At 42.7% G+C, this 134896-nt stretch overlaps 7 protein-coding genes across 14 annotated transcripts; 4 read left to right on the plus strand and 3 right to left on the minus strand.

The window, feature by feature from the left end:
- Nucleotides 1–3950: 3950 nt before the first annotated feature.
- ap2b1 (adaptor related protein complex 2 subunit beta 1) lies at nt 3951–32691 on the minus strand. 5 transcript variants are annotated; one of them, XR_013790537.1, is made up of 24 exons: nt 32483–32691; nt 26729–26783; nt 25067–25172; nt 24781–24916; nt 24075–24320; nt 23081–23271; nt 21215–21436; nt 20349–20469; nt 19882–19977; nt 18674–18789; nt 17689–17854; nt 17086–17184; nt 16520–16779; nt 15798–15996; nt 13350–13391; nt 12697–12855; nt 11135–11280; nt 10401–10530; nt 9637–9721; nt 8549–8635; nt 6243–6397; nt 5607–5732; nt 4324–4366; nt 3951–4158 (listed from the first exon to the last, which is right to left on the minus strand). XR_013790537.1 is itself a non-coding variant. In XM_079507344.1 (22 exons), the coding sequence occupies exons 2-22, from the start codon at nt 26763–26765 to the stop codon at nt 5658–5660; spliced, it is 2874 nt and encodes a 957-aa protein (XP_079363470.1). In that variant the 5' UTR covers nt 26766–26783; nt 32483–32690; the 3' UTR covers nt 3951–5657. The 5 variants fall into 5 exon arrangements, 2 of the variants coding, with proteins under 2 accessions (XP_079363470.1, XP_079363471.1); XR_013790538.1 differs by having other exon boundaries at nt 3951–4366; XR_013790539.1 differs by having other exon boundaries at nt 4324–5732; nt 32483–32690.
- A 3511-nt stretch (nt 32692–36202) lies between these two features.
- On the plus strand, nt 36203–45391 carry orai2 (ORAI calcium release-activated calcium modulator 2). 4 transcript variants are annotated; one of them, XR_013790543.1, is made up of 4 exons: nt 36209–36595; nt 38325–38583; nt 40376–44447; nt 44768–45391. XR_013790543.1 is itself a non-coding variant. In XM_079507371.1 (3 exons), exons 1-3 carry the CDS (start codon nt 36562–36564, stop codon nt 40925–40927), a joined length of 783 nt encoding a protein of 260 aa, XP_079363497.1. In that variant the 5' UTR covers nt 36203–36561; the 3' UTR covers nt 40928–45391. The 4 variants fall into 4 exon arrangements, 3 of the variants coding, with proteins under 3 accessions (XP_079363497.1, XP_079363496.1, XP_079363498.1); XM_079507371.1 differs by having other exon boundaries at nt 36203–36595; nt 38387–38583; nt 40376–45391; XM_079507370.1 differs by having other exon boundaries at nt 40376–45391.
- Nucleotides 45392–55603: 10212 nt separating this feature from the next.
- bckdk (branched chain ketoacid dehydrogenase kinase) lies at nt 55604–86943 on the minus strand. The gene is made up of 11 exons (XM_079508434.1): nt 86307–86943; nt 76014–76082; nt 74389–74499; nt 73304–73351; nt 71862–71981; nt 71432–71530; nt 70699–70772; nt 68856–68984; nt 63763–63852; nt 61929–62084; nt 55604–56158 (listed from the first exon to the last, which is right to left on the minus strand). Exons 1-11 carry the CDS (start codon nt 86691–86693, stop codon nt 56014–56016), a joined length of 1428 nt encoding a protein of 475 aa, XP_079364560.1. The 5' UTR covers nt 86694–86943; the 3' UTR covers nt 55604–56013.
- A 3911-nt stretch (nt 86944–90854) lies between these two features.
- lrwd1 (leucine-rich repeats and WD repeat domain containing 1) lies at nt 90855–106296 on the minus strand. Its single transcript, XM_079507610.1, has 16 exons — nt 106140–106296; nt 103652–103741; nt 102561–102795; nt 101854–101973; nt 101344–101490; nt 101126–101221; nt 100575–101000; nt 99569–99701; nt 98759–98865; nt 97787–97997; nt 97440–97512; nt 97136–97276; nt 95349–95452; nt 94999–95160; nt 94360–94469; nt 90855–91566 (listed from the first exon to the last, which is right to left on the minus strand). The coding sequence occupies exons 2-16, from the start codon at nt 103729–103731 to the stop codon at nt 91417–91419; spliced, it is 2295 nt and encodes a 764-aa protein (XP_079363736.1). The 5' UTR covers nt 103732–103741; nt 106140–106296; the 3' UTR covers nt 90855–91416.
- Nucleotides 106297–110418: 4122 nt separating this feature from the next.
- Nucleotides 110419–111654, plus strand: LOC306928101 (lamin-B3-like; the record flags this gene model as incomplete). The annotated part of the gene is made up of 1 exon (XM_079508021.1): nt 110419–111654. One exon carries the CDS (start codon nt 110419–110421, stop codon nt 111652–111654), a length of 1236 nt encoding a protein of 411 aa, XP_079364147.1.
- Nucleotides 111655–125190: 13536 nt separating this feature from the next.
- Nucleotides 125191–126861, plus strand: LOC306928102 (lamin-B3-like; the record flags this gene model as incomplete). Its single annotated transcript, XM_079508022.1, has 1 exon — nt 125191–126861. One exon carries the CDS (start codon nt 125191–125193, stop codon nt 126859–126861), a length of 1671 nt encoding a protein of 556 aa, XP_079364148.1.
- A 4663-nt stretch (nt 126862–131524) lies between these two features.
- On the plus strand, nt 131525–132847 carry LOC306927502 (26S proteasome regulatory subunit 4-like; the record flags this gene model as incomplete). The annotated part of the gene is made up of 1 exon (XM_079507267.1): nt 131525–132847. One exon carries the CDS (start codon nt 131525–131527, stop codon nt 132845–132847), a length of 1323 nt encoding a protein of 440 aa, XP_079363393.1.
- Nucleotides 132848–134896: the final 2049 nt, after the last annotated feature.

Consider the following 134896-nt stretch of genomic DNA (forward strand, 5'->3'; position numbering starts at 1 on the left):
GACTAGTACATTGACAGTCATAGTGATGTAATGTATCAATATGATTGATCAATATGACAGTGTTGGAAAGTAACTAAAGTAACTTATTACTTTCAGTAATTAGTTTTTTTCCACTAACTAGTAATGTAACATATTACTTTCACATTTTGGGTAATAGGCTAATAATATTATATTATTTTCCAAAAGTAACTACGACGACTGCTAATGTTGAAAATGTAAAGTAAGACTTTTGGGGACAAAATATGCAATTACTGGAGGCGAGGAACAAAGTAATAAGGATTTTTTTTAAAGTAACTAGAAATAGGTAGGCTAATATATTACTGTTTTAGAGTAACTTTTCCAACACTGATGATGAATAATATTTGTCTCTACTCGATCGCTCTACAATTAGTACACTGACAATCCTATTGATCTAATGCAGATCAGCCAATAGGATTGATTGTGGTTCTCCACTGGGTCGGAGAGACATACAACTTAGCCTACAGATTGTTCCTTAAAGATTACAAAATATAATGTCATATAATAGGTTGTGATGAATGTACAACTGTAATGTACACCGGACTGGAGCGAGCAACACCATCACATGTCTCATTACTCAGGGCCGGATTAACACCTCTGAGGGCCCCTGGGCACTGAAGCTCGAAGGGCCCCCCCTTCACGCGCGCGCAACATTTTTGCTGTTTTGGAGCCGTTTTGGGGCATTTTTATGCCGTTAGATTGGCCTATTTCCGGTCGCCTACCCCCCCCCCCCCCCCAGAGTCTAGCGCATTGTTGCTGCTTTACACACAATTGCACTTTTCAGCTGCCCTTCTCACCAACAATAAAACACTAATCTTTTTAGACACCATTTATTTCATTCGGATTAGCAGGGAAATTTTCTGTGAAAAAAAAAATATATATTTTTTTTTGAGGGGCCCCTGGTGCCCAAGGGCCCCTGGGCACGTGCCCAAAGTGCCCATATGGTAGATCCGGCCCTGTCATTACTGTACTGGAAACTTTGACAGAAAAAGACTCGCTCACCGTATAGAAAATATAAGTAAAACTCCTTAAACTGAGACTTAAGAAAATATTTTTTCTTTATTTTATCATGCTCATAAAGTGCTCTGTGCAATTAAAAATCACACCCGTGTGAACTGAGTGGTGTAAGGTCTGTCTGACGTAATGAAATCATGACTGACGTAATGAAATCACACCCGGATGTGATTTCACAACTGGCTTTTTTTGTGCAGAAAAAATGAGCATGGTTGCTACGGTCATCCAGTTCACCCGGGTGTGATTTAATTACGTCAGAAATTATTTTGAACATAGCAACCATGCTCATTTTTTCTGCACACAAAAGCCAGTTGTAGGAGTGGTTTACACCACTCAAAAAGCAAACGTTTCAATCCTAGGACCTTCGTCAGTGCATTACAATGACATTACAATGTCCACGCCCCACCATCTGGTGATGTCATCAATTAGTAATCAGCAATTCTCAGCACCTGAGCTGTATTGTTTTGGAGCTCTTTAAGAGCAAGTTCTTTGTCTGTGAAAATCATATAGCACTGACGAAGGTCCTAGGACCGAAACGTTTGCTTTTTAATTGCACTTTGAGCACAGAGCACTTTATGAGCATGATAAAATAAAGAAAAAATATTTTCTTAAGTCTCAGTTTAAGGAGTTTTACTTCTATTTTCTATACGGTGAGCGAGTCTTTTTCTGTCAAAGTTTCCCTTATGTTTTTGAATACCACCGCTACCAGTCAAGTCTGGAAAGAAGAAAAAAAAAAAGGACGAAGAAAGGCAACGGTTTTCTCAGTGCTTCATTGCTGTACTGTCCATTCAATGAGGACAAACTTCACGTCACTACTTTCTTTCTTTTTCGTTTAGAAACAGAACATGTGAACTTCATCCACCAATCAGAGCAGAGCAGACTGATGGAGGAACTGAGCTTGAAGTTCTTTTGCCAAACACCACTTGAGTTTTTATCAACAATAAACCTGATTCACTTGAAAAGCATAAAAACATTTGTTTCTCTGCCTTATTATTCAATGAAACGATTTCATCTTTATGAAGCAGTAAACTGTGTGAAAATCTGCCCCTGGAAACTGATAAACGATGAATACTCGTTGCTGTCTTGCACAAAGTAGCAGATCTGCAAGCTCGAAACGTGGAGTGAAGTGGTTCGTTTTGAGTTTGTAGATCTGCTACTTTTGCCGTTTTAGAATTTGAATCCTGAAATGTAATAGTTTTGGACATCTCTGTTGAGTGGACCCAACAAAGACGAGATAATAGAACACAATGTAAAGTCTGGACATTTTAGCTTTGAAATTATATTCGATGTAAATATAAGTGTCACTTTTATTTAGTGACATTATATTTACTTATGATCTTTAATTACCTGTATGTGTTAATAATAAAGAATGAACCAGAAAATAAAACTGGTCTGATGTGATTGAAAATGTAAATATTTCGCTATTAATAAGAATATATTTCTGTATCAAATCGGGAATATATGCCTCTCATGCACCTGTTACAAAGCGTTCTTAATGAGAAAAATATTAAAGATCCATCCTAAAAATTTACATTTCATTTTGGCCAAAATCAATGTAATTTATAATGAATTATATTGTATTTTTTAGCACCTTCATAACATAATAGCAGTGAAGCTGCATACTTGGCCTTAGAGAAAGTAGAAAAAAAAGTTCACATTCACATGTTCAACCACTAGAGGTCACTCTAGTACAGTGATGGTCAACCTTTTACATTTCAAGGTGCCTTAATTTGATATGCATTAGGTCACATTGTCTTAAGACATGCATTGTCTTACTCTCTCTCTCTCTTTCAAAGCTATAACAGTTGTATAAAATAGTGCTATTTTTAACATTGACTCATGGTTTACTCTTTGCACATAGGCTGTTAGTATGTTTATATTGTTTTAATAAATGAGCTTCATCCTTTATATAAGTTTGATTTCATCTCATTTTGTAAGTATGTTTTCATCTCGTTTACATTGAATATGCTTATATTTGATGCATGGTCTTTCCTTTATTATAAAAACAAAACAAAAACTACTACTAGTATATTTTGTCCCAAACTTTGCACAAACCCATATTCATAGCCCATTGCAAGTGGCTATGCAATGGGATATGAGGCCACCCGACCTGTGTTCCTGCATTTCAATCAAGGAACACAGGTCAGCTTGCGGCTCATGTTTAAACACAAAAGTAATGTAAATACTTGGCAATAAATTACATTGTAACCAATTTATTTTAATTGTAAACTAATGTAATATTATATGGTTCAAATAAGTTCCCCAACACTGCCAGGTATTATCAAGACCGCAAGGCCTATTTTCGGAAAGCACTTTACAATGGTTCATTCATTCATACATTGGGAGTACCAAGTGTTCATACTAAGTGTTTGACTGTACACTGTGTACACTGTACTGTAACTGTTTACATTTCTGCCCAGTGCCTAATAAAGTATTCAATCAATCAAACCTCTAGACACAAAGTGAGTGTAATCCACACATTGTGATAAGTATAAATTGAGACACTTTATTGAAGTATAAGGGTGTACACTACAGTGACAAGCCTGTTTACTGTACTGGGAGAAAGGGAAAATCAACAATTTCATCAGATGCCAAGATAATTCTCTCTAGACATTTATATATTGCTGGCTACCGTTTTGGATATAGGCTACTACGGTGTGATAAGGTTAAGATAAAGTGGTTTAAAAAAAAATCTGGCTTTGGAGATGTGTGGTAATTTGTGGCAAGAAACTCCCATGTTTCAATTGTGTAGCTACAGTAGGTTAATACACAAAAAGCACAATACAAACACAAGCCTTTTTGACTGACATTTCAGACCAGTATCAATGTGGAAATCCGGTACACAATGTTTAATAATACCAACAGTGGACTTAAAGGGAATACAGGCCAGACTTAATTTAGAATACAGCTACTGTAGATTAATTAGGATTTTATATTTTTATTGACAGATAAAAATTGACAGAACAGGGGGAACAATGGAGCAATACATTGATTAATAACTCTGTTAACAATGTGTTAACATTCAACCATAGATTACAATGTAAATATTGGAAACACCATTAGAGTGAGTATTTTGGACCAGGTTGTTTGATTTTGCCCATGCGAGTGTCCATCTAGCCTGTATGACTGCATCAGAATGACAAGGGGATGAAATTGTTAATAGTGCATTATTGCGTGTAGAATGTTTCCCATTCACAACTGGTACAATTACTGTATACTGCAAAATGAAAACAAGTAAGGATATATGGAGGTAGAATCAGGAAGAATAGGATGACAATTATAGCTACGTACTGTGCTGTACTGTACACCTAGCTGCACCTGTTGCTGCAGTAGACTGGGCAATTGTAAAAACAAGGATGAGACATGAAATTATCAGCAGCAAAAAAAAAACATACTGCCACTGATTTGCAAACAATAACATAAGAAAAAAAAGAGGAATGGCACTGGTGTACAAAGGATGTCAAAGAAATGCAAGAAAAGGAATGGCACTGATGTTACAACAATAACAAAGAAATGCAAAAAAACAACAACACAAAGGAATGGCACTCATGTGCAAACGGTGACAAAGAAATGCAAAAAGGGAATGGCACTGACGTGCAAACAGTAACAGCGTGCCTTAATTAGTGGTTTGCAGAGTATGTGGTTCCAAAAACAAATGAGGGCCATCACTCCACCATAGGCATAGGTTATTATTGGCTCATGTAGTATTCGCTGCATTTCACGTTGAAACTCGTTCAGTTAGCAAAGTGTTCAATAAAACATAGCAGATAGTCACTCATGGAATATTTATAGAATGGATGGTGTGATCAGTCTAAAGTACTATTAAAACCAGAATAAGTATAAAAAAATAATCCAAGAGGAAATAGGAGCATCTCACAGTAATAAAACAAGACAATGGCTTCGTAGGTGATCTTTTTTTCACTTGACTGGAGTTTTACCATCAATCACGTCTTACAACATTAAGACATCTAAGTTAAGGATGGAATGGGGGGATATAACTCGTTTCACATTGGTAAATATTGGAGTGGGGTGCTGAACAAGTGCACAGAATAATACAGGCAAGTACCAAAATAAAGGAAACGCCAACATCAATTGTGTAAAACTCTCGTGGGACATTACCAAAAGTTTGGGGGTATTTGGTATGCGGTACACTGACTGTACATGTAGAATACAATGCTAACAGCCTCATTTATACTTAAGGTGGCCTTACACTAGCCGATGCTCGGGGCCGCTCAAAGCGCGATCGGGATCGGCCCGATCAACATCAAGAATGTTTGATATTTGCTCTGCCCCGCTCCGATTATCCTGTAGTGTGTGGTGCTATCAGATTACATATTGAAAAAAATTGGCTAGTGTAAGGCCACCTTAAGTTGCGTGCTGGTGTTGTGCAGATCTACAAGCTCACCACGCGTCACATAACGTGTGGTGAGCTTGTAGATCTGCTATTTAATGGATGCAACACCAGGATGCAACCAAGCATAAATGCGGCTTTCAACCATGGAGTTTAATTTGTTTTGGTAATCGCCTGTAATATCAAAGAAAGCTCAACTCTGCTATGTTCGTTCTTTTCTTACGGAGATATATAGGATACAATGTGGCATTAGGAGTTAGGACGAGGAAGGGGCTCAGGCCTTCAGGACTGAGTCGTACACCTGGTAGACATACTGGGACACCTCAGGGGCCCGGCACTTCAATGACAACTACAGAGAGAGAGAGAGAGAGAGAGACCGAGACAGAGAAAGAGCGAGAGAGAGTGAGACAGAGCGAGAGATCGGATGGTGTAAGAATCCCAAAACGTCCTTTTACATCCACGGTATTTCTATTTTTATTCACCAAATATCATGTTAGAGGAGCCCAACTGTGTGCAATCAAATTTAAACCATTACGAACTGAGGCTGACTCTACAAATGCCTTCTAATCAATAGTTCTCACACATATTGTTTTAGCACTGCATGCACTGTGCGCTTGTAGATCTAATTTAATGATTTAATGGGTTAATTATAATTAATCTAACATGCAAAAGCATCAAGTAATTGAAAGTAATTGATTTTGTGAAGTGAGCAACTTTGATGATGGAAAGTGGACACAAAGTGATAAACTAGCATTACCTAGTGTCCCATGCTAATGTATGTTACTGTATATGCCGTCTGTCCCCTTCCCAGACATGACAGCTGTGAGAAGATGTCAGCACCCCAAAGGTGGACCCTTACCGTGTAGTTGGGATTGCCCGGCTGAATTCGGAGCTCAGCCAAGATCCAGATACCATTGGTGAGTTTGAGGGACTGGTAGAGCATGTCTTGTCCCTCCACGTTCCTCTTGGCAATAGTGTAGATATTGTTGCTCTGCAGCTTCCCCGACACAGTATCTATAAGACCAGAGTCAACCATTCAATACTAGCACTCAGTAACTCACCCACCGCATTTTCACGCCTTTTTTAATATCAATTGATTACGGTTCACAACTGTGTCCTGTACGTGCTCATAACATTCCGGTTCGGGTGCGATGCCAAACAAATACAAAAAAATAAAATAAATGAAAATTCCACTGGCTTCTGCTGTCTATGGGGATGCAGTTTTTAGAATGGTAATATCCCGGATTCTTCTTTTTGGCTCAAAACAAGCTTGATTTGCGGCTCATTTCTCTAAACGATATGATCCTTGGTTACAAAATGTATGTTTTGGGTGAATTAAATAACAATCGCGGGACCTGTTACATTAAAACATTAATTTACAATAATTCACCTCCTGGGTCTCGGTTTCCCAGTGAAGCGGCTTTCAAACTAAGAGTCTCCCTGTATTAAAAGACTGGGCGGCGGTCCTGGAGTACTCTTTTTCTGACACCAGATGGCAATATCGGCAGTAAATTAGTTAAGAAACCTTCTGCTCCTGGTAATGCTTAGGTGTTCATTGTTTATCCCAGTACAAGCCTACTGGAGCAGTTGGGGTTTAAGTGCCTTGCTTCAATGGTAGTTTGCTTCAAACGTGGGTACTGATGAAGGCTTGAGTTTTACTCATTCACTCGTGTGAATGTATGGAGATCATAGTTATTACTGTGTGTGTATATAGAGAATATATATATATATATATCTGATGTCGGGAAGAAACCACCTAACTCCAAAATGTTCATTTTTCAGAAAAAAACTTAAATATGTATTTTTTTCAGAAAATGAAAAATTATATTTTTCAGAAAATGAAAACCATATATTTTGAAAACAAAGCAACACTGCCTCATCAAAGTTGGTGTTGTGACTTTATATATTGTTTATATAAGTGATTTTTACTACTTTTCATTGGTTCAATATGTTTTTAACCAACACACAGACGTAGTGTGTTCAATAGCACTGATTTATGAAGAAAAATAAATGTAAAAAATGGAGTTAGGTGGTTTCCTCCTGACAGCAACGTAAAATGTACTAAGTTGATTTAAATCGGTTGAACAAAGTTGAACATTCTCTGGGTTAATATTCCGGATTTGCCAGGGTATCGACTGACACTATTCGGGGACTAGTCTGACTCAACTGACTGGTCTAGTGGGATTTGGGACACACCACTGGTCTATACTAATGGGATTTCAACCACACATGCTACAACTACCAGAAAACCTGAGTGTGGAGCCATCTGTGGCTGTGTGCTATTTAGCAAGACTTCTAAGAACTGCAGCCATTGCGTTGCCGTCCACTGACACTAGCAGGATTATGAGAGGCTTCTGAAAGGAAGGAGGGGGTTTGAGCCGGCTCCTTCAGGCATAGGAGAAGTGAAAGGTCACCAAGAAGACATGCATGCGGATGGAGAGAGAACAGAAGAAAAACTAAATCAAGATGGTGTCTGACTACAGGGATCCCTGTTTGTCCATCATTGTTAAGTACTTTATCAACAACTGGTAACACTATAATAACTATTGTTTATTCAAACAATTGTTACCGTAATTAAAATGCTAATGAAACGTATGTACTAAAAGTAATTAGGACAGCAAGTAGACATTCTAGACAAAGTTATTGCTTATGCACCCGCACCGATATTTCCAATACAGACCAAATACCAGTGTTAATTTCTTCGAATAAAACTATGACTTTGTCATGTTCGTCGACTGCCTTTTTTCTAAATAAAAACTAAGCTATGATGACTAAAACTGAGACTAAATATAATGACAATTTCATCAACAATAAAAACTAGATGAAAATATTAGGGAGGGACTAGTGGAGAAGAGATCCAGTAAAACTAAAATACAAATCATTATGCTTGGTTGCATGCTGAAAATAGATCTGCAAGCTCACAACTCATCGCGCTGCGACACGCTGTGAGGTTGTATCGGCTATTTTACAACTATTTTACGGCATTACGATGCCAAAATATTTTAAAACTAGACAGACTAGACAGATTTCAGATGAATAAAATATGACTAAAACTAAATCAAATGTTATTCAAAATACTACGAATCAAAATTTGCTGTCAAAATCAACACTGCCACACTCATAAGATATTTCCTATATAGACTATCTGTATACAGAAAGACATACCTGCATTTAGGTGACACTCCTTAATCTGGTACTGCAGCTCATTTTCGTTGGGGATGTCCTTCCAGGTGGCTAGGAACACCTGGCGCTCTGGAGAGGAAAGAGACAACATGAGAGAAAAAACAAAAACACAAACGGCGAATTAAACAATGAAAACATAACTTGTGTAACTCGTGAATGGGAGGGAAAGTGTTAAAGGAGAATTCCGCAGGAGCCGTTTTGTACTGAATTATGTTGATAATGTGTATGTGAACCACTGTTAGTAGCGAAAAAACTAAAAACAATATAGGCTCTAAGAAGGTAGGCGGGGTCAAACGCCGTTCTGGCCGAGGCGGAAGCCACAGAGCGACAACATTCTATGGACTTGTTTTCCACGTCATCTACAACAGATGTAAACAAAAAATAATAATTATCGCGCGATCGAAGAAGAGATTTACCGTTCGACCCGCACAACGGGTAAATCCGCTAAATTGGTATGGAACGCTCGCCATGGAGTTGTTTTCCCTGCGACTTCCAGTGATCAATGGATACAGTGTCATCATCTTAAAACAGTTTGACGGCCGCTATTGTTTACTCCAGTGTTCCGCCGCTGCATAATACGACATTCCCGCTATTTGTTTAATGCGTTTAATTCGCTGTATTTTAATAATTAAAAAGAAACTCCGGCTTTGCGCGGACCTGGAGATGAGACCTTCATGTTATGATGTCGAAACCGGAAATCGGGCCATGCGCTGGGCTGCTGGGAAATTGAGTCCAATGCAAGTGAACAGAAGACACGGCCTCATGGAATGCAGTCTTATGCACCCGTCTTGTGGCGTACCAAGATGGCAGGTGGTGCGATCGAAAATAACACACGGAGGAACCTATTTTCGGCGGATTTTCGCCGATCAAAAGCCCAGATACTTCAGCGTATGATCTAAAGGTAATAAAAAAATCTCGGCAGCGTAGAATATTTGATTAAAATGTGGGTAACGCGTAGTATGCCCTTAAAGTGTTAAGGTAAAAAAAAAAAAAAAACGGCTGGTCCGGAATTCGCCTTTGAACACATGATGATCAACATAAAGATGTGACACTGAAAACTGAAAACATACCCATTTTTCCATCTTCTACAAAGAATATATTGAGAGGAATAAGCCCACTGAAGTAGAAGACATCTATGTTGTTCTTCACTGCCACCTGCAGATGTGGTAAACAAAACCATTATATGAAATTGACATTCTTCTCAGACTTAATGTTGCTCACATTCATAATGCACATACAGTACACAAACTGCATAATAGTGACAGCTTTTGTTCAATATGACACATTGCATTGAATTGTTCTAAGGCGAGTGCATGTTACTTTGTTAGTTTGTTTAACAGTGTGTGTGTTGATATTCATTTAAACATTTCAGTTTAATAATATGTCCTGTTAGCTGCTACACTTGTTTGATTGGGGTTATGGATGCACCGAATATTCGGCCACCGAAACTTCGGTGCGATTCGGTTGATTTTAGAGCCGAAACCGAATAGCCAAAGAACAACTTTCGTAATTTAGTTTTGTTGTGATGACGTGATCAAAATGTATTTTGCCATTATCAAACAACAAAGGTACGGCCATGACAGCAAAAACTGGTAAAAAAAAATATATATATATATATATATATATATATATATATATATATATATATATATATATAGAATTTCCCATTCGGTGCATCCCTAATTGGGGTGTCATATACTCATTGGAAATTGTATCTTTTGCCCATAATACGAAATAACATAAAATATACACAAACAACCTGAGCCTATTGATGTTCTGTGTGTGAATTGATAAAGTAAGTGCATGTAGCAGCAGGCCAGTGCTGCGGTCATACCTGCAGATTATTGAGAGGGTCCATCTTCATGACAGGACCGATGGTGTTGAGAGGAAGGGAGAGCTCAATGCTCTGACTGGGCATCAGTGGAGTGTGGACGGGCAGAGGGCTGGTGGGTATCATCCCAAAACTAGACACACAAAGCAACCACAAAATCAGTCAGACTGCATTCAATCTGCAACTATTGTCAGAGATAGAGAGCAGAAGTCCTGACGTCACTCGCTCGGTTCGCATAACGTTTTTCATTATGGAGAATAACATGGGGTCATCTTAAAATCGTCTCATATAAGAATTGTGGTCCAAAAATAAACAAACTGTCTCTGCGATATTGTCGGGGAGGTGTCTCTGTATCGTTTATGACAGTCAGTTACTCATATTTGATACAGTGTGTTTCTAGCAAGAATGTAACTAATTTGGCAGCAGTACACAAACCCGTGGACTTATAGCCCACTATCGATATTGACATCAGCCTTCATATCAGTGCTCTATTGGAGAAGTCAAATTATATTCATGCTTATGTGTGTTGCTTTTGTGATATATTCCCGTGTGTTAGTAGTAGTGTCACACACCGAAAATAGTTGATCTACAAGCTCATCAACCTTTGCGATGGGTTTGAGCTTGTAGATCAGCTATTTTTGACAACATATATGTGACTGAAGAGGTTAACTACACTATTATGATGATGCAGTTTCAGTTTGTTCCCCAACATTGTTCGATACTTGATGCACACAAACCTATTCTTGTTGAACTGGACAGCGAAGTCGGTCATATGTTGCAGTGCCTTATTGGTAAATGTCATGTCCATATACATGTGGCCTTGGCGGCGAGAGAAGGTCCCAGAGATTTCTAGCCCCTTGGCTTTGACTGCTGGCAGCCACACCTAGTGAAACGGACCAAAGAAACTCATAAAAATCTATCTAGTGCCATATGACAACAGCGATTCTGATTGGATCGTGAATTTGCAAATGTACAACCACACTTTGCTTGCTTAACCACATGAACCCAAGTGTCCCCATACTACTACAACATGCATGTCATAACAAAATAGAATAGACATTCGGCAGTCACAAATGGCAGATCTGCAGGGATCCGTACGCTTTTCCGACCCGCCAAAAATCCGACGGGCAATGGTCGGACTATCGCCCGAAATATGGGCTTTTACCGCCAACGGTCCGACATGGCATTATACAGACAATAGTTCCGGCAATTGTCCGAAAACCGTTGTTTAGACCAGGCAATGGTCCGACACTAGAGACTTTGGCTTGGGGAGAGAGAGGGGGGTGTGTGGAGGAGGGGGAGGGCGGGGCCCAGCCTACTTTGGCAGCCCTTGGGCATGCAAATTGATTCAGTTTGTTAATTGTCCCCCGCCCCCCCCCCCCCTACCTATCGGCCGCACGCAACCCCCCCCACCCCCACCTATCGGCCGCACGCCCCACCGTGTGTGTGTGCGTGGGGGGGGGGGGGGGTGTGTGGGGGGGTGTCGCGTGCGAGGGAGGGAGAGAGAGAGAGAGAGAGTATATAATCGCTACACGCCTTAGACTCTAAGGCGTGTAGCGCCTCTAAGGCTTAGAGAGTGTGTGTGTGTGTGCGTGGGGGGGTGTGGGTGGGGTGTGTTTGCGTGGGGGGGGGGGGGGGGGGGGAATCAATTTGCATGCCCAAGGGCTGTCAAAGTAGGCACACCCCCCTCTCTCTCCCCAGACTGTTGCCCGTCGGAATTTTGGCGGTCGGAAAAAAGACCTGCACCCCCATCTACAAGCTCACAACATGTATTGCAGAATCAGAATATCTTTATTATCATTGTACGAAACAAAATTGAGTAGCAATCCAGCTCAGTGCATTTAAAAAAAGACATAAAATACTAAGAATATAAGAACACATACATTAAAACATATTGCACAATGTATGTTTTCTTCATTGTGAGCTTGCAGATCTGGGTGCAGGTCTTTAAATGCACTGAGCTGGATTGCTACTCAATTTTGTTGTTTCGTACAATGATAATAAAGATATTCTGATTCTGCAATACATGTTGTGAGCTTGTAGATGGGCTATTTTTGGTGAAGATATTTGATGTAGAGGGGGAAAAGAAGGAGGCCGAATAGACCACAGGGGCACCTCGGTCAAGGAACTATTAGTGTTCAGTGGTTAAAACACTTTTACAATTCCACAATCTCTGAATGCTAGTCTGGAACTACACCTCACAAAATCTGAGTAATCTGTTTGTCATTTCCGTTCAAAATATATTTGAAAATATCTTTAGAGCTTATTTTTTGACTGTATCATAGCTGTGTGAACTCACAGATTTAGGTGCCGCATAGCCTCCTGTGGTGATGGCCATGCCTGTGGAAAGCTCAAACAGATCGTTGAGACCGCTGCTGCTGGCTGCCGCTGCAGGTGCTGGCGTGGGAGAGGGTGCAAATGTGTTGGGGACAGACGAGGGGATAAAGTTCTGTCCCACCTGAATCAACAGACAACACACACTAAATGTCAGCATTAAAAAGTTACCTTCAATGTGCTTGACTGGCACACCGGAGATGTCAACTAGCTACTCAAGACGATCTGAAAGAAATTGGATCATTCAAGTAAAATAAAATAAAAAACATTATTAATTAACAAGAGTCTAACAGCATTATTGACCACAGTCTGGTGAGCTACTGTACATTTCAAAATGTGACTACTTTCACTTATCAGGCCAAGCTCCAATCCCATACTGACATGATGTCAGTATGGGATTGCCTAATAATGACTTGCCTGCCAGGTGCCCACACCCCAATCAAAAGCCATGGAAGGCCAGAAGGTGAGGCATGTGTGACTGGAATTACACTACGTGTAATTCCACAGACAGCCACCTAGGGTGGCTGTCTGTGGTGGGTTAAGTTCAAGGGTAGCGACTAAACAGCATGCAGCATGCAGATAGGCGAGCAGGCGGCTAAACGAAAGGACTCAACTTACTGCTGGACTTCCCCCAACACCTCCGCCCAGGTCTCCCCCGAGCTACAGGAGAGAGGGAGAAGAGAGAGGCGCCCATAGCCAGCGTCCACAACAAAAAGACAGGACAGATGGAGAACAGAGACAAAAGACAGACCACAAAACCACCATTAGGAGTGACCCTCAACTCGACATGGGAAAACATCACCTCCACATATTGTTAAGACACAAGGATAAGAGTACAGATCTGTCCAAGCTGCTCCATCAGTTTGGAGAAAACAAAAGCTGAATGTTAAAGTGGAAGACAATTAAAAATATTATTAGTACTGTGAGTGAGCCAGATGTCAAAGGATAGAAGTTTGTGAACGGTCAAAGGTCTGGAAAATGGCCAGAAAAATACTATCTGTTGTTATTTATTAGAAGTAATCCTAATAGAAACCAGATTTAACATTCTGCACCGATATATCTACTGAATGTAGTCAATATACTGTAGCCCAGGATCGCCCTAATCCTCCCGTAGAGAACCTCCATGTCCCCTTATCCCCTGACGCACAATATACTGTACATGTGGAAAGTAAAGAAACACAAGTTAATGCAGTCAAACAGCTGATAAAATAAAATGAATTGTGTTTGTATTAAAATGTACTTAGTAATGTGTTGTTCATGCATGGGAGCAGTAGGTTTTTTCCCTTTTGCGCCTTCCTTGTTGTGGTGTGCAAGCCAGAGGAAACCATGGATTTTAAGAGAAGAGGTGGACTCATGAAGCTGAGCACAAAAACACCCTATCCGGCCAGTGCAGAGCACAGCTTTAAAGCTGCAGGCAGGTATCAATCAGGTCTGCACGCAGTCACAAACTACCACCATTTATTTTTGAGAAGCAACTCTTAGATCAGATGATGTAGATCACAGTTTCCCAAACAGTGGGTCGGGACCCATTTGTGGGCTGTGGACACATTGTTATGGGTCCCCTTAGTTTTGGTTTCCTACATTTGGTTTTAAATTATTATTACTTCAAAACATTTTCAAAAAACATTCCCAAGAAAGCAAAACTTTTCATGAATGAATAACAAAATCCAATGATCATTTCAGTAATATCATGAAGAAATGAAAGAAAAATCGAAGAAATTCCATAAATTAGAACAAATATTTAAGAAGAAGTAGTGAAAATAGCTGATCTACAAGCTCACAACTTGGCACAAAGCGACATGTTGTGAGCTTGTAGATCTGCTGTTTTCACTAGTTTGGTTAGATATTGGCGAATATCACATTTCTGCTTTGGGTCACGGGCTGAAAAGTTTGGGAACCACTGATGTAGATCCCATGGCAAGTAGTTTCACAACTGACATTTGGAGTTGATACTGAACATTTATGATACTTTATGATACTGTACATTTGCACTGTGTCACAGCGCAGTGCGCACACCAGAATCTACTTGAGTTTTTTACAGGGGCGTCGCGCCAGGCTTGCTCACAGCCATGATCTGCCACTCGAACTGTTATTATGCATAGCGTGAGCTCGAATTAATGTTTTATTAAGCTCTAAACATGCTCCTTTATCTCAATCTGAGCCCAAAAATGCTTTAGATCGCGAGCGTGCGCATGCACGAGGAGTTTTTGGATATTCGATGACTACACACCATGGGAGCCACCGGAGGCTAACGATGGATGCTAAAAACGTTAAATAAAATACCGTATTGGGCCGAATATAAGACGACTCTGATTATAAGACGATACACCTTTGGTGTGTTTATGGCTTTATATTCAGACCAATAGGGTACTATTAATTCTGGATTAAATTACATTAAACAAACCTGAGATTTATCGTGTTGGCAAAGGAGGTTGCAAGCACGAATCCCGAGAAATCGCGGGTCTGGCATAGATTCTGTTAAACTAATGATATGCACTGACTTTTTTTTTATTTTAAACAAAAATATATACTCAATATTAAACTGTAATAATTACTCAAATCGCTATCGGACAAAGAAAGTTGATTGGGACATCCCTAGTGAACGTTAATATGATGGATTGGAACATGATTCATTGGAACTTACTTTATGGAAATCAAACTCAAGCATCTTGTCAAGGAATTTTGGGTTGAACCTTGTTGAACCTTTAAGAAGCCCCAGGGCAGCTGTGTTTCTTATCTCTACGGCAGCTGTGATGATAGTAAGCCAGCTAGCCTGGAGAGGTGTTTACAAGCCTGGGGAGGGTGATGCTATTTTGAGATAATTACCCCCTGTTGTAAATGCAGCGGACTGACCTCATGCTTCCTTCTGTGCATGAGGAGTCCAAGCTGCTTCTTTTCACCTGACAGGGGAGAGTTTCCCCGGCCGGACGTAGTGCGTGGAAGGAACACGTTATTCCGACCAGTTCCTTTCCCCTCCATCAGGCGCCCCGGCTGGCCAGGGGGAGGTAGTTTAGAGACCAGGATTGCGACTGAGAACTTGAATCCATGTGTTCCCTCCCCACTCACCAGACTGTCGAGGCCTCCTCCCAGCAGGTCGACGGCACCCATCTGCATGGAGGACTGCTGGGGCACGTTGACCGGGGGTCCCAGGTCCAGGTTGAGCAGGTCCCCCAGGAGGTCCCCCTGGCTGGGGATGACGCTGGGTTGCTCCATGGTGGGGACGGCCGGCCCTGTGCTCACGGGACTCTCACCTGTGTCTGCCATGCTGCCATGGGGGAGAGAGATCATTTTTAAAGAGCATCTCTAAGTAGTTTCATTTTTCACAGGTTTTCCAAAACAGCAAAGAATAGCCCACCTATAATCTCACAACATGTCACACTGCAATGCGTTGGGGGAGTGTAGATCTTCTAATTTCACCATCTAAAATCTTAGAAGATATCTAGTCTCATATAATGATATCAATATAATATCTACTGTATATTGCCCTGTCCCAGACCAGACAACAGGAACAGACACCCCAGGTGCGGGCTGTGCGCTGACACACATGCACACGTGCTGGTTAATTAAGAAATCCAAAATTAATTTCACTGTACAACCATGTCATCCTAACTACCGATACTGCCCATCGTCAGTTGGAACCAGTCAATTCAGTTGGAACCAGTTGAAACCTTGCCCAGCTATTCAGAGCTTCAGAGCCCTTTTCAAGGTAACACCGTGCCCGTGCGTATGACCGGGCATTAGCAAACGGCATGATGAAAACAAGCTTTTCAAAGCAGAATAATAGTGACCTGCTGTGCTGGATGGGGAGGTGCTTGCGGTGGATGCCGTGGCTGCCTTCCACGAAGGCGTTGGGGGGCTTGTGGTAGACGGAGGCCAGTGAGCCGATGTGGCAGATGAGCTCGTCCAGGAGCGTGGGCTCGATCAGGTCAGTCTCCTCTGAGATGAGCGGCTTCTCGGACAGCACCACCTCCTTGGCCGTCACCGGGTCGGTGGACAGCAGGCGCCAGTAGATGTAGCCCCTGTCGCGCAGGTCCGGGTTGTCGGAGTCCTGCGGAGGAGACGAAGAGAGCAGGCGCCAAAGGAGATGTTTATATTTTTATTATCATTCAGTTCATTTAGTTTATGACAGTGCACTCTATGAACATTGAATTGTGAAAAATATGTGCGGCGGCCATCGAATTTCAAAGCACTCATAGTGCCACGAATACAAACGTTAATTGAGAGCCCTCACAGGACTTCCTAGGAATGACAGATGTCAAAGTGGCTGGCGCAATAGTCAGCATTTCCCTACCCGTTTGTAGGTGCAGGTGTATATGAATTTGAGCGTGTGTGTGTGTGTGTGTGTGTGTGTCACCTGAGTGGCAAGGCTGAGGACCTGCTGCACCAGTTCCTGGGTTTCAGACGGCTTCTTGAGGAACAGTTTGACGATGGCAGTGAGAAGTGTGAGCTGGACCTGAAAGTCACAAAGACCGATTTGCAACATACTTTATTGTCATGTACACTACTTTATTGTCATGTACACTACAACAGTATAGACCACTGTTTCCCAAACAGTGGGTCGGAATCCATTTGTGGGTGGCGGGCGCATTTGTATGGGTCCCTTTGGTTTTTGTTTCCTACGTTCGTTTTTAATTAACATTATTTCAAAACATTAAAAAAGCTAAATTGTTCATGAATTGAAAACTTTTTTTTCAGTCATTTCAGGAAGAAATAAAAGAAAAGTCTAAGACATTTCATAAATTAGAAAACAAATGCTTAAGAAGTAGTGAAAATAGCCGATCTACAAGCTCATAACGCGGTGCGAAGCGGCGCCTTGTGAGCTTGTAGATCTGCTATTTTCACTAGTTTGGGTCACAGGCTAAAAAGTATAGACAGTAGTCAAATTGCCCATAGAGTATGATTCAACTGAACCAGGTTGACACGATGTGACTTGTTTGGTCATGTCCGTGGGTCTCACCTGGGTGCTCTCGTCATGGAAACCCTCCAGGAAGCTCTCCAGCAGCTCGTCTGCGTTGTCGATCCTCTCGGCGTACTCGCCCACGATCCATATCATGGCGGCGCGCGCGTCCGGCTCGTCCAGGGAGTCCAGGTTCTCGCAGAGCGTGGCGATGATGCTCTCGTATCTGAGGAAATGACAAGAGGCAGTCAGAGTCAGGCGGCCCCTGAAGCCCACTCAGTGGTAATGCATGGAATGAAGATGTGACTGAAAATGTAATGTTTTAGGTCGCGAATACAAGCGGCCGAAATGAGTTTTCTTCGACGGGTGGCTGGCATCTCCCTTAAGGTGTCCTTACACTAGCCGATAATCGGGCATTTTTGACGCTCAGGGGGTGCCAGAGTCTGGGTAGGATGCCTCTCCGACGTCTCCCTAGGGAGGTCCTCGAGGCACGTCCCACTGGGAGGAGACCCCAGGGAAGACCAAGGCACAGTTGGAGGAATCACATCGACTCACTGGCCTTGGAACGCCTCGGGATCCCCCAGGAGGAAGTTATAATGTTGCTCTGGAGAGGGAAGTCTGGAGCTAAATTTGAACTTTGTTTTTATATCAATTGTTTTTTCTCCACCAAAGAATTAATGAATGAACAGAAATCAAACATAAAGGTATAATCCTTCGAAACTAACAGCAGACCAGTTGTATTCTAGTGCTTGTTTGATCACTTAGTTCAAATACTCTTTCATCTTAAAATAACTAATGACTGAAAATAGCTCACTAATGACCGATAATAATGTAGATCTGCTATTTTCGGTGTGCAGCATGCTTTCACAGAAGAAGCTTCTATGGAATCCAACTGACTGAAATGAGTCGTGGCGTCTGAGAACTTTAATCCATGGGTAATGTGTTGCATTCTCGCACATTTACAAATTCCTAAGAACTTGTTCTGAGTCTATAATAACACTATCAAAAAGGATATCAAGGTGTGTCGGGCAGCTGTTCCACTTACTTGTTGGGGTACTTGCGGAAGATGTCCCTGATGACCACGATGGCCTCCTGGACCACATAGTTGACCTTGGTCTGAATCAGGTCCAGCAGCGTGCTCACACAGCGCTCGGCTGATTGCTGGGTTGGGTGGAAGACAAGTCAGAATGAAAATATCTATAACTATGGAATAGAGCAAAAATAAAATCTTGACTGAAAGTTTACTAATGATGTTTAGGTACTATGGTTCTTTGTCACTGCCGTTCCACATAACAGCCGACCAGTTGAAGAAATGTAGGCTTTAGTTTAAACCTTCGCTTTTATCACATTTCTGAGACATATCTATGGAAGATGCTTCTAAGATCAGTTCAAATACTCTAAATAATCCTAAAATAACTAAACCTAATCTTAAAATAACTAGAAATCGAAAATAGCAGATCTATAAACTCAAAACATGTTGCAGCGCGATGTGTTGTGAGCTTATAGATCTGCTATTTTCGGTGAACGATATGCTTCCATAGAAGACATGCTGGCTTCTATATGGAATCCAAATGACTGAAATCAGTCTTGGCGACTGAGAATTGTAATCCATGTGTGTGCGGTACATGTGTGCGGTACCTTAATTTTAAAGGTACACATTATTGATACACATTCCCAGCGGATCACAACTTTCCTGACTTAATTGATAAAGAGATCTTTCCCTGCGGATCACGACATTCCCGACTTTTGTTTTCATTGTTTAATTCACTGTTTCTGATCACTTTCAAGAGATACATGGTTTCCAGCAGACACAGTAGGAGATGTCACACGTTTGGATCACGTGACCGGGGTTCCCAGGGCTTCTGGGAAATTGAGGCGCAATGCAAAGTCTATGAGGGACAATGGCCGCGCCCGTGTGCCCCAATTCCCTCCTGTTGTTGTGGAATATTTTTGGACACTATTAAAAATGATTGGAATATATTCAGGCGGATTTTCGTGAAACGGACCTACATTAGCGCCCGGGTGATTCTTCAAAGGTTAGTGAAATAAATCTCCACAGTCAACGTGTTAATAATATACTATTCTGTAGGCTGTAGCCTGAATGTTGTGCTCTGTATATACTATATAATGATGTCCATTGTCCAGCTTCTCGTTGCATCCTACATTGTCAGACTGTACTACATGCAAGGCACTTCTCTTAGGTGATTTTTACTCTGTTAAGTCGTACAAGTACTAAGTATGACTGAGGCTTACCTCCACTTTGATGGCACAGCGCCCGATGGCTCTGACTGCCTTCCGCACAAAGTCCACATCCACTTCTGTGGCATACTCCTTCAGTTCAGCAAGCACCTGGAACATGGGGAGCACATAAAGCAATGCAGGTGGAGAGAAGTAATTTCAACGATGACCGAACTACACTGGGCAGAAACCTCCATCTCCATATTCCAATTACGGTATTTGAGGTTTTTTGTATATTAACGCACTACTTGATCATACTGCAAAACTGTAATACATTTGAATCCTAATAATTATTTGGGACATTAATGAATACCATATAGGCTTAAGTATAACAACATGAACATTGCACTGTTCTGTGACAAGGACATGTACACTCTGAGAGTGTACAAATTGACACAAAAAGACCATGTGGTTCCATATATGTACGCTCCGAGTTAAATAAGTACTATGGATTTGATTCATTGTGTACTTGCAAACGGTACCTGGGCTATGTTAGCCTGTGAGGCCAGGCGGATCATAATGTCCAGCTTCTCCAGTTTGACATAGATGGGATCGTTGTACTTGACAAAGAACACCTTGATCTCCTGCTTCAGGATCTCAGGCCTACACAAGAGAGAAACAATATGACAATGATGTCATTTTACCCTCCAGTTATAGTAGTAGTTGATGGAAACTGCACAGCATCTTCAGGCTGTCTGAAGCCCTGTTTCACAAACAGTGGGTTGGGACCCATTTGTGGGTTGCGGACACATTGTTATGGGTCCCCATATTTTGTTTCCTACATTTAGTTTTGAATTATTATTATCTCAAAACATTCCCAAAAAAGCTAAACAAAAAGAAAAACAAAATCCAATGATTGCTTTCCAGTAATGTCAAGAAGACATGAAAGAAAAATCAAAGAAATTCCCTAAATTAGAACAAATATTTTAGCAGTAGTGAAAATAGAAGCGACAGGGGGAGGCAGTGTAGAGACCAGGATTACTGCATGTTTTTTGTGAGGGTACCTACCCTAGGGGACACAGGGAGAACATGCAAACCCTTTTGACAACCCCACCTAGGGTACGGGCGCTGATGATGCAGAGGAGAGAACACGCCCCCAGCGGGAATCGAACCCAGGACGTTCTAGCTGTCAGGCGACAGCGCTACCGACTGTGTAACTGTACTCCCCAGATCGGCTATTTTGGCTATATATTTGTACACCGCGTTGTGAGCTTGTAGATCGACTATCTTCTTAAACATTTGTTTTCTAATTTATGGATTTTTTTCCCCCATTTTTTGTCATTGATTTCTTCAGGAAAGTACTGAAAAGGCTTAATTGCCGTATGTGTTGTTGTAATGGTGTTCTGACCTCTTCTGGACGATGAGGTTGATGTTCCTCAGGGCCACGTACTGGACCTCTGGCTCTCCAGACAGCAGGGTGACCAGTGGCGGGGACAGCTTCTTCAGCAGGGTGTTGTAGTAGTCCGAGTCCTTGGGCAGCAGCTCCAGGAACTTCATCAGCACCTTGACCGCAGACAGCACCACCGCAGAGTTGGCGTGAGACAGCCGAGGGGTCACGCGCTCACAGATGCTTTTTGAGGAACGAGGAGGAGGAACAACGGAAATCATTAACGATACATTTTCAAGCATCCCGTCTCCATGAAGGCGTTCTCTGTTCTTAACTTAAATGAGAAAAATAAATGATTCATGTTCAGACATGAAGTGATATTGGTGCACCCTAAAATGGTAGTTACAGATCCTCATCGATTGCTATGAGGGGATAACAGTGGATGGTTTGGTACGATTGTTAGAGTTACTCCAGTGGTCTTAAACTAATGGTGCTGGTCAAGTTCAAAGTCAACCACAATAAATAAAATACTTTATAGAGGACATCAGTCCCCGTCTTTGTCTTGTAGTGTGATGTAGTGGCAGATATCTACTGTGCGCTCTCTCTCCTGAGAATGTCCGAGCCACCACATTCTCAGAAGTACAATCATTGATTTATTGCCTTGCATTTTATGAAATAACACTGTTCCCAAGGTTTCTTAAGGAGAAGCAAAAAAAACAACTGATGTTTTGGCAAGGATAATAGTCTCACAGGACAAGACAACCAGGAGTCACAGAACGTCAGTGTGGCAAAGGTAGCAGTCCCACAGGACCATATTATGTTCAGAACAAACAGCAGTAAGAGCACCATAGCATAGGGATTAGTTATAACTAAACAGCTAGCCAACAGCCAGGCAAGCCAACACAAATGGTTCTGAGAAACATAAGGAATCCAGTTATATGTAAAACATTTATGTCATCAGATTAAGGGGACCCATGGGACACACTGGGTACAGATGGCGTGACAAAGGAATATAAAAGCCATGGTGAAACTGAGAAGGAAGCACTATCCTGAAATCCGCCGAAAGCTGTGTCTGTCTGCTTAAACCTGCTTTGCTATGATGTCTTATATGAATGTTAAATAAATACTATACTAAGCTTCCTCGACGGGACTGGTCATTCTGCACCTGGCGAAGATAATCCTTGAGTCATCGGATTTCTAACCACTACAGTGGCTTCTATATACCTGGTCGAATACCAACAAAGTCACCCTTTTACCAACTCGGGCCGGGCGTACAATCCGGCGAAACTGCTCAGCCTGGCATTCCTAAAGTAACCTAAGTAATGTATGCTTAAACGGTTAAACCTAACCTTATTCCCAACCCTAAACACTAAACTTATTTCTATTCTCAGTAAAACTAAATAAAGAATACAAGAACCGCCGCACCGAGCAGTCGGCGGAAAGAAATGAGGGCGAGATGAATTATGGGCGACTGTACCCGTTACCACCTGGTCATAGTATTAGTAAAGCTGACCTTCGATCACGTTTTTGGAGATCGACGCTTGGACAAGGGGGGTAGCAGCCGGCTTTATGCAGTGACGCTTAATGAATTAAGCAGCCTATTATAAAAAAGTGAAACATCCGACACTAACAAATCAGCAATTCTTAAACAGTGCCTGACACAGGCACTGTTTAGCGAGGCAAGACGAGACGAGCGCTTGCTGCAAGACGTAAAGCCGTTCCAAATGGGCCGGCTTTTTAAATGACTGCTCGATTTTTTATTTCAAGATCGACTCCCGTGCTTATCGAAAGAACGTTGATTAATCGATTTTTTTGGGTCAGCCCTAATTATAAGGGGAAACTATCATTTGCATGGCCAATTTAACCTAAAGTTTTTAAACATTATACCTTTGAGCCTCTCTTTCATCTTTAGGGTTGTAGTTGGACAGGCAGTCCAGGATGAAGATCTGGCCCCACTCCGTGCACTCGTTGAGGGCTGTCAACAACTTGTTGATATTCTGGGGGTTCAGGTCCAGGAGGTTGCTGTTAGGGTGGGATTCGCTGATCTCCGACAGGGCTGCCACAGCGTTGGCTACAACCTAGAGAGGATGGAAGCATGCACCAAGCGAAGTCAGTTAGATCCCATAATTGTTTGGGGGATAAATAAGCAAATACAGTCAAATACAGTCAGTGCCCTCCATTCTAAGTGTGTTCAGTTGGCATACAGCTGGCAGACAGCTAGCCTCCAACAGAGGCACACATACTGTATACGGCTAAAAACTATCTATTGCCAAGATGCATTCAATAAAAAACAGATTTTAATCACATGAATCATGATAAATCTAATGATATTTAGCTTGCACGATGCATAATAGGCAGCAATAATGTCAACATTGGCCCACCACTCACTATTCTTCACAAGTACTTGAATTATAACAGTGAGACGCCCGATAAATACTGAATCATTCCTTTTAATGTACTCGGAAGTCAGAAGTGTCCATCGTACTGCTTTATTATCTGAATAGGACAATCGGATCAGGATGTGGTATCAGCAAATAGTATAAGTAAGCCTTGCCGAGCCATGAGGCCCATAGGGCAGTAGCCTATCTCCTGATTCTGTAGCGTGAGGCAGCTTGATGTACAAGTACACCCCCTGGACATGACGCTAGTAAATCGCAGGGACTTACCCCCAATCCAACCCTTGATGCCGAGTGCCAAGCAGGGAGGCATTGGGTCCCATTTTTCAGAGTCTTTGGTATGACCCGGCCGGGGATCGAACCCCGACCTCCCAGTCTCAGGGCGGACAAAGGCCACTGAGCTGGCAGATAGTATACTCCATATTAAAATTACTCGGATCGGGGAAACTGTTAAATACATAGCATCATCCATTCCTAGTACATACCATGGGGTTGGAGTCAGCAATGAGGTCTCTCAAAGAGTCCAGGAAGCCCTGGTCTTCCACCATCTGGGCATTGATGTCATGGAGTTTGGCCACGCACACAGCTGCTGTCTTCCTCACATACGGGTCCTCGTCCTTCAGACATTTCCTCAGAGGTTCACAGAGGTACTCTGTGATCTTATCCACTCGGATGCAACCCATGGTGCGCACGGCCAGAGCACGGATCAGGGGGTTGGGGTCCTCGCAGTCCTGCATATTGGCAGAGAGAGTTAGTGGAATAAAGCAAAATAAAATCTCATGACTGAAAGTTTATTAATGTTTAGGTATTATCGTTCTTTGTCGCTGCCGTTCCACATAACAGCCGACCAGTTGAAGAAATAACAGATTTGAGGCTTTAAACCTTCGCTTTTATCACATTTCTGAGACCATTCATGTCTATGGGAGATGCTTCGAAGATCAGTTCAAATACTCTTAAAATAACTAAACCTAATCATAAAATAACTATTAAACTAACAATGAAAAATAGCCAATCTACATGCTTCCATAGAAGACATGCTGGCTTCAATGGAATCCAAATGACTGAAATCAGTATTGGAGACTGAGAAATGTAATCCATGGAGTTGTCAGACAAATTAATTCACATTCTGGCTTGAAACGCAAACTATTTCAGAGCTCAACAAGCAGTCGGACACCAGTGCGGGGATCTTACCTTGACAAAGCTGTTGACTGCCATGATGGCCATATCAGGCTGGCTCTTGGCATAGTTCATTAAGTAAAGATAGACCAGCTTCTTCAACTCCAGGTTGTCTGTCTGCATGCAGTTCACCACATCCGGAAACAAGGAGCTGAGGGCAGAGGATGAGGTCTTAGTCAATGATCACCTTTAAGACATTTCATTTTAAAAATATGTTACACTAACATAAACTCACTAGTTAAGACACTGGGAAATTGAAATGTGTGAATGTGCGAGTCTGAAGTGTTTCTCCCTACAGTACCTGACGTCCTTGCCCACGGTCATGGCAGCGATGACCTTCTTCACCGCCTCCTTCCTTTTCTCCTTCTTCTCATTGTTCAGTTCTGCCTTCAGCTCAAAGATCTCCCCTGGAGGAGGAACCCCAATGTTAGTACAGCAGTAAGTAGTACCAGTAGAATATAGGCTACTAATATACCGTAAAGTATTGTTCATGTGAACCAATCAGGAAAGGGGCATGCATAAAAAATAATACAAAATCTTATGAAAATCAAGTAGGAGTGGAACAATTAATTATTACAATTATAATGTTTATAAAAAATACATTTTGGTGGAAACTGTTTACCACCCCCCAAAAGTTTATAAAATACTGAAAAGAGAAAATCTAGAAGCTCACACAATCGGCTAGTCGGAAGCTTGTAGATCAGCTATGTTTTCTATTTTTGCCTGACACCATTGTACAACGAAGTATAAAATAGGGCTTATGGTGTGATTTATAAAGAAAAGAATAACTTGAATGTATTCTGCGTCGATTCATTCATATATAAAAATAAAGAGGATTTGATTCATCAAAAAAATTTAATTGTCTATTTCTGCAAATTACAGGAATAAAACTGGATTATACATTTCATGGACAATAAGTCTTAAGTCCAAAGTTGTAGAGTAGCACAATCCTGAAAGAGCCATCTTAAAACCGATAACAATCTGATTAATGATCCAATACTGCACTGTATTGTGTCTATCCCTACAAATCTATACATTTTTTTTATTCACCATTTTCAGTGTGCATGTAAAACCAAAACACCAATGGCCATAAAGTGTATTTGCTTCACATTTGTCTAACTCTTTGGCTTGTGTAGGTGAAGATGTGATCAATCATTGACAATGTGTTGTACCACTGAGAATGTGACTTTTATACTTGTAATATCCTTCACCCTACCATCTAAGGAAAATGTGTAAAGTTTCATGCTCTGCATAGTCCAACACGATACTATAAATGCCCGGTGTGCACATGAGGTGCACACTCCGATTCACAGTCACAGTTGCAAATAGGTGAGAAATGATTATTGCCCCGTTTGTAAATACAAAATATGGTTGCTTAGGGTGGAAAACTTGCATGAAATGAAAACAAAAAATAAAATAAAAATCACACCCGTGTGAACTGAGTGGTGCAACGCAACTCCTCCCCCCCCCCCCCCCCCCCCCCAACAGCGCCACTTTTGGTAGTCATTGGTACTCGTGCTCATAGTGACATAGGTGAACACATAGGTGGGTGAACACGGACATTGCTGTTCGTTGGAGTGGTTGCACCACTCAAAAATAAACACTATTTTGTCACAAGCTCTAGTCTAATGCATTTAATTGGTTAACCACTTTCAACATCGCATCCCTTTTTTGGGCACGTCATCATCGGTTATTTTCCCTATTTAAACAAAACAAGTTTTCCACTTGGATGTTGGGTAAACAGTTCTATTGTACCTGCTTTTGGCTTTGGTGTGAAGTGGTTCTCTCATTATCACAGGTATGTTATAAATAGCCATGGCACTGACTAACAAGTTGCGTGCCAAAAATGGCCGATCTACAAGCTGTGACATGGTGTGAGACACTGGTGCGCAAAATTCAGCCCTAATATTTTACTGGGTTAGCAAGCATGGTACCATGCTGTCCTTCTGTCCTCAGCGCTCACCTTTTTTATTTGTCGTGAAGTATTTGGAGTCAGTCATGACTGTGGACCTTCAAATCTGTTAAATAGAAATGTACATAATTAATACAGTATGGAAGACAAACCCTGTGCATTTAATAGAAGAACTGAAATGATGTAGAGTATAGAAAACTTATGATCTTCAACAGACTGCAGAATAACATGCACAGCATCCAAAACAAAACAAATCTCAATATAGGGCATCCAGAAATCTAATATGGCATGAAACCTAGACAATTGGTCATTCAATATCATGCAGCAAATTTGGTGCATATTCAAATAGAAGCTGGAAGGCACCTTGTTGAGAATGAGATCACTGTGTTACAATACTAAAGGCCAGCACCACAACACCAATCACAATAGAGTCAAAAGAGTCTGGACCATTCACAAAAAATGCCATGGTGGAAAATTGACCAGATTAACGGTTACAAATATCTGCCAAGGGTGTTTATGTGGCGTTACTGGATTAATAATTTATAATGCTATAACTAAGCAATCATTATGACATTGTAATTGTTACAAAAGACAATATAGAACAGAGGTTTTTAAATTACAGGTACATCAAGGCACAAATGTTACAAAATCTAGACAAAGACATCCATTCATTTATTCTCAAATACTTTCTCTGCAGACTGCAGTCAGTCAGACTTTATCGTTAATATTTCATTGACTTATTCTATGTTCTATACTGTAATATTTTGAGTAGCAAGCAGCCTATACAAACTTAAAAGTGGAGGTTATATTTTCAGTCGACTTGCTAGTGAAGGTACAGTACACTACAGGAATCAAGGTGGGGATCAAGGTAGAAGCGTTCACGTCGCGATCCCTGTCAAGTAATACCTGTTAACACTTGCTATTACTTGCGAATTCTACCAAACACTTTGAAGCCGAGCCGAAAGACAAGCCTGTCCAAAAGCTCAATGAATGCCAGTAGCCCATCAGTCCGGAGCATGAAGAGAGGCCAACGCCCGCCTCCAAGGCCAGCATTGACCATCATATCTCTAAACATTGAAGGACTATCTGCAACTAAAGAAGAACTTGTTGCAAAACTCTGTAGAGAACATCATTGTGATATTCTCTGCCTACAAGAAACCCACCGTGGACCTAAACACCACCGACCTCGTGTGAAAGGAATGACCACCCTCATAGAAAGACCACATGAGAAACATGGAAGCATCATGCTAGCAAAAAATGGGACAATCATCGAATCAACATCTAAAAGCGATGAAAATAACATCGAAGTCCTAACTGCTGAGCTAAGAGGAATTACCATCACCTCAGTATACAAACCACCTCCCACACCTTTCGTGATGCCAGAAATACCAGCATCTGGAAAACCAAAGATCGTGATTGGAGACTTCAACAGCCACAGTACGCAATGGGGATACGCTAATAACAATGAAGATGGAGAGGCAGTGGAAACATGGGCCGAAAGCAACCAGCTTAATCTGATCCACGACGCCAAACAACCAAAGTCCTTCAACAGCGGGCGTTGGAAAGCAGGCTACAATCCTGATATTGTGTTTGTCAGTCATAACATCAGCGGACTAAGCAAAAAGCTGGTACTGGAGCCACTGCCAAAAACCCAACATCGCCCCATTGGCATCACAGTCAATGCTGCAATCACCCCAGCCACAGTTCCATTCCGAAGAAGATTCAACTTTGGGAAAGCGAACTGGCCAGGTTTCCAAGAAGATCTTGAAAGGAAGATTGCCCATCTCCCAGCGGACCCCAAGAACTATGACAACTTCACCAAGTTTGCGCACTCAATATATACCTGGACTCGATGCTCAAAGCAGCGAACTATATGAACAATACCAACAGCTCTATGAATCTGACCCCTTTGCAGAATGCACCATCGAAGTAGGTGAGAGCCTCATGACCTCCCTATCAGAATGTCGCCAACGGAAATGGCAAAATCTACTGGAGACAACTGATATGGCGAAAAACAGCAAAAAGGCATGGAGCCTAATCCGAAAAATCAGCAACGACCCGTCAACTCCAACACAGCAACAATACACCACCACCGCCAACCAAGTTGCATATCAGCTGCTGCTCAACGGGAAATCCACCACCAAACAGCCGAGACCAAAGGTAGACAGACTCCAGCACTCCCAAACCACCGGACTGACTGAACCGTTCTCCATTGAAGAGCTCAATATCAGCATCAATGCCCTTAAGACTGGTAAAGCCATTGGCCTGGATAACATCTTCACTGAAGAGATCAAACACTTTGGACCTCTGACACGAAAATGGATCCTCGAGCTGATGAACAACTGCATGCTGACAAGAAACATCCCAAAGATCTGGAGAAAAACCAGAATCATTGCTCTCCTCAAACCGGGTAAAGATCCAGCATATGCAAAGAGCTTCCGCCCGATCTCCCTGCTATGCCACCCGTATAAGCTGTTTGAGCGCCTGATCCTCAACAGGTTGGCCCCAATTGCTGAACCAGCCATCATCCCCCAACAAGCTGGATTCCGACCTGGCAAATCCACAACAAGCCAACTTCTGAACCTCACTCAGCACATTGAAGATGGGTTTCAGAAAGGACTGGTAACAGGTGCCGTCTTTGTTGATCTGTCTGCCGCGTACGACACTGTCAACCACCGCCTCCTCCTAAAGAAGATCTTGGAGCTGACAAAAGACCTGGCACTCTCAGACCTCATTGGAGCCCTCTTGAAAGATAGGCGCTTCTATGTTACCCTGAACAACAAGCAAAGTCGCTGGCGACGACAAAAGAACGGCCTACCGCAAGGTAGTGTGCTGGCCCCACTACTGTACAACATCTACACCAATGACAAACCAATGGACCAGAACACTGAGCGATTCATCTACGCTGACGACCTCTGTATAACATCTCAAGAGACTACGTTTGAAGCAGTAGAAGCAAACCTCACCTCAGCCCTAGATGAGCTACTCCTCTACTACGAGTGCAACCACCTACACGCAAACCCTGCGAAGACTCAAGTCTGCTCGTTCCATCTCAGGAACCGGGAAGCCAACCGACCTCTTAACATCGAATGGTCTGGAACACCACTTGAGAACTGCACCAACCCTGTCTACCTTGGTGTAACCCTGGACCGCACCCTCTCCTTCAAGGAACACATAAAGAACACCAAACTGAAAGTCAGCTCCCGAAACAACATCCTACGGAAACTGACCAATTCAAAATGGGGAGCCACAGCACACACGTTGAGATGTACTGCTCTGGCCCTGTGCTATTCCTCTGCGGAGTATGCGTGTCCTGTTTGGGAGAGATCAACCCATGTCAAAAAACTAGACTCAGCGTTGAACAACACCTGCCGCTTGATAACTGGTTGCTTGAAGCCTACCAATGTGAACAACCTACATCTCCTCGCTGGCATTGCCCCTGCAGATGTGAGACGGGAAGCCACCAGCCGAGTGGAGATGACAAAAGCTACCAGTGATGAACGCCACCTCCTTCATGGACACGAACCCCCGGCCCAACGACTGAAGTCAAGGAGAAGCTTCCTCAGCCATGTCCAGCCCCTAACAACATCTCGGGAAGAAACCAGACTCCAGCTATGGACAACAAAGCTTGAAAATGACCCCCCTCCTATTGACATGGGAATCCCCCCCTCTGAAGACCTCCCTTCTGGCTCAGAAGCACCATGGGTCCGGTGGAAGACTCTCAACCGCCTGAGAACAGGAACGGGGCGATCAAAAGCTGCTATGGCCAGATGGGGCTACAAAACCGGCCCAACCATCTGTGAATGTGGAGAAGAGGACCATACGATGCAGCACTGCCTTGTCTGCCCTCTACTACCCAAACCTTGCAGCTTAAAAGATCTCGCAGAGTTCAACAATAATGCAAAAGACTGTGTAAAGAAATGGGAAACTGTCATCTAACCACATGCTTCAAAGACACGAAAAGAAGAAGACTACAGGAAATACAAAGAAGAAGATAGATCACATTTTCATTTGACAGCCTGACCTATAATGGGTATGCAGTAGGGATGTCAATTATAGATTAATTCATTAATTGACAATTGATAACCTTATCGATCGATTAACCGGTTAGTTAATAAGCTGCGTTTTAAAGAGAATCTTAATTTCCCTCAATGTCTAACATAAACATCTACATTTTGCTGATATATAGAAAGAATACAAAAGGCATAATATATTCCCTAATCAAATGTTTATTTGACCATTTGAGATACAGGGCCAGGCAATGGCATCTTTGTATGAGGAATAAAATGAAATGAAAACTGCAGCGTATTTTCTGTCACATCACATGTTTCTGTGGCTACCAAGGTAGACAACACTACATTCCCAGAAAACTGTCCAATCATAGAACCGCAGACTTTTTGAATAATTGTTAACTGTTAAGTTTAATTGAAGAATTTCTTAACAGCGATTAACTATTAAATAATAACATCCCTAGTATGCAGCTAGGAGTACCAAGACCGTAGGAGGACCTAATGCCAACAAGCATGGGACCGATTTCCTGTGGGGAAATTAATTACATTTAGATATAAGTTGTATTTGAGGTAGTTTATTATGATAATTATTACAATGATTATTATTCATTATTAAAACATAATGGCCAGACATGCCAAGTTGCCAACAAAACAGAAAGAGCATACACCCAAGGAATCAATTCATCATGAGTTATATACTACGGTAGTACCAATTCTCAAAACAGATCCATTATAGCCAAAGGGGGGAGACCAGGATTACTGCATGTTTTTGTGGGGGTACCTACCCTAGGGGACACGGGGAGAACATGCTAACTCCACACAGAAAGGCCCTTTCGCCAACCCCCACCTCGGGTATGGGCACTGATAGCACAGAGGAGGGAGCACACCCCCAGTGTCCCCAGCTGGACTCGAACCCAGGACCTTCTAGCTGTGAGGCGACAGCACTACCGACTGTGCCACCGTGCCCCCAGAGCCTACATTTCAATAGGACATTTAATTCAGATTGTTCAAATTCAAATGTCACACCTGCACTATTACAGTATACTACAGATTTCTGTTTACTTCCATTCCATTACTGTTTTTCTATTATGAAAGGTTTGAAATTGTGCATTGTGCCCGGGATGAATTACTAATGAATGAATAACCGACAAGTGAATAGTAGTAGATATAATGGTCTAATGATTACTGGAAACATTAACATAGTAATGTACTTTCGTACCATCATAGATATGCAAATGTCAGAAGAAATTGATAGTCTTGATCCAAGACTGACATGATGTAACATAGTCTTAATGGTAGTTTGACAATATATTTTTACTACGTACTACATACAGTACTACTATACAATACGTAGTAGTTTAATAACTGCTTTCACAATAAGTCCCCTGCCTGCCTTGATATATGAATCATGTATCCAAGCACTCCATCCATCGCTGCTTTGGCAAGCGACGCGGATGTTAGCTGACGCTAGCCTGCGGTAAAAAGCACCGGGTCACACGGGTGTATTCATGGACTGAACCGGAGAAGAGCTATAAACATGTTAAATAAAGACAATGCAGTCAATGATTGTGGCAACGACACCAATGTTATCCAGCGTTTATCAGCGGACCGTGCACTGCTCTGTGTCCTTGCGGGATAAATGTCACAGTATGATGCGCTGCTACTGTCTGTCAAGCAGCGGCCTCCTCCTGCCTTCACTTCAGATGCTGCTTGTTGGTTAACATTAGCCTGTCAGCTAGCAGCACAGCGAAACACGGCCATTCACTGTGAATGGATGGTGTTGGCACATACTTACTTTGTTTATAGTCTCAACGCTAAACTGCCGCAGAAGGTGCCGGGAGTATGCCTTGGTCGACTGGTTTTCTCTGAGGGGAAATGTTGGTTATTTCGGACTTGACGTTTTGCCGCAAAAGGAGAACTGTAGAAAGATGGAGAACGGGAGAATTCCAAGGTCTACAATGATGGTGCGTTCGGGTTACCCTCGGAAATTCCGTTTTACTTCCTAGTTTCTTGTGCAGTTTCATGACGTAGTGTCGTGGTCCCGCCGTCCGGTGGTCTGCCAGCCGTTGCCACACACTGTAAGTATGTGTAATTGATATTGGACTTTAAGTTATGAACTTTCATTTTCCTGCACAATTCCTAACGTGGTTAAATCACAGGAGTTGGTTTGAATAATGTTAGCTTCCTGACTTGAAGTGACTTCTCTTCTGCAACGTCGGACTCCTCGTAGTTTCTGATTTACCAGGGGACATAAACACACCATGTATTGAGAGAGGCAGGGTGCTGCCCTAATAACTTGTTTTGATTGGTGGGTCACTCACTGTGTGGCGACTGCTGCTGCCACGGAATGGATGTGGGCACTGGGTACCCACCTTTTCCATGGATGTTATGTATAATACTATTTACTTATAGGCCTACCTCCGACCTCAACTGGGCCCTTTGATGGATGTTAAGCATTTCTCTCATAAAGTCCTGACTTAAAATTGTTTTAAAGAACAAGAGTTGTAAATTCCATCACTTATGGGGGGTGGTCCTATGTGCTACAAAGGCTTGGGAGGGGCCGAGGGGCTCACCTGGTAAAAGCTTTACCACATAAAAAAGGCTATAGTCCTTCCCACAGCGGGCCAGGTTGGTTCAAATCTATCATTTTTTGCGCAGACGAAATGAAAGCCTGGGTATCGAGGATAGTTCAAATCTGACCCAAGGCTTTTTGCTGCATGTCACACCCTCTCTATCTCCTGCCCTTCCTGTCTCTTTGCTCACTGTTTCTATATGACAAATACAATCAGATTCAGAAGTCCCCCAAAACTTTATCCTAATAATAATAATAATGTTTTAGTCATGTAACCCCCAGACTGACTTTGGACAGAGGTACACTATCAATACAAAGAGGGGCCTCATCGATACAAGCTTCAAGCACACTCTGAGCATGGATACATTTAAAAAGTAAAAAGTATCAGGCATCTAGAAAGAAAATTGTAAAAAAAAAACATATTTGAACTGGGGACCCCTAATATAATCATATTTCACATTCCACTTTTTTGAGGGGCGCTAGCCCCTCCTATACACAGGTTTAATGTTTGTCTTTAGTTCAAAGTTTGTTTAGTAAACGCATTGACAATGAAGGGAAAATGTACGTCATATTGTCTCTTTATTGTTAATGGGGTTTAATGTTTGTGTTGGCACTGTTTGTTTTACATCACCTAATCAACATGAGTTAGACTTTAATATATTAGCGCCCCTCACTTCACACAGGTGTGATTTTATAGTTTGTTGATTACTTTTGATGCAGTAATGGTCTTTTTATTTTCTTCCTTCATTTTTGAGTGGTGCAACCACTCCAACAAACAGCAATGTCCGTGTTCAACTATGTCACAACTAACTATGTGACTATGTCACTATGAGCACGAGTAGTACCAATGAGTACCAAAAGTGGCGCTGTTGTGCCAGAAACAGAGAGAGAGAGATAGTGCTGCACTGCTGCCTGCTAATGAGAGACAGAGAGAGAGAGGGGGGGGGAGTTGCACCACTCAGTTCACACGGGTGTGATTTTTATGTATTAAAAAGGTGTTAAAAGTCCATAAATTGTTAATAAAAAAATCACACCCATGTGAAGTAAGTGGTGCAACTCCGTGTGGGGGTCCCCGGGGGGGGGGGGAGTTCCAGACCCACAGGAACGCACCCATGGTGCCGGCCCGATTCCGGCGAGCCGCCCCGCGTCCGAAACGGTTGAGAAATGACAGAGTTACTGTGTGGGGGTCCCTCTACTGTACTGTACTGTACTGTACTGTACTGTACTGTACTGTACTGTACTGTAACACCTGGAATCACCATATATACAGTTAATATGTGCGTGTGTGTTTGTGTGTGTGTTAGGTTGCGCACAGGTGGTGAAAAACAACCATGCTGTTTTCGTGCTTATACCCAGCCAGCCAGCTACCCAGCCAGCCAGCCAGCTACCCACACATACTCACTTAAGGAAGTGGTTTGCACCACTTAATAAAAATAAAATAAAAAATAAATCATGTGGGTAACTTGACCCACAGGTTGAGAACAGGGGGGGGGGGGGGGGGGGGGGGGGCTCTGGTGGAGGCTTAGCGACCCCCCCACCCCCACCCCCAAGCCCCCCTCCAATCGCTTGTTGAGAACCACTGCCCTAGCTCATTGGCTACATTGTTAGCCAATGGAGTACCCAGTATCGGTTAAACCCTTAGGTTAACTTAAACCAAGCTGAAGCTATAGTATTCTCTAGACTAGTGCCTGATACTTTTTTGTTTAAACTACAACAAGTATACAGTCAGAGGTTCCATCCAGAAATATGTTAAGGTCTGACAACCATTTCTGTCTTATTTTAAGGGTGTATTTCCTTACCGTTAATGCAATATGGCCAGCATCCACCCATTTTGGTCATGGTTGGTAAGGGATCTCTTTACATTTTGTGTAAAATGTCAAAGTACACCTGAAACCACAAGCCAGTCACATGCTATAGTTGACACTCTTCTCGTCAAACATGACATTGTCCACATTCTCCAGCTGGTACACAACATACCGAGTCCAACAGATACACCGTGACCGTGGCAAGGAGGCTGAGCATGGAGCCGATGACCAGAGCTGTGGCATATCTGTTATCCTTATCTACCACTATGCATGTATTGGAGGTGCTTGCCTGTTCAAGGCAGGACAATTTGTCACTTTTGTCACTAGCACTAGAAGACTGTAGGACTGTGTGTGTGTGTGTGGGGGGGGGGGGGGGGATTCTTGAATTCATCAATTCAAGAAATGTATGAATCAATAAAGTCTAATATAAATGTATAGGTATTTTGGGGATAAGACTCGGCATATCAACAGTAAACAGGTAGCCTATATGACCCAGTAGGCTACAAAGCCTATACAATACACGTTGATCAACAACATTACATGACATAAATTATTAGCAATTGATTGTGTAGGCTAGAAAACAGCAGATACTTTTCCATAATTATTTGCATGAATGTGCCAAAGCATTTGCAATTTGTTGAAAAATAATGGGGAATTGGTTATGATGCACATGTATATAATATAGCCTAGGTAGGTAATACATAACATTCACCAAAAATAGCCGATCTACAAGCTTGGGGTGCTAGCCCCTCCTATATACAGGTTTGTTTTTCCTTAAACAAACATTAAAAACAACATTGACATGGACAGAGTTTAATGTTTGTTTTGTCCATGTTTGTTTTGTCTGATAATTACGTCATAAAATATGTATATATAGCGCCCCTCACTTCACACGGGTGTGATTTTTATGTATTATGTGGTCTGTATTTTCCATAGGGGGGGGGTATTTTCACATTGGCTATACATCCCAAATGCATTTCTTCACAAATAATTTGGGTAGATATACTGTATTTCTTTCAGGAAATTAATAATTCAGCCATTATGAACTTAGTGAGAGTACAATCCATAGACATACCGTAGGTAGTGGTACGCAATCCAGCTCCAGCAGATGGTGGTAACTAACTGGTAATGCAACACTTTAATGGATTGCAACCGACCATATAAAGCCTAATTTATGCTCCGTCGCACGACGGTGCCGCGCGCAGACATTAGCAAACGTACAAGCCCTCAGCGCGTCGCATCCGCCACGCGATATAGGCTTGTAGCTTCGCACCAAGCTCGACGCGACACCGACGTGCGACGAAGTATACATCGCGCGTAGCCCCCACCCTCCCCCACAGAAAAACTCAACAGAAGACAAACTAGAAGAAAGAGGCGCATAATATATATAAGGCGGAAGTTGACGAACACAAACAACATTGCAGTCGTGTTCTCTTGCGCGGCTTTGGTTGGCTTCTGTCTGTGCCTTTAATTGAATCATTCAATCAAATCATCTGTATGCAATTGAACGGGTGTTTTTTCTGCAGTCAAGGTAAGATAAATAATGCAACATGTGAATAGTCGTACTAACATCGTGACACGCAAACCTCAGACGAAGCAATTACGTGTTACATCACTATGTTAATTAGTTTAATAAGTGAGTCAGTCCGTAGCCGCTGTACGTCTTGTTTATTTATTTATTTTTATGTCACTGTTCGCGTGCGTTCCCGGTGATGATTGGGGACAAATTACGTTACAGAACTTGCTTTCGTGCTAATGGTAGCTTTATAACTCAACCGTCTCTCTATAAAGTAAGACGCGAATAATGACGAGCTTTCTGTCGGAAATGCCAGCTAGACTCGGTACCGATGTTGCGCGGTTGCGCCGAATTTGGTGACCTATTTCATTTCTTTGACGCTAGAGAGTGCTGCTGTTACTGAACTGAACATGGACTTGGACACATATTCCTTGCGATGTGAGAAAACTAACAGCATTTTAATGATTGCGCAAATGTATAAGTACAACACACCCATTCATTTTCAGGGGGTGATTTGAGGAATAACCTGATCTGGCGGAGTCAGGTTACAGGAGGAATACCTTAGAGCAGGGGTGCCCAAAAGGTAGATTGTGATCTACCAGTAGATCACAAAGGCTGTGCAGGTAGATCACATGGCATGCCCCTACATGTATATAATCTATCACTTGAATTAAGGTGACTTGATTGATTGATTGACATAAAAATGGCCTGTCAGATCAAATGTTGCACACAAACGTCAGTAGCATTACAAAGTTTATATACCAAAAAAAACAACCAATTACATTTTCACAGTATAATGTAACATCAGCGCCACTATTCCAAAGGTACTTTTTTCAACCAGTTTTTCAGCAATGAGATGAACATTTTTTTGGGTGGGTAGATCTCGTTTAGCTGGGCATTTTGAAAGTAGCTCTCAAGTCAAAAAAGTGTGGGCGCCCCTGCCTTAGAGTATAAAGTCTAAGAGGAATACCAGTTAATTCGATTAAATTGCGAAACAGTGACCTCTGGGGTCACATAATTAGATAAGGACATATACCGGTGTAACAATCGTATTCCGCGGTGCAGCAGGACTTCCCAAAAACTACTCTCATTTATTTCTGTTAGTAAGATGAGTACCGACTACTAGAAGCCTGTAGTACTAATGACTTGGTAGCAAGCTAAATTTATACCGACCAGCGTTAGCAGTAATACAGACGACCGGCAGTTTTCACTTCCATACATGTATTTCTGTCTAGAGTCTTTCTATTAGGCTAATGCAGTCTATGCCTGGTGACATAAGCTCACATTGGCTCAGCACTGGGTTCTATGTTTTAATAGTCACACGATATGTAGCCTGATTGATGCTTTGACACTGCTGCTGTCCCACAAACCTGGAGATATATGTGATGTCGGAAAGGTCAATCAGATTTGTATTATTTTATTTTATTATGGGATAGGATTATCTTTCAACGTTAGCAAAATAACATTTAAATTAAATGATGATAACGATATTAGTCAATAATGATCACTGCGATAAAAGCTTTGTTACATGGTAACATTGGTGGGGACGTGGGGTGTACTTAAAAAAATAATCATTTTAGAATCTTTGAAAATACTAATAGCAGACAGATCTACAAGCGCTCTACAAGCTTGTTGTGAGGTTAAAGTGTTACAAAGTGGTTGAGGACCCCCTGGAAACTCCCTCAACTTTGAGAACCGTATGGGATAAAATAAAACAGTTTACCGAGTCTCCTCTTATCCCTAGTACCATACATGCCCTACTAGTCTCCATGTCCAGTGAGCTAAATGTGCCCATGGGCTCCCCAGCCCCCGGCGGAGGATCGGAGAGGATGCAGGATGGCGGCGGGATGGACTACCGGGACTGGGTCCGTCGTAGCTACTTGGAGCTGGTCAGCTCCAACCACCACTCTGTCCAGGCCCTGTCCTGGAGGAAGCTCTACCTGAGCAGAGCCAAGCTGAAGGCCTCCAGCCGGACATCGGCTCTCCTTTCTGGCTTTGCAATGGTGGGTCATATGACACAACACGTTATGTCACTGTCTGTCAGTGGTGGAAAAAGTAGTCACAATTTTTACTTGGGTGAAAGTAGCAAATACTGCAATATAGAAATGCTCTGTTACAAGTAAGAGTCAGCTGTACCAATTGGCTATATGCACACAGAATGGGTTGCGCACGGTTATCCGACATGCGGAAACAACGATCCTATTACTTCCTACTTCCGGGTGCTTCCCTACTTCCTTCACAGGTGTTACTGATCATACTAATTAAGGTTCTGTTCTGTTTAGTGTGCAGTGGTTCTCAAACGTTTTAATTTCCAGGACCCCCATAACTTTGAGAGTGTACAAATGGAACCAAATGGACCCGTAAAATGAGAGTCTAGAAATGGACCCATTTGTACACTCTCAGAGTTACACAACCGACGCCCGTACGGGGCCATTTGGAACCAACTCAAGGACACATTTGAGACCCACTGGGTAGTGCAGTGTTTCCAGTGAGCCAACACGCACAATAGCAGCACCCTGACTCTGTCTGACCAGAATGGAACAGAGCCTTCATTAGTATCATCAGTAACACCTGTGAAGGAAGTAGGGAAGGGGCCCAAGTTCTTTCCAAAATGGCGTGTGTGCATAGAGCCCATTGTAGTTGGCATTGGCATCAAAACTTACTTAAGAGGAGACTGGAGTCGAGTGCTGTGTTAAACTCTCGTAAACACATGAGTAATGCTCTGTTTAGTCTCAATGGTGTGTTCGTTCTATGTAAACGGCACTCACCACAGTCGCGAGCAGGACCAGCGCTCTGCACCTGGCAAGGCTTGAAATGTATCTTGGTAGCAGATATTCTCAACTCAAAAGGTTAAAGAGAATTGTTACCACTGATGCTCCAAAGGAGCACCAATTATTATTTGTATTATTGATAAAAGACGTTGAAAGTAGGTCTGGATAATATATGAAATGACAAGGGCTTGCAATTTGAAATGACTGATGAAGGCTGTGGCCACAGCCGCCACACACTTGGCTGAGGCGAGTGATGAAGTTATCCAGGATATACTTTCCAGGAGCATGAAAATATTCAGATCTTGGCATGCTAGTAAATTTGGGATGAGCTGAATGGAACCGTAAATGTAGGATGGATGTAATTGAAGACCCCTGCAGGTGTAACTGTTAAAATTACTTATGAAGTCATAATTGACGACCTGTTGTGCACAGATTCATCTTGAAAGACAATGATGGCCAATGGGGAAACTCTGTCAGACAGTCAGTCAGTTGGCAACATTCGCATTTATACGACTGGGGCCTGTGCCCACTGTTGTTGTCCAGCCAAAATTAAATTACTGGACCTCAGATGGAATAGGGTTTATGTTAGATTAAATGCATCTGCAATTTAGAGAAACATAGCGGCAGTGAGTGGTGTTTATTATTCATGGGAATAATGCAATTGTTGAAACCATGTTTTGCTTGAAGGAAATGAGTGAGAAACTGAACTGGACCTTGGCAGGAAAATCAGTTCCCTCACTGCCATAATGATATAAATAGCATAATGGTCCTTGGCAGGAAATAAATGTTGACATGAATGCTCTAACGGTATGCCTCCCGCTGGGACTCTTTACTGTGGCTTGTTTGGTGTGGCAGAGGCAGATGCCTGCTGTAACAGTATTGTGTTCTTAGTTGCATGGTGAACTCCTGACAGTAAACTAAATTCCAAATAGTTAAATGAGTTAAATGAACACACTGGATTTTGTACCGTGCTGTGCAGCCACGCCACAGTGCTGATGTCTGTCGGTCTGCTGTCTGTTCCCAGGTGGCCATGGTGGAGGTGCAGCTGGAGATGGACTATCCCTATCCCCGCGTGCTCCTCGTTGCCTTCAGTGTGTGCACCACCGTGCTGGTGGCCGTGCACCTCTTTGCCCTGCTCATCAGCACGTGCATCCTGCCCCACGTGGAGGCCGTCAGCAACATCCACAACCTCAACTCAGTCAGCGAGTCGCCGCACGAGCGCATGCACCACTACATCGAGCTGGCCTGGGGCTTCTCCACGGCCCTGGGAATCCTGCTGTTCCTGGCCGAGGTGGTGCTCGTCCTCTGGATCAAGTTACTGCCGGTGGACTCGGGCTATCGGCAGCAGCAGCAGCTGCGGCCGACTGCCGCCCCGCCGCAGCACACCGGCCATCAGGCGGCGCTCACCTCCACCATCATCATGGTGCCGGTGGGCGTGATCTTCGTGGTGTTCACCATCCACTTCTACCGCACACTGGTGCTCCACAAGACGGAGCGCCACCACCAAGAGATTGAGGAGCTGCACAAGATCAAAGTGCAGCTGGACGGTCAGGAGAGAGGCCTACATGCCGTCTGAGGGCAACGGGGTCTTTATGGAACCCACACTGACTGACCAGCTGATTTTGTATCCCATGTTTATCAAGCCATCTCCTTTTTTTTGGATCAGTTCCTGTCATTGTTAATGCCTTCCTTGGACTCTCAAGCGGAGCGCTCCGGAGCTCATCATGTTACAGTCAAGAGGTCAATAAGCTGGAAATCACTAATTTATTGAGGTCAGAATGTATGATTCTTTGGACTGTGTTTTATGTCGTTTAGGATTTATGTTAATACTAATTTAATATTAAATTAGTATTATTGTTTTCCAGGTGTGCATTTTGCATTGAGGAAGTGGTGAAGACCTGAGTGAGACTGTTAAAACCACACTGTCTGGGCGTGGCCCTATTCAGGTCTTTATGACAAGCCAAAATTTACTGGTTTTTGAGCTTGCCAGACTCTTTAAGTTTACACAATCAGTGAGGAGCACTTTATCCTTGTTTTTTGTTTTGAGAGAGAGAGAGAGATGTAGCATTTTTATACTCGTCCCACAGGAGCCTTAAAATATTTGTATTTATAATGTTTGCCTTCTTGAAACAGTTTGCGTCAAATACTGTGGTTGTGTTGGGGGACTCGAGCATATTTTCAAAGACTGCTTTTACTGTATACAGTATATTCAAGTTTGTGCCAGTGGTTTAACAAGTCATTACAGGTCCAGAATCCAGATCATACTGCCATACAATGTGGAAAGGTGTCTTTCAGTCTGTTAGGGCTCTTGTTTTTGTCCATTTCACACACAAAAACAAACTCCAAACTTTGTAGCATGAGGCGGATTGTCCATCCTTTATGATATGCAATAACATGTGGTTGATATCACATAGTATAGATCAGATAGATAGATATCTATTGTCATTCAGCGGATGCATAAGAGAACGAAATGTCGTTTCACTGGCTTCCAATGTGCTAGTTAAAATAATTACTAAAATCCACTTATAAAAACAAATAAACACCATCAGTTCATAGGAGACAGACAATGCACAACAGGAGTCCTTATAGCAGCATATAGGGATAAAGGTTAGGGAATATTGCAATGGCTTAGAAAATCTCGCTGTTTTACTCCCGATGCTTCGACACTCTTCAATATGGGCAGCAGAACTTCACTATGGGCAGCAGGTTGTAGTTACTATTCTGGGACAAAGCAGTGGTGGATGAGTTTTTCTTCCAGTGACACATTTTAGGCATAGATGTCAATACAGTTCCAAAACGGGCTACGTCTGCCTTAGATTTTGATGGAGAACATTTAGATGGAGAACGAGTCTGTGCCCTTGACTCTTGACACAGTTTAGTCGGGGTGGAGTGCGCTTCCTTGTTCAGCTGTTGTACTGGGACAGGTAGCCGCTGTCCTCATCCAGGCTAAACGGCTCCCTATTGTTTTTTTCTTTGTCGTTGATTGGCCCACTGTTGTTAGAAAATGATTCAGTAGTCACATGCATGGGTGTGAACTGGGGTTTGTTTGGCTGAGATGTGTTCTTTCAATGGGGAGGTTTTGGTGTTTAGAATTTGCTTAGGGTCTAAGTTTTTCTCCATGTTAGGGTTACCTTTCTAGATCATAGACATAGGGCTTCTGTATTTGTTTTCTCTTGCCAATAATTCTCCTCTGAATTGATAAGTTCCGGGAAAAGACATGCTGTGATTGGCCAGTAGTTACTTTGAGTGGCAGCGTGCCTTCCACCTTCCCTGCGATACAGGTTGTGCCAATGAACCGCAGCTGTGAATGAGGCATCTAGATTTGTATATCTACTAGACCGGTGCCCGGCTGTAGAGCAGTAGAGTTAGAGTCGGTAACGATGGAAGTTGGAGATACATGCCCCTGCATGGCTATGCAATACTCGTTACCCGTGTCAGAGTACCCGTTCCACCCATCTGTCTGTGTCCCTTTATTCCTATATATGGAGTTCTGTGTCAGGCATGCCCAAATATGAAGTGTTATAATGTCAGAACAGGCCAGCTCCATATATGGAGATATAGGGGTGATCAGGTCCAGAGCCCAGGCAGAGGCCTTTTGTGGCGGTTCTGGACAACTGTGGGTCCGACCGACTCGTCACCGGGCACTGCACCCCCTGTGGGAGTGTGGAACGCGTGTGTCGAATGGGGTCGGTGGGGCGAACGGTTCTCAAGTTACGGGGATTACAGACGTACGTACAGAGACAGTGCATTTATAGATAGATAGATGGTATATGGCCCATTGGGGGATTGTGTCCTTGTTGCTGCACATGACTCCTACTGGGTTGCCTGTTCAGCAGATGGGCGAGAGAGCACAACAAACGTCACTCTGCGCAGGTGAAAAGAAACAGCTTGTGTCTCCATGTGTATCTACACCTACCCAGGACAACACGGGCACTGGCAGACAGAGACATGGGAGGGGGTGGCAATGGCTAAATTAGGAAGAACATGGAAAACGGTAAATGATCTGTTATCTTTGCACTTGAACATTTTGGACAGCTACATGATCATAAGAGAAAGAAAAGGTCCATGTGTGTGTGCAGAGCAAAAATACCAGTCTTCAGTGTCTTGTCCATATACAGTAGTTGGTGAGCTTTTGAGTTCCTATGTAGAGTGGACTTCCTCTTTTACCTTGCAGGGGGGTGCATACTTAGTTTAGACTAGTCATTGGTTAGACATGGGTTAAGTTTAGGTTTAGGTGTGCTGCCCCGTGGGAGGTTAGGTTTAGGGTGAGGCACCCCCTTGCAGGAACTGCAGGTTCTTATTCTTTTTTTTACAGTGAAATTTGGAAGCAAAAACAATTTAATGGACATTATGTTTTATGTATGAATATCTTGCAATGTTTTGACCTCATCCAATTGGAAACAATAACATTGGTAGGGGATTGTACAGCCACTGCATAGCTGATGTTGGGTGGTACTAAGAATAAAGTACCAAAAACATAGATCCTCCTTGCTTGGCCCTCCACACTTGGACTGCCTGGGATTTGCATTTTGTATGAGCTACTAACCGATATACATGTACATAGACATTGTATTTCCAGTAGTTTGGTTATATGAACAGTCAATCCACAGTACGCTAGGAGACCATACATAGCATAGTATAGGTAATATGCATGTGTGTGTGTGTGTGTCAATAATCGGTTTATATTTCAGCAGGTAACTTTGAATAGTGATTATTCCCTCATCAGCAGAAATGAAAATATATTGTTTTTCACTCTAACCACTGCCAAGATTTCTCATCCCCTTTAGCCATTAACCAGGTTATCTGTCTGTTTGCCATTGCCAGTGCAGTGGCACAATCCAAAACAACTCAACTTTGTTGGCAAACTTCCAGGTTTATCTTGTCTTGTTTTCTTCATGCCGGAACCTGTTGGCCAATGTGTATGCTTATGTAGTCACTGAAAAGTGATTATAATATTCCAATAGCGTGTTGACTTAAAGACTTAATCTAAATATGTTTATTGTGACATTGTTACATAAAAAAACTGTAGCTGCTTGGTCAAAAAATAAATGGGTTTTGACTTGAATATGAACTTTATGAAGTCACTTAATGGCACAGTTGAATTGGAACTCCCCATAGTACAATAACCCCCTGCTGCTCTAGGTTGTGGTTAGCAATAGCAACATAACATTTTCAGTTGCAATTGTGTGTGTGAAGCTTTTTGCTAGTCGCCAACCACCTTGTTTTAGAAGCAATGAGAGAGATGAATACATGAGAGGTCATGGTATATTATGACTTGGGATGTTAATATTAACTGAAAATAATAATTAGTATTATGGATTAGGAAGTAGGCAAGCTGTGCATTTGAAAACAATATATTTTTTTACCAGAAAAGTCATGTTTTGCAATGAAATAATAATCTGAAACAATATTTTAGCTTTGCATCGATCAAAAGGTTGATGACTGAGGCAAATGTGCATGTTACACTAAACATGGCAGATCTTGTACATTGTGACAGTAAAACACGTTTAAGAAATTCCTACTGACCAAAGTGGTGGATGCCCTGATGGTCTCCAAAATTCAACTACATTTATAGAAAATAGTAAATGGCGTAAGCGTTACTGGTGTTTAACACCTATAACCATGATATAGACAATATACCACAGCTTTTCATGTATTATTATTCATGTATGTTTGTGAACACCTTTGAAACCTTCAAGTTTTGTTTGCGAGCTTCAGTGCCAATGACGAAATGTAAGAGCATGTCATAACATTCCAAACGAGATTAATGACCAAAATGTTGTCCAGTTCTTTTCCTCTTGGATTTCAGAAAAGACAAAAGTGCACTCGTTTTAGTTCTGCAATAAATGTTGGATTTGTTATCTTGTATATTCTGTGTAATACATACCGGTAGGTCAAATCTGTTTTAACATGAAAACCACATCCAGTAAGAAGCAACTGTATTCTGCCGCATCCTGTAAGCAACTGTATTCTGCCAAAGGAAATGAAACAAAATTATAAACGATTAAACTTTACTGAACCTTGAACCTCCTGATCATTGGATAGCCTCAGCCTGTATCAATGGTCTGTATGCCACTCACAGATTGACATACAACATTTTTTAATATCCCACCTTGTGATCATTATGTTCTCATTATTAATCAAAGCTGATTCATGCTTTTGTCTTTTACACCTTAAAATCCATTTCTGTCCTTTTTCACTTGTCCCCTGTTGTCTTATCTTGAAGATTTTAACATAGCTTTTGCATTGGTGGCCCTAGCAACCACACACACACATCCCTGTAGTCTATGAATACGTAGGTTGGACATCACGTTTTTAAAAGGGAGCATCAGTGCAATGTTCTTATCTACAAACCTTGCTCAATAAACTGCCTGATTATCTCAGTTTACTGACATTTTGGACTTATTATTGATCTGAGGAAGGCTTCCTTTCAGTATTATGCCCCCACAGTCCACACACGGAATTGTCTACACATTGTTTTAAAATGGAACAATGTAATTTCACTTGATTGCTTCAAACAGCTTGGGAATAACACTTTGAAATCTGTCTATGCTCCATGAACTTTCTAACGTCTGTCATCTTTTGTATTTTTCACCTGAATAAAAATAAATTAACGATTAGACCATGGAGGTAAGAAATGCTGAACACTAGATGTGTTCAGCTCTTTCTTGTCCCAGTGAGCACCCTGCCTGCAGAATTTCCAGTGAGCTGGATGGAGCCTTCCTACATTCTTCTAATCACTTATTAACTTATTAACTTGTTATAACTTATTAACTTATAACTTATTAACTTATTAACCTTTATGTACTTATTTGCCCCCGAGGGGAAAAACTACCTTTCTACAAGCTTGCTTGTGCAGTAGTGTGTTGTGGCACAGGTGTGACACATTGATCAATCAAGGGATGACACCATGAACCTACATATACTGTCACATTCACTGATTGCTTCATGCCTGAAGAAGGTCTATGACCAAAAGCTTGCTATTTAAAAAAAAGATTTTGCAGAGGCTGCCTTTATTTTTCATCTGGGTTCCTTTTGGCTCCAGCAACCCACCCAAGTCTACTGGCAGATGAGCAGTGTTTTGGTCTGGTGGGACTCGGGATCGGGAGTCGAGCCCGCGGCACACTGCCAGACTGGGTTACCAGCCAAGGTGCCTGGACCATTGAGCCATGGCCCACACCCCGGAAATATACTTCTAATCAGTGTTTTCTTATTGGAAAAAATGTGCTGAAAATGATGAGCTATGATAAAAAGTTGTCAATGTCCCACCTACCTCAAAAACCCCTTTTTGGTATATGGCTCTGGCGAATATTAATTCACTAAGATTACATGAATAGACAAATTTGTCATGATCCTGACACATAGGGGTAAGTAGAAGAATAGGATTTGGGGGGTTGCTACCATTATATTCTTAAATATGACCCACATCATCCTCAAAAACACAAAAATATGGTGTCCGCTTAACTAATAACAAAGATGGTTATTTTCCAAAACATTATGGTGCTTCAATTTGAGCCCAAGCATTTCTATCTTGTAAATGACTCTTTGTTGCCAAAATTCTGAACTATACCTCAAATCGGTGAAAATTGTATAGTATCAGCTATACATTTGGAATGAATGAATGAATGAATAACTGAGTTTGAACTGACACATTATGGAATATTTCTTACTTTTCTTTCTCACATTTCAAGGACCCCCATAACCCTTACGGGTCTATTTGGTTCCATTTTGTACATTCAGAGTTGCACACCCATAAGGGGCCCTGGATATCAACAGCTCAGTGGCCTTGTGGTCAGAGCATTCGCTCTGAGACTGGGAGGTCGGGGTTCGATCCCTGGCCGGGTCATACCAAAGACTGCCAGTACCTCCCTGCTTGGCACTCAGCATCAAGGGTTGGATTGGGGTAAGTCCCTGCTACATACTAGTGTCATGTCCAGGGGGTGTACTTACTTGTACATCAAGCTGCCTCATACTACAGAAACAGGAGATAGGCTCCTGCCCTATGGGCCTCATGGCTCTGCAAGGCTTGCTTACATAACCCTTACAGGTCCAGTGTGTCCTGTGGTGCAGTCCTATATACCAACCTCACTGGTTGATCTCCTTGACACTGGAGAGCATGGACAAGAAGCCGACGAGATTTGTACACCAGCATGCCACGGGCACATGTGGCCACTTTAAGAATAGTTTCACTGAGATCCTTGACATAACATAGGTCTAGACACATTATTTGTTCATTTAAGTGATTTAAGTGAAGATATAGTGATATTGGTTATTTTGATAATGGAGCCACTCATTTGCATAAAAATGGTAGATGGGACACTTTGCCAACTTTTTAACATAGCTTATTCAAGTAAGAAATACTCTTTAATGTGGAGTCAGTTCAAACTCAGTTATTCATTCATTTATTCCAAATGTATAGGTGATACTGACCTGATACTGATACTTTGAGGTATAGTTCAGAATTTTGGCTACAGAAAGAGTCATTTTCAAGAGAGAAAGGTTATCTTGGGCTCAAATTGAAGCTTAGGGACATGGGAAGTTTTCTATATACAAGTGAGGCCGTGATATTCACCATATTGTGTTGGAAAATAACCATCTTTGTTATTGGTCAAGCGGACAGCATATCTTTTGTGTTTCCGTAGGTCATATTTAAAAATGTAATGGTAGCAAGCCCAAAAATCTTACCAAAAATCTTACTTACCCCTATGTGTGATACTCCATACCAATTTCAGACTTCCATGTCTATTTATGTAATTTTAGTGAATTAATATTCGCCTTTACACAATCTCGCCAGAGCCATTTGGCTTTTTTTTATGTAGGTGGGACATTTTGACAACTTTTTATCATAGCTCATCATTTTCAGCACATTTTTTCCAATAAGAAAAAGGTACAGGTGTCAGCCTCTCGCCCTCTCCACATCACAGCCCTCACTCAAATGAACCATCAACCATTCCCCTTTATGTGGGGGCACGGTGGCACAGTTGGTAGTGCTGTCGCCTCACAGCTAGAAGGTCCTGGGTTCGATTCCCACTCGGGACGCTGTGTCTCCTCCTCCGCATCATCGGTGCCCATACCCGAGGCGGGGTTGGCGAAAGGGCCTTTCTGTGTTGAGTTTGCATGTTCTCCCCGTGTCCCCTAGTAGGCACCACACCCCACTACACAGGCCTCAAGGCAGCTCCCCCAATAACAGCTCTGCACAAGCATGCACAAGCATTAGATTCCATGTCACAGCAGAATGTGCACATTCTGTGGGACTGAGAGAATCTACATGTTACCAGCATACAATACAGCATAAATACAATAAATGTGTATTGTTGAACATCATAAATACAATGAATGTGTATTGTTGAACATAGGCTGCTCTTTCACGGCATTTGTTTACATTTTCTCTAAAATAAACTTATTTTCCACAAGCAACATTGTGTGCCTGGAAGATAATGAGTCATGACTGATACAGAAAAGTAGGCATGATGGGGTAGGAATAGACTGAAAACAAGCACATGTAGGCAGATGTACTTCAACAGTCAGTGACATCCTGTATTGGGCACATGGTGTCAGAAACACATGCTTCACAGTTTAATCACTTATTTTATACTTGTCATTCAATGGTGTCATGTGGTGATAATAGCCAATCTACAAGCTCACAGTGCATTATGCGTTGCAATAGCATTTAATTAATGTTATTGTTATATGATATGTTATCATAAATGTTAATGTTAATGCCTATAACAATATGTCCAAAAGCAGGGACGCCAGCTGTTGGAAGTGGTTTAAGAATGATTAAGTACTGTACTTGTTATATGATTACATTCAGATACTGGGATGTGGGTCAAGCCTTGTGCATGTTCCAAGAACCGCATTACCAGTGTCCCATTGGCAGTCAAGCTCCTTGACTGTGAAATCCATTATGTGGGAACAATCAGACAGGAATCTTCCCAACTGCAACCTTTTGTAGGAGAAGGGCACATCTGTCTCTTTTGTCCTTCACCACAGAAGATTCAACTCTGGGACAAAAGCACCAGAACCCACATAGACTTCTAAAGGCTTGTAATAGTGGGGGCTTGATTCATTCACAGGAAAGTACAGGTTGAAATCAGGTGAAATGTGTGTGGCATTTCTGTATCCTGTGTGGGTGTATATGAGTTCTTGTGGAGGGTGGGGCGGTCATAATGCTAATGTGTGGATGGATGGGGTTTATAATTTGTATTTGTTTATCTGGGTGGGAGCATATAAAAAATGTGTATGTTTGCATATATTTCATTTTGTGTTTGTTTGTTTTCTTTTAACATGAAGCAGTGAATTCAATATGTGTGAAATGTGCTACTGATTTGACTTAAAAATCCAAGTTCAGACTGTGTTCCATTGATAAACATATCCGAGATTCTTGCTCTCAGCCACACTTTGAACATGGGTGTGGTTCACCTTTCCTTGGGCCGCCTTGCACGGAATCCTCTTCCCATCAACACTGTTGACGAATGGCGCTGCAGGAACCACCTGCAACCATACCATACTGTATGTGTGAATGACTAGTATCGTTAAAGGTTACTTTAGTAACCACTTTGTATAAATACATTTAACGAAATACCTCGTTTATGGGTAGGTTTCCTTCAAAACCTAGCTGCAGAACATTATTTGATGTGCTCCCAGGACAGAAAATTCTAGAACTTTTACTGTCCTGGGCTCTAGGGGTGACGTAGGAAGCCACGCCAATCCCGTATAAATACAAGCGTGGCTACGTCAGCCCTCATTCTCATTTCTTCTGCTTTAGAGAACAGAAGGGCGTTCCACGAAAGGTATTTCGTTCAATTTATTTATACAACCGTGGTTACTAAAGTAACCTTTAACGTTGTATTAAATAGAAATTTCATGAAATACCTTTCGTTTATGGGACTTTATGAACTCCCGTGACCTGAACTTCCAGTGGGTCCCAGGTAAACCTTTTGGGAGGGGCTCGGACCCTTTTGGGTCCAGAACCTAGTCCTTGTGGAGAGCAGGAGGCAGCGCTATGCTGCCCTGATGCTCTACTGAGCAGCGGCCCCCAAGACCGCGTGCGCTAGCGAAGGCGCTGCCACATCTAGGTTATAGTATGTGGCGAAAGTCGAGGGTGTAGACCAGCTTGCTGCTGTGCAGACTTCCTGAATGGAGACACCCTTGTAGAGTGCCCAGGAAGCTGCCACGCCTCTCGTGGAGTGGGCCCTCAGGGCTTGAGGGGAATCCACACCTTGGCTAGTGTAGGCCAGACGGATGGCTTCCACTATCCAGTTAGAGATAGTGACCGTCGTGACGGGCTTTCCTTTGGTCCTGGCACCCCAGGACACGAAGAGTTGGCTTCCTTGTCTGAAAGGAGCCAGTCTATCCGCGTATATGCGTAAGGCTCTGACTGGGCAAAGGCAGTTAAGCCTATTGTCTTCGTCAGAGGAGAACGGCAGGGGGTGGAAAGCCTGTAGGTTCACTGGCACACACACTGAGAGAGCATTTTTGTTAGAATCATCCATGGGGGGTGCAGGAGGCGGGGGAACAGGAATGAAGAAAAGTTGAATGAGGGCTGACGTAGCCACGCCTGTATTTATACGGGATAGGCGTGGCTTCCTACGTCACCCCTAGAGCCCAGGACAGTACAAGTTCTAGAATTTTCTGTCCTGGGAGCACATAAAATAATGTTCTGCAGCTAGGTTTTGAAGGAAACCTACCCATAAACGAAAGGTATTTCGTGAAATTTCTATTTAATACAACCACTGCCTACACCTGCAATTTTATCCAGCAATGCTATGGATTCCCTGTGTGGGAAAGCAGCTACAATGACTGAAGCGACAGTATCGTTTGTCTGGCTTCTTTTCCTCAGGCCTCGTCAAATTGTTTACACAAAGTGTAATGTGACCAATGGAGCTTAGAACCGGCTGCGTGATATACTGTTTACTGTGTCAGCAGACGCATTTGAATCCGTCTAAAATCCTTTAAGGATGGCCTAGATAGCATCCTGTGTACAGAATACACAATTCCACTCTTTGTATTTGACATTCAGAAATGTCAGTCAAACTGAGGAATTATTGGCCAATGACATAATATTGCACAAAGTCCCCCTCCTTAAGGGCCATCCATCAGAATGCCCATGAGCTAGATGCAATACACTCAAATGTCATTACACTCACTGGCTTTTCTCTCCTTTTATCGTGGAGTGACCGTGTTAAACTAGACAAGCCTAGTTCAACACGGCCATGAAGTTAGGAACAATGTCTGGCAAAAACTGAAACCTGTTCTGTTCTGTTCTGTTCTGTTCTGTTCTGTTCTGTTCTGTTCTGTTCTGTTCTGTTCTGTTCTGTTCTGTTCTGTTGGCAGCGGACTGGTGAACTGGCAGTTGAGTCATTCTTTAGAAAATGAATCAAAAAATCTAGATGTGAAGAACCTGATTATAACCTAGACATCTTGCAGTAAAATGTTATGGCTATCTTATCTGGATATATTACTTGCACTGACTTTGACTGAGATGGTATCATCATCAAATTGTTGGACCACCTCCTTGAGTGGTTTGGCACAGGCTGGCAGAGTGATCACATGCAGACATGCTGTCTTTTTTTAATCTGTTAAGCTCTTGGATACTGTCTGTGCTATTACTTGATATGAAATGCCAAAACATTACAACAGGTTGTGTGGTATAATGAAGATGCATACCTATATTCATGTTGTTTGTCACAAGGAAATGAGAAACCACCAAACCAGCACATCGCAGGTTGTTAGCACTAATGCACTCTGCATGAGCACACAATAGGCCTATGCTGTTCCTACTGTGCTTCAACAATGGTCTCATAAACATCTTCTAGGCAGGCTCCAGGATCAGGCAGAAATGATCTCTGTTATTAAAGGCTAAAGGGGGTTGCTCAAGGCAAGGTTAGCATTTAACCCCTGAGAGAATGGAGAGTAGCCTATCACTCCCTTTCATTTTTTATTTTATCTATTCATTGTCATTATTTATATTTACTTTTATCTATTAATTATTGTATCTATTAATTATTTTTTACCTTTATCAATTAATTGTTTTATCTATTATTATTTATCTATTAATTGTCATTTATATTTTTGAGTGGTGTAAACCACTCCTACAACTGGCTTTGTTAGTTTACGCGTCTGTCTGTCTGTCTGTCTGTGCTCAAAAAATGAGAACGGTTGCTATGGTCACCCAGTTCACACGGGTGTGATTTCATTACGTCAGACATTACGTCAGACCACAGCTGATCAGTCTATATAAGACCTTACACCACTCAGTTCACACGGGTGTGATTTTTTACTTTTATTAGACTTTATTTCACAAGTACAATGGAGAGAGATAGAGTAGGGGAGTGACATAGCACATAGCCTATCTCTGGCCAGTGGCCACTTGGCCAACAGTTTGAACCTGGATACCATCAGACTGTTGAATAAGCGCTGAGCACCACCTGTCCCCAGGTGCTAGGCTGTCCTGACAACTTACTTTTATACTTGTTCTGTGTATAAGCCTGCAGGTCTACTACTCCACTGCCGCTGCACTGTCTGGAACACGTACCTTGCACGCCCAACTAAGGAACTGTTTCTATATCCGTTATTTTTCTAGTGTTCTTGAAATTATGCACCTTATGCATAAAACATGAACTATATCTGCTGCTATTTTAACTGACTCAATCCAATTCCAACTTTATTTTAACCATACGCCATATGTATTTATTTATTCTATTCATATTAGGAATATTGAGACTCAAGTTATCCCCCCCCCCCCCCCCCCCCCAACCCCCCGAGGCTACCCCATTTCAATGTGACTGGAAAATCTGCCTTAAGCATGGGTAGTCATATTGGGTAAGGGAGGCCAAGGTTTCTCATCAGAGTTTGGGAGCAGCTCTGGGAGTCCAAAGTTCAATTTACACTTTGGGCGACAATTAAATGTCAAACAATAGCGTGGGTGGAGGAAATAATTAAAAAACAGTCCCGGCCAAGCAGGACCACTGTCCACTGCATGGTCTCTCGTGCAGGAGAGCTATAACCTGACTCCGCCAGATGGGGCAGCAGAGAGTACACTGGGTTCCCCAGTGTACTTATACCACAGGGGGGCACCCTTATCACTTATCACCAAGGAGACATATGTTTGATTGCATTTAGTTTGTGTGTGTCTGTGTGCGTGCGTGTGTGCATGTGCGTGTGAAGCAATTTGTTAAATGCACTGAGAATCAATTAAATTAAATTTAAAGCCTATAAATTGGGACCAAAGATATGTCTGTTAAGAGTGGGAAACCTGCCCGTTTACTTTTCAGGATTAAAAAAAAAGAAATACACACGAGCTCAAAACGCAGATGGAAGTATATCTGCTATGAGTAGATCTGCTATGATGAAGTAGGGCAGCAATTTCAACTGTAATATAGTTGATCTATTTGAAAAATATTCAGGTATTTAGTTCCATTGCCTGTGCACAAGAAATATAACACCGATTAGTGAATTCCCCGCCCCCCCACCCCCAAAATGTATGGTAAATACATTCACATTATTGTGAATTCATGCATTTGTTTGTATGCCAGCAGAGGGCAGTGCATCACATCAGGATCAAAACCTTCAAAAAACAACAAACACAATGATAAACATTATGCACAGTAAACAAAAATGTCAGTCCTCAGCTTTCTGCTGCCTTTATTTACAGTCATATATGAGAGATTCCATAGCTTGGAATGGTGCACCCCCCCCCCCCCCCCTTGAATTCTATACAGCTTTAGGAAATTATTACATGCCTTAACTTTTAAAGTTAGTGGCCATCATGTAATGTTAAAACTTTGACTAGTCCAACCAGAAACTGAAAATTAGTAGCACACACACACAACCTCTTAAAAGCAAAGATGAAAAACTGAAACATAAGCATTGTCCATTTGTGCCACACCAAATGTCATGGCACTCGTTGGGGGAAAAAAAGTTCATTAACTCCAGAAAGAGGCATTTAGACAATTACATGATTGTTTGGTTGGGGAATGTACAACAAAATTGAGGAGTGTTGATGGTGAAACAGCATAATGGTTAGTTTCTAGACCCTTACAAATGTCCTTTTCTCTCTTTTTTCATATTTAAAGTAACATACTGTCCAGACCGGCATAGGAACCCTGTTTTTGAACCCCTCCCGGAATGTGATCTGGTACACAAACACCCACCAGATGAGGGAAAACAATCAAAATTAGCAATTAATTTGAAATGTATGAAATACTCAGCAAAAATGAAGATATACAACACTTCTGGTACACTCAGAAAACTGTCAATGATATTAAATCAAAAACTACTAGGATAGATGCGAAGGCTGAGCACATCAATAAAAATCTAGTCATTGTGCAAACAAACCTACACTTAACTGACAGATGTGTTTATGTAAGAATCAAAGATACAATACATTGAGTGACTGTGAAACTGCATTTGGTTAAAGGACCGGCAGGCATCACACAGTAAGGCAACTGAACATCCCACTTCCCTGCCTGAGAACTTGATGAAAACAGTCCTGAACAGAACTTTCATCATCTCCTTTGTTCTCAAAAAGTCAGGGAAAAAGACTGAGAATGAGTCTGATTAATGAGCAAATGGTGTTTTGGCAGTTTCCTCCAAAGTAACCATCCACAAGGTCATTAGAAAGATGGTCATCTAGATTACAGGATGGATATGATACTGAAATCAGAAAGTGTCACAATGCCAAGTACGATTATAATACCACTGTAGTGTAGTGAAAACTACACTGTGGGCAAATGGCACAAAAGTGGCAATATAACTAGCTCTTTGATTTGGATTTGTTTTTTGTATATTAATGCCACAAACAAACACTGTTGGTCCATATGGACCTTATATTTTGAAAAAGAAAGTCGTAATAAAGGAGTGTTTACACAGAGTCCCTCTCTGTCCAGTGTCCAGCTGAAGTGTTCTCCTTGAAGACAGTCTCCACTATTTTTGAACAGCCTATTCAACACTTTCAACCTGGCATCCCTATTTTTGGGCATGTCTTTAGGAGCATAAATCTTGACAATTTGACAAAATAGCATAGCTACAAGCTCACACATCACGACACATTGAGCTTCTAGATTGGCTATTTTCACGTAACACTGTCATACAACAAAGTATAAATAGGTCTTAAGTGGTTAAAAGGTGAACCAAATGTAAGGCCAATGTTCGTTTATACCAAATGTATACTAGGTTGCACGGTAGTGTCTAACACCAGAAATAACTATCTACAAGCTCACTCATTTTCAATGCGAGACACGATTCGAAACAAAGTATAAATCAGGTTTTACTCTTTCAACTTCAGTAACAATGTAGATATTCAACACAGTGCACTCTTACATGACAGCCTAAAAGCTTAAAAAAGTGATCAAAAGTGAACTCTTACAGTGACAAGGGGACATGCAAGGCGCTGAAAGACAAATGAAAATGACAGGAGAGGAAACATCTATTTCACAGCCAACTCGGCTTATAAAGACTCAAAGGCAAATAGGAGAGGAAAGCTTATGGGTTGAATTTGTGAGCCTCTTTACAACATGTAGACTCTCACTTCATGGACCGTGTCATTTGTAGCCCACAAGAGGTTTTAATGTGGCTTCCCGGTGGGTAAATTGTGACGCACCCTGGCAGGCAGTAACGTGAGCCCTAAGAGCGCTCTTTGAGCCGTGTTACAGAGAGCCTTCAAATCCGGAAGCTTTCTCCCTTCCCGTCGATGTGGCGCATGCGCAGGTACACGTCAGTACCGATGCCCTGCATGGACTGAACGGACAAGGAACCGCACAAGTACTCCGCGTACGCCCTGGAGGTTGGTAGCCCGAAGCCGAACCTACAGAATCACAAAGACAAAAAGACACAGGGAGCGAGAGGATTTAGAGCATTACATTAAACACTTGACCCCAACGGTTCTATTTCAACAGAAGACACATCATGATATTTAGAATCTTTTAAATGCTTTACGAAGTGAATTCCGTTTTTAGACATCCAACATTTAATGTATGGTAGACATGAATATCAAGGCTACTTGTATCATCGGAACATACTGTACACTACAGAATAGCAAAGAAAATATATATTACATCTAAGAGGATGTGACCAAGTGGGAACATAGAGATTTCATGTACTATAGATCGCTAATGGTGTGCTGTGAGACAATTTCAGATCTGTCTTGGAGTTTTGTGACAGCCACACATTATTTATGCAAGACCTCATCTATAAATTCCCAAAACCTCTGTCTGTGTTTGTGAAGATAACAGCTGGGGAATTCGCTCAGACTAATGAGAACCAGAAAAGCCAGGGATGTCAGTATCCGTCTGCTTGTTTGCGGGTCTGTGGACACACCAAATCTGTGTTTGGCCACTTCTGGTTTAGGCACTTACTAACCACCTGAATGGCCCGTTTCACAAAACTTGGATGAACTAATCCAGGATTTAAGCCAAAACCAGGTTTTTTAAATCCTGGTCTGTACATCCTGGTTTATTCCATTCCACTAAAGCCAAGCGAGGCTTAGAATGGGTGGATTTATCGAGCCAGGATCATAAAGCCTGGCTGAATGCAGAACCTGGCTTTTCCTCTCTAGACCCATTCGGTGGAACACAGATTTACAGATCCTTCTTCTTCGTGGGGTATTATGGCAGTTGGCATCCTTAATAGTTGCATTACTGCCCCCTTCTGTATATCTCAGTATCTTTACTAATCTATTCCAGTTCCACTTACTGATACAAGGACTTAAGCTTCTAAAAAATGATTAACTACCCCAAAAATATAGTCTACATTTTACCAATACTCTTAACTTAAAACTTCATAATGAAATCGTCATAATAAATGTAACAGAATTCTTAATATTGTAAGCATAATGATATTGTAGCATCGTGATATTTGGCCATAACTCCCTCCTCTGAGGGAGCTACTAGTCCATGAGCCAGACAAGTTTTCATTACGAAATGAGTGGGCAAAACCATACCTATATTAAATTGTTTAGAAGGTCAATATAAGTAAATTAATATATGATAACACTTCCACAGGAGCAGCTTTTTCATATTTATCACACATTTTGTTATTTTCACCTATATACATGTGAATAGGATGAAAAAACTTAAGAACTAGTGATCACCATGAAACTTCCCTAGTAGGCCACATTGAAATGCTCTGATGTATGATTACATCTATCTAGAACACTCTAATATACACATTCATATTGATACAGATAGGAGTATTAAATAATTAATGCACAAAATCTCTGTACGTGCATACACACGTCCATCTAGTAGACCATGGGTTTTCAACAGGTGGTCCGTGGACCACTGGTGGTCCGTGGAGGTATTGCATGTGATCCCTGACCATGCATTTAGTAATGTAGGATTTGTTGATTTTTTTAAATGTTCTTTCCACTAGTTGAGAAACCGTGAACTGAATGACCTGGTGACCTATGATGAGTCCATCCATGTCATTTACTGACAAGTTGGAGTTCAAGAAATTCAACAGAAAAAGGGAGTTAGAATCTCAAGAAAGGGGAAGTGCACTGAATGACCTGGTGACCTATGATGAGTCCATCCATGTAGTCATTTACTGACAAGTTGGAGTTCAAGAAATTCAACAGAAAAAGGGAGTTAGAATCTCAAGAAAGGGGAAGTGCACCGGATTGTCTGGTTGAGTCATTATTATTAGGACATTTTACCAGTAGTAGTCAACGGTTGAGAAACAGTGGGATGTTGTATACACATGGGATGCATAGCAAGTGTTAAGTTACAAAAGCACTAATCTTAGCCCATATCCCCACCCAACACAATAGTGGTCCCCAGGTTGATTTGAAAAAATGCATTGAATGAGTAGTGCCCATGACGCGGGAACGAAATTCATTTTCTAGGCACTTTTTCTGGGGTCCCAACACGGCCTATAGTTGATTAATTACATGAAAACAATGATTTATTGTATTACAAGTTTTCTGAAATTGTATATTTAAATATGCAAATTAGGCATTATATAGGAAAATATGCCTGATTTTGCATGACTGTCAATTGAATATTGTATTGACAGAGTCAACATTCTTATTTCATTTTGTTAACATGTCAAAATCAAAGGTTTTAAATGAGGGAATATTCAATGTCCATATAGTAGCCAATGTATCATCTAACTATAAATGCAAAGTCTCTGTGTCTGTACAGCTGTACGTCTGTAATACATGTAACACCAAAACCGTTCGCCCCACCTACTTCAAATTCGACACACGCGTTCTACACCCCCACAGGGAGTGCAGTGCCCGGTGTTGAGTTGGTCGGACCCATGATTGTTCAGAACCGCCACAAAAGGCCTCTGCCCGGGCCACAGCTGACATCACAAGGCCTCTGCCTCTGCAACTCCATATTTGGGCATGCCTAAATACGGGTTCGTCCCACCGACTTCTGACATCTGCATAGACCCCATATTTGGGCATGCCTGACAAAGATGGGCATAAAAGGTGATACCGCTGACATCACCATGACTTGACCAGCTCAACAGAACGATGAATTGGCTAATAGATGGCAGTTACAGATCACCTTTTTTACATGCCAATATCCCCAAAGGTACCCGAGCCTATACTGCAACCGGATGCGTGACGCACAACAACGTGCATAGAGAGCTGAGTCAGACAAAGCACGAGATGCACGCCTAAAGCTGCAAGATCTGTGGTTGGTGTCAATGCGGGATGCACTCTCAGTCCACGGCCACGCATCACCCTGTGTCCAACCAACATCATCTATCCATTCACTCTGCCCCACCAGTTTCCAGTGAGACCCTGCTTCGGCATGACTGTCAATAAGTCTAAGGGCCAGACACTACAACGTGTTGGGGTCTTCTGCATGAGGAACTTCTTCAGCCAGCCTGGTGTCGAGTTTTAAGCATATATGAAAGTATTGAATAAGTAAAATGACTATTCCAGTCAATTACCCATACTTGAATTATGCAGAAAGGTGTGATTATAGGTCTCTACACAATAATGGCTCAAACGTTTATCATATATCTTTGTAAGAATGTGTGTGGTAATATAGGGGGCCACATATTCAATGCATGATAACGACCACTAAGCTATGTGTCTGCAATGGTTATCATGCCAAACTATGAAGTAGAGATGCACAACAAGTAAAAAAAAAATCACACCAGCTTTGCCCACCGATTTGATTCTATAGCTATGGCCCTGGCTCGTGTTATCACACTATAATAGTGTTTCTGATTGTATCTCTAGAGTTACAAAACGTACAAACACATGTTACCACTCATATTAAAGCTTAGAATGGTGAGCAGTTTTCTATAGCCATTAGGAACATGTTGGTTCTTAGCACACACTTCCAAAATGGGGATATTTGCAAGCCTTATTTTAAATTTCTTAGATGTGTGTGCAAAATACTGCATTAAAAGCCCATTTAAGCATATATGGAAGTTTTGTGGAAGTAAAATAACCATTCCAATCAATTCCCCATATTTGAATTATGCAGAAAAGTGGTTTCATTGGTCTCTGCACAAAGTAAGGTTCAAAAGTTGATCATATATTTGTTGTCACAATTTGCATGTGGCAATATAGGGGTGCATGTACTCAATGCATGATAACTACCACTAAGCTGCTAGTCTGCGATTGTTATCATACAAAAATGTGAAGTAGACAAGTACAGCTAGTCAAAAATTCAAACAAGAATTTGCCCACCCATTTCGTAATTAACGCGCAAATTAGGGGGGTCTGGCTCATGGACTATACCTTTGGGGAAGGGGGTTGTTGCCCAGACAGGGGCCAGATTCAATAGTGGGTGAAATGTTACAATGGTAATATGTTGTAAAACAATGAGTAATGGTAATATTTAGTAATGTTTTCACCTTTACAAAAAAATAAAAATAATTTTATAATATAATAATTCTTCTTTACCACTTGCACCACAGCAAACCTATTCTGGGGGAACATTCACCAAAATTAGCTGATCTACAAGCTCACAAGCTGTCATGATGAGGTTGTGCAGCCTATATATTTTGGTTCTTTGTATATAGTGCTTAAATTTGTCCTTTAATGCAGACCGATTAAAACAAGGCAACATAAACCCATAATAATTGAATAAGTGTGGAAAAAATCATTGGTTTGTGATCAGATTGACTGCTTAATGAACAGTAAAGACATCAGGATTAGGTTAAACCTGGCTGTTGGCCTGGTCCGGAGCAGGCTAAATCCACAGCATTAGTTTCCATGGTAACTAGTGTGGCATTGCTTTCATGAAACTGAATCAAGCCTCAACATATCCAGGTTTACTGGCAAGCATGAGGGTCCTTGTGTAGCAGAGTGGCTCAGAGCCTCAGCCTGATGGCTATTAGCCTTTCACGTGGGAGACCCGAGGGTGTCAAAAATGGGGGTGAGTGTAGCAGAGTGGATCAGAGCCACAGCATGATGGCCTCCGTCGGTCCATATCCCTTTGGTCTATTGGACTTTCACACGGGAGACCCGAGTTCGAATCCCCGGTGTTACACTTGCAAATAAAACATTTGAGAACCACTAGCACTAGTTGGACTCCTAATACAACAGTGTTGTAGTAAATAAGTGTCATACATATTCTGAAGAAAACCTGGAGTCTTGACATTCAGTAATTGAGTCTTATGATCAAAATAAGAACATTATAATGATGTGTAAAAAAGGAAATAAAAGTCCAAGTCTGGACACATTTAAATGTATGGACATGTTGATGACCCCTGCCTTTAGTGTGACTTGGGCACCACAAACCACTGCAGATAAACATTCAGCCACTAGATGTCGCACTACTCCTTCTGCCTCCTCATATTTCATGGAGTGGAGTGAGATCAGTCAGACAGGGAGTTAGACTCCGCTTCCTCAGTTTAATAAAGTGATGACTCTTTCATGCTAGCGGGATGAATTCATTTTTTATTTTGATTTAAGTTATACTACATTATGTTATTGGCTTGTTATTCTGCCTCATTCTAAAAGCTCTGTGGATGTTTTTTTTTTAAATCAATATCACTTTAAAATAATAAGATCCAGGATAGTCTTGAGGTCAGGGATGCTAACAAACACATTAGGGTGATAAAAGAGAGAGCTACCCAACGAACTGAACGGCGATTTCCACATTAGTGTAGCTATCCTCATCCTTGTAGGAATCAAAATTGCTGTATTCCATTGTAGACGACAACATGACAGGACAGCCAATAAAACCTTCAGGTTGTTCTTGTCAGCAGTGCTACAGTCAGAAGAAATTACAGTTTGGCTGCAACAAGAATGAATGTGGCCCCATGTGACATGTCGTAGCCAGAATCAGAATGCTGTATTTGACATAGGTAGGTAGTCTAGTATTTTTCAGTAAATGAAATTAAATCATGTGGAACTTGGGATCGACCAGATTTTAGGTACATCTGTGGCCTACTGGCAGTGTGCCGATCGGCCCAGCGTTTTTGCAAGATTAGCTCTGGACACAGACAGATACACAGACCCTCTCATAGACGGCTAGACCCTTGCAGAGCCATCATGTCATATAGTACAAGGTCTCAGGCCACTGGGGCCTTCGTCAAGTCTATAAAATGGTACCACATGGGAAAATGTGTGAATTCTCAACTTCCGAGTGTCATTCTCTTACCCGTGCATAGGACCAGACTGGGGCCCACTGTTGGTGATGTTGTCGAAGAGGTTGCTCATGCGGGGGTCCTGGTTGCTCTCCTCTGCTGTGCTGAAGTGGTAATCCATCACCTTGTCTACTATATTGTGAGGGATGCCGCCGCCACGGTCCGAAATCCTGACAGACAATGGTGAGATTGAAGAGCGATGACAACATTATCTCAGGGGTTTTAACCTGGCCTGTAATAGACCTGCTGACTTAGTGAATTCGTTTTGTGTGCACTGTAGGATAGGTCTTCAGGATTCTGAATGGAAAATATTAGATAATAATACCCGATATCCACCCGGTCCGTGTTTTATTATTATGGACAATTGGGTCTGGATCGGTTCAGATTTGATTACCTCTCTGGGTCCTGAGTCTGTTGATCATTATGAGTAATACCTGAGTGGATCCGGGAAGATCCTTGCTCAGCACTTATCAAGAGAGAAAAGCATTAAGTGCTGCATGATGATTAGGCTGTGTCTGACCTAGGATCAGATTACTACAGCGCAAAAATAAGTGAGGAAAGAGATGAACTGCGCATGCATGTCAGGCTTCCAGCGGAGTTCGTTGAGTTGGGACAGAGGACCAAACTATACATTAGTAGTCCAAATTGTATTCTGACCCCTTCCCGAAAAAGGGAATAATGTAATGTATAAATCCATGATTTATACATTATGGATAATTAGTATGGACTTATATGGTTATTCGTCTCAACTGCTCATGAAAATGTTTAAGAAATTTGTTCTGAGATCTGATTGGTAGTCTAGAAAGTAAAACATTTAATCAGTTCTCTGAACTAATTTCACAGGTTCGGGTGCATCATTTTGGACCCATGAAGAGCTCTACTGTAGGATGTACATGCTACTTAACCACTTAAGCTCTATGCTTCATCGTACAATAAATAGCGGAAATAGCCAAAAACAACGTGTTGTGGGCTTGCAGATCTGCTATTTTTGAAAAGATTTAAAACTTTTTCTTTCTTTTTTTATGGAGGGATAGAGAGTAGGCTGACAGGAAATGGGGAGAGATATGGGGGGGGGGGTGACATGCAGTAAAGGCCGTCGGGAGTCGAACTTGCGGCACACTGCCAGACTGGATTACCAGCAAATTTAAAACTTTTTGACCTGCCACGAGTCTGTCATTAAATACCTTAGAAGTGCTACCCCACACTATCTCATTAGTACTTCTCTAATGGCTGCAGAGATTGATGGGGTTGTAAGGCTATGTATGACCAATGACCATCAGAAATAACAGTCTGTTCAAAAGCTTTCAACCGTTTCTAACTTCTGAGCTCAACTTATCCAAACAGAAGAGATAGCTAATCACTGGCCCTGGGATATGCTGTGTCAGGTTTCTTATTCAAGCTGCTGAATGCCGGATTCCAAGCGATTGTGGGAAATTAAATAGCTTCCTAACTGCTGTGGTGAAAGTAACCAAGTAGATTTAAGTACTGTACTTAAGTACAATTTTGAGGTATTTTTGTACCTTACTTGAGTATTTCTGATTTCCAATACTTTTACTTCTACTCTACTACATCTCAGGTCTAAATATTGTACTCTTACTCCACTACATTTAATCGGAACACTTTAATCAAAAAAAAGTAACCGATCTACATGCTCACAATAAGTACATTTTTTATTTTATACCAATACTTTTGTACTTTTACTGAAGTAATTTTTTTGAATACCAGACTTTTACTTGTAACAGAGTATTTCTGCATTGGAGTATTGAAACTTTTACTTAAGGAAAACATTTAGGTAGTTTTTCCACCACTGCCTAACTGGTTGTGCTGGATGGACATTCAGCCACTCACCTAATGACGAAATCTGTGTCATTATTGGCGATGGTGACAACCACATCAGGCACGTTGTATGGAGTATCCAGGTGGCTCTCCATGGTGGCCCTGCAGGGACAAAATAGTAGATTGAAAGAGGAAACGTTGAACTCAGTATTACACGACAAAAGTATTTCAGCCTAAAGACTTTATTGCTATTAAAATGGCAGATAACAACCCAAGCTAAAGTGCTTGCATTTTCAATGCCAGTACTAAATGCAAAAAGACCACATGTGTGAAATGAAAACCAATTAATCCAACTAAATCAAATCATTTTCATTCAGGGCTGTTTTTGAGTACCATATATTTTCAGATCTTCCCACCCACGGTAACATAACAAGACTTTACCTTCAAGGAATAATGTTAAAATATAGACAGCACATAGAAGTCAAAACAGGAAGAATATATACATTTTTGAAACAACAATAGTGTGAATGTTGCATTCTCCCCAAGTCATAGCTTATATGTGCCCAGTGCCCACAGTGACAAGTCGTAGCCAATCGGAATGCTGTATGCCCTAGCCTAGATAGCCTGTTCTTATTGTGCCAATGACCCTTTTGACAGTCAAAACACTAGGCTTTAGGCTGAAACAGGGTGGGATCCTTATTTGGATAATACAATGATAATTCTATACCAAGAGTTCCCAAACATCTCCATGCCAAGGACCGCCAAATAGCCACAGTCTCTGGCTACGGCTCACTAAATGCCTTAAAAATTAAGAATAAGAAAATATCGAATCTGTAACCTTGCAGATTGGCTAGTTTAGCCATTTTTGCACATTTTTGGCAATAATGACATGGTTCAACTGGTATTGTAAATTGGTATGAACTGAATTTGAATGTAAATAATTTGTATAAGTCATGATTTTTTTTAAAGGTTTCCGTCAACCAACCTATGGACTCCACGTTGAAAACCTATGGACTACTATACCATCTTATGTGTTAAAGCTGCCAACAGGGAAGTAATTTTCAACTGCACACAGTCATTACATAACTACGATACTTGCATAAGAGATATACAAAAGGCAAAATGTAAACTTAGATGCCGCTAAATGTGGACACTCAAGCATAAAGCAGATTCAAGGGATTTCCTGGTACGTTTAACCACTTAAACCCTACTTCATTGACTGGGGTCGTCCCCAAGGTGACTATACTTGTGTCTATACTCCTACACCACCTCTTTGTCAAAAATAGTCATCTAAAAACTCACATTGTAGGTCTTCTATTTTCGCAAAATGTTTGCCTATTATGACACGCCCAGAATAGGGATAGTGGTATAGATAGTTCATGTGGTAAATCGAGAGCTATTTAATACATAGGGGAATGTACAGTTAGTATAATGGCAATGTGGAAAACACGAAATTTGAAGCTGCTGTGGTTGTGTGCTGTGTGGCTGAATGTTTCTTTGGGACATAAATGCTGCATCATGTGAACGTGTGGATGGATGGGGTTTCTATGTGTGCGTTGTTATGTGTGGGTGGATGGGGTTTCTATGTGTGCGTTGTTATGTGTGGGTGGGTGGGGTTACTATGTGTGCGTTGTTATGTGTGGGTGGATGGGGTTTCTATGTGTGCGTTGTTATGTGTGGGTGGATGGGGTTACTATGTGTGCGTTGTTATGTGTGGGTGGGTGGGGTTTCTATGTGTGCGTTGTTATGTGTGGGTGGGTGGGGTTTCTATGTGTGCGTTGTTATGTGTGGGTGGGTGGGGTTACTATGTGTGCGTTGTTATGTGTGGGTGGATGGGGTTACTATGTGTGCGTTGTTATGTGTGGATGGATGGGGTTTCTATGTGTGCGTTGTTATGTGTGGGTGGGTGGGGTTTCTATGTGTGCGTTGTTATGTGTGGGTGGGTGGGGTTACTATGTGTGCGTTGTTATGTGTGGGTGGATGGGGTTACTATGTGTGCGTTGTTATGTGTGGGTGGATGGGGTTACTATGTGTGCGTTGTTATGTGTGGGTGGATGGGGTTACTATGTGTGCGTTGTTATGTGTGGGTGGGTGGGGTTTCTATGTGTGCATTGTTATGTGTGGGTGGATGGGGTTACTATGTGTGCGTTGTTATGTGTGGGTGGGTGGGGTTACTATACTTTGTATACATATTATTTGGTGTCCTTAAAATCAAGAACATTTATTTTGTATGAAATATGCTTTATAAATAAAGTGACTGTTTATTCCCCTGATATGACTGAATGTTTTCAGTTGTTGGATTATTGATTTAATGAACTAAATTACTGCAGCTTCCAATAAATACTGCTATCAAACAGCTGAGAAATAGAGTTCTAAAACTTGTTTAGTTTCCTTCATTGTTGCCCCCTAGCATTTCAGAGAATGCTTAACTAATAGACTAATTTATCATCTAATGAAAATCAATGGCAACTACAGATTCAAAGGACAAGAAGGTCACATAGTCTCTCAGATGTTTTCAAACAATTTAGGTATTTAGCAGACGCACAGTAAGCAAGAACAACATGGTAATACATCAAATACATAAAATAGTCAGAAGAACCTAATGGTGGAATATCTATAATGAAACAAACACATTTTTGTTAGAAGTACTGCTTCAGATTTTCAGCAATCTGATGCAAATATTGCTGTGTGTGTGTGTGTGTGTGTGTGTGTGTGTGTGTGTGTGTGTGTGTGTGTGTTGAATGAATGAATGGTGAGGATGCAGTAGGTGGTAGTACAACAGGGTCTGAAAGTTGCAGCTCAGTATAGTATAGTAGCATATAGTCCATTGTATGTGCTGAATCCACAACATTCAGTATTATACTGCACAAGTCACGTTACTGCTACAGCCACTGTTTTGCTTTTGTGACTTGTGTACAGTGTATAAGGTATATAATAGGTCCAGGACTACCCATTTAGATTGCTCTGTGTTGCAGTCAAATATGCTTTTTGCCACCTTGCTTTTAATTGTTCTGACATTTCTATAATGTTCTTGCATTTTCTCACACTGTTGAGGAGGCTCAAAGCACAATAACTTCACAGCCTGAAAGTTTAAAAACAGCTGTAGTGCTGTAGACATGACAACAACAAAACCCGAAACCTTGGATAGAATGCAATCCAGAGATTGAATCTCTCTCTATTATGCCCACCATAGTGTGTTATGTAGACAATACATCCGAGCCACCAGTTTTCAAAACAGTGTCTATGCCTCTCTGTCAACCTCCTGCTCTCTGGTTTCAGCACAATGAATGGAGGGAATGTAGCTGAACTGAAGCCAGGAACTGGAGCCAAGAACAGTGTGTTCCCAGGCGGAATAATAAGGCACACAAGCCTCAACAGTCCGATCGAACGTGCTAACTGACCACCTCTCATCTTCCAAGTCAAAATTAGGAGCCTTTGTTCAACCAAAACCTTGCCTGATTCTCTTTGTAGCGCCTTATAGTAACACAGCCTCATATACGAGTGCAATTTCTCCTGGTCCAACCATGGAAGCTAATATCCATCACATCCGTGTATGTCAGACTCATCATAGCACTACTCCCACCTTTAGATACTGCTGCGCATCACAGATCTAATAGCCTCGTTACCAGGCTTTCATTTTCGTCGGCGCAAAAAATGAAAGCCTGGAGGAACGCATTGGCCGCTCTGGGCTAGAAGTGGGAGTCAACCCTTCCGGGTGGGCGTCGCTCCAAATGATGTGACGTAGCGCTGCACTGGGGGGGGTGACAGAAATTAGCTCCACATCAATCTAAACTAAACTAAAGCTTTCCATCCTGTCCTGTCGTAGGACATCCGGTTGTTATGGACCAATAGCATTTGTTTGAGGATAAAGCAATCGATACGGGATGCACACGCAGATTAGACACACCAGCGGACCGACATGCTGAAACGGTCAGACATGTGCTGCTCTCAATGTGCTTTAAATAACTGGTTGCAGCTGGGATGAGCCTGGATTCAAGAGTATCGAGTAAAGTGATAAAATCTGCTGCCGATTCTTTTAATTATGTAACACAAACTTTTGTCATCCAGTAAAGTTTCTGCTCCTCATTTCACAACAGGCTTGTTGCAAGGGTATACAAACAAAGATGCACAGGAAGGACAAACAGCCCGCATTACAGACTAGGCACACTGATGTTTTCATTACATTATAACAGATTGTGCTTAAGATTTCTCCCAAAACCCATAACAACCTGTAGTGCACTCAAACAGCTTGTGTCAAAAATCTGCCAGTGACTGAATGCATTCTCATCCTGATTGAGATAGATGTGTCTTCTACCCGGTAACAGCCACTGTAAAGATGGGTTAGCTGCCAGCTACTATAATACTAATAATGACTAGGGCCTAGTCATTATTAGTATTATAGTAGCACTAGGGCATGTTCTGAAACGTTGTTGCAGTGTTGTATGAATAAAGCCATCAGTCATACTCATACATGAAACATACAGTTGGCTTTCTGGGCCTGTTACATAATACAACTGTTGACCTACTTCTGCAGCATTGGTCTTGGAATGTCTTGTAAGTTCATGTAAGCATACTGTAAATAGTAAATGACAGCCTCAGTTCCACTCCACAATTTAGTATATTAGCAACAATGGTTGTATTGTGCAACAATCTTTTTTGCTATTACAAAATATTCAAGTCACACCTGTGTGAAAGGTTGGCGGTTTGCTCAAGTTTTGTCATTAGAAATTTGACAATGTCTCTTCTTAGACTTCGACTGCCTCGATTATGGGAGCGAGATACATATGAAGGTGTGACTAGCATTTCACTGCAAACTCCATGGATTGGATTGTCAATCGATTCACAATACTGAACCAATATTTGTGGAGGTGGCTGTATATGAAAATGTAAATATATATGCCATATATATAGAATGTTTATTTTTTTAAATAATGTTTTCTGTTGTCTGTAGTGAAATATACTTTATCTAATTTCACACATTTGTAAAGTTGGTTGCCTGCTGTAACTGTCCAGGAACAACAGATGAACTTGTGCTGTGTGTGTGTGGCTGTCCACTGAACTGAACATGAACTTGTGCGGTGTGGGACAGTTGATTAACCATCCACTGTCCCTGCTACATAAACAAAGCAAGAAAGCAAAGCAAACATAAGCAGTGTTAGTGTTACCTCATGGAATTCTTGAGTAACTCAGGCAGAATGTAATCCAGAGGCAGGGTAATGAAGGGGAAGCGAGCGGCTACATGGCCGTTGATCCTCACCCTGGGGGAGTTTCCATACTGGTGCTCACACAGACGTCTGGTGGAGAGAAGGAATACACTTTTAGAGTCATCATTCTGATTTAAAAATTTTAAAAATAGCATATATATCGTTGCCGTCGGGTGGAAACCTTGTATGTCCAAAACCGTTCTCTCTTCATTAATATTCTGAAACCATTTGAAAAGTTCACAACACGAAGCAATGTGACACGTTGTGAACGGCTATTTTCACCCCTTGTTTGACACTAAAGTAGATCATTAAAACTCATTCATGCCACAGGACGCCTTTTGACGCCTTTCCCATATGGCATAGATTGCCATGGACGCCTTTTTATAATTTTTAATTGCTCTAATCCGGTGTGCAAGTGACGACATGCACATGACGTGCGCAATGGATTTCAATTTTCTTTCTTTTTTTATAATGGGCTTTTTTGGCACATAATCAACGCCTAGTTTAACCCCGGTGGCACTAAATGATTAATCTGCCAAAAAACATAAAAAGTTGAAATATGGAGACGAGAGCAATGATATGCATTCTTTCTAGAAAATTAGAAACTCCAAGTCATGCAAGGTTTAACATTGGTTAGGAAGCCAGGGCGGGAATTGAACACAATCCTGCCATCACTGAGCATGAGGCTTAGTCTAGACAGAGAAAAGAGACAATCCTACTGATGGGCCTGGCTGGCACCTAAACAAACATGAATGACTAGCCTTTCAACGACAGAGGGCCAGATGAAGGTTTTTGTATTTGCTCACTTGTATTTCTACCTTTATAAAGACCAAATATTCAAAAAGATAGGAAAATGAGAGAACCCCACCCAATATGTAGTGGTCTATTTTAAGGCTTGGGTTTAGGGTTAAAATTAGGAATGTCCCGATCACGTTTTTTTGCTCCTGATCCGATCATTTAATTTGAGCATACCGATTTTTCCCGATCCGATATTTATATTTTATAGAACACGTTTATGCCATATCACAATATCCCATATCACAGATAATTTCCAGTCTAATATCATGATATGGATATAATATTCCCTATCACGTTTATTGGCTCCCGATCAAATTCCGATTTCTGATCACCCGATCCGATCAGGACAACCTTAGTTACAATGTTGGCTAATGTATGCAAGATCAACACATATTAAAATGATGCAAACCTTTGTTATTTACTGTAGCTAACTGGGAATAATATAAGTCAAAACATTGTCAATCATCTTTGTCTGTTGTTTCTGTACTCCATAGTGAAAATGACTTTTCAGATGCAAACAAAGCTGATTCTGACAATATTCAGTACATTATATGAAAATAAAAAATACTCTTATAATATGGGGAAAATAAAATCATATACCCTGGAAGTTGAATATTTTCTAGTGCAACTTTTCTCTAGTAAACATCCTCAATGAGATTCAGTTGTCTCAATACAAAGGTCATTGTGAAATGTACAGTGCGATATATATGCGGTGTAATAAAAGTATGCAAATATAACAGCTTGAGCAACCAGGATGCCACCAACCTGAACTTTGTCTTGGAAGCTAAAGGCCATTTTGACCCCATAAGGACATTTGATAAGATGGAACTGAAAATGTATGGGAACAATAGCCGGTACCTAGGTACTGAAATACAACGTCTCAAATCTTATCAGCTTATCTGAAAATAAGCAGAGGCCGATGAGAGCAGGGAGAGAAGAGAACAGTCATAGTGGCGGTAAGGTCATCTAAAGATAACCCATCTGAGTGAACAAACACCAAACTCACCTAGCGAAGTCCACCCATTTCTCTATGATCTTTTTCGGAGAGAGACGCCTGCAGATGATCCCCACGAAATCCGGCTAAAATTAATAAATGAGTGAATGAAAAAGCACTGTCACCAAGAAGGAAGTTGGAAAAAGAAATATATCATTCAAGAGTCAGTAAGTGGTTTTGTAATGGGTGAGAGACATGACTGCTACAAACAAAAGGAAATTATGATGTTCAATAGTCAGCACTTTTATTAAGCACTCTAACCCTGGTATCTCATAATAATATTGATATAATATTGATAAATGAGAAAGAGGAAGATTGTGTATTGGCCGAGGTGCAAGACAAGCAGCAGTATCACAAATGGAAGTAGAGTCTGCACACTGGAAATACTGGAAAAAAAACCTCTGCTGTATTTTATTTGTGTCAACGTTTCGATCAGAATCAAATCAAATAGCCTGCATCCTTAGACTCACCATGCAAAGGACGCAATCATGTCACCCTCCGGGGGTCCTGGGATGCAATACTGTACTCAGTACTGTACTCTAACGTCGTTGAAGTAGGACTCATAAAATGTCCCTGTGACCCATCTAAAAGACCACCCCTGGGTCCCGGGGCCCATTACATTGAAAACTTATTTACATCAGTGTACATCATGTACATGTCGTGTCCTGATTAAGATCTGATCTGATCGAAACATACACTTCTAAAGAAAACCATTGAGTTCAACACAAAACTTAAACAGACATACATTGTCCTCGTGGAGGGCTAGGTGGTGTGTGGCCAACATGCGGATGCCCAGACGAGAGCAGAGGGTGGTGTCCAGGAAGTTGCGGATCATCATCTCGTCCTGGGATGTCAGGAGAACAAAAAGCTGGTATCTGCTTGTGCTTTGATCTGGTTTACCTAGCTAACTAACTGTTTGCTAAATATCAAAAAAGGACAGACCCACACTTGCAATCAATTGCTATATTCATCAATGAATCTGTCAAAACTTTTATATAATTTGATCACCTTGACTTAATATGTTGTCAAAAATATAACCCAAGCATTTACATTTTGGTTGGAGAGTTGCTTAATATGTTGTAAAAAATAAAGCCCCAGCATTTACAGCACGGTGATATTAGAAAATGTTCTAATATGTGTCCGATAATTATGTTAACATATCATGCAGTCTCTACCTGGATGTGTTTGCGAGACTCCCTGAAGCCTTCAGCCAGCAGTGTCACCACATCTTTATGGTCATCTAGTAGCTGCTGAACCAGTTTACAGAAACGAGTCTCCATCTCTTGGTCTGTGATCTGTTAAATGTGACCAAAGCAAATGGTTTCAATTCAAGGTATTGTATGCTCTTGTCCTTTCACCTCAAATATTTCAAACTCCAATTTCAGCCTGCCTACCAATGCATCAATGATTGTCTTCTAAATCACTCATTCTGAAAGTAAACCACATTTGTTTACAGTCGATTCACAATCACATGCATCATTCTTTTGCTTTGTAGAAAGAAAGTCTATGTCCCCCATACATCAGAGAGAACATACCCCCAGACCCCATACATCAGAGAGAACATACCCCCAGACCCCATACATCAGAGAGAACATACCCCCAGACCCCATACATCAGAGAACAAGCCCCAGTTTGGTGACATACAAGGTTTCCACCCAACAGCGAAGACATGCATGGTAAGTACATGCTCCCAGTTGGATAACAAACTGCCTGGCATACCACGACACTACAGCATGATTACATGACTGAACAGAATCACACATGGTGGGACTGGATCTTGCCGATGATTGTACCCATGCAATCATCTTCAAATGTTGAGATTTTGTAATTCATTAAAATGTATGCTTTATCATGTCAGAACTCTCTCCTGCATCATAGCAGGCTGTGGCTCATACTCCTGCCATCTCAAGTTGAGGTGGTTTGGAATAAAATGTATATCGCAATTTAATTTGAAGCACCGACGGTAATAGAATATATATGTATCACAGTATATTCCGTTTCCTTAATATTCAAATTCATTAATAAAAAATACTTCAAGGGTAAAGCACTGGTGGTAAAGCATCATCATCAAAGCACCGTCTGGTACTACATGACAGCTACAAATGGAACAAAACTCTCAGAGTTTAAGTAACTTGAGAATGTTACAGTATAGATTGGGGCCCATTTAAAATAGTATCAAGAAATGGGGATCTGTGGTCTAATGGGGCTCTTAATCTCAAATTCAGCTGCTACTCAGTGACCTATGGCTTACTTTGCATGTCACAGCGACATCAGAGTTCTGTGAAAGCATGCAATAGTATCAAGAAATGGGGATCTGTGGTCTAATGGGGCTCTTAATCTCAAGTTCAGCTGCTACTCAGTGACCTATGGCTTACTTTGCATGTCACAGCGACATCAGAGTTCTGTGAAAGCATGCAGTAACACTTTAGTCCTGACTAAGGCGCTGAAGGCGGTCACATACAGGGCAGTCTGTCAACTCCTAAAGTTACATACGGGACAGAGCTGTGGGCGGTTATAAATAAGACAGTCAGCAGAGGGGTAAATACACTTGAACTTGGAAAAGCATTTCCACCTCTTTTTATGCAACATGTACTGTATGTGTGCCGCAGTCACTCACCGAAGGGAACTCGGTCAACTTGTGGTATGCTCGGATGAACAGCTCATGCTTAAAGGAAAAAAACCCAAAAAGAGTTTAAGTTAGAATTCCATCTGTAGGCTTCCTCCAAGTCCCTACGGTATGCGAGTGCACCCCCACCACATTCCTAGAAAGGCCCCCATAGCGAGGCCCCTTGCATAACTGTTCAAAAGTTGAAATTGTGTCTTCCAGGAAAACTATTTTCCTGAAAAGATTCATGCATGTTGTTTGTCTGAGATAGAAAAACAGAGGACATCCTGATTTGGAAGATTTAAAAAAACAAGGTTAGTTAGTATGTCAAACATGGGTGCAAGTCATTCTTGAGGATATTGTTCAAATTATTTGATTTGACATTTTAACAAAATGTAATTGATGTTGAGAAATCAATGTGCTGATAACAGAATCAGTGTGAAGCGTATGTTATTCTTGACATAACAAAATAATCTCATTCACATTGGTGATTATGTAAGAACTAGTGCCACGAGGAGGAAACGTGGCATCGAGCCAAGACTACAGGCGTATAGGATTATTGTGAGGATAGGAATCTAGGTGAAAGTTCATTCAGTACACAACACCTTTGCATGTGTGCTAAATGAGGTTACAATACAAATGTAACCTGAGGGCTGCGGGACAGTAGGAAACAAAGAATGAACGTTAACAATCAACATTGTACAGTGTTGACAAAAGAAACCCAAGAAAAAAACAGATTAGCTGAAAACAATATTATAAGCCCCTAATTACAATGTTTCTTGTAAAAATGAAGTAAGAATTCTCTGACACTTTAGAAGGGAAAATGCATAATGATAAAAAAGAGCTATTAGTCAACTGTTGATGTATAACTTATCGCAGCTTGATGCAAATGTGCGATGGATATCCAGGTGCTAACTAAGCACAATTTATGGTGGTCAGAGAGAATGAAATGAGCAGCTAGCTGCAGCCATTGTTATGTTTTTCCCCCCAAGTTGATGTCCAATAAAACTGCCAGCAGCACTCCTATTCTATAGCATCAGCTTCATGATTTATTATTTATTTAAGAGAGGCACTATATTCTAGTTCATTGGACTCACCACTTGTAGGATGGTGGGATTACAACCGATGATGAAGGGCAGATTTCGGAAGCCCTTGATACGGTGAGCGATACGCACAGGTAGCTCCTTATGAAGGTACTTGGCACTGCTCTGAAATTAAAACAGACACACATACAGTACAGGGGGAAGAAGTGAGGAAAGGCCTAAGATACAGTAAAATCCCAGTGCTAAATTAACACTAAGGATTTCAGTGTCTACTTGGCATACTACTAAGCATCATGCGCTAAATCTGAAATAATATATGGTGACATAGTGCCTGCATATATGACATCATCTATTTTTATATATTTATTTTTACTTTCATTTATTTTATCCATTTTAAATGAAATGCTTTATACATCGAGAATTCATTCATACTTAATTGCCATCCTCATCACAGGATAAACTAGAACTGCACTCTGTCGAGTGCCTACTTGCTTGTTGCACACAAATAGGCCTACTAGTGCGCAAGCAGAGCGCACAAGTACTGTCGACCGCTACAAACTGTCAAATCTCAGCTTCTCTGTGAAAGAACGTTTGAAATATTGAATTATTAGGTTTAGCTATTTGCTACGTACCTAGTTTTTGGAGGTAAAAAAGTAGTATTGTGAAGTATAATAAAAGTCGATGGTGACGTATATGTCGATCAGTGTCGGGTGGATTAAAGGAAATGCCTCTATGTATTATGTATATGTAATTTGATTAGCGGTATACTGTGGTTACTTTGCGTATGCCCCGTTTGATGCGTATGTATCGTAGCAGCATATGACGTCAGGGTATAACTGGTACAACTAGCTCTCAATGATGACGTAATAAAGATGTGGATTAAAGGACCCAATGCCAGGGTGTAATTGGTTTTCGATGGTGACGTAATGACGATATGTTTTAGTGTCGGGAGGATTAAAGGTAATGCCCCTATGTATACATGCATGTAATCTGACACCACTGCCATATCAAGCACGAGTAGTCATTACGCCATACACTGGCACAGCGCATACACATCAAACGGCGACATGCGCGGACGAAAACTATTACTTGCGTGCTCTGCTTGCGCAAGTAATAATACAGCAGGATAAATACAGTATTGTCAGAATGATTCAGTTCACCCCATTATCGTCTGCATGTTTTGCACACATAATGATGTAGACAAGTTAAAACAGCACAAGGTCCTGCACCGGGGACATCGGGCAAGTATAGCAATATTCCACACATCGGCCCAAGTCTACAGACTACACACAGCACATTTACACATGCTCCCCAGGTGTGGCCTTTCTGCTTTGTTGTTGCAGTGTACTGAGAGTGAGACAGGAAAGATTGGTAAGAGAATGTGTCGAGACGTGACACAGGCTCATTTCAAACCGAGAGGGTCATGATTCAAGCCTGTACACACTATTGCAGAATGAGCTGTGATTCTGTTGCAACACAGAATCGTAACTCCTCGGATTCTACTTTTCAGGGACTAGTTCGAAAATGTTTAGGGTGAAGTTGCTAATCATATAAAAATCATGCAACACAGAAGAACAAAGCTCTTAACTGCTATTAGATTAATTGATCTGGTGCAGGAGACCTGGCTGCACTTTTGCCTAGCACGAGAATGGATGGAGGAATTTGGTCTGAGCATTTACCAGGACATGGTGTCCATCTGGAGACTTCCCAGCATACAGTAGGGTGGCTGGGGTCAACCGCACTGAAGCCTGGAATGAGAGAAACAACGAAACAACGTTAAAATGTACAATCCTCAAGCTTTATGTCCGCTGCGTGTGTCCCTCTCCCAACTACAGGTGGGCGATATTGTGATAAATATCATCGAGACGATACAATGTCTCCACGATATGCCTTTTCAGAGATATCGTATATATTGTAATACAGTGAATGCATATTCTATGATTTGCTGTTCTATACCTTAATTTATACTTCTGTAGAACGACTGTTAAGTAACTTGAAAAATAACCATAAAACCTGCATGAAAAAATACCATGATAATATCGTGTATTGTATTACTGCTTGAAAAAATATTGTGATATTATTTTTTTATCGCCCAACGCTACTCCCAAAAGAGAGGTTAATTGCAGTGATATCCTAAAGATGGCGGCACATCTAGTATTTAATTTGGTGCATCGTCTCCTTCAAATAACTTTAATTACATTGTCGACCAGCAAGTGTCCTACCGGAAGCAAATATAGTTGTATTATATAGAAATTTCACGAAATACCTTTCGTTTATGGGTAGGTTTCCTTCAAAACCTAGCTGCAGAACATTATTTTATGTACTCCCAGGACAGAAAATTCTAGAATTTTCGCTGTCCTGGGCTCTAAGGGTGACGTAGGAAGCCACGCCTATCCCGTATAGATACCTGCGTGGCTACGTCAGCCCTCATTCAACTTTTCTTCTGCTAAGCTGCGAGAACGAACTTTAACATTCCAGTGTGTGCAGGGTAATATATCTCGCAAACTCGGCCGAGAGATTAATTCTTTAGGACCGTGAGATCTCTGGCACACTCTCGAAGCAAACAGAAGGATACTTCTCGAGAAAAAAAGCCGAACTTCGACACAAGTGAGTTCTAGGCAACTTGTTGCTACGCTAGCTTGTCGAAAAAACAGCTCGCGCCTCTTTTTCTCTCTCGCTAAAGCTAGCGTTTGTTAGCTTAAAGCTATCCATAGTTAGCTTAGCGCTACTAGGCAGATACGCCTGTGGTCTACTATTACACGCCACGAGGAAGATAAACCTGTGGCTGTTAAGCACTCGGACTCCTCTCTCTACAAGCAACCATGTCGCTGACGAGGGAGACCCAGCCCGGGGAAAGACGCCATCGAGGACAGCCGGTGCCCGCCGACTGTCAAGAAGGCCCCAAACAAAAGACGTGCTCCACCTGGGGATGCGGGAACACGATGTCGGGCAAAGACGGGCATGACGAGTGCATGTATTGTCTCGGCCTCACCCACACCCGTGAGTCCATGGAGGAAATCGGTCCCGTTTGCCTCCATTGTGAGAAAATGGACGACGACGTCCTAAACAACAGGCTCGGACGTGTCCAAAGGTATTATGACAACTTTGCCGCCCACGGACTCCGAGAGAGGAGCCCCACTCCTCCCCCGCGACGAGCTCGCATACAAGTCCCGCCAAAGGGGCTTTGGCCCCGCGTCACCACCGGAGAGGGACAACGAGCTACCCCGAGACAGAGGCTCGACTACTCGGGCAACAGAGCCCCAACCGGAGCCTCTTCTTCAAGAGCAGCACCTGCCGGCGCTAGCCGAGACAGGTACGCTACTTCAGCCTCTGCAACCAGGGCTCACGAGGCCACTGATTACGAGGCTCATGGCGCGAGGCCAAGGGATACCTTCGCACCGCGCCGCTCTTCCCCAGCTCCACGTGCTCGACAACACGTCGTGCAGGCCACCATTGAGTGCCCGCCCAGACATACAGCTAGACGCAGACAGCCTGCCGTTGCACCCAGCTATATGGTGGACCGCCTGGACCCTTCCCCAGACCGCGCAATGTCTCCCGGTGGGGAGCATTGGACTACCAGGGAGGAAGGGGAGCTTCGTGATGACGAGCTCCCTTCCTTCCAGGAGCAACTCCAGGACTACCACGTCCTGGACGAGGCCTACGCGGACGAGCGAGATGGCCATGATGACCTCTCCCCCGGGGACTACGTCAGCACCACTCGTCGCCCCTTCGACGACCTGGATGCCATGGACATACAGGAGCACCAGCAAGCCAGGGCTCCTGTCCCCCCGCCTCCTGTACCCCCCATGGATGACTCCAATATTTACGAGATATACAGGAAGGCTAGTGCACGTTGTAACCACACATGGCCTAAGTCAACTGTCAAGGTACTACCATGGGAAGGCAGGACTGATGAGTCCGCCCCCCCCCCTGCACCTAGAAGACAGAAGCTCCCTATGGCACAGGGCTTCGAGGAGGCCATGATGCACGCCTGGGACGAACCCCTCCTGAAGGTGGATTTTCCCAAGGCCAGCGCCAAGGGGCCCAACGACATACCAGATAAACAAACCCTCGCCATAGACTTCATGCCAGCTATGGACAAGGCTATAGCGGCCTACCTGGCCAACCCTGCAGCTCCTAGAGTGGATCACCACGTAAAGGAACCGCAGCTCCTGTCCAGCAGCGTGAGGGAAGCCTCAAAACTGAACAAGTGGCAGTATGCACACATGTCATTCGTGGCGAAGGCCCTCAATGCAGGAGCACTTCTCCAGGGTTCCATGAAGAGCCTCCTCATTGAGATGGGACAGAAGTCCATTAAAGTCCAGCTAGCGGAACTGCCAGAAGACCTGGCCGAGTTACGCCGCCTGAATCACGAGATGGCCACCCTCCAGAGGGACTCCACTCTCCACAACGCCAAGGCAATGGCATGTTCCATCCTCCAGGAGAGATGGCGTTGGGTCGATCAGACCAGCGCCATCTCCCTGGAGACAAAGAAAGAGTTTGTGGCTGGAAATATCCACCCAGACAGTATGTTTAAGGACGCTCTGGCCAAGATGTCAGAGACCATCCAACAGCTCGAGTCCTCCACCAAGACGATGAAGGCGCTCGAACCGCTGGCCAACCAGGCCGCCCCGGTAGGCCGCCCCAAGGCTAAGAAGGCACCCTGGAAGGCCAAGACCGATGACAAACCCAGGTCCCAGGACCGGAGCGGAGATAGACAGCGACAGCCTGCAGGCCGAGGCAGAGCAGACCGCCGCACCTCTCCGCCGCCCTACAAGGCCAGGAGCGCTCCCAGAGGCCGAGGCCAGGGGAAGCGCAAATGACCTGCCCGGGCCGGGTCATCTTCCCCACCACACTCAGAGTTCAAGGCCAGAGGTGGGGATCACAGATCTCACCTCAGAGCCTGCGCTGAAGCGCTTAAGGGGGCCTGTACACAGTGCTGTGAGCACCGTTGTACAGACCCCGAAAATTGTTATGTGCAATTCACATGTGTATGTTTTTCCACGTTGTTCAATAAAGAAAACAAAAAAACAAAAAACACAAAAAACAATAAAACCAACTCTGAAGGGCATAGGCCCAGTGGGAAAGATAACCCACACTGTGACAGCTTTAGCTGTCACAGGCCAAAAACTCCACGCCAATTTTTTCCAAACTCAATACCGAAAAAATTCACTAGAGGGAGACATTTCACACAAAGTAAGTCTTCCCCTAGGCAGGCCATGCACCACGCTGACAAGCACAGGGAACCCTTTGTCACGTCATCTGTCACAATGGCGGATATCCGGGGCTTCCCCGTGGATAATCCGTACAATTCAGACAGGATACAGGCTACAGTTCGCCTCGAAACCGCCCACTTCCAGGAAAATTATTTTCTCAGAAGCGAGCGGGCAAAAGGCCGCCATTCTGCAAGAGGAAATCAATTCATTAATGCAGAAAGGCGCCATCACAGAGGTGGCCCTCGACCAATCAATGAACGGTTTTTACTCCCGCTATTTCTTGGTAAAGAAAAAGGGGGGCGGACTCCGTCCCATTCTAGACCTGAGGGCATTGAATCGTCACTTAAAAAAGCTGCGATTCAAAATGCTTACTCCACCAGTCCTCCTACGCCTAATTCGCGAAGGGGACTGGTTTACGTCAATAGACCTGCAAGACGCATATTTCCACATTCCGATTTACCCGCCGCACAGAAAATTTCTGCGCTTCGGGTTCAGAGGAAAAGTGTACGAGTACACAGTCCTTCCCTTCGGAATGTCACTGAGTCCCAGAGTCTTCATAAAGTGCACCGCGGCAGCTATCGCTCCGCTCCGACAGCAAGGGATCCGTCTCGCTACATACGTAGACGACTGGATCCTACTTGCAGACTCTCCACGAGAAGCACTGTCGCACACACATCGTGTGCTCAGCCACCTCGACTCGCTTGGGTTTATAATAAACCACGAGAAGAGCATGCTTATGCCAACACAGTCAATAGACTTTATAGGCATAACACTGAACTCAATCTCTTACACGGCCCGCCTGAGCCAAGAGAGAATAGACGCAACACTGCAGTGCGTGGCGTCATTCAAAAGGGGACGCTCGATTCCTTTTCATGCATGCCTCCGGATGGCGGGGTTAATGGCCTCTGCGGTCTATTTAATCCGCCTAGCAAGGCTACATATGAGACCTTTCCAACGATGGATAGGCTCTCTACATGTACCAATGCACCGTCGGCACCAGAAGGTAACAGTAACATCACAATGCATACTAGCCCTTCAATGGTGGTCAGACAGGAAAACCCTCTCAGAGGGCGTCCCCATGGGAAAGCCTCTGATCAGGAAAGTCATCACTACAGACGCCAGCATGACAGGCTGGGGAGCCACGATGGAAGGACTCACAGCCAGAGGTTTATGGTTGGGGCCACTACGTGCCCTTCACATAAATTACTTAGAGCTCATGGCAGTCTTCCTCGCCCTGAAACACTTCGAGCAGCGCATCCTGGGTTGCCATGTCCTAGTCAGGACAGACAACACCACGGCCATGTGCTACATCAACAGACAAGGTGGACTCAGGTCCCCTCGTCTTCATCAACTGGCTCAGAAACTGATCCTGTGGTGCAACACACGCGTCCTCTCAATAGTAGCGTGTCACGTCCCAGGTCTTCTGAACACAGGGGCAGACCTGCTGTCCAGAGGACCTCTCCGCTACTCAGACTGGTCACTACACCCTCATGCAGTGGCCCAGGTCTGGAGCAGGTTTGGGAAATCCAAGGTGGATCTCTTTGCCACAGAGGAGAACACGAAGTGTCCCCTCTTCTTCGCAATCAGGGGACCATCAACGTTGGGGCTAGACGCTCTGTCACACCAATGGCCCAAAACCCTTCTCTACGCCTTTCCCCCGCTATCCCTCATCAGCCCCACTCTGGACAGAGTGAGGACTCAGGGTCTGAAGGTGCTCCTAATAGCCCCGTCGTGGGGGGTCTGGAGGTCGGAAATAACCCCTCTCCTCTACGACCAGCCGTGGAGAATTCCCCTTCGAGCGGATCTCCTCTCTCAAGCGAGGGGGGAGATCTTCCACCCTCACCCCCAGGACCTAGACCTATGGGTCTGGCCCGTCAAAGGGTGATGTTGACTGCCGTGGGTCTACCTCCGAACGTAATCGAAACGATTCAGAAAGGCAGAGCCCAGTCAACAAGGGACCGTTACGACACAGCCTGGCGCGTCTTCGAGCATTGGTGCTCACGAAGACCAGACCAAACAGTCCCCTACCAGGCCTCAGTGATCGACGTCCTGTCATTCCTGCAGGAGCTCCTAGACAACGGTCTAGGCCTCTCCTCAGTCAAGGTCCATTTGGCGGCAATCTCTGCCTGCCACCCAGGCTTTGATAACCAGACGGTGTGGAAGCACCCGCTGGTAAAACAATTCATGAAGGGTGTACGCAGGGAACATAGGACATGCAGATCCCTCGTTCCCTCGTGGGATTTGTCCCTGGTTCTAAAGGCGCTGGCTACAGCACCCTTTGAACCACTACAAACCGTGAGCCTCAAGCTCCTAACCCTGAAGGTGGCTCTCCTGATCGCACTCACGACAGCAAAAAGGGTCAGCGACCTACATGCGCTCTCGATCTCTCCAGACTGCATGAGGTTCGATGAGGGGTCGACCAAGGTCACCCTAAAGGCAAACCCCGCCTTCATTCCCAAAAATGCTCTCTCAGTGTGTGTGCCAGTGAACCTACAGGCTTTCCATCCCCCGCCGTTCTCCTCTGACGAAGACAGCAGGCTTAATTGCCTCTGCCCAGTCAGAGCTTTACGCATATACGCGGATAGACTGGCTCCCTTCAGACAAGGAAGCCAACTCTTTGTGTCCTGGGGTGCCAGGACCAAAGGAAAGCCCGTCACGAAGGTCACTATCTCTAACTGGATAGTGGAAGCCATCCGTCTGGCCTACACTAGCCAAGGCGTGGATTCCCCTCAAGCCCTGAGGGCCCACTCCACAAGAGGTGTGGCAGCTTCCTGGGCACTCTACAAGGGTGTCTCCATTCAGGAAGTCTGCACAGCAGCAAGCTGGTCTACACCCTCGACTTTCGCCACATACTATAACCTAGATGTGGCAGCGCCTTCGCTAGCGCACGCGGTCTTGGGGGCCGCTGCTCAGTAAGGCATCAGGGCAGCATAGCGCTGCCTCCTGCTCTCCACAAGGACTAGGTTCTGGACCCAAAAGGGTCCGAGCCCCTCCCAAAAGGTTTACCTGGGACCCACTGGAAGTTCAGGTCACGGGAGTTCATAAAGTCCCATAAACGAAAGGTATTTCGTGAAATTTCTATATAATACAACGTTAAAGGTTACTTTAGTAACCACGGTTGTATATATAAATTGAACGAAATACCTTTCGTGGAACGCCCTTCTGTTCTCTAAAGCAGAAGAAAAGTTCCGAATGAGGGCTGACGTAGCCACGCAGGTATCTATACGGGATAGGCGTGGCTTCCTACGTCACCCTTAGAGCCCAGGACAGCGAAAATTCTAGAATTTTCTGTCCTGGGAGTACATAAAATAATGTTCTGCAGCTAGGTTTTGAAGGAAACCTACCCATAAACGAAAGGTATTTCGTTCAATTTATATATACAACCGTGGTTACTAAAGTAACCTTTAACGTTTCTGTAGTAGACAAGTTGAAAAATCGGCTTGTGATGTTGTCAGTGGGGTAGGGAAGGGAGGGCTCCACTGTGTTCATTTGGACTGCACGCAAGTGGTCTAAACCTAACCTTAACCCTAAAGCCTAAAGCATTGAACTCCAGTAACCTCAGAGGTGACTAGATTAAGGCAGACTAAATCTAAATATAAGATTTAGAAACTTGTTTCTAGTAAGACAATCATAATTGCCCAGACTCTTCTTCAACAAAGATGACGAAAGCAAACATTCTTTGTTCTGTACTTATACATACAAATGGTACAAAACACTGAAGTGCTTAAACCAGAAACCTAACCTTTTATGACAGGTGTCAATATTCCTTCAAATAAGTCCCAGATGGTAGCTTTAATATAGCTAGATACAAGAACAAAACACTTGTTCTAAAGCCAAGCATTAGCTCATATTACACAAAATACTATAATACTATTTAAATGCAGAGGATGCGAGCACTACTCAAGTAATTTCAAGCAATGTCTTACAGTTTAACAGCCTATCAAAGTTAACAGTCTTTTGAGTTTTCAAAGTTTAACAGTCTTGACTCTTGAGGCATTACCAGGCCTCATGGAAATGTCCTTCAGGTATATTTAGTTAGCAAGGGCACATTACAGAGCAACATACAAAGCCTTCTTCCGCGTACAACATGCCAACTAAATTAAAGTGCCCGTAGAACATTACTGAGAGCTGGTGATCCCTCTCGTTGATAGCGTTAACCACAAAGTTAAACCGGGATCATCCAGGGGTTTGTAATATTGACCGACCCACTCTATTTTCCCCTCTACCCCAAATCACTTTGCCGAAAATAGCTGATCTATAAGCTCACGTGTTGGAATGAAACCGGGCTTGTTTCAAATGTTGACATGTGGAGGAGAATTTGGATGCTACTGCTCAAGTGCTCATGTTGGTCTGCTCTTCTTTTCCCTCTACCCCAAATCACTTTACCGAAAATATAGCTGATCTGCAAGCTCACTTGTAAATCTGCTATTTTCACAGAATGTTCACAGCTAGAATATGGATGCTAGGGTTCATGTGGTAAAAGCAAACTCAAGTCAGTAAAGGTTATCCAATCTAAAAGGCAATGGTTTTATTACTGGGTGGGCATGACAGTGTGAAGCAGTCTCTGGCTTCTCTTCAACCTATTGGAATAATTATTAACTTCTAATAATACAAGTACACTACATAATGAGTGCACAGTAATTCCTTCTCCAAACATATCCCTTTATGAGCAGCAAGGTTCAGCCAAATATCTCACTTCATAATCAAACACTGATAATATACAGTTATACATTTGTATTCAGAGTGCATGTGTCAACTTGACATAATATGTCAAGTTGACACATGCACTCTGAATTGTTGACATATGTCAACTTGACATAGATATGTCAAGTTGGTCTGATTGTAGCCTAGTCTGACTCCATCATAAAGAAAAACACTGTGTGGTCTTTCACCTATGCATTTAAAGTAAATGCTTCTACCTTGAAAACACTATAATAAAAATAAGACATTGAGCCTAAACCATTGTGCAACAGCACAATACAAGCATGGCTAGCCGCAATTTGCAACAATGGATTTTTTTGGGATGAATCTAGAGTTGCAATACCCTCCATTGACAGCCCATTGATCCAAAAGGAATCAGATCTGCTTGTATTAAACAACGTTAAACTCACCAACATTGCAGCTGTAGTGCAAGCTTCAATTATCCTTTTTCAATCTGCAAAGTGTTTGTTTCATAAAAATCCACTGTAGACATGTTTTGATCTATACTTTGTTATGTCAAGAAATTCCATGCAGGTGATTATTTTTCAAGTGTTGGAGTTTAGAAGCGCTCGTTGGAAGTCACTGAACAGCCCTGCGTAGTGCGTACCACCTGTTTCATATTTGCACATAATGCAGGTGGCAGCAGCACGATATTTTAATTAGAACGAGCGCTTCCAAACTCCAATACTTAGAAAATGTTTTACCTGCACTGAATTTCTTGACAAAGTACCTCATAACATGTCTACGGTGGATTTTTATGAAACAAACACTTTGCAGATTGAAAGAGGATAATTCAAGCTTGCCCTACAGCTGCAAATTAATGTTGGCAAGTTCAACATCTTTTAATACAAGCAATGGAGGGTATAGCAACTCTAGATTCATCCCATTATTAAAAACAAATCTAGTGTTGCAAATTGCGGCTAAAGCATGCCATCCATACCACATGATGTTCTGCTCCACAAGAACCCAGGGGACAGATCCATTGATTTGGTGCTTAAAGTTAAACATACGCAGTAAATAAATATCATTGGTGTCCGAATGTGAAAATGTATATTGTACAAATGACACCTAATTTGGGTTGTGGTGTGTACATTTGTAATCAAACCGGATGCCTAGGTGAGTAGTTTATCCTACATCCACACAGCTGTGGGTCAGTCAGTCAAGTCAAGTGTCCTCAAATTGTCCTCATTAAAAGTCAGCTTGTCACGGAAAGTGCTTGACATTGGGTCAGGATTAGCCTACGATTTTGACTCGTATATGCATTTTATAGATTCTGACATTTTCAAAGTTTTAAAATGTCACAATCGATTAAATACAGTATTATACAGTTGCAGTTCCAATTGACAGCCACCCACTGTTCCTTGAACAACCTCCTCATGCGAAGCGGACAGTGTTTCAATCAATACTGTGGCAGAAGTCCTACAAATCAACAACCACTGTCTGACATTAAAACCCTTTAACCCTCTGTCTGACATTGTCAGGGCCGATGCCATAGAATAATAGCAGAGTTAACGGTTAACGCAGTAAGTTACCGTTACACGGTATTGTGGTGTAATACACGCTGTAGGCCTGTCCGCATACTAGTATCTGACGTTAGAACCAAGGCCTGGCTGGCTGGCACCCCAAGGTGATTTGGTGGTTGTAGTAGTAGAGTACAGTTGAGTTCCACATTCAATGTGACACCAGCACGCTCGACCATTTAGCTTAGCCACCTCGCCATGCTAGCGACAGTCAGCCAGGCCACTGTGCCAGGCAGGCAGTTGCCCAGCTGACCCCCGGAGGGGGGTGGGGGGAGATGGGGAAGCTAATGGCCTAAGATTTAGACTCTTGTAGATGTATTTGATCGATCCTGACCATGAAAATGTCAGAATCGATCAAATACATCTAAGAGAGTCTAAATCATTGTCATAGGCTAGGGAAGCTAATAAATCCCATCATCTTTTATTCATCAAATTGTAACTCTTGAGAAATTGAGAACGTACAGGGGACAGCCGGAAAGGGTTCGTTCGCAGAGTTAAAATAAATCATCATTCGTCTTTCTTTAAAATAGCTAACCTTCTCCGCGGACAAGTCGATGGCAGACTGGTTGTAGAAGGACGCCACCGTCTTGGAGCGTTGGAGCTGCTCCGCGTAGCCCTGCAGGGAGGACGTGGACCTGAAGCGCCTCTGCTGCCCTGGACAGCAGGCAGCAGCAGAGGGGGAGCAGGCTCCTGGTCTCCTGGCCGCCGCCGCCGTCAGCTGCTGAGCCGCCCGTGACACCAGCAGCGCCGAGGAGGGAGCGGTGGTTGTTGTTTTGGTGGCGGCGACTAGGGGGGCCAGCAACAGCCTGCCCATGGCCCCGCGGCTGCTGGCCCTCCTGGCGGTGGAAGAAGGACCAGGAGTCCCACCGCCGCAGCCACCCAGCATCTCCAGCGCCGCACTTGTTACACCGATGCGACGCATTTTTGGGGCGATACGGGTTTTTTATTTCCCAAACAACGCCAGTGTTGCCCTGTCTAGAGTTTTTTTTTTACAGCTTGGTCACAACGACGACGAGGAGGAGGCCATTACCCGGGCAGCCAGGCAGCACCGTCGTGCACAAAGGCACGTCGTATGTGATGTGATGTGTATACAGTACATTACAGGGTACACAAAGTGCTTGATACGCATGCACACAGGAGCGTCAGCGCGAGACAGGCGGGCGCGTCGGCCAACGGTCGGCTCGACGGGCGGTGGTTCAGCCAATCGGAGGCTCAAGATAGGTTGACGGAAAGGTCCCGCCCACCTCCCGTCTGGAAGTTACTGTAGTAGTGTACTGTAATGTTGTAAATGTAGACTCATTGTAGAGTACGACATTTTTTAGTTGTACGACATAATAAATAAAAAATAATACTAGATCTAAAAGCTCACACGAGGAAGTTTATAAAGTACACACTTTTTTCTTTGCAAATGAGGCTTTTTCCAAGAATTAAAATTAGTTTTTGCTCACACATCACTGACACTGAATCACTAGAATTTGAACGCCATGTGGGTGAGGATTTACGTCCCCCAGTTTCTGAGAATAGCCAAACACTCCTACTACAACTAAAGTAAACATCCAATCAACCTACTGAAATTCATATATTTTCCCAATGTTGCCTCTGACAACCTGAGTCTAATATAGTCCAAATATTTTAATTTGGATTTTGGACTAACTGATGTTTTCAGCCTAGTTATCACAATGAAGCTATAATATAATATAAACTATTGTTTATATTATCGTCTTCTGTCTCTGTGACCTTGTCCTTGGGACAGTGTGACTCCTGCTGTGTGCCTGTGAAGCCTTTTGAGCTGCAATGGAAACAGGCAAAACAGTGACATCTGCTGGCAAATCCCATTGTCATATATGGGATTTGCTGGCTTGCTCTTACATCACACTCCACAGGAAAATCAGAGCACTTGTTTGAGCCAGAAAACAACAGACGACAGAAACTCTACTGATTAAAAGTTCAGGTGTTTTGGGTGCAATTGAGCTCAGAAAACCAAAAAAGAGAAAAATTACAAAAACTTAAACTATGTTTTTTTTGTGGCTTTCACCTTTATTTTATATATTTTATGGAGGGACAGACAGTAGGCTGACAGGAAATGGGGGAAGACATGCAGTAAAGGCTGTCGGAATCGGGAGTCGAGCATTACCAGCCAAGGTGCCTGGACCATTGAGCCATGGCCCAGGCCCAAAAACTTTTTTTTAATGTCACAATCCATTTAAAGACCCATTCCTTACATAAACTGTGCTTCAGTTTAGCTGAGACCATATTGATCACTTTGGTTCATGTTCTATTATACAGGCTTTTTCTGTCAAACAGTCCCCCCATTATCCTTCTTACTGAGCTTCAGTTTAGTTTAGTATTTAGTTAATTCCTTTACCACAAATGCAAACCTTAACCCTGCTTCACTACATTTCTTGTTCTGTGGCAGTGGCACTCTGTTCTTGAGATATACGATGTGTGAATGATGTGACCTATATGACCCTGAAGTTAATCGTGTCTTAATCTGGACAGCCTGAGCCTACTACTGATGATCATTCCCACCAAGTTTCATGAAAGTCCACTCATCCATTTTCAAATTGTTTGGCCAACAGACATGCACAGACAGGACTGATACCCTGCGGATATGGTGTGCACACTGCAAACAGCAAACCGGTGGCAATTATAACACGATTCTGAATGGCTTGTCTAGCCTATGTGGCAACTATCTATGCTTTTACATACACCATTTGGTTCTCAAACATTTTCATGTTAAAGACCCCCAAATTGCAATGCATACCGTTTATTTTTCTTTCTTTCTTTCATTCAAAAAATCTTGAAACATTTAGAAAAATGTTGAATAATTTTGATTTTTCAATGTTCTGGGGGTCCCTGGCACAAAATCTTCAAATGGGGCTCTGCAGCCAAATATGAAATGTGGGGTTCTGGACATGAACATGTTTCAGAACCACTGGTATAACAGCCAGTAGCCACTAGCCACACTAGGATTCCAAAGTGTGGGGAGAGTTGGCTTAGCCTTAGAACACAGAAGTTGATGTTGGCATCTCACCTTTGCTGGTCTGTGAACTGTCAAAGGTCGCTGTTTTCTGTTGTTTTTTGCCCCTGCATAAACTCTAGTGCCTCCTGCTCTGCAGCCATCAAATCTACCAAAAACATCCACAATGTTCATCTGTTTTTCACATGCTTTCACTGCTATCACAACTGCATTTCCCCTCATAAGATCAATATAGGTCGTATCTATCATGGCAATGAGGACATTACCACTTAAACCTTAAATACTTTGTTGACCGGTACAGATTCCCCCAGGGTCTATACTTCAGGGCTTGACATTAACTTTTGGAGGCACTGACTAGTCCTTCGAACAAGTACATTTCCCATTCAATTGTCCGGAGCACGAGCACACGAATACATTTTTAATCAGCTAACTAAGTTGGTTTTGGTGAATACATGAATATTCTCATTTTACAAGTTAATAGCCCTAGAATGTCTGTGATCGTACATGCATTTCATGTATTTCAAATACAGGCATAGATCGGTCCTATCCGTGCACGGTTTTCAGACTAACCTCATCTGCATTTAAACTTGTAGCACTGCTTGTGCAGTTTGTGCACTCACCCAATTTCAACAATTAATTCCTAAGATTTTGAGTCTGATATTGTCCTCTTTCATTTGAAAGTTATGGCAGAAAACATGTTTAGTAAAATACCACAACATGCCCATGTTCTTCCCCTCACCCGTATGAAAAGTGTTACACTATTCTATCCTCATTCCACCATTTAAAAACAGTATAATCAGGATACATCACTGAGGATAGGTCCCAGGTGCATCCATGCGATGTATTTTTTAGTTATAGTTCTTCTATTCTGCCAGCCCTGGCAGAGTAGTTCTGGAGTAGTTCCAACAGATTGTGTGGCCCTGGTTTTGCCCTAGTGGGACTGATTGAGGGTAGCTTCTGGGACGTAAATCGGGACTTGATCACCCCGGCTGGGTCGCCTGAGTGAGGGGTATGATGTTGGTAGACCCGAAACCCTGTTGACCTCAGGACACATCACTGACGATACGTCCCAGGTGCATCCATGCGATGTATTTTTTAGTTATAGTTCTTCTATTTATAGTGACACATAGGAATAGACTATGTGACAACCAGGTCTCCATAGTCCATAGTCTGGTGACCACCAGAGACGGGTGACAGCTGGAATGTAGACGGCACCCGGGTGAGCAGTATGGGTTGGCGCCCCAGCCTGTGTCCTCCGTGAGGAGGAAGCCCAACAAACCCTCGGTGAGGCCTTTAGGAGGGCCATTTAAGCAGCAAGCGGAGCCCACAGCACCACCTTCTCGCTCAGGTGGAGTCTGCGGAACCATTGCCCACCACTCCTGAATGAAGTGTCTGGTGCTGGGACTCTGGTGCAACGCACAAGTCCTGGGCCTGATGAGACATAGGAGGGGCCCAGACAGGAGTCAACCCACAGAGCCTAGTCCTTCCATGCGCCAGAAGCGTACATCCCAGCCCTGGCAGAGTAGTTCTGGAGTAGTTCCAGCGGATTGTGTGGCCCTGGTTTTACCCTAGTCCTAGTGGGACTGATTGAGGGTAGCTTCTGGGACGTAAGTTGGGACTTGATCACCCCGGCTGGGTCGCCTGAGTGAGGGGTATTATATGATGTTGGTAGACCCGAAACCCTGTTGACCTCAGGATACATCACTGAGGATACGTCCCAGGTGCATCCATGTGATGTATTTTTTTAGTTATGGGTCATGTAAGTACACAATACAATTATGCAAACTGCTTCCTGCTTTTATGATTATTCACCGGTATAACTAGTAGAACTAGCTGTAGCCGATTTTCTGCTTTAAGGTCAGCTAAATACTGGCACATAAACAAAACACAATTGACTGATCCAGCCAAAATAACCGATCACACACACCTTAAAGGATTATTTCTACTCATTCAGTAGTAGTACCCACCCAGTATTGTACTACAAAAAATCCCCTATATTGTTTACTTGCACACATACAGTACATTTTATATGAAATGTAATTTGGAATCCAACCTGGATGACGGCGATCAAGCCTAGTCAGAAGAACAGAACAGTAGTCAAAGGTAAGCACATTGATTTATTAACTCAATTTAAAACATGTGCATCTGCGAAAGTACAAAACTAACTAACTATTTACACAACAACATATGAAACAAAGTAATACCCCAATATGGTAAAACATTGTTTTGAGGATGTTCAAAACTTCATATCTTATCCAAGTATTCACTACAGGAAAATGCTGGCTCATCTGTGACTGGAAATGTTCCAACCTGCACTGCTAGCAGACTGCTGTAGCACTGGTACAACAGATGTCATCATAAGTCCATAACGGATCAAGTGGAACCACACAGGCCACAGTAGAAGGGTTAAATAAATAAAAAACCCTGAATGAAAACCTGTTTTGTAACACAACAGAATCTGTAATCTGTTTTAATCTGATTATCTCACGACAAATTCCCCTGAAGAAGGAACAAAGTTTAAGATAATAAAATAAAAATAAACATTTTGGGGCCTTTTGATGCTTCTAAGTCAATGGGTAGGCCGTCATGCGCCTTTCCCTACACAAGGAACAGGACAAGCTCCACTATATGGGGAAGTATGGGGCCAAAGATGCTAAATGTTTCATCAGGGATTTGCTCTCTTCCACACAACCACCATGTTCTTGTCAGTCAGGGCCACCAGGTAGCGCAGGTCAGGATCCATGGCTACGTTGTTGATCGTGGGGCCCTCCACGGGACCCCTGTCTGTTAGCACTGGGGACGGCCACTTCAACACCTGGGAACAAAAGTAGCTAATTATTAGTAGCCAATCAAATTGCATGGAAAGAAGATTCAGTGACACGTGATTTGGGGACCTACGGGAGCGGTTGGCAAACCCAACCCCAGAGAGCCACTGGAATCCAAAACCGCGCCCCCCACTCTCGGAGGTTCCAAAATCACACTTCAGTGACATTCATTCATTGGCCTAGATTTGTTAGGTAATTTAATTTCAATAAAAACATTGCCTTTTATCAGTACTTTTGTCCATTTTAGTAACTTGACAAAAGCAAAGCTAAACTGAAACCGAAGGGCAGAAAGAACAAACTTGCTTTTCCCGCAGAAACCCATCTACCCACACATAGTAAACAATGAAGTTCTAACAATCAGAAACCAGAAAAATGGTTGCTGCAATAGCTTATATAGGCCCCTCCTACACATTTTGCTAGCCAATTACAATGTCACATCACCCCTGTGATCATGTGTAAGTTTAAGTAATTTGGAGGGGATTTATCCCCCCCAAAAAAAAAAATCTGCAACAAACATTTTTCGCATTTGCGGCACCCCCTATGGATGAAAATGGAATTGATTTTGGCTCTTGGTTGATTAAACCACCCATGCGATTCACATTTGGGATGGATTGGACATACTGTTCATGACATGATGTCATTTTTGAGTGGTGCAAACCACTCCAACAACTGGCTTTGTACCCGTGTACCCGTGTTTGTACCCAAAAAAATTAGCATGGTTGCTATGGACATTACGTCAGACCACAGCTGATCAGGCTATATAAGACCTCGCACCACTCAGTTCACACGGGTGTGATTTTTTGTAAAATAGGCCCCTCCCACTAACGGACAACGATTACGGCCGAATGATACGGACTACCAAAATTCTGCCTGTGGGGTTTTAATCAAATAGGTCCGGAGATCATGTGTACCGATTTTTGTGAGATTTGTAGGAGGAGCAGCAAAAAGTGTGTTTTGGAGAAAATTCTAAATGGCGAAAAATCTATCCTGACGGAAATGGGCGTGGCCTATATGGGGAGATGATTCATGACCCAAGGAATCCAGGGAAATCAAATAATTTTACGACCTACGGTTCAAGAGTTATAAGCCAAAACGTAAAGTGGGCTGTTATAGCGCCACAATGAGGCTGACCGATATAATTATTATTAATAATTATAAGTTAATACATTTTAGTAATTATTATGAATCTCCCCTCCCAAGTTTTTTAACTATAGTGCTTACGGTCTCCGAGGAAAAACTACTTGAATGTGAGTTTTCGTATATATTAAGTTTCGCATCGCATGCATAATCGCATTTGCTTGAGAGAGAGAGAGAGTCCCACGGATGAACATATACAACTTAAGCCCAACACTTATAGTAACATGCCATTCAAATTTGGTGCTGTTCAGATCCCGAGTTCCTGAAATATGCTCTCGGCCCTGGGACTCAAACACCGGTCGCTCAATTACCAAGGTTCAATAAAAACAGCCTGCACAGTGCTATAAGTTCACACTGTTTGTTATTATTACAGATCGCAGATAAATGTTTCAATTCTTCAGGGTGAAACAGGAAGTGACAGTGTACAGGGCTTAAAGCCAAAACAAATCCCAAGACTGAAAAAGATTTTTTGCACATCTGCACTGATCTCATTAAATGGAGTCTTTTAATGAGGGTTTGGAGTCTTTGGAGTGGCATTAATGAGGGTTTCCCTCCTACTTGTAAACTGGGTTACAGGTATATTCTTTTTATATTATTCTTAGAATATTCTCCCTTGAAAGTTTCTATATATTTGAAATGTACCAACAGTGTAGGAATTGTTTATAACCTTATGCACATGTCTTACCAGCAAGTGCTCTATGTTGACCTGACCTATAGTATTTGTAGATTTACATATCTCATGCTCTGCATGAGTATATTCCTGACTATTGGTGTGATTTGAAGTTGAACACGTCTGGACATATACAATTATACAACATATTTTATACTGTATAAAACGATCTATATCAGGCATTAACATGGAACCCCACTAGAAAAACGGAGCAGAGGGAGACCCAAAACCACCTGGAGAAGGAGCACAGAGCTAGATGTCAAACAGAAGGGACTGACGGGAAAACAGCTGGAGAGGATGGCGTAAGACAGACGAGGGTGGAAACGATTAATCAATGGCCTATGTTCCGAAAGGAATATAAAAGACCTAAGTAAAGTAAGTAAAACAATCTAAGGCTCATAGCTCTGGGCAATGGGCATGTACACTCAACCTGCTGCTAGAAATTTCAGGAGGTTATGAGCCAAGTGGCTCACTGCCTGTGAGACATTCCAAATTAAGTCCCATGAGCCCAAAAATGGGCCTCACGTGGGTTGTCTTACACAATATAAATTAAGCTTTAGCCTGTTAACTGGCTTATATTAGTCTCACGTGGTCAGACCCACATCATCATTTCTTGTAACGGATGGTTTGAATCACAAGTCAGCATGTCCAGGTTTAGCTAGAAAAAAACTCAGGTAAGGGTTTTGCCATGGCTGCCTGGCTCACTCATGTGAAATGAGCACCATCTGGTGGACATTTTGCACACCAGTTTCATGTCTATTGTCAAGAGTCTAGAAAGGTAGCAGCCAGCCAGCAGCCAGCCAAAGGTATTTCTAATTCAATGTGTTTTACAAGAAATTATTTTGGTAATGAAATGTGTTTTATGCCGTACATTTGACAGTACTTTGATGTATTTATGCATTTATTTTAGATGAGGAAAACTAGTTTCTCACGCCCACAAACACAGCAGCTTGGTCAATGGTGTGGTAGAGCTCACCTCAGTGGCATCAATGGGACTCCCACTCTGGATGTTGGCTTTGAGGAGGTTTGTGACATGATAGGTCCACAGTTGTCCTTTGTCATCACCACAAACTACAACGGCCTCTCCTATGGCACAAAGGAGTACACGCACACACATTATTTTCTCTCTCAGTAATAACTTCTATCAAGTACATTTTCATAGGCATGCTAATTCTGTGACATTGACAGTGCTTCACATAGCATTCATTTAGTAACTCATTCATGAACTACTTCAGTTCAAATGAGATATTAATCTCAACATCATTTATCTGCCTGAACAATTATATAATACAAAAATGAAACGAACGGACAGATGTGTCTCCTCCTTGTGTGCTAATGATGTGGGCCAGAGTCCAAACTAAATCATATTTAACGTTTTCAGAATCCTTAGTTATGTCTTATATGCATGATTTATTTTTCATCATTACATCTATTAACTACCAATGAATTAATTTGAGTCTTGAATAGTGTTGTGTCAAGAGTTACAATGTAAAATATCTATGCCGTTACAATGAAAGTTAGTAATTGTTACAATGTAAGTCTTCTGGCCTGCCATATTGTTCTGTTACTGTTAGCAGAAACTTTGATGGAATTGAAGTTGTGGAGGCGGACTCACTTGGACAGGTGTTCAGGGCCAGGTAAGGAATCTCCGTGTTGGCCCACTGCAGCTCAGCCAGCACCACAGCACACACCTCTGTGGTCCTCTTGTTATGCCGCTGGGCCTGGGTCTTGCTCCAGCTCCACAAGTAGATGGAACTCTGCATGTAACACTTGGAAGCTAGACGTGGGGAAGGGAGAGAGTTTAGCACTTAAAAGTGTTACATATTGTACTTTAGTATTTACTAGTATGTTAATAGGGTCGAGCTGCACTAGGCTGGTTTATTTTGTTAATTTTATTTATTGTGAACGTAAACAACATTCACTTTCAAATAAGGCATTATTCTAAGAGTAATTAGGTTAACTTACCCAGAATGTCATCAGTGAGAAATCGCAGGCTGTCAATGGTGTGGTAGTTGTGGTCCTTGTCCTCTTGCTTATATATAGGGAAGGTAATCTCCATCTCTGCAGATCTAAAGGGGGGGGGGGTGACAAGTGATTGCAGCAGTGTTAAAAGCAGGGGTGAAAGTGGGCCGGGACGGTCCGGAGCTCTGACCCGGTAAGACCTGACCCCCCGGAGTGCACCAGAGCTATCAAAATACTAAATAACCTGCCACTGTGCCCACAAACGCATGTCCAAGAGGAAAACAATCAAAACATTATATACTAATGTCAGAATCGGGCAGATTAACACACAAGTGTTATAGTAGAGTTTTCTTAATGAAGTGCTTCTGAATTGTAACGGTGTGTTTATGTCAGTCAGCGATGCGATCCGTTGATATTAATCCACCACCGCACCATACGCACAGACTGGAGAGAGGAGAGTGTTTCTCTCCCTTCGGCTCGCATGACTTCCGTCAATGTGCAGGGAGTACCAGTTCACTTTGCAGGTTGAAAATCCGGTATAGAGTGGATACGGAAACGGACGTTCATCTGCCTAAGATATGCGTGCATGCGGGCTCTACGACTAATTAAATTCCACCAACGTTCAAAACAGTTTCTGGTTGGCTGAAATACTTAGTTCTGATTGGTTTAGAACGAAAAAAATAAAAAGCACAGGAAACTACCGGTAAATGAAAATAACGCCGGCAACTTTTGTTGAATGAGAAGCCACTCAGAAGAATGCGATTAAACAAATAATTTAAGCAAAATGGCAATGCAACGAACAATAGCTCAACTGTTTAAGAGAAAAGATAGAGTCGAACAAGCTGATAATGTAGTTAAAGAAAAACAACGCCAGGGGATGAAGATGCAGAGCAAATTGAGACCATAGAGTTGCTTGAGACTGAGAATGAGACAGATGGGGAGGAGGCAGAGACCTAGCCTGGATAATAAGCCAGCAGAGAGGAACTGACAGCAGGAGCAGATCCAGTAGCAAGCACAGGTAATAATAATAATAATAATAATAACTAGAAATATTGTTCCTGAAGAAACAATGTGAAACTCAATCCAAGATTGTAGGCCTACTATAAATAGTACTTTGTATTCAAGGTCCCCCATAAAATGTACTACAGTATGTTCTGCTCCATTCTCAACATCTTTTGGTTTCCAAAAACAGTAATTTATTGTAAGTAAACACAAACAGTAAAAAGCTTTTTCATGTGTGCTTAATTTAATTTAATTTGCTTTGATGGGGAAAATAGTTATCAGATCTGATATCTTCAGAAGAAGACGTTGCACATTGCAAGAGACAATTGGACTAATGATTTGTAAGACCTGTTGTGTTTGTATTGTGTTATAGGTTAGGTATACTGGTTACCTAAGACTAAATAGGACTAAGACTAAATGGTGTGTTATTCAAAAGACTAAGACTAAATATTCTGGAGAAAAAACCCCCACAGAATTGCAGGTCAAACTTCAATCCTTGTTTATTTTGTTCTATGCATATCTTAATACGGTACACTATCCTGATGTATGTGTGTATTTATTTATACTATAAAACATTTAGTTAACCACTTAAGACTGATTTATACTTCAGTGTACAATGAAAATAGCGGATGCACAAGCTCACAATGCATCACATCACGCTGTGTTGTTGTGAATTTGTGTACAGCAGCTGCTCTTTTCTTAAAAATGTATACCTTTTGTTTTAAAATTAACCTATGATGACACACCTGCCACATCAGAAAATAGCGCACATGGCCCACAACCCTCACCTCTTCATGGTGTTCTTGTCGAGCTGGATGTTGTAGCAGAACAGGCCGTCCTCACAGGCAGACAGGAGATGTGTAGTGGGTGAGTTGGGAGGTAGGCAGATATGCAAAGGGGTTGCGGTGGTCTCCAACACCAGAAGCTGACTGGGCGGGAGAAGGATACGGCAAGGTTAAAAAATGACTTCATATTAAAAAGAAGGCTTGTCTACCATTGAAAGCCACAGCACGCTTCTGTCCAATTATCAAAGTGAATCGTATACCGGTAAGCAAACTTTCGAAGACGGGTCAAAACAGTTAACTGACTCACATGACTTTGTAGTTGTATTGGCTGTCCACTCCCCCGATGTCCCACAGCACTATTTTATGATCATATGATCCCGCTATAGGACAGGGCAGAAAGGGCAAAATGAGACAACAAAACAAGAAGAAAAAATATACTAAAATAAAAGAATATATACAACAACATTAGGTAAAATGGGTTACTTAAAAAATGTTTTAACCGCTTTACCAATCAGATTAAGAAAATACACAAAGCCAAATATATAAGCATGTCTTATGAGAACATTTAAAGATATTGCAGTTTAGGCTTGCCTATAAAGTCATCATATCATTACTGTTATGATCATTCTTATAAGAGGAAGCAGAGTTACTAACTGAAGAGGAAGTTGCCCTGTCGAGGGCTGAAGTGAAGGACAGACAGGGCCTTGCGGCTGGCTCTGAACTCCCCGTAGGCCACGTTGGCCCTGGGATGGATCAGTTTGACCAGGCCTCTCTTCCCAGCCACCGCTAGGATGCTGCAGGGACGCACCACTCCACCACCCTCCCTGGACATCAGCACCGTGGACCAGGCCAAAGAGAACAACTCCTGGGACATAAAATAACAACCAATTACATTTCCAAACTCATTTGAGCCTCAAAACACAAATGTTCCAGTTAAAGCAGTCAATATAAATCTAAGATTGGCTTATTGTTAGCCATCCTGCTCCACCTGGGATGAACTCTACTTAGACTGGTGTTAGCATGGGAAGAGCTAAATAATAACGTATGAAGTGTAGCTGTGGTTTGCCGTAAGTGGAGCAGCAGAGAATACCTGTGTTTAACCAGGCTTGATTAGCCCTATCTGTGCTCTGGTCACATGGTAGACCAGGGCCAGACCACATTGCTAAAAGCCCCTACAAATATACTGCTTTCTGTGTTTAACCGGCCTTAGTTTTCACACCAGAAAGCTTTACTGCGATCAAAACGAATCCTGCTGAACATTGTCGACATATACATTTCACTATGTAGTTTATGAATTGAACACATTGATAAAGGTCCCTGCTGCGTTTCCAAATGCTGCGGTTATACAGCGCAGTGTGAAGGCAAACGCAGCAAATGAAATATGCAAGAATCCCAACTTCTCCGCCCATTCGCATCGAGTCTACCGAAGTATTAGGTGGGAAATGTGACCTTAGTCTCAGTCTGTCTGCCGACTCGCACTGTTTTCCCTTTGTTTTGTCAATGGGTTCCCAGATTGGTCTGCCGATAGTCAGCCTGGTCTAGTTCAATACGTGGGCATGGTCAGACACCAGCGTGCAGCTAAGGTGTTATAAATCAGGTGTTAGGCTTTATAAAATGATCACGCACCTCCCCCGGGACTTTATACTTCTTCATCACCAGGCCTGTTTCACAGTCAATCAGGCAAACGGTGTCGCCTCCACAGGTGGCCACCAGGCGGCTGCCTCCAGCGTCACCTGATACAACACAGGAGAGAGTTGCTCATTAGAACATGTACAAACTACAAACACATTTTAACTCGCAAGAAAGGCTTTGTACTAGATTTAGCTCATTTCTACATGCAATGAATACAAATTCCTAAGAAATGTCACATATTCAGCATTCACGATATTAAAAAAGATATTGAGACAAATGCACACCAGAACCATAAAACCAAAAATACAGCAGCTTCAGTGCAAAGGAGCTTATTCCTAGCCTGGGTTCCAGTCTGATTTGCTGCGTTCTGCGGATCTGAAAATGTCACTTCGCAATGGAACCAAGGCTAGCTTATTCCCACTTTAGTGACAATGTGAGAGCAGATGGTGCTGCCAGTGCCTAGGAATGATACACTGCCCCCTTGTGGTTGACATATGTTGTCCACAACTCCACATGAACCCATGCTTCCCTATTCTGGGTCAAAGATTTTGCGAAAATAGCAGATCTACAAACTTGCAATGTGTTGCATTTGACACTCATTGAGCTTGTAGACTGGCTAATTTCGGCTTAGCTATTCAGCATAGAGGGAAAAAAGGAGTGTAGAACCCTGGGAAACTCCGGTCAATGGGGTGTGAGTGATTAAAAGCAAATAAACAACGATCTGATTTGCATAGGAATGGGTGTCTGAGGCTGAAACACTGATCTGACTCATTCAAACGCTGCAAAAGTGTGAGTGCTGCTCACCGGTGGCAGTAGAGGAATCCTGGCCCAGCGAAGGCTGGAAAGCACAGGCCCACAGCTGGGTGGTGAAGTCCTCACGACTGTCCTGCTTACCATGGCACTGCAGGACGTGGATGGGCTTCAGACTCAGCCGCTCCTAGGTGGAGATACGCATGGTTGGGGGAGGCGGGGGGGTTGGTTGTAAAATGTGAGACAAGAAACACGAAAGGGATGGCCCAGAGATAATGCACAGTTAAAAGTTAAAAGTTTTAAGGTTTAGGAATGGAAGATGAAATCCTGCCTGTATCAGACCCCCCAAAGCATTTACATCCTTGGTACGCTGTACTTAAAACTAGCTAAAATGAAATACAAATTAATTGACCACCATCCTTAAAAACAATAACTGGAACTACCCATTAGAATGGATTGATGTTCTCTGGTGTATAATGTGCTACAATTTAACTGTGCATTTACACACAGGCAGCCACTCTCTGGTGCCTGAGGACCAGTGCTATGGCCAGTCTCTTTGGTCAAGAGCACTGCTAGGAGTCCCAAAATGCATGCGTCTGAATGCGAGTTCTCAAACTCTGCCAGAACCCGACCAGGTCCGACCCGACGTTTTAGGGCCGGGCCTAAAATGTATGCTAATAATCAGTAGGGCCGGGCCGGGCTCCATGAAAAGAATATATATTGAACTTTTTCATAATTCTAAAAAAAATTGTTCTGTTCCGTCTGTGTATTTATCTATTATGAAGATGGTGCGCTGACTGGCGTTTCACTTTTACTCTGTGAAGATTTCTCAAATTCGGCCTAAACCAGACCAGGCCGGGCCTCGGCCTAATCAGTTAGGGCCGGGCCTTAATTTTCAGGCCCGTTGAGAACTCTAGTCTGAAGTAATGTGGGTGAAAACCAGAGAAAAGTGAACCCACGCTGGGCTGACAGACACTAGCCAAGGACCTTGTTGCTGCGAGTATACTACTGTATATACATATCATAACACATAAGGACAAGTAATTGTAACAATTAGTACCTCCATCTTGCGACAACTCTGTTTTCTGGGTGATGCAACATCTGTCTGCAACACAGTGGCCTGAACGTCTTTGTCGACCTCCATTACACGGTCTTTAGCCTGCTGTTGGCGCTCTTCGGGTTGTTGCTTTTTCGAACTTCCCCTGGGGGTAAGAGGGGCTTGCACTTCTTTTGGGGTGAGAGGGGCTTGCACTGCTTTGGGGGTGAGAGGGGCTTGCACTGCTTTGCGGGCTGCACCCCTCCCCCTGGTTGTGGGGGCTCCGGTACTTTGGCTCTCTGGGGTGAGCTGCAAACGGCTGGACTTGCGAGGGCTGGCCTCAGCCAGCAGCGATTGGGGATCTGTTCTGGTTATCTTTCTGGGCGTCAAACTCACATTGTTGGTAGCTGCCCCAGTTGACGCCTTCCTTTTGACCGGAGTAGCCATGCTCTGTTGGGACACAATAAATGCTGCCAATCAGAAAAACATCCCAAAATAAATTCCCCCACACAGTTCAGAAATAAGCAACCGATCCAAACTGACATGGTAAAATAAGGTGTCTATTGGAATCTTACACAGTGCTTTTTTGTGTCAGTAGCTTCCCCAGTGTCTTCATCTTGTTCTTTTGGCTCTGTCAAAGAGCGGAGGTACTCCTTAGCTATCCTCTCCACCTGGAAACCACAACAAGTCAACAACTGCTACAGAGGCCACAATGAATCCTGCACAACTATACGTGGTGGTTTTAAGGCCCATAGTTGATGATGGTGTCTGTTATAGTATGATGGTTCAATACCCTCCATCTGGTGTAGTCGCTGATGGAGTTGGGGCCAAATTTAACCTGCAGACGTGCTGTCTTGATGAAGTCTCTTTCTAAGGCAGCCATTTTCTCTTTGGTGGGGGGATCTGGGAGGGAGAAGTTTGACCCCCACACTGCAATTATCTGTCGACCAAAAACAAAGATTGTATATACAGAGAAAAATGTAATAAAAAAACACTACAAGCCCTATCTGTATTGTAGAATGATTATTCAGTTAAAAACCGCCACACCCAGGGTTTAGTTACTAACAGTAAAATATCCTCCATTTTAGACTGTCTGCCATCTCCTTTTCAAAATAAGCAACAATAAAGACAAGAAGTTTGATTATTGATTGATTATTCTTAAATGCTGTTCACTGGTTTTTGTTAACATTTTATTGTGCTGCACTGGTATCATTTCCATCTTATTATGCATATCATTTCTACCATAGATTTGACCTTTTCATATCTCAATCCACTGTGCCTGAAAAAGGAATGCAATCCATACCCTGGTCCGGAGGTTCTCACTGTAAACGTAGCGCATGTGGTTGGCCGTGGTGCTGATATCTTTCGCATTGAACATTCTCAGATTGGGCAGCAGCACCATCAGTTTATAATTGTCATTCACCTGAGGAAGATATGTATACTGACTTAGCAAGACACTCACAGTAATTACACAACACAGCCAATTAGCCTGCATTAGTCATAGGCAATGGCGAAAGGTGCATCTTCGCCAGGAAGGTAAGCTTCCTGGATGAGCTTACTTTAAAAAAGTTATCAAATCAAAGACTGCCTTAAATTGCCTTTAGCTATGCTGCCTCATCAATTTGGAATAATCTGCAAAAGGGCTTGAAACCTGAACTTTTTCAGCTGATGATATAAACAGTTAAGTATGGAGGACACTTTGTTGCTTGGATGCTCTTTGCTCAAGGTCCATATAGCAAGACACCTTTTATAATCCATTTGGAAGTCTGCAAGAACTGTACAGTGATTTCTATGGTTAAATAACCCAGTCAGGAAGGGAACCCCTTTTGGGGTTCTTGTTGCTATCTACAGTATATAGCAAGAATCGGCCTCACTCCTAAATGGGATAAAGGATTAATTTTTTTGAAATTCATAAATGAGGTACAATATGCATTGTTATGTCATATATTGCTTTGCAGAAAAACAAAAGACCCTTAAAGCCATTAAGGGGGTCCCTGGTTAAGTCCTTACGGTGATATACAGGTTATCCTCCATTTTGAGCTCCTCCATGCTGACGAGTGATTCCAGCGTGGTGACATCCTCCATCTCATTGTTGCTCAGGTCCAGAGAGCTCAGTGCAGGAAGAAGCAGGCCCCGGGGCAGCTCCTTCAGGCAGTTCCCCGACAGGTCCAATCGCTCCAGGGAGGTGAGCCGACCCAGCAGGGGCCCTGGCAAGTCCTGGCACTTCAGACCAAGCCTAGAGAGACTACGTAAAAAGAGTGTGGGTGTAAACAGTCCTCTTTTTAAATATGGTATGTAGGTGGAAAGCAGTCCTGATTTTTTTTTTTTTAAATCATCTTTTTTTTTTTTTTTTTTTTTAACATAGACACAAAGACAACACAGACTTACAAGACAGTTACTTCAAAAAAAGTAATATACAATAATATATATTGTAGGAGATTTCTTCAATTTTATCTTGAGGATTTTTTCCATTTGATCGTGAATTATTTGCCAAAAAGGTTTTATTTCTGGACAAAACCAGAACATATGCGGGTAGGTACCCAAATGTAGTTTACATCTGTTACATAGGGGAGAGTTCTCCCTGGACATTTTGTTTAGACAAACAGGGGTTAAATATGTTTTGAAAATTAACTTGTAATTATGTTCCAGGATTCTAGGAGTAAGTGAATATTTTGCAAATATTGTTGTCCATGTTTCCTGACCAATAACAACATTTAAATCTTTTTCCCATATTCTTTTCAGAGGCTGGAAGGATGATGTCACTCTACCATTAAGAGTTTTATAAATATTAGAAGTAAATTTTGACATAGATTGGGTGTTGATGATGCATTGTTCTATCTCATCTATGTGAGACCTAAACATGTTTTTCCTAATCAAAGATTGTGTCTTAATTGTAAGTACTGGAATGAGTTTGTGGAAGAGACCAAATTCCTCCTTCACCTCTGAAAATGACTTAATGTTTGTACTACTGAGTAGACAGCCTAAGTTGTTAACACCTTTGTTAGTCCACCTTTGCAAACCAATCTCACTTAGAGTCCTTAGTCCTGATTTTTTCTAACTACATTCCTCAAAAAAAATCAACTCAAAGAAAGATTACTTACTTCAGTGTTTTGATTTGTTCCAGTTTGTTGGTTTTTGGAGTGCCTTTCTCCAGCAACAGTTTCTCAGTTATTTTTTCCATTGTGGTACCTCTGGAAAGGACAAAGAAATCAATGTCAGTTCTAGCTCCCTTCTCAAGTAATTACTCTTTAGTCTTTACTCTTTACTCTCTGTGACTGAATAATGAACTGACTGCCAAGCCAATGCCTCATAACACACCAGCCAACAACGCTCACACCCACAATCTGCATTAATGCTAATGAAATAGACTGGGTTGATTTGATTAATCTATTCAAAAGGAAATTTTTCCCTCCCTTCCTCAACACCTCCATGTGAAATCACAATATGAATAGTGTGTGTAGGACATGTATCCAACTATCCCCCATTGCCGCATTATTGTCTGCTGCGCCACCTAGGCCTTTCATTGTGAGTGAGATGCAGTTCATCCAAAACAAATGTTTTCTAGTTAACCCATTAACTGGGAAAGCATCTGTGTAACCACCATTTGTTGGCTATACAAAAATAGCAGATATACAAACACATAGTCACATATTCACTTTGTGCCACGCTATTAACCTATAGACCTGCTATTTACGGTACAAATAGAGATTCAAATGGACCGTAGAGTATGGGGGTCCTTGAAATTATTTAACACGTTTGAGAACCACTGTTTAAATTGAATAATGCTTGGCTGGGAAGCCTTTGTCAGTAAAAAGAACTACACAATTTGATCACAATGTTATTATTGCTAGTTATATTAATGTTATATTATTTTATTATGATTTACAATGCAAATGTGCTTGACTTTTGTAACCATAGCAGCATGTTTTGCTTACGAATAGCCACAAAAACAAGCTTCCTATCTAGCCTTGGATCAAAACTATCATGAATTTACTATTTTGACATTGCATGTACCAGTATACGAAAGTAAAAGTCAGACTATCAAATACATAATCTTTCTTGATCCAAGGCTACTTAATTACTATAACTGCTCCCTCTGTGCCTCGGTGTCTGTAGCCTAAGATTTAAACTCTCGTCTCGGACATGCGTTTCTCTACTCCTCCCCTCCTCCCCTAGTCCCTTTCGGCACCCTCGGTTACCTTTTCTGCATTTTGTACGGCGGTACCCTAGGGTCCCTGATCGGTTATTCCACTCTCCATAGGACACAGATTTACATACTCTCTGTTCACAGAGAGCCGCGCCGCCGCTTGAGTGTTGGTGAGATGTTTCAAAGATGCATAACACAGCTATAGGAGACAACGGAAACGTGTGCGAAAGAGCAGTAAATTAAATCGGAGTTGCCGTTAAGTATTTTTTATCTTTTTTTGAAATTTTGCTTCGCTGAACTTCTCTCTTCCTTGACTTCCTTATTGACTTCCCATTGTACCGCCTCCCGCACCGAGACTGGCTAGCTGCACGTGCAGTTACTGCCTCTGATTGGCCGACCGCGTACATGCAGGATGTTTACAATGCTGTTGTGTCGTGGGAGGCGGGACATGGGAAGTGAGAATTTCAGAGAAGCCAAAACTTTAAAAAAAGATTAAAAATACTTAACGAGTCAACGACAACTCTGATTACCGCTCTTTCGCACACGTTTCCGTTGTCTCCTATAGCTGTGTTATGCATCTTTGAAACATCTCACCAACACTCAAGCGGCGGCGCGGCTCTCCGTGCACAGAGTATGTAAATATGCGTCCTATGGAGAGGGGAATAACTGATCAGGGACCCTAGGGTACCGCCACAGAAAAGTTACCCGAGGGTCCCTAAAGGGCCTACTCCTCCGGCACAGACACCATTTCAGAATTAGCTCTGAACATGTACTACAAATGCAAAATATGCTTACCCTCTTGCCCCAAATGTTAGTTTGTTAGTCCGTAGTTTTCAATAAAGAAATGTTTTAGTCTCGTAAGCATAGCTCGTAAGTGGCCGAGTAGCCGAACGCCATTTCCCCTCCTCGTTTACTCCCTGTTTACGTTGAGCGTGATTTGGGACGCGCCTGCTCACTACCGCCATTGGGAACTTCCGACAGAACCGGCCACTTACAAGACTAAAACACTTCTTTATTGAAAACTACGGACTAATACATTGCACACGAACTCAGGCAACCTCTCTAACATTGGGGCAAATATTTTTTTGGTACATGTTCGGAGCTAATTCTGAAATGGTGTCTCTGCAGTGTACATAGGGAAAGGGAGTCAGGGGACTTGAATTCTCGTAGAGAAATACATCTATGATACACTGACGAATGAAAACTCCACACACAGACTGCATAATATAATTGTACTACAAACCATACACAAGCAGTCTGGAGCGTCTCAAAACATCGAAGGTAATTAAGCTAAACTAACGTGGAGTGTTTCAACTTTACTCCCATCTTCACCTCCCCATTATGATGACAAAGGAAAACAAGATAAAAATCATCACGTTAACTCAACCACACGTGTATGTTGTATCATTTTGAATATATTTAGGAGGAGCAGTACTACTCACCACGCGTGCACAACAAACAAGATAGTTATAAACAAGTATAACAACAAACAATAACAACGCGTAGCGGCTACGCTTTACTTTCTATTGCTTTCTCCCGGGAAAACTCAACGCCATTCGCGGCGCGCATGCGTCGAATGTGTTTCCGTTTCCGGCGTCGATGTTGGCTTCCGGTAAGCTGATTTCGAAATAAAATCCAATAAAAGTCACCCTTGAGAAGGAAAAAAAGTCTGGTGACGCGGACTCGCAGTAACCTGACTCCGCCAGATGGGGCAGCAGAGAGTACACTGGGTTCCCCCCTCCTGCTCCCATCTGGGAACTCTCAGGCAGACTTGATGCCCGGCCACAAAAAAACGGCCTGGCCAATCAGCAGCAGCTAGAAGCTAGAAGCTACTGCTAGAAGCTGCTAGAAGCTGCTGCTGATTGGCCAGGCCAATTGAGTATTACAATTGTTTAAGCTGTTTCTAGTCAGACTGAATTAAAAAATGTAGACTTTCTGATCTGTTTGATATTTAATTGATAATATCACACTGAAATAATTTAATTAATTTACATACTGTCTGTTTGACCTTTTCCAATTAAACAATCTACACCCCGCAAAACGAATGCTTGGAATGGGGTCAGAATCATGAAAACCCCCTAGTTTGACCCCTAGTTTGGCCATAGATTCCCTAGTTTGGCCATAGCTACAAACATAGCATAGCTACCCAAATATGCCCAAATGTGCTGACCTCATCACATTTGTAATGACGACTATGGCTGTTTTCAGCCCATGAAGGAGTGTTTTTCGTGCAAAAATAATGCTTGGAATGGATTCAGAATCATGAAAACCCCCTAGTTTGACACTGTTAGATTTATAGCTGAGGCTATGGAAATAGCCTAGAGAGCAAATACCTCGACCTTATAAGACTTCACTGGAAAAGTGAGAACACCAGGTATCAAGACACAAAAGATGAACTTAGAGTAATGTAAAAAAAACCTGAAAGGAGTTTTTGACACAAGACACAAGTTCTTAAAGTATTTCTCAGATTTCTTTAGTTTCTTTCTTCAGATTCAGAGCGTGTACAATTGTAAAGGATAGTGCTCTGAATGTCAACATATCATTTTGCACAAACATATATACTGAAAAACATGTCATTGATTAGGATTCAATAGGTTGAAAGGTCCCATCAGTGTAAGATGTCATCAGGCTGTCATGGGCGTCCGATGGTCTGAATCCTGTTTTCGTCTTTACTCACGTTCCGTGATTAGGATTCTGTTGTTGTTCATTTATCTCATAGGGTGAGAGTGTATGTTTATCCCCATCTTTAAGAGCAAGGTTGTTGTCGGGTTGTTTTCCATGTTTCTCCATTTAATCTTATTTCCCTTTTGGTATAATGACAATGACAATCTGGAGTGGGCAACAGCTGATAGTGGAATTAATACACACGCAGATATTGATATGACATCAATGTGTGACAGGGCAGTCCTGTTCACCAGATACAAGAAGATTTACAAGGTCTTTTTTAACATAGTAATAAGATGTGAACATAAAATATGAAACAATAAATCATATGGTAAGAAAATACCCATCAGACACTACCCATTTTGGGCAGGAACCCCTTTTGGTGTTTTAACTAAGCATTATGTTATACTTTAGCTATTGAAAAATAGCAGATCTACAAGCTCATAGCGCACCACAGAGTGCCAGGGTACCCCAACTTTCAGCAACTGTCAAAAAATTCCCCTAGGGTGGTTGAATAGAAACCAATGTGGGATATTAGACACCTTTACAAACAAGAAAACTCTTGGTAAGACATTTATTCCCAGATTTGACATTATACTGATAATATTCCCTGACTATAAAGAGGTAAATCGTTCCAAAGAGTATAGGTGCTACAAATGAGAAGGCTCGATCATCTTTTGTTCTCAGATTGGTAGCAGGGATAATGAGAAGGCCTTTGTCAGAAGACCTAAGTTCTCTCGTATTTCCCTTGGGGTGGAGTAGTTAAATAAATTGGGCCCAGCCCATGGAGAGATTTACAAGTAATTAATACAAATTTAAAAACAATTCTGGAGTCAATTGGTAGCCAGTGTAAGGCAGCAAGCACAGGTGTAACTAGAAAAAGTGCCCTTCTGGGCACAGGTCTCCACCAGGAGGATAGGATTGTGTGTGATGTTTGGCAAAATGTTTAGGAGTGTGTGTGTGTGTGTGTGTGTGTGTGTGTGTGTGTGTGTGTGTGTGTGTGTGTGTGTGTGTGTGTGTGTGTGTGACGCGACTTGGCCTGTTGTAGCGCCACCATGAGGCTGATTTGAAAACTGTCAAGTGGCATTTCTTCCTCAGCCTAGTAGTGGGAATAGGCATGCACAGTTCCACCGCAATCGGACGCTGCGTTGCGGAGTTGTGGCAATTTGTACAAAACGGGTACAAAACGGGCTACTCCTGAAAACTTTAGAAGCCAATCGTAGGCAATCAGGATGGATAATTATGAGAAATCAAACAAATCACATGATCACATGACTATGGAGAGCATGTGTACCGATTTGCGTGAAATTTGGATAAAATCTGAAGGAGTAATATTAGAAAATGTGTTTTACATATGTCGGCCTCCTGGTGGCGCTATAAAGAGCAGATGTGAAAAATTCCAGGCCAAGGTTTTTCCTTGGCCTCTAGGGAGTGTGCATACATGGTTTTACACAAATCGGTGCAGTTATAGGTAAAACACAAATCGGCCAGTTATAGCGCCACCATGAGGCTGAGTTGAAAATATTCAAGTGGCATTTCTTCCTCGACCTAGTGGGAATGTGCGTGCAAAATTTCACCGAAATCACACCATGTGTTCATGATTTGCAGAATTTTGTTTGAAACGGAGCACTCCTGCGAACTTTGGAAGCCAATCTTAGCCAATCAGGATGGAGTCTGAAAAATCTGAAAGACCCGTTTCGTTGAATGGCTCTAGAAAGACTGTGTACCAATTTGCGTAATGTTTGGACAAAATCTGTAGGTGTACTGTCAAAACATTTGTTTTGCACAAAGCGGCCTCCTGGTGGCGCTATAACAGGCCAATGTGAAAACTTTGGGGCAGAGGTTCAGCTCTGGCATTCAGGGAGTGTGTGTGCAGAGTATGGCTGCGATCAAGCCAACGGTGCCAGAGATTAGCTGTTCACAGACGGACGGACGGACGGACGGACGGACACACGGACGGACGGACGGACACACGGACGGACGGACGGAGTGCAAAACATACTCTCTCCCCATGCCTTCGGCCTGGTGGAGACAAATATGTGACCTTCTGTATGTATTGGTTAAAAGTCTAGCAGCTGCATTTTGCACTAGCTGGAGACGGTGTATAGAGGAGCAACTCAGGGTAGTGAACAATGACAATAATCCAAACAGGACAAGATAAAAGCATACTCAGCTCAGTGGCATTGTGGTTAGAGTGTCTGCCCTGAGTGTCCAACCACAAGGTCGAGATTCGATCCATACTCTGAGGAAAAAAGGGGACTCAGTGCCTCCCTGCTTGGCACTCAGCACCAAGGGTGGAATTGGGGGTATAAAGGTCTATTCATACTCCAGTTTTAGGTGATAAGGTGAGCACCGAAACGGTGGTTAGTAAAAACAGAGATGTGTTTGGGTGAGCCGTGAGTCGCTTAATTACCACTGCAGCGTGACGTCATGTCGTTTTCGGTGGTCACCGTATCACCTAAAAGTAGTATGAATGGGCCTTTTAGTCCCTGCGACATACCAGCATTATGTCCAGGGGGTGTACTTGGCCTACATCATGTCCAGGGGGTGCACTTGTAAGCCTATACATCATGTCCAGGGTTTGTACTTGTAGGCCTACATCATGTCCAGGGGGTGTACTTGTACATCAAGCTGCCTCACAGAAACAGAAACAGGAGATAGACTCCTTATGGGCCTCATGGCTTTCCATCAGCAACTCCCTAACTGGTGGTGGCTTCTGTTCCAATTGCCAAAAGCCTGTTGTCTTGGACAATCAGCTGTCCTTCAATTCACACATTGCAGTGGTCCCTCGTGTTTTACATTTTTTTAAATATATTTTAACATTTTAAAATATTATTATACTGAAAGTCAACATAGAGACACATAATTCCATATTTGAACATTGAGATGACGTCAGAGCGATATGACCTCACACAGTGAGAACACACTGTTTCATCAGGAAGTGCAGCCAGTCAGTGCCGCCAGAATCTAACCTGCATCGTTCAGGATCTAATTTAGAGAACTCGAGTGCTACAGAATAATAGTGTTTAATTTCTGTAACAACAAATCATCACCAGCATGTCCTCCTTGTTCAGCAGCAGTTCCATGTCCCTCTCTACTTCCCAGTCTGGTACCAGCCCGACGCCTCCGGGAAAAGATAAGCTACGGCAGCTCAATGACCGCCTTGCTAACTACATCCAGCGTGTCATCGATTTGGAGAGTGAGAGATTGTCCATAAATCTTCTCCTAGATGAGAAAGAGGATATAAAGGCCAAGGAGGTGGACAATGTCCGGCAGCTCTACGAGGTGGAGTTGGCAGATGTCCGGAAATCATTGGACGAACTATCTAACAACAGGGCCTGTTATCAGGATGACTACGATAGTCTCCATGAAGACCACATGAAACTTAAAGCCAGGAACCAGAAGAAAGAGGATGACCTTGCTGATGCAGTACATCATTGGAGGAGCATGGAGGCGGCCCTCAACAAAAAGGAAGCTGACTACACCAACCAGTTGGTGAAGAACAGGAGATTCAATAGTGATGCTCATGACTTCCGCACCCAGCTGGGAGATTTTAATGCGTTGCTGACAGACCTCAAGGCCCAGCTAAACTCTGAAACAATGAAGAGAGTGGACACAGATAACCAGGTGCATACACTCAAACAGCAGCTTGACTTACAAAGGAATATCACTGACCAGGAGATACAGGATCTCCGGGACAAGCATGAGAACAGTCTGATGGAGTTGGATTCAGGAAGGCGGAGGGAGTTTGAGAGTAAACTGGGTAGAGCCATGCATGAGCTCCGCCTGGAGCACGATGCACAGATCCAGCTGTACAAAGATGAACTGGAGCGCAACTTCAATGCCCAGCACACTGCACTGAAGAGGAACGTTGTCACTGCCGCCAAAAAAGACGAGTTGATTCGCGCCAAAGACGATGCAGATGACCTCAGCTTAGAGGTACAGCAGTACCAGAAAGAGACAGGAATACTGGCGAACCGGGTTCGGGAACTAGAGAGGACCTTGGACAGAGAACACGAGATGTCGCTCCAGAGACTAAATCAGAAGGAGCAGGATATGATAACCAAGCAGAGCCAGATACACAACCACCTAGAGGAATATGAGAAACTGCTGGAAGACAAGCTGGAATTGGACATGGATATCAGTGCGTACAGAAAGCTGGTCTATTTACTGGAAAGGGAAGAGCAGAGACGGGAAGAGCAGAGATGGGAAGAGCACAGACAGCAACAGAGCACAGACAGCAGACTGAGCCCCTCTCACGAACGTAGGAGGGGGAGCAAATGGAAAGGGTGAAGTGGTGCTAAAGGTCCAAACAGTGAGTAAATAATTCTGTCTGTCTGTAAGTAGTCAGTAGAAGTAGGTGCAAGAAGAAGAAGAAGTGTGTCAAACCACATGAGTTATTGAGCTATAAAACCATTTCAAATTCAATATTAAACAGTTTGTGGGGGTACAAACTGTGATGTAACACATTTAACAGAAAATTATAGAACTTGTAGGTAAGTTTGTACACAGTGTAGCAGTGTGAACAATTTGAGAAATATTTCATCTTAACTATTTCTGGTATAGCTTGAGTCTGTTTAGCCCGAAGAAAACACTTTTCAGTTGAATGACATTTCTGGAAATACCTTTCCTTTCATTTCTCGTCTTCCAAACTGACTAATACGCAAGTTTTTTGTTCTTTATCCTTATTTTTCTTGAATGTCCTTTTCCATTTCAGTTCCGCCTTATCTTAAGGTCCTTGTAGTAAGCATGTATAGGTAATAATGCCCTTATAAGATTAGCATGTATAGGTAATAATGCCCATATACGATTATTATTGGGCTAATAAGAATGCAAGTGTTAATAATAGCATCAAAACCACATTAATTGTTAGATAAGACATTTACAAGCACATTTATTCAGCTTGAATAACTTGCCTATTATGTCATTGCTTAACATTTTTAGGCTAGTTTTTTGTTGCTTTGACATTAATATACATACTTTATTATGAATGCATTAGCATTTACTTAGTCTAGTCTAAAGTCAGAACCTTTTTCTTAATTATTTTTTATAGATATTTAATTGGATTCATTTCATTTCCAGCCGCAAACAGCAGGGGAGCATCTATAACACCACCTTTGAAATAAATTTACGGTATCAACATTGAGGTAAATATGGTCAAATACATTCTACAAATGTGATATAGAACATTGCTAACTAGAAAGGGCGCTCCACAGAACACACATCTCCAACTGGCTGGGTTGCCTAGCCAGGGCTGTGTAAGTCAAGGCTTGCAGCTGCCAGTACCCATATCTGCAGGGGAACTTGGGGAAGTAACATTTACAACATAGTGTATGGTACAACTTTTGATTTGTGGCCTCCCCTTATGGACAGAAGTGAAAGAGAGGCATTTCAACATACGATTCCAGTTAGAAATCATCGCCTTTGGCTCTGCGTTGTTTAGACAACGTGATAAAAAATGTGGGACTGATTTGGGGTTAATTTATGGCATTCTTTTGTTAAATAGGCCACTCCTGCAAACCTTGGAAGGCAATTATAGTGAATGGAATATGACATATCTTAATGAAATATGTGATTTATGTGATTTGTATGGGTTTTGGTCAACATAGTAGTAGAAACTCTATAGAATAACTTCATTGTATGACCTACGGTTCAAGATGTATCGGCCAAAGTGTATTCATATTTATAGGCCAAAGAGTGGATTGTATTCCTTGGCCTCCTGGCAGTGTGCATGAAACGTATGACATGTTTGGTAAAAGAATGATTGTGTCAAAGGTCATGTCAAACAAATGTCTCAATAGAAGAGCAGAGAGACTAAGTTATATTGTCTTACATACTGTATAAACAGTAAACATACTACTGTTAAGGATTTCTGAATAGGTTAGTTATGTATTTCATAATACCTTTAGTGAACTCTTGCTTTATGTGTGCTTCTTTAACCTATGTGTGCTTCTTTAACCATGGTTTTATAGTTAAGAGGCCTCTAACTCAGGAAGTTTGTGACCATGTGAGAAGGCTTTGAGGTCAAGAACAGAGTGTAGCTCTTTAGCTTATAAATAAACTGTAGTCAGATATGGCATGTGTTGGGTCCTGTCTGACTGTTATTGTATTGTATTGTATTGTATTGTATTGTATTGTATTGTATTGTATTGTATTGTATTGTATTGTATTGTATTGTATTGTACATGTGAGTCTTGCTCCATACTCGAGTACTAAATATCTCATCCTTTGAAATCTGAATTCTTGTCTTTGCCTTATTCTTTGAGACACGTATATGGGTATTCTCGGGCTTGGACGAATCCGCCCGTTCAAACAACACAGCTTTCACCATTGGAATTGCATTACGTAACGTATAGGCTACACAATACATTGATCCATTTTATGGGTTTCTTCACCATAGCGCAACATATGGTGAATTATTGTAGTGCAGGTAATTGCAACAACCACTGATCTTGTGAAAAATAAAAGTGCCAAAAACGATTCGAAACTTTCCGTGATTCTGATATGCCCAAAAGAGGGACACCGGGTTAAAAGCGGTTTAATGATTTTCTCACAAGTTGTCATCTGCCATTTGGACCCTTGAAGACAAAAATAAGTAAATTAAATAACCTGGGCGAAATGGGGGAACTTTCCAGTCGTTTTGAGATAGTTTGCAATAAAACAAGTGTAAGTATTTACAACATAATCCAAAACACAATGGCTGTCAACTGATGGCCATGCTTTAGTCCAGACATCGTCAGGCGGTCTTTATGGACAATTGGACATTCTTTATGTCCACAAAGTAGTAGTCCACAAAGGTGACACGAAAAGGTGAGCTAACATATCCAAACGTGTCCAAATCGGCCAAATGCGGCCCGGGGAAGATTTTTATGCGGCGCGGCTTCACACCTGAATTGTATTATGAACGGCTCGCCCAACAGTATTATGGGACAATTTTACATTTCTCAGCATTCCTTGTTCCCTGTTGTCTCATTCTGAAGGGGTCAAAGAATTGGCTATTTGATTTCATTTTTTACCTTGCACGTCTGGTTATATTGTAATGTAGTTGGCCCTTTTAATATTCTTTTATATTTTCTAATATGGCCCCCTTTGACAAAGGTTTTGACACCCCTGCCATATAGGGGAATGAGAGAAACTACATTAAAAGTCCACTCGGTTACACTTATTTTTATTTTAAAAATATAACATTGTTATTTGTATAATAATTACAGCTCCATTACTTAAATTAATTTGTCCCTCTTTATTGCCATTATTAGGACCCTGTGGGTCACATAAATCGTCCTCCTGGGGGGCGCTATTACAGGCCCATGTGAAAAAACGTTGGGCAGAGGTTCTGCTCTGGCATCCAGGCAGTGTGTGTGCACAGTTTCACGTCGATCGGGCCAACAGTGTCGGAGATGAGCTTTTCGCAGACGTAGGCCTACATACTCGACACACAGACGGATGGACGGGGTGAAAAACATTGACAAAAATCTGTCTAAAGCAGCGGTTTTCAAACAGTGGTCATTGAGAGGGTTCCAGGTGGTCCTCAGCTAAATGATGAAATTAAATCTATATTTACCCAGGGTATCTGGGCTAAGCTCAAGAACTTGTTTCCAGCCAGGCCCTGCTCATAGAACACATTTCATCGTAGTGGTTGATGCCTTGTTCAAGGGCATTTCAGCGGTGGTAATTTTAACGTGTCGGACGGCTGATTCGAACTGGGAACCTTCCGGTATCTAGACCGCGCCGCTATCCGTTCGGAGTTGGTGGAGAGTTGGTAACCAAATGGACCCTTATAGATCTTTAACTCTTGAGAGAGCCCTTTCATGGCGTCGTCATGAAAGGGGGCGGGACTGCGACCGCCCCCTTTCAGGACGACGACATGCCCAGGAAATAATTCCCCATGCATTTTTCCCATAGACATTTCAATAACCTTTAAAGCCTCGGACAAAGCCAACTCGGGTCGTGACAAATCATGACAACAAACACAATATTTTGGGCCGAACAAATAATTACAAAGAAGAAAAACAACAAAACATGTGTTGTACCCTGCCCTTTTTTTATGTCACGATCCGAGTTGGCTTTGTTCGAGGCTTACAGATCTTTAAATACATTTTTGAAATGTCTATCGGCAAAATGCATGGGGAATTATTTCCATGTCGTTGTCATGAAAGGGGACGGGACTTATTATGCAAACGGCAAAGTAGCATCTGAGATAGATATACAATGAAGCAAATATTTGTCCTGAACATGCTGTTTAAATTTTCCGAACAACATCATGTAAACTAATGTTACATCAACAATTGTCAACTTTAAAATATTAACCTCTAATGTACTGTACATCCCAAGACATCAACACAGTGGAAAGCAGTAGCGATTTAACCATTTGTGGACATCTTCACCTGTTCTGATATGTTATCAGTGCCCCTCCTATGCACAGCTGTGTGTGTGTGTGTGTGTGTGTGTGTGTGTGTGTGTGTGTGTGTGTGTGTGTGTGTGTGTGTGTGTGTGTGTGTGTGTGTGTGTGTGTGTGTGTGTGTGTGTGTGTGTTGATTTAATTGACTGAGCACGGAATGTGATGATGTACGACAGGGGGTTTCAACTGATTGTGAACCAGGGACCACCACCCTGACTTAGAGTCAACCTGGGGACCACTGTTGTGTTGAGCGGGGATATGGGCTAAGATTAATGCTTTTGTAACACTATAGCTATGCATCCCATGTGTATACATCCCACTGTTTCTCAACCAATTGTCCACTGACTACTAATAATTGTCTCCACCAGGCCGAAGGCATGGGGAGAGAGTATGTTTTGCACTCCGTCCGTGTGTCCGTCCTTCCGTCCTTCCTTCCTTCCGTCCTTCCGTCCGTCTGTGAACAGCTAATCTCCGGCACCGTTAACCAGTCCCCCTCACCCTCATTGTGCTCTATCGCCCCCCAGGAACCCTTGGGAACTTCCTGGAAGAACTAGACTCTCTGATCAGCTCGTTTCCGGAGGATGGCACCCCCCTGATTCTACTGGGTGACTTTAACCTACCTACGGCAGAGAAGTATCTTCCCGTTACGTCCCTCCTATCCTCGTTTGACCTCTCCCTTTCTCCCTCCCCTCCCACTCACAAGGCTGGTAATGTTTTGGACCTCGTGTTCTGCAGAGCCTGCTCCCCCTCCATGCTCTCTGTTACTCCCTTAATTAGGTCTGATCACCACTTCATAACCTTCTCCCTCTCTCTCTCTACTCTCCCACCTAAACCTACTCACCCTCCGACCGTCACCACCCGACGCAATCTCAAGTCCCTAAACCCCTCCTCCCTCTCATCCTCTATTCTCTCCTCTCTACCCTCCCTGGAGTCCTTCCTCTCTCTCTCACCCGACTCCGCAACCACATCCTTCCTCTCCTCTATCTCATCTGCATTTGACCAACACTGCCCTCTCTCGACCAGGCCAGCTCGCTCATCCCCACCGGCCCCCTGGTTATCTGAAACCCTCAGATCTGAACGAACACCTCTCAGGGCAGCTGAAAGGAAGTGGCACAAGACAAAGCTACCAGATGATCTCTCCCACTTTCACTCACTCCTCTCTGCCTTCTCCCTCTCACTAACCACTGCTAAAACCTCCTTCTACCACACCAAAATCCAATCCTGCACTTCTAACCCAAGGAAACTCTTCTCCACCTTCTCCTCCCTCCTTAAACCCCCTCCCCCCACTCAACCCTCATCCCTCACCGCGGAGGCCTTTGCCACCTACTTCGAAAAGAAGGTTGATGATATCAGTAGCTCCTTTACCCCCCTCCCCCATAAAGAAGCACTCGACTCAACCAATGCTAACCATAACATACCATGCATGTCCTCCTTCTCTCCTCTATCCCCAGACGAGGTCCTGAAACTAGTCACATCCACTAGACCTACCATCTGTCCTCTCGACCCCGCCCCGTCTCCAATCTTCCAGACCATCGCACCTGACCTGCTCCCCTTCATCACCTCCATTATCAACACCTCATTAACCTCAGGCTGTGTCCCATCTGCCTTCAAGTCAGCCAGGGTATCACCACTCCTCAAAAAACCAACTCTTGACCCCTCAGATGTCAAGAACTACCGACCGGTATCACTCCTTTCCTTTCTTTCCAAAACCCTTGAACGTGTTGTCTCTAACCAGCTTTCTCTCCATCTCTCACAGCACAACCTGCTGGATCCCAACCAGTCAGGATTCAAGAAGGCACACTCCACGGAAACTGCACTCCTCGCAGTCACAGAAGCACTACATGCTGCCCAGGCTGCTTCCCACTCTGCAGTCCTGATTCTCCTAGACCTATCGGCGGCATTTGACACAGTGAACCACCAGCTGCTCCTAGACACCCTAGCTGATCTAGGCATCGGCGGGACGGCGCTGAAGTGGTTCTCCTCCTACCTCTCTGACCGGACTTACCAGGTTTCTTGGAAAGGTTTGCTATCATTCCCCCGCACCCTCCAAACTGGGGTCCCACAGGGATCTGTACTTGGTCCCCTCCTCTTCTCACTGTACACTAAATCCCTCGGCACCATCATCTCTGCTCACAATATATCCTATCACTGCTATGCCGATGACACACAACTGTTTCTATCCTTCCCCCCCTCTGCCACCCAGGTAGAAGAACGCATCACTGCATGCCTGGCTGACATCTCACAGTGGATGTCTTCCAACCACCTCAAGCTGAACCCAGACAAGACTGAGCTTCTGTTCTTCCCAGCTAAGTCCTGCCCTATGCGGGAGCTAACTATCTCCGTAGACAACGCCCTGGTAAAGTCTGTCCCGACAGCCAGGAACCTTGGTGTTGTCCTGGACAGTCAGCTCTCGTTCAAAACACACATCACAGCTGTCACTAGATCCTGTAGGTTTACACTCTACAACATACGACGAATTAGACCGTTCCCCCCCCAGGAGTCAGCCCAGCTCCTAATCCAGACAACAGTCTTGTCAAAACTTGACTATTGTAACTCCCTCCTTACTGGCCTACCGGCATGTGCACTTAAGCCCCTCCAACTGATCCAAAATGCCGCAGCCCGCTTGGTCTTCAACCAGCCAAAATTCTCACACGTCACCCCCCTTCTCCGCTCCCTCCATTGGCTCCCGGTCGCTGCCCGCACAGAATACAAAACTCTGATGCTGGCATTCAAAGCAACCAAAGGCATGGCCCCCCCATATCTCACAAGTATGATCGTACCCTACAAACCCTCCCGCGCACTCAGATCAGCCAACGCAGGGAAGCTGGAGGTACCTTCACTAAAAACGCCGGGACAACGCTCCACACGTCCCAAACTCTTCTCCCTTCTGGCTCCAAAACTATGGAATGCACTTCCCATCACAGTCAGAACTGCAGCCTCACTCCCAATCTTCCGCCGTAGTCTGAAAACCCACCTCTTCAGACTCCACCATGGCCCGTAGCACTTGCCCTAGCCTAGCCCCTTAGATAGCACATTATGTAGACTTAGATAGTATTTTAAACAGACTTATAGCTTGTTACGTAGACAGCTCTAGAATTGCACTTTATGTAGTCATAGCACTTTATAGTACACATGTATAATATATTATATAGTATAGTATGTATAGTTTACATAGATACTCCACTGTTACGTTCTTAGTCTACGCATGATTCATGATAACTACTTTTTATATATGTGATGTATGCCATGCTTTTGTTATTGCTTAATGTAAGTCGCTCTGGATTAAGAGCGTCTGCTAAATGCCTAAATTGTAAATTGTAAAATTGATGCCAAACTTTGCACACACACTCCCTGGATGCCAACGATGAACCTCTGCCCCGCATTTTCCAGAACGGCCTGTTATAGCGCCACCATGAGGCAGCTTTTCACAGTTTTTACCTAAAACTGCACCGATCTGCGTGAAACGTTGCATGCACACTCCCTAGAGGCCAAGGACAAACCTTTGACCTGCATTTTCCGCATCTGCCTTTTATAGCGCCACCAGGAGGCCGACTTTTGTAAAACACATCTTTTGATATTACTCCTCCAGATTCTGTCCAAAAATCTCACAAATCGTTACACAGTATCTCTATGGTCATGTGCTCAAGTCGGATCTGTCCGATATTTCATATTCCATCCTAATTGGCTATAATTGGCTTTTACAGTTTGCAAGATTGCCCCGTTTTGAACAAAAGCCTCAAATCAGGAACGCAGCATGCAATTTACGTGAAATCTTTCACACGTTTTCTTACTAGGCTGAGGAATATATCCCACCCTTTTCACATTGGCCTGTTATAGCGCCACCAACAGGTTGATTTTTGCAAAACACATTTTTGAACAAAATGCCTCAAATCATCCAATTGCCATCAAAGGCAAACATGTTTATATTACTCCTAAACATTTTGCCAAACATCTCACACAGTCCTATCCTCCTGGTGGAGACCTGTGCCCAGAAGGGCACTTTTTCTAGTTTCCTAATAATAATGACTCAACCAGACAATCCGCTGCACTTCCACCTCTGTTTCTCAACTAGAGGAATGACATTATTAAAAATCAACAAATCCTACATTACTAAATGAATGGTCAGGGACCACATGCAATACTTCCAAGGACCACCAGTTGAAAACCCCTGATGTATGATGATGTATGATGAAAGAACACTTCACACAAGTGTGATCTTTTTGTGATGTTTAACTTTTATTTTATAATATAAGTCAATGGCAGTCAGAACAGGCTGAAACCTTGTACAAATATGGGGTAATACTTCATAGAGTGGCCACATGAAGCCACATTGTTAATTATTTATTCTCAAAATGTGGGGTTCTAGCTATGTCATACTTTCACCGTAGTAGAAGCTTTATTCAATTCTGTAAAACTGTTACATACTCAATGATTGTATATTTATATGTATTATATATGATACTGTGACTATATTTCTGTAAAGCTACACCTTTGTAAAAAGTCAACACTAGGGTCTCCATATACCTGTGTGGAGGTTCCTGAGTGTGTATCTATCTCTTGCCTGTCTCGCTGTGGTGATGTTACAAGTAATTGTACGCACATTGATTTAAGTGGTATGGTATAATTTACAGGAGTATGGGAGCTTGCTTTTTGTAACTATTTTTGTAATTATTTTGTTAGGCATTAGGTAGAGTAGAGAGTTTATATAGGTTGATCATTTGTAACCATTCTTTTCCTTTTGTTGGTTAGGATTAGATAGAAGGTTCTTTTGCATCTAGGATAGGTATAGTCTTTTTTGGTTGTTTCCCATGGGTTGCCCCATACAGCCTTTTGTTCTCATTATATAATTTAAATAACACTTAAAACTTGTAAACTCGACGTGGCTCGAGTAGAGGGCTCAGCCCCTATATTTAAGTTGGTTGGAAACCCAGAAATTATCATTATTAGTCCGTACAGGTTGTCTAGATAGAAGGTTATAGCTATATATATATATCCCCATATTGTTTATATATATTCATACTATTGTATTGATTGCCTATATACCTTCTGTCTATTGAATATATACCTTATTGAAGCACTGTGAATAAACGACAGTTCACTTGCCAGCCTTGTTGCATCCTTTAATTACCCCTAGACATATAAGGGAATGTATAACAAAAACCTACAGCTTATTTGGGAACTGTGAGGATAGGATTCAAAAGGGAGGCAAATAATTCCATATTTGGACGTCGATATGATGTTCACACATATATGACATGTTTAAGTATTTCAGTTCGTGAATTCATTGTACAGGATAATACTGATTGCAACCAATATGTTTCTTCAGGTACAGTATCAGTGTTTTTAAGGTATTTCAGTTTGACAACTAGACAGCATATAGGATAATACTGATTAATTTCAGCTTGTGAAATGACTATTGATTAACTTGTATTGCACCTATCTTTTTAATTTGACCTTGTATTTTGCTCTTTTTTATACACAACAACAAGATCTTTGAACATCTTGCTGCAGTGGACTCCAACTGTAGGTTTGGGTTGAGCAAAATACAAGCTTTAGTTTGTGTAAAAAGCTTCAAGGTGTAACAACACATTATCAGCATGAGCATGACTTCGTTTACCACCAGCCCGGCATGTATCTCCCGGGTCCAGGAGGAAGATGAGCTACGGCAGCTTAATGACCGCCTTGCTAACTACATCCAGCGAGTCATCAAGCTTGAGAATGAGAGATCATCCATGCACCGTCTCCTTGGCGAGAAAGAGGAGTCAAAGAACCGGGAGATGGAAAATGTCCGGCGGCATTATGAGGAGGAGTTGACCGATGCCCGGAAATCATTAGACGAAATAGGTAATGAGACAGCCCGTTTGCAGATCGATTATCAAAATCTCTCAGAGGAGCATAAGAAACTAATATCCAGGAACCAGAAGAAAGAGAGTGAACTTTCTGTAGCAGCGGCTCACTGGAGGAACCTGGAGGGTGGCCTCAATGCAAAGGAATCAGAATTCAACAATCAGCTGGCAAAGAACAGGCGATTGACCAGTGAGGTTACTGAACTCCGTGAAAATCTGGCACGTTTGGAGGCTATGGTGATGGACACCAAGAACCAGCTCAACGCTGAGATACTGAGGAAAGTGAATATGGAGAACCAGGCGCAAACACTCAAACAGCAACTTGACTTTCAGAGGAACATCAGTGAGCAGGAGGTTTACAAGATCCGGAGCAAGCATGAAAGTCTGGTGGAGATGGATTCAACAAGGCGGAGAGAGTTTGAGAATAAATTGGCTGAGGCCATGCAAGAGCTCCACCAGGAGCATGGTGTACAGATCCAGCAGTACAAAGAAGAACTTGGGCGCAACTTCAAATCCAAGCTAGAGAATGCCCAGCAGACTGCATCAAGGACGATTCTTTCAGTCAATGCTACCAATGATGAGTTGACCGCGACCAAAGTCCGTACGGAGAACCTAAACTCACAGCTACAGCTGTACCAGAAAGAGAAAGCGTCACTGGAGTGCCAGATTCAGGAACTAGAGAGGACATTGGAGAGGAAGCGGGACATGTGGCAACAGAAACTTGGTCAGAAGGAGCAGGAGATGTATAAATTGCAGAACCTGATGACCGGCCACCAGGATGACTATGAGAACCTGTTGGAAGTCAAGCAGGCCCTAGACACCGAGATCAATGAATACAGAAATATATTGGAAGGAGAAGAGGAGAGAATACGGCAATCACCGCGGAATTCACCACGGAATTCACCACGGAATTCACCAGGGAATTCTCCCAGCCCCACTCGGCAAGCGGAAGTGTCACAGACACATAAAGGACGACGTAGAAAGAAACGGAGACGGTGAAGTGGTGCTAATGGTCCAAACAGTGAATGAATATGTCTATCCATTAACTCAAACAACTGTCATGTGATTGAGAACAGAAGTAACGAATTATCTTTGCAATCATGCCATTTCAAATTCAATATTCAACAGTATGGGGATAAAGATTTCTAAACTGTACCTTCACACATTTAATAGACAATAATAGAACTTGGAGGTCAGCATTGTACAAGAGTGTACACAACGTGCAAAAGAGTGCACTATTTTAGAAATATCTAGTCTTCCATTTCAGGGGACATACAGATCACACGGTTCTGAACGGGTACAGGTGAGTATAGGACCGTTTGTAGTACAGCCTGAGACATAAATTCAGCTGTATGACATCTTTAGAAATGCTCTTACCAGCCAAACAGCATTTTGTTTTCAAGAAAATCAATAATTTATACGCCAACTGCAGATTTTTCTAATTCGCTTTACCTTCAAGCACTTCAAGGTGTGATATGACTATTACACGTACTTTGCTTTTTCCCCACTTTCCTTATTTTTCTCCAATATCCTTATTTATTTTTACTTGTGCTTCTGCAATGATGATGAACCGAAATTAACTAATTTTACTCATGTGTACTCAATAAGATTTAATAATAAAAACATAAAGAATTTTTGAATCTTTGTCCATTTAGAACTTAGCTTGATAATATCATGGACACATGCTAAATCAGTAACTGATACGGAGTAAACAGGTAATGGATGGAGCAAGTCAGACAGTTTTATAAAGAATATTCACAGTAGGCCTATTTAGTCTTAAGGCACTTTTATAAGCTGGAAGCATGTAAACAATTATTTTTTTTTCGGGTTCCACACCACTAGACGCTATGACAGGCTTTCTATGAGGCAACTCTGTAGAAACTCAGCCGTTTAGAAGAGGGTCTCCTATGAAGCTGAAGTTCTTATATTTCAGCATGTATTGCAGAAACACGGACACGTTTATATTAATGCAAAGACATGTATTTGCAGGAAAAAAGGAAAGGAATGCATCACCCATAAAATGAATTACGGCATGGCCTCTGTAGCAGGCAAAAGCTCATCGCCAAATAGTTGTCTGTTTGTGGTGTGACTGTAGGGGCCCAGCCATAGATGATGTAGAGTCGTGGATGATCTCGCAAACTACTGGACCAATCAGTGCCACATTTCTTATGGACACTGCCACTAGGACAAGAACGTAACTCCACAAAATGTTTACGTTGTGGTTCCAAAGGGCTGAGCCATCTACAAAAGAGATAATCTTTTTTTATTTCTTATGTTTTGTTTTAGACTAGATTAGATTGTAATAGTGGATTGAAGGGGCTGAGCCATCTACAATAGGGTTTGCAAGTCTGTGTCCGGGACTAATCTTTTTATTTTATTTAAAAGAAATTGTTTTGGTTTAGATCAGATTAGATTACCGTTGTTGTCCACAAGGCACAAGACAATAAATACATATTAGGAACCTGGTCTGCATCTGCATGCCATTCTTTGCCAGGTGTTACATCCGGCCAATGTTAACCTTCATACATAGTTACGACAGCCTTTTTCCTTGTTTTTTGTTTGTTTTTTGTTGTGAACATTATCACAGACCCTCCTCCTAGTCTCTCAAGTATTTCGGAACCCCTCAGCTGAGTCGTCGCAGCCAACAGTTCACTCCTACTCCACCCACTCCAGCCTTCTTGAGCACAAAAACTTATTTGAGCACAAAGAGTATTTACTGTCCTTTTGGCACACCTATTATTGAGGGACGCTAGCCCCTCCAATGCATGGCCTTAGAAATTACGTCATATGTCTATGGACTTTTAATGTTTGTTTAGAGCACTTTTAACTAAAATCATTTGCCAGCCAAGTCTATATGGACTTTTAATGACGTGAGATGTCATGTGGCCAATATAAATACATCTTGTGACTGGTTTTGTTTTGTACAATATTAACACCGCATTCATGTTTTGTAACGTATAAGTGGCAGTGAGTCTGCAATCGTGTGGCAGCCACAGTGGGCACCCCTCACTTCACACAAGTGTGATTTTCCTCCCTGTATTAATTTGTGGCAGTCCCTTTTTTATGGCTCCTCTATTTTGTTCAGTTAAATCGACCCTCTGGGATTCAACCATATATGGATCACTGCCACATTTATTGTGCACGCTGCCTACCAGCTCCTTCCTTCGTTCACCCAGAAGCTTCAGTGAAACTTTACAATGTTTGGCTTTGGGAATTGAAACCTTATGAAATGATACTTAAATATTGTATTACGTCACTTTAATTTCATACTGAAGTCAATTATTGAGAGGCAAATAACTACATATTTGGACATTGATATGACGACACAACGATATATGTTTTTTAAGTATTTCAGTTCGTAAACATACTGCACTGGATAATTTTGAATCATTTCATCTACGCGTGTGCATAAACAAATCTTGAAATGAATATCGATTTACTTGTATTGTATCCTATCTGTGTAAGTTTATTGTGTGCGTTTCCTATACAGGAACCTGTGGACGTGGTGTTGGGTTGAGGAGAGAAACCGAGCACAGCCCTTTAGCTTGGTTGTGTGACAGGCTGCAGGTGTAACAACATATCATCATGCTGCATCATGCTGCAGCATCTCAGTCTGATGGTACCAGCCCCACATGTCACTCGCGGGTCCAGGAGAAAGATGAACTACGGCAGCTCAATGATCGCCTCGCTAATTATATCCAGCGAGTCATCAAGCTTGAGAACGAGAGGTCGTCCCTGCACCTTCTCCTTGGTGAGAAAGACGACTCAAAGACCCAGGAGATAGACAACATCCGGGGGCTCTACGAGGAGGAGTTGAGCGATGCCCGGAAATCAGTGGACGACCTGTCCATCGAGAGGGCCCGTTTGCAATTCGACTATGGAAATCTCTCAGAGGAGCATGCAAAACTTACAGCCAGGAACCAGAAGAAAGAGAGTGACCTTGCTTACGCAGTATCTCAGTGGAGGAACCTGGAGGCAGCCCTCAACTCAAAGGAAGCTGATTACAGCAACCAGTTGGCAAAGAACAGGAAATTGACTAGTGATGTTACTGAACTCCACACTCAGATAGAACAGACTGAGGCTGTGCTGGCAGACACCAAGAACCAGCTGAACTCTGAGATGTTGAGCAAAGTGGAAATGGAGAACCAGATGCAGACACTTAAACAGCAGCTTGACTTTCAGAGGAAAATGAGTGAGCAGGAGATACATGAGCTCCGGAGCAAGCATGAAAGTCTGATGGAGATGGATTCAGGAAGGCGGAGAGAGTTTGAGAGTAAACTGGCTGAGGCCATGCATGAGCTCCGCCAGGAGCATGATTTACGAATCCAGCAGTACAAGGAAGAACTGGAGCGCAACTTCAGTGCCAAGCTAGAGAATACCCAGCAGACTGCATTGAGACAGAGCGATGCTGACTCTGCCACCAGAGAAGAGTTAAATGCGACCAAAGTCCGTGTGGAGACCCTCACCACACAGCTGCAGCTGTACCAGAAAGAGAAAGGAACACTGGAGAGCCGGGTTCGAGAACTAGATAGGACCATGGACATGGAGCGGGAAAAGTTCCAGCAGAAACTGAGTCATAAGGAGCAAGAGATGCTGACCATACAAGGCCATTTGCGCAACCACCTGGATGACTATCAAAGCCTGCTGGACATCAAGTTGGCCTTGGACATGGAGATCAAAGCCTACAGAAAGATGTTGGAAGGAGAAGAGCAGAGATTGCAGATGTCACCAAGCATCTCTCAGCATGCAGCTGTGTCACTGTCGCAGTCACATCCGCCAGATGTACATAGGTTGAAGCGGAAGCGAATTAAGCACGAGGATGCTCCTTGGAGCACACCGGCCTACATGATGTCCTCCACGCATCTGACAGCTCACGGTCCTGTGAGCATAGCAGAAATTGATGTAGAGGGAAATTATGTCATACTGAAGAACAACTCTCATGAAGAGCAGAATCTAGGGGGTTGGGTGGTTAAAAGGACCCACCCTAACTTAGCAGACGTTTCCTTCCACATCCCTCCATCCTGTGTCCTGGAAGCGGGACAGACGCTCACTATCTGGGCAGCGGGTGCAGACATTGCGAGCGACACCGATGACTTGGTCATGGAGGGCATCGAGACCTGGGGCCCAGTCACGGACGTGAGGGTTGTCCTCCTCAGCCCTAACCACGAGGAGACAGCAGAACGTAGGGTGACATTCAAGGAGGAACATTCTGATGAGGAGGAGTGGAAGGAAAGTAATAAGTGCACTGTTATGTAACTCAACACCTCCTGAACACATACCTGAACAACCAGGCACTTTAACCGTGGCACTTATTGGTATGGTATTTTGCAATTCTCTGGATTACATCACTGTCTCATGATACACTTATTACCACACTTATTTACCTTGCTGACAAACAGACTCAATGTATGTTATTTCATATTTTTGTTAATGTATTACTGCAGACCTACCGTCCCCCCAGAGTACAATAGAAGGGGTGGCCTGTGAGGCTCATATGGAAGTGCCTCTATCGACTAAACATACAGGTATGTGTGTATGCAGGTGGTGCCGTCATTATCGTCATTTTCAATCTTTGGTGTTACCTCTGTGCTTTTTTTTTCAATAGCAGTTTTACCATTTCTCAGACACACAGCGGCCAACAATGCACACACACATTGCGACATATACCACAACCCGAATAGACAGAGACGGCAGCACATTGAAAGAGAGAGACATAGAACCTGTGAACCACAAACAGCCCATGTCCTTGTTGGCCTTTTAACTTATTTATATTGCTACAACTTTAGAGCGCCCAGTATTTCTGTTCTTAGAACCTGCTGAGCTGTTATAAACACAGTCAAGACTTTCCCTGCAGCTCTCTGTGGTGCATAGACCTATTATTGAAGTTATCCATAGGTAGGTAGGTCTTTTTGAACAGTAAGAGCACAATTCTTCAGTTTGTAGCTAGTTTTCTACATATTTCTTTATTCTAGTAGGCCTATATATTTTAATTGTACATATATTTCTTCGTTTTTATGTTTTTATTTCACACTTTGGCAATGTAACCATGTTTTCCATGTCAATAAAGCCCCTGGAATTGACCCTATAACCTTGATATTAGACCCAATCTGGTGGGGCTGTATATGTGAGAATGCAACTGTCCAACTCCGTAGAACCTGGCATGCAATTGACTTAGAGTTAGATCTGTGTAATGTCTGCTTGAAGACATTTCTATTGTTGAGGAGATAAGAGCCACCTGATGTTCTTAAAGTGAGTTCTATCAATGACTCCTAAGCAAACAGTGCTTAAACACAAACTATATGCCTATTTTCTACTGTATTAATATAGATAATGATATAGAATTCTAATTTTCATTTCAATGTACAGAGACCGATGTTATTTATCCAGCTTGAAGGACCACTTGTTTTGATGATCATTAGGTTGTAGCCCGTGGTCAGCATTGGCAGGAAAAAGGTGTTTGTTTTTTAACAATGCTTCACTTATTAGATATTGATCAGGGCTCTCTCTAGTAGTTTCAGATGAACACAATTCATGTCTTTATTTGTATGAATAAAACATAGGCCTTGCGTTGCTGTAAAGCCCTGAATATGCCCTTGTGTAGTGCAGTGCACACCCATTGAGGGTGTGGTCTGTTTCTTTCCCTCTCTCCTTTCACCTGGTCTAGTAATGGAACACCGGCCAATTAGCCATCAGGTTAAAAGGAGAGCAGAGAAGCACTACAAGGGTACACACTCTTTCTTTGTATTTTCACCACCTTTACTTTTCCTCAACATATTTTCATCATATTTTGCTAATTTAATTCTAAGTGGCAGTTCTCGGTAGTCTAGTTTTCTGTTTGTTTTGTTTGGCTAGGGGGGAGAACTGGGTCAGACGACTCGATGTGTGGTTGGCCCGGTATCTTACCCATCTTTTGTTCTTTTGACCGAGATCTCCTTCAACTTTTGGTTTGGGTTTGAGGGGCGCTAGTGCCTCCTATGCCCAGCTTTGTGTGTTTAAACCACGGAAATGACTTCATTGGCTGAGCACAGAATGTGATGTATGATGATAAGAGCGCCCCTCACTTCACACAAGTGCGATTTTTTTACTTCACACATTGACTATGTTGGTCCTTTTGTTTAAATAAACTCAGTTTGGTTGCATCTCCAGTTGTGACGTCCCTTTTTATGAGCCTTGTTTGATTGGAGAAGCAGTAAAATAGGAGCTTGTCAAACTGGCTGACACGTGACATTCATTTTTTCCACCTTTTTCTTTGAGTGAATGACCCTGTTGTGCTTCCGTTATTCAACAAGGAGAGGGGGAGCACTGCAAGTGGCAACAGACATCAAATTCATTTTTTTCCTATTTAACCACCCTTACTTTTACTCAACATACATTTGGAATTTTGAGTTTTGATATTTTAGTTCTGGTGGGATTTAGGTAGGTCATAGTTGTTCTAGTTTGCATAGGTTAGGGGAAGAGCTGCGTCTGATGTCCTGTTCGACTGTCTGACCCAGCTCTTAACCACTTGAACCCTAGCATGCCTATTCAGGGAGGAAAGATAGCACATAACCAGCTAGCTATTTTTTTAGCAAAGAGAAAGTTGGTGTACACAGGAAGAGTTCAGTTGTAACTCAAGTCTGTTTCACTAAGACAAGGATTTAAGTGGTTAATGGCTTCTCCATCTTTTGTTTCTTTTAAAACGGGATCTCCTACCCCTGTCGTTTGTTTTTTTCCCCCCACATCTATTCACTCTTTTGTTTGAAAGATGAATTTGTCACCCCCACAATACCTTTTTTCCCTATCAATTACTGACCCTGTTAAGCCTTGAATTAATGGCTGATTTTTGGGGGGCAGGGGTTCAAGCACAAAGGGCACTCTCTCCCACTCTCCACCGGACATTCCCACCCTGAATGATATTACCATGCACAGCTGTGTACGCCATCCATAATCACACACTTGGCATGGGACCTATTTTACCTCTCACTATAATGTTATTGAGATTCTAGATCAGCAGGAGCTGTTTACATGTTGTGGTCAATAGAGACACACACACACACCCTGTTATATCATTTTATACATCTTTGCATATGGCTGAAAAGCTGATCCAAGGTCAGAGAGGTGAGAGATGCATTTAGTCTTTCATTGTGTATCAGGATATATTTATTGTGTTCTTGAGTAAGACGATGAACCCCTAATTTTCTCCCGATGTGCATGTTGGTGCCCTGCATGGTTTTCTCTGCCATTGTGTGTGTGTGTGTGTGTGTGTGTGTGTGTGTGTGTGTGTGTGTGTGTGTGTGTGTGTGCGTGCGTGCGTGCGTGCGTGCGTGCGTGCGTGCGTGCGTGAATCTATGTAAAGCGCCTTCGATAAAAGCACGATATAAATGAACCATTTACTGAACAGAGTTAGGGTTATTTAACAACGTTTTTCTAGCCTACTACCATGTTAGAGCATGAGGATATACCAGATGAAAGTTCAATGATCGATTTTGTTACTATAATCGGATCATGTATCATCTCTATGTCTTGGCCACGAGGCGGCTACTAGGGGCCACTTGTCCCCGATGGGACATAAGGCTCGAGGAGACTAGGGATATTTTGCGCTAATTCGTCTAAAAGTGCCAGTTTGCACAGATGTAGCCCAGGTCATGCTCTAATGATTTAGCTAGGGCGTCCGAGCCGGCGACCTTCGGGGTCGTCACAGTGGCCAAATCCATATGGCCACCATTCACAACCTAGATAAGGCAACATTTTCTAAATTTCATTATGTTTTAATGTGACGTGTCAAACTAGGCGGTTTTCATGATCCTGAATCCATTCCAAGCATTAGTTTTGCACAAAAACACTCATTGGACTAAATTCGCCCAATAGCGCAAATGTGCTGACCTCATCACATTGTTGTGATGACGGCTATGGCTATGCGGTCCTGCTCCATCCTCAGATATCCTAGCCATCTCAGCTAGCGTCAATATGTGCTGACCTCATCATTGTGATGACGGCTATGGCTATGCGGTCCTGCTCCATCCTCAGATATCCATCTCAGCCATCTCAGCCATCTCAGCTAGCGTCTGTGTGTAATCTCCTTGGTGATGCTCAGTGGTGGGAAAAAGTACTCAATTATTGTTTTACTTAAGTTAAAGTATCAATACTGCAATGTAGAACTATACTATAAGTAAAAGTTTGGAATTCAAAATGTACTTGAGTGAAAGTACAAAAATACAAAAATTACATACCAAAAGTAAAAGTATGCATTAAGCAGAATGTCCCTTTTCAAGTTTTCAAATAAATCTTTTGAAAATAGCAGCTCTCTGAGCTTTTAGATCGGATATTTTCAAATGGCCAAAATGTATATAGGGCTGAGGTGATTATAATAGTAAATTATAATAGTAAAGTAAATAGTAACTAAAGTTTTCAGATAATTGTAGTGGAGTAAAAGTACAATATTTGGATCTGAGATGGAGTGGAGTAGAAATAAAAGTATTCGATATTGGAAATACTCAAGTAAAGTACAGATATCTCAAAATTGTACTTAGGTACAGTACTTAAATAGATGTACTTACATCGTGCTTACGTTCCACCACTGGTGCTGCTCCGGCTCCAGTCTGGCCGCCAAGTACGCCAGGTGACCATATAGCCTGAAGGGACGCTGCATTGATCTGACATTATAAGTTCACAAAAATAACAGTTGTCACTGATGGATTTAAGAACCGGTGACATCGTGTCACATGTCACCGTTGTGACATCAGTCATCTCCATATGTGGGCATATTTGGGACCACAGCCTGGTGGAGATAAAGATTATAACTATTGCTATGGACTGCAACAAAAGTGATGTTGAACTCATAGTGACATAATCCTTCAACAAAAAAAGATGTATATATAAGACTAGAGTCACAGAGACAGAAGAGTGGAGACAAGGAATAGGCTAGAGACATTGAGGAAAAATGGGTCAAGGTCAGAGTGGAAGCCATGGTCAAGGAGGTGGCAAGAAGGATGACAAAGACAAGAAAAAGAAGTATGAACCTCCAATCCCCACCAGAGTGGGAAAGAAGAAGAAGAGGACCAAGGGTCCGGACGCTGCGAGGAAGCTCCCCTTAGTGACCCCTCACACGCAGTGCCGCCTGAAGCTCCTGAAGCAGGAGCGCACCAAGGACTACCTGCTAATGGAGGAGGAGTTCATCAGGAACCAGGAGCAAATGAGACCCCTGGAGGAGAAACAGGAGGAGGAGAGGTCCAAGGTGGATGACCTTCGGGGAACCCCCATGTCGGTGGGGACCCTGGAGGAAATCATTGACGACAACCACGCCATAGTCTCCACCTCGGTGGGCTCGCAGCACTATGTCAGCATCCTGTCCTTCGTGGATAAGGACCTGCTGGAGCCCGGCTGCTCCGTACTGCTCAAGCACAATGTGCACGCTGTGATCGGAGTGCTAATGGACGACACGGACCCCCTGGTGACAGTGATGAAAGTGGAGAAGGCTCCGCAAGAAACCTACGCCGACATCGGAGGACTGGATAATCAGATCCAGGAGATTAAGGAGTCGGTGGAGCTGCCCCTTACACATCCGGAGTATTACGAGGAGATGGGCATTAAGCCACCAAAAGGAGTGATCCTGTATGGTCCACCCGGCACAGGTAAGACCCTGCTAGCCAAGGCGGTGGCGAACCAGACGTCAGCAACCTTCCTGCGGGTGGTGGGATCGGAACTCATCCAGAAATACCTCGGAGACGGGCCCAAGCTGGTGCGAGAGCTCTTCAGGGTAGCGGAGGAACACGCCCCTTCCATCGTTTTCATTGACGAGATCGACGCCATCGGGACTAAAAGGTACGACTCCAACTCTGGTGGCGAGAAGGAGATCCAGAGGACCATGCTGGAGCTGCTCAACCAGCTGGATGGCTTTGATTCGCGGGGGGACGTCAAGGTCATCATGGCCACCAACCGGATAGAGACCCTGGACCCTGCCCTCATCAGACCAGGAAGAATCGACCGCAAGATCGAGTTCCCCCTGCCGGACGAGAAGACCAAAAGGAGGATTTTCCAGATCCACACCAGCCGCATGACGTTGGCTGACGACGTTATCCTTGACGAGCTCATCCTGGCCAAGGACGACCTATCAGGAGCCGATATTAAGGCCATCTGCACAGAGGCAGGCCTAATGGCACTGCGAGAACGCCGGATGAAGATCACCAACGAGGATTTCAAGAAATCAAAAGAGAATGTTCTGTACAAGAAACAAGAGGGCACACCAGAGGGACTGTACCTCTAACCATTCACCAGTCACACCTCATTACCATGCCTACGGCACCCACCATTGGAGAGCGTAAAAGAGGAGGCAGCGGTTGTATATGTTGTCTCGTGCATATTTGTTCTTTGTGCATGTTATGTTTGGTTTATAGGAGATCATGAAGGAATTAACAATCCAGATGTCCTAGAGTGCGTCTGAGTGTGGCTTTATCAGTGGTATATCATCAAAGGCATTTTCTTCAAACCCATAGAAGAGGCCCTGAGAAGGAGGGTTAAGTCGATTATCTATCTTGTTAACTTCTACTTCTCCATAAAGATCTGACTGAATAACAGCTGGACCTAAATTATCAATCACTTGAGTTGTAACAGGTTCCAAATATATATATTTATTACATGGCTTGGTTGAATGCTTGATTCTGATTGGTCAATCGCTTAATTCAGCGGTGAGTTATCTCATGATAATGACCGCTCCGCTGTATAATGACCGCTGCCTAATCAAACCCTCTGAGCACCACCAGCTGCGCGGCTGCGCCCGCTTGATTTACTGCCGTTTCCAACATAACAGCCATGTAAACACACACACTACTGACACACAATGTAATTTACAGCTAAACATTGCTCTTAAAAATGTTTTTGAAAACATTTGAGCGAGAAATAGACGAAGCAGCTGGACCCGAAAATGGATTCTATTTGATCAACTCACTTCCTTGTTTTCCGACAGTGCTTCAGCCCTGCAGCTGGGCAGACTCAGCCAGCGCGAAGTTATGGAATACTTTTTTTGTTGTGTTTTGGATCAATGGATTAATTTATGTTAGTTAGCCATGTAATAAGCGGGATAATATCTGGCTAGGTGGTCATTGTCGGGATATAATTCACCTTCAGGGAGTGTAACCACCTCGGCTTCGCCTCGGTGGTTAAACTCCCTGTCGGTGAATTATCTCCCGACAATGACCACCTAGCCAGATATTATCCCTTACATATATCCATGTTGAGCTTTGCCGTTATAGTTATAATAGGAAATTGTAAAAATGTAAAATGTATTTTATTTTGGCACTCTGCACATTTGTGACAAATGGGAAAAAAAAAATCTGTGATATTCAATATCCATTATATATCAGTCTACCTGTCAAACGAATAAATACATTATTTAAAAAAGATGTATACGAATATTTGTTAATGTATATTTTTGTCAATATCATTTTAAATCAATGAGAAATCATTCTTTGATAATCAAGATGTATCTTCCTTGTACTGTGATGAGTGGATTATCAGTGTCTATTGTTGCTGGTGAAAATGCCACTGTTATTACCGAAGCCTGATTTTACATCAAACCTTCTTGCCACAGTTGGGAACATCTTAAGGCCACTTTTGTGATGCGGTCCTGCTCCATCCTCAGCAGACGTCCTAGCCATCTCCGGCGACTGTGTGCTCAGTGGTGGGAAAAGTACTTAATTGTTTTACTTAAGTTAAAGTATCAATACTGCAATGTAGAACTACTCCATTACAAGTAAATGCCCGGAATTCAAAATGTACTTGAGTGAAATTACAAAAGTATTGGCATCAAAATGTAGGCCTACTTCAAATAACAAAAGTAAAAGTATGTATTATGCAGAATCTCCCATTTCAAGTTTTCGAATGTATACAAATCCTTTGAAAATAGCAGATCTACAATCTCACAATGTGTCGCATCGCGACGCATTGTGAGCTTGTAGAACAGCTATTTTCAAATGGCCAAAATGTATAGATAGGGCTGAAGTGGTTATTATGTAGGTTTTGTGATAATAATCAAAATTTACAAAGTAAATAGTAACTAAAGTTTTCAAATAATTGTAGTGGAGTATAAGTACAATATTTCGATCTGAGATGTATAGTGGAGTAGAGGTAAACATATTCAATATTGTTAATACTCAAGTAAAGTACAAATACCTCAAGATTGTACTTAAGTAGATGTACTTACATCGTGCTTACTTTCCACCCCTGGTGATGCTCCGGCTCCCAGTTTGTACAGTTTGTACTCCCTGTTTGTACAGTTCATTGTTGGCCAAGGAATGAGACCAAAGGCAGCACATTG

This window comes from Electrona antarctica (genome assembly GCF_951216825.1).
Source record: "Electrona antarctica genome assembly, chromosome: 8".
Taxonomy (NCBI): domain Eukaryota; kingdom Metazoa; phylum Chordata; class Actinopteri; order Myctophiformes; family Myctophidae; genus Electrona; species Electrona antarctica.

Bases quoted from the DNA above. Each gene is read 5' to 3' on its own strand.
- ap2b1 (XM_079507344.1), bottom strand. From the start codon at position 26,765: ATGACTGACTCCAAATACTTCACGACAAATAAAAAAG. The intron at 23,272-24,074 runs GTATGTACTAGG...CATCCTCTCTAG, and splicing joins TTGCTGACTCCAACCCCATG to GTTGTAGCCAACGCTGTGGC. The intron at 19,978-20,348 runs GTACCGTTTGCA...CCCATGTTCCAG, and splicing joins CACAGGCTAACATAGCCCAG to GTGCTTGCTGAACTGAAGGA.
- orai2 (XM_079507370.1), top strand. From the start codon at position 38,350: ATGTCCAGTGAGCTAAATGTGCCCATGGGCTCCCCAGCCCCCGGCGGA. The intron at 38,584-40,375 runs GTGGGTCATATG...GTCTGTTCCCAG, and splicing joins TCCTTTCTGGCTTTGCAATG to GTGGCCATGGTGGAGGTGCA.
- bckdk (XM_079508434.1), bottom strand. From the start codon at position 86,693: ATGCGTCGCATCGGTGTAACAAGTGCGGCGCTGGAGATGCTGGGTGGC. The intron at 76,083-86,306 runs GTTAGCTATTTT...CTCTCATTCCAG, and splicing joins TCGACTTGTCCGCGGAGAAG to GCTTCAGTGCGGTTGACCCC. The intron at 74,500-76,013 runs GTAAATGCTCAG...TTTTAATTTCAG, and splicing joins CAGATGGACACCATGTCCTG to AGCAGTGCCAAGTACCTTCA.
- lrwd1 (XM_079507610.1), bottom strand. From the start codon at position 103,731: ATGGAAAAAATAACTGAGAAACTGTTGCTGGAGAAAGGCACTCCAAAA. The intron at 101,222-101,343 runs GTATTGAACCAT...TGTGGTTTCCAG, and splicing joins GCGACTACACCAGATGGAGG to GTGGAGAGGATAGCTAAGGA. The intron at 97,277-97,439 runs GTGAGTCAGTTA...TCTCCCGCCCAG, and splicing joins CAATACAACTACAAAGTCAT to TCAGCTTCTGGTGTTGGAGA.